General features: G+C 44.8%; 3 protein-coding genes across 6 annotated transcripts; 2 read left to right on the top strand and 1 right to left on the bottom strand.

The window, feature by feature from the left end:
• The first annotated feature begins 68,093 nt into the window (after window positions 1-68,093).
• On the top strand, window positions 68,094-87,120 carry LOC134346694 (protein CutA homolog). Of its 4 annotated transcripts, none has more exons than XM_063048221.1 (7): window positions 68,094-68,197; window positions 72,198-72,276; window positions 74,702-74,850; window positions 78,264-78,323; window positions 79,740-79,785; window positions 85,909-85,958; window positions 86,631-87,120. In XM_063048221.1, the coding sequence occupies exons 1-7, from the start codon at window positions 68,109-68,111 to the stop codon at window positions 86,728-86,730; spliced, it is 573 nt and encodes a 190-aa protein (XP_062904291.1). In that variant the 5' UTR covers window positions 68,094-68,108; the 3' UTR covers window positions 86,731-87,120. The 4 variants fall into 4 exon arrangements, with proteins under 4 accessions (XP_062904291.1, XP_062904294.1, XP_062904292.1 ...); XM_063048224.1 differs by having other exon boundaries at window positions 68,192-68,206; XM_063048222.1 differs by lacking the exon at window positions 68,094-68,197 and adding an exon at window positions 68,219-68,227.
• Window positions 87,121-101,481: 14,361 nt separating this feature from the next.
• On the top strand, window positions 101,482-104,912 carry LOC134346693 (FK506-binding protein-like). Its single transcript, XM_063048220.1, has 2 exons — window positions 101,482-101,599; window positions 103,240-104,912. Exon 2 carries the CDS (start codon window positions 103,350-103,352, stop codon window positions 104,286-104,288), a length of 939 nt encoding a protein of 312 aa, XP_062904290.1. The 5' UTR covers window positions 101,482-101,599; window positions 103,240-103,349; the 3' UTR covers window positions 104,289-104,912.
• A 2,966-nt stretch (window positions 104,913-107,878) lies between these two features.
• LOC134346692 (zinc-binding protein A33-like) lies at window positions 107,879-126,458 on the bottom strand. Its single transcript, XM_063048219.1, has 5 exons — window positions 126,071-126,458; window positions 117,743-117,940; window positions 112,395-112,417; window positions 112,170-112,279; window positions 107,879-108,503 (listed from the first exon to the last, which is right to left on the bottom strand). The coding sequence occupies exons 1-5, from the start codon at window positions 126,419-126,421 to the stop codon at window positions 107,941-107,943; spliced, it is 1,245 nt and encodes a 414-aa protein (XP_062904289.1). The 5' UTR covers window positions 126,422-126,458; the 3' UTR covers window positions 107,879-107,940.
• Between the last annotated feature and the right edge of the window lie 17,721 nt (window positions 126,459-144,179).

Raw genomic sequence — 144,179 nt, 5'->3', positions numbered from 1 at the left:
TAGAACCGATGGTATAATTGTTTTGAATGCTGAGCTGTAATCAATAACCAGCAGCCTGACATACAGTCAGTATTACTATTGTCCAGGTGATCCAGTGAGATTGCATCCTCTATAGACCTATTGTGGCAATAGACAAATTGCAGTGGGCCCAAGTCTTTGCTTAGGAAGGAGTTGATTTTAACCAGACCAACCTCTCAAAGCACTTCATCACAATCGATGTGAGTACCACAGGGCTATACTCATTCAGACAGCTCACTCTGCTCATCTTGGGCACTGGTATGATTGTCACCCTTTTGAAGCAGGCAGGAATATTGGACTGCAGCAGTGACAGATTGAAGATGTCCTTGAATACTCCTGCCAGTTGGTTGGTGCAGGTTTCCGGAGCCCTAGTAGCTACACGATTCAGGCCTGACGCCTTGCGAGGGATGTTCCGACATCAGCCTCCGAGACAGAAATCTTAGGGTCACCAGATGTTGCAGGGATTCACATAGTCGCCCTTTCAAAGGGTGCCCAAAAGGCTTCGAGTTCATCAAGGAGTGAAGTATCGCTGCCATTCATGATGTTAGGTTTTGCTTTGTCAGAAGTAATGGCCTGCCATACCTGTGCATCTGATTCTCTCTAAACTCAATCTTTAAAAAAATGTTTTGTAGGTTGTACCTGGACATCTTGTATAGTTTTGTATTACCGGTCTTGAATGCCACAGGTCTAGCCCTCAGTGGACTATGAATTTCTCAGTTCACCTATGACTTTTGGTTTAGAAAAACATAGAAAACAGAAAACCTACAGCACAATACAGGCCATTTGGCTCACAAAGCTGTGCTGAACATGTCCTCACCTTACAACTGCCTAGGCTTACCCATAGCCCTCTATTTTTCAAAGCTCCATGTACCTATCCAGGAGTCTCTTAAAAGACCCTATCGTTTTGCCTCCACCACAGCCGCTGGCAGCCCATTCCACGCACTCACCACTCTGAGCAAAAATCTTACCCCTGACATCTCCTCCGTACCTACTTCCAAGCACCTTAAAACTATGCCCTCTCATGCTAGCCATTTCAGCCCTGGGAAAAAGCCTCTGACTATCCACATGATCAATGCCTCTCATTATCTTGTACACCTCTCAGGTCACCTTTCATCCTCCGTCGCTCCAAGGAGAAAAGGCTGAGTTCACTCAACCTATTCTTATAAGGCACGATCTCCAGTCCAGGCACCATCCTTGTAAATCTTCTCTGCACCCTTTCTATGTTTTCCATGTCCTTCCTGTAGTGAGGTGACCAGAACTGAGCACAGTACTCCAAGACGGGCCTGAGCAGGGTCCTATATAGCTGCAACATTACCTCTTGGCTCTTAAACTCAATCCCCCAATTGATGAAGGCCAATGCACTGTATGCCTTCTTAACCACAGAGTGAACCTGCGAAGCAGCTTAGAGTGTCCTATGAACTCAGACCTCAAGATCTGTCTGATCCTCCACACTGCCAAGAGTCTTACCATTAATGCTATATTCTACCATCATATTTGACCTACCAAAATGAACCACCTCACACTTATCTGGGTTCAACTCCATATGCCACTTCTCAGCCCAGTGCTGTAATCTCCGACAGCCCTCCACACTATTTACAACACCCCCAACCTTTGCGTCATCAGCAAATTTACTAACCCATCCCTCCACTTCCTCATTCAGGTCATTTATAAAAATCACAAAGAGTAGGGGTTCCAGAACAGATTCCTGAGGCACTCCACTGGTCACCGACGTCCATGCAGAATATGACCCGTCTACAACCACTCTTTGCCTTCTGTGGGCAAGCCAGTTCTGGATCCACAAAGCAATGTCCCTTTGGATTCCATGCCCCCTTTCTCAATAAGCCTTGCATGGGGTACCTTATCAAATGGCTTGCTGAAATTCATACACACTACATCTATGGCTCTACCTTCATCAATGTGTATGGTCACAACCTCAAAATTTAATCAGGCTCATAAGGCACAGCCTGCCTTTGACAGAGCCACGCTGTCTATTCTAATCATATTATGCCTCTCCAAATGTTCATAAATCCTGCCTCTCAGGATCTTCTCCATCAACTTACCAATCACTGAATTAAGACTCACTGGTCTAGAATTTCCTGGGCTATCCTCTCTACTCTCTTCCTTAAATAAGGGAACAACATCCGCAACTCTCCAATCCTCTGGAACCTCTCCCATCTTCATTGATGAAGCAAAGATCATCACCAGAGGGTCAGCAATCTCCTTCCTGGCTTCCCACAGTAGCCTGGGGTACATCCCATCTGGTCCCGGTGACTTATCCAATTTGATGCTTTCCAAAAGCTCCAGCACATCCTCATTCTTAATATCTACATGCTCAAGCTTTTCAGTCCGCTGCAAGTCATCCCTACAAACACCAAGATCCTTTTCCATAGTGAATACTGAAGCAAAGTATTCATTAGGTACCTCTGCTTTCTCCTTCGGTTCCAACACATTTTTCCACAGTCACACTTAATTGGTCCTATTCTGTTATGTCTTATCCTCTTGCTCTTCACATACTTGTAGAATGCCTTGGGGTTTTCTTTAATCCTGTCCGCCAAGGCCTACTCATGGACCCTTCTGGCTCTCCTAATTTCATTCTTAAGCTCCTTTCTTCTAGCCTTATGATTTTCTAGCTCTCTATCATTACCTAGTTTTTTTTAACCTTTCATAAGCCCTTCTTTTCTTCTTGACTAGATTTACAACAGCCTTTGTACACCACATGTATGTCTTTGTGCCTTCGAGAATGTACCAGACATACACACACTCATCTAGTGACAACTGTGGCATGTTCAGTTTGTTTCAAACACGAATCTTAATTATTGCACTCATCAGCATCCCTTGGCCATACCTTTTCGTCACGACTAGCTCTACAGTCTATACTGTACACTGGGAGTAGGTGTACAGCCAGGTGATCAGATTTTCCAAAGGGTGGGCTTGGATGGGAGGGTAAGTGTTCTTGATGGTGGCCTAACAGTGGTCAAGTGTGATGGCATCTCTGGATCCACAGGTGATATGTTGGTGGTTGTTGATCAGGGACTTCAAGCTGGCCTGGTTGAAATCCCTCACAATAATTGGGAAGGCATCAAGGTGCATTATGTCACGTATGCTGATTACAATGCTCAGCTTCTCCTATGCCCACCAGATGATGGTCTGAAGTGAAATGTACACTGCTACCAGGATGATGGAAAACTCCCTCAGCAGATAAAAAGGATGACATTTAACTGCTAAATGTTCCACGTTGGCAGAGCAGCACTGAAACAGAACCACCAATTCTGTGCAGCACGATGAGTTTATTATAAAGCATACTCCACTTCCTCTACCTTTCAAAGATCAGCTGATTTGGCTTTGTGGAGAATGGTAAAGCCATCCAGCTGCAGTGCTGCATCTGAAATGGTGGATGATAGCCATATTTCCATGAAGCAAAGTACACCTCAGTCCCTGATGTCTATCTGGAACAGCAATCTTATTCTGAAGAGTTCAATTTTCCAGAGTCTGTACATTCGCCAGTAGGGTAGTTGGGAATCAGAGTCTAATGCATTCAATCATACCTGCAGACTGCCGTGCCATCCCATTTCCCTGTTCTTGAAGGGGAACTGTACTTGCGATCCGAGTCTGCTGTCTAATGATCATTAATTTTGAGTATCAATAGATTTTTTTTTTAAATGTCATAAAGCAATGCTACTTACTGAAGTTCTCATGGCTGTGACTATAGTTGTCCTAAATGGGAATATTTGAACATTCCCATTGAAGCTGGACAAAGGGTTGCCACTTATTGGCACCAGCTTACCGGACACTATCTGCTATTGTAAGACTCTTGAACAGACATTTGTTCAATAAAGATAAACTATTGATCTCTCAATTTACCCTATCATGGTCCTTGGACCTTATCATCTGCCTGCACTGCACTTCCTCTGCAACAGTAAGACTCTATTCCACATTCTGTTATTGTTTTCCTTTTGTACTGCCTGCATGTAATGATCTGACTGAATGGCAAGCAAATTCTTTTCACAGTATCTCAGTAGATGTGACAACTGTAAACCATTTTCCAATTACAACTGGAGAGGGATGGTTAGCGTAGTGGTGAGAGTGATGATATTACAGCTTGGGCATCAGAATCTGGAGTTCAATTCCGATGCTGCCTGTAAGGATCTTGTACATCCTCCCCGTGAACACTTTAGGTTTAGCCATTTGTGCCAATGAATTCCACAAAGTCATCACACTCTGGCTTAAAAAAAAGAAATAATTCCCCTCATCTGTTCTAAAGGGATGTCCTTCTCCTGATTTACTCACTTCTTAGGCAAGACAAACCCTGACAGCCCTTGACTAGAATACTTCGGCAGGTTCAATGTCATTTTGGATCTAGGGTCACACTGCTTCATCAGGAGTTTGAGGAGATTTGGCATGTCATGAAAGACTCCAACAGATTTCTATAGATGTACCATAGAGAGCATTCTGACTGGTGCATCACCATCTGGTATGGGGGCTCCAAAGTGCAAGAATAAATGAGGCCACACAGGGCTGTAGCCTCAACCAGTTCCATCACAAGCAAAACTCTTCCCACCATCAGAGACATTTTCAACAGATGGTGCCTCTAGAAAGTGGCACCCATCATTAATGACCCTCACCATCCATCACATGCCCTCTTCTCATTGCTACAGTCAAGGTGGAGCTACAGGAGCCTCCCATTCAATGCTTCAGGAACAGCTTCTTCCCTTCTGCCATCAGATTTCTGAACAATTCACAAACACTTCCTCACTATTCCCATATTTTTCTTAAACTTACAGTAAATTTTATGTCTTACACAGTACTGCTGCCACAAAAACAAAGTTACACGACATATGCTAGTGATAATAAACCTGATTCTGGGTGAGAATGGCACATTTCCTCCTCTAAAGAGCTTTATTGAATAGGATGGTTTTAAATGGGAAATTATTGCCAAGACCATTACTTTAGATACCTGGACTAGTTCTGGATTTAGTTTTGCTTCTGCCTTTGTGGGATTTGAACTCAACTCTCCAGATTATTAGGATTAAGTGTCACACAGCAAAGGCCCTGGCAGAACTCAATGGGTCAGGCAGCAGCTGTGGAGGGAAGTGGACAGTCGATGCTAGTGGTCATGAACTGATCCATTTTATTCTCCTGAATTTCCCGTCAACTCCCCCCCCCCCCCACCACCCACCACCTCCAGATTCCACCACTCGCCTACATACGAGGGACAATTTGCAATAGTCAATTAATCTGCAGACCTGCCTGTGGAAACCGGAGCATTTGGAGGAGATCCAAAGGGCTCACAGGGAGAATGCATCATCTCCACACGCACAGTCAGCGCCAGAAGCGGGTTTGCTGGAGCACTAAGGTGGCATCTCTACCCACTGTGGCCCTGTGTCGCCCCTGTAATGAGGAGTTACACTGGCAGCTTCTGAAGGGTGGGCGCAAATGCTGGAATACCACAGTGAGAAAAAGCCAGGCTCTGCTGACTTTGAGCGCCTCACCAGGCTTCCTTTTGTTTGTGTGAACTGTGAAAAAGATGTGTGTATTTATATCGTGCTCGCTCACACTGAGATCTCTGAGTGCTCCATACAATGCATTGCTTTGGAGGCCAGTGATTAGGGCTCTGTCAGAAAATATGACAGCCACACTGTGCCAGGAACGTTCCACAGCCCTGGAATCAATTGGTCCTTGCCTGGTCTGTATGGCGTTTCATTTTGCAGGCATTTGAACAATTCAGCTGAGCTGTGGCCAAACTCAGAAACCCCGGTTTCTTCCTTTGTTCTTAAGTGTGCACCTCTCTCACAACCCTCACAGCATCAGGATATTCATAGAGTTATACAGCATAGAAACAGGCCCTTCAGCCCAGCTGCCCATGCTGACTGCAGTGTCTATCAAGCCAGTCCATTTGCCAATATTTTGGAATCAGAATCACATTTATTATCACTGACATGTGTCACGGAATTTGTTGTTTTGATGGCAGTACAGTGCAAGGTATAAAAAAAATAAAGTTACAATAAGAAATGTATAAAAAATAAGTTGTACAAGTGAGGCAGTGCTCATGATCCATTCAGAAACCAGATGTCCACATATTGTTCTGAATGTCTTAAATATTGTTATGGTACCACCATCTCTGGGACACACACATATACCTCTGCATGAAGTTGTCTCTCAGGTCCCTTTTAAGTCTTCCACCTCTCACCTTAAACCCATGCTCTCTCATTTCTTCCCTGGGAAAAGACTGTTCATCCTATCGCTAGTACAGCAACTGCTCTGCACATGACCACAATAAACTACATAGGGCTGTGGTCACAGCTGTGTACATACATCTATTGATGCTTCTGGACACATCTTCAGTGATGTTCCTGGAATCATTGGGTGTTTCAAGTCTTTCAACATCATACAACCTCCTCCAGGTGTCCCAGCTGGGGCTGATCAGACCCCAGCTTGTGTCTAGATGGCTAGCTACTTATGACTCCATGGCTCCCCTCTTTTGAGCCACAGCCATCTTGAGGCCCTCTCTGCCACATCGGTGGTACTGCGGATGACTCTTCTCTTCCTCTCTCCCTCGATGCCCAAAATGCTGAAGGCTCTAACTAAAGAACGGGCTATGAATCCCTTACAACCAACCTCCACTGGGAAACACCTCGCTCTGCATCCAGCCTGCTGATAGTTGCTGACCAGTCCTGCGTACTTGGAGAGCTTCCTTTCAAAGGCCTCCTCCAAGCTATCTTCCCATGGGACTGTCAGCTCCAGCAGCACCACTTGCTTAGTTGACTCAGACACTAGGACAATGTCTGGTCGCAGGGTGGTGGCTGCGATATGGTTGGGGAACTTCAGCTGCCCTTTGAGGTCCACCAACAGCTGCCAGTCCCTTGCAGAGGTCAGAATGCCTGCAGGTGTTCTTTTGGCAGGTATTGGCTGCTCCCCAGCTCTGACAAAACTCAGCACATCACAGAAACCAGCCTCCCTACTATGGACTCTACTTCTTGCTGCCTCAGTAAGGCAGCCAGCATAATCAAAGACCCCACCCAGCCCAGCCATTCTCTCCCTCCCTACCTTCAAACGGGTAGAGGATACGCAAGCCTGAAAGTAGTAGCACCAGGCTCAAGGTCAACTTCTGTCCCACTGTTTGCAGACCCTTGTACAATGAGGTGCACTCTTGGCCTCAGTACCTCGTTATGATCTTGCACCTCATTGTTTACCTGCACTGCACTTTCTTTGTAGCTGTTACACTTTATTCTGCATTGTTATTGTTTTGCCTTGTTCTACCTCAGTGCGGAGTGTAATAACTTGATCTGTATGAACAGTATCCAGGACAGGCCACAATACATGTAACATTAACAATCCAATTACAATTTTCCTCCACCATCAGATTAATGATTATTTCATGAAATCATAAACACTATCTGCCCAACACACAAAATGCTGAGGACTCAGCCGGGTAGGCAGAATCTATGGAATAAAAGGACAGTGGACATTTCAGGTTGAGGCCCTTTAGCAGGACTCTGCCCCAGTCTGAGGTCAAAGGTCACCATCTCTTCTTGCTGGCTAACAGCGGCCTGCTTGCAAGGTTTTGCTTTCCTCTGACCACAAGGGTAGTTTGCCCTTCACCCTCCAGTCCTGCCGAAGGGTCTTAGCCTAAAACGTTGACCATACTTTTTAAAAAAATTCTATAGATGCTGCCTGGCCTGCTGAGTTCCTCCAGCATTTTGTGTGCGCGTTGCTTGGATTTCCAGCATCTGCAGATTCTTTCTTGTTTGTGATTTGAAAATTATCTGACTATCGTACCACTTCCGTATTTTTGCAATTTATAATTTTTATCTCTTCTGCTGCTGCCACAGAATAACAAACTTCATGACCCTAGGCCATATGGTTTCTGGAAGTGAATATATATATATATCTACAATGGGCGAGAAGGAAAGGTTTTTCTCCTGTGTACTAGGACAGGCAGCTGCTGCCTCTGTCATCCCCTGTACAAAGTTCAAAAGTAAGTTTGTTAGAGTGTGTATATATCACCATGTACTACCTTGAGATTTATCATTCACGGGGTGGGGGGGGGGAGTGTTTACAATGGGAGCTAGGGGAAGGATTTAGTCCTTCATTGTACCTTGAGGACGCTGTGTGTGTGTGTCAGCTTGTGTACAGGGGTGAGAGCAAGTGATTGACTATGGCCCATGGGTATCAGAATCAGATTTATTATCACTGATATACATCAAAAAATTGTTTTAAAGCATCAGTACATAGTGCAATATATATAAAATTCTATAAATTACAATTATATAAAATTGAATTAAATAAGTGCAATCACTACCAAGCACAGTAATCAGTTTCAGCCCTGAACACACATACCCTCTGACCCACCCACTCCTGCCAGCCCATACTGCATGAGAACAAACAAGCCACACCAGTAACTTGCATGTTATTTGTCCCGATTTGATACTGTGCCAGTGCTGTGCTCTAATCTCGTCACTGCTGCCAATAGCTGGGCATTAGACAAGCAGCACAAGTGGTGTGAAGACCACCTCGTGGTCAGAGGGAAACAGAGTCTTGCAGGCAGGCTTTGTTACCAAGTAGGAAGAGACAGTGACCTTTGATCTCAGACTGGGGACACAGCAGCCATTGTGGGAACATACCTGCTTTCTCTAAGAGGTGGTAGGTCTCTGATGACACGAGCCACACCTTTGTCTGCCAGCCCACTCAATAGATATTTGGAGTCGTACAACACAGAAACAGGCCCTTCAGCCCATCACATCTATGTGACTGTTTGCCCGTGTACACTAATCCCACTTTCCCACATTAGGATTGTACACTTCCCGGCCTTGACCACATGTCCTGATGCAGAAATTTGAACAGTTCCTTTTCTCCATCTGCTGAGTTCCTTCAGCAGACCGCTTACTGCTCCAGTACCCAGCATTTGTGGTCTTTTACATCTCTATTTATACAGGTGTCCAAATGTCATTTAAATGTAGTGATGGTGTCTGATTTCATCACCTCCGCTGCTAGTGTGTGCAAGTTATCAAACACTGACATACTTGCCCCTCATATCCCCTTGAAAGGTTTCCTCACTCATTAACCCATGTCTTCTTGTTTTTGATACCCTGGCCTGGTGACAAAGATTTTGATAATGGTAACACATACAAAATGCTGGAGGAACTCAACAGATCAGGGAGCATCTATGAAAGTGAATAAAGAGCTGATGTTTTGAGCCAAGACCCTTCATCAGGACTGGAAAGGAAAAGGGAAGAAGCCTGAGTAAGAAGATGAGGAGAGGGGAAGGAGTACAAGTATGAAGATCATAGGTAATGTCAGGGTGATGTGTGAGGGTAGACAAAGTAAGGAACTGGGAGATGATAGGGTCCAAAAGGTAAAGAGCTGGAGAAGGAGGAACCTGAGAGGAGAATGGACTATTGGAGAAAGGGAAGGAGGAGGGTGAACAGGGTGAGGAGATAGGCAGGTGAAGAGAAGGGTGGAGTCAGACTGCAGAATAGAAAAAGGGAAGGGGCAAAATTACTGGAAGTTAGAGAAATCAATATTCATGCCATAATGTTGGAGGCCACCCAGACAGAATATGAGGCATTGATCCTCCATTCTGACAGTTGCCTCATCGTGGCAGTAGAGGTCGTCATGGACTGACATGTCAAAATGGGAATGCGAACTGGAATTAAAGTGGTTGGCAACCAGGAAATACTTTAGGTCTCACCTCTTTCAGGACCCTGTCTTATAGTACATCTGGTCCAGGTGATTTATCCACCTTGAGACCTTTCCCAAGCATCTTCTCCCTAGCAATAGCAACTGCACTTCTTCCCCCTAGCACTCTTGAACTTGCGGCATACTAATGTTTTTCACAGTGAAGACAGATGCAAGATATATAAGCTCATCTGCCATTTCCTTGTCATTATATAAAATGAGATAGATATTATTGGATTGCTGACCTTCACATTTCATCTTCACCCTCCATATGGCTTCCCCCCCCCCAAATTGCATTGTTAGATTTTAAAAAGTTTCCCAATCATCTAACTTCCCATTAATTCTTGTTGTATTACATTTTAAAATCTCTCACCACAGCCTCTGTGTAACCTCCTCTCTCGCTTCAAATGGGCTGCAGGCAATAAAAAGTGTCCAGGAAAAGGAGATAAGATTTTGACGATGCCTCCCTTAATCTGATATATTTTTCATATCACCCCCGAGTCTCCTTTCCTTCAGGAAAAACCAGTGTATTCAGTATGTTCCTTTGACTATAGTCCTCCAATCCCAGAGACAGTCTGGTGAGTCTCCTACGCACCCTTTAGAGCAATCACATGCTTCCAATAGTATGGCGACTAGATGTGTCCATAGCACATCCTTAGGTTCCGTAGATTGCAAATGCAAAGCACATATTCCTCTGTGTGCTTCAAAGCATGTGATAAATAAATAAATGAATCTGAACCCAAATCTGAACAGCACAAGGACTACAACTGCACATATTCCAATGCAGTCTGACTAGTGGTTTTTGAAGTTGCAACGATAGAATCAGTATCAGGTTTAGTATCACTGACCCATGCTGTGAAATTTTTTATTTGTTTAGTTGTTGAGGTACAACATGGAATAGGTGCTTCCAGCTCCTTGAGCTGTGCAGCTTAACAACCCCCATTTAAACCCCACCTTATCATTTACAATAACCAACTAATGCACCAACCTGTACATCTTTGGGCTGTGGGATGAAACCAGAGCACTCAGAGGAAACCCACAGGGTCACAGGGGAGAACATACAAACTCCTTACGGGCAGGGGTGGGAATTGAACCAGGTTGCTGGTATTGTAAAATGTTGTGCTAACCATTACACTACTGTGACACTTTCACGACAGCAGTAGAGTGAAATACATAAAAATACCAATAAATATCTACTCAAATCCTTAGCAAGAAGTGACATAGAATCAGAAGATGTAGTCCTCATAGATAGAGTTAGGAATCTGCAAGGATAAGACGACCTTGATGAGAGTTATATACAGGCCTCCAAACAGTAGACAGAATGTGGACTACAAATACAATGGGAGATAGAAAAGGCATGTCCAAAGGGCAACGTTCTGATAGTCATGGGAGATTTCAATATGCAGGTAGATTTGGAAAAAAAAAAATCAGGTTTGTGCTGTATCCCTTGAGAGCAAATTGGTAGAATGCCAACAAAGTGGCATTTTAAAGCAGCTTGTGTGGTCGAGCCCAGAATAAGACATGCTATTCTGGATTGGGTGTTGTGTAATGAACCAGATTTGATTAAGGAGCTTAATGTAAAGGAACCCTTAGGAGGCAGTGATCATAATATATCTTGCCCTTCAATTTGAGAGAGAGAAGCTAAAGTCAAAGCTACCAGTATTACATCAGAGTAAAGAGAATTACAGAGGCACGAGAGAGGAGCTCGTCAAAGTTGATTGGAAGGGGACACTAACAGGAATGATTGCAGAACAGCAACATCTGGCATTCCTAGGAGCAATTTGGAAGGTGGAGGATAGATACATCTCAAAGATAGAGACACATTCTAAAGGCGGGATGACAACCCTGGCTGACAAAGCCCAGGAAGCCCTCCCAACTCCTCTCAGATACAACCACTCCACTCACAGCCAGCATCATGATTGAAACAATGGGCTTCAGAGCTTCTTCAGGTCCTCCTGCAGTGTAGTGTTAGAGCCTTTTAGAGACAAAGATCAGCAGGGAAACAGGCCCGTTGGCTTACCGAGTCCATGCTAACCATCAACCACCTAATTACACCAATTCTTTCCCACACTCACATCCATTTCCTCCCAGATTCTGCCACTCCCACTACACACCACTGATGGCCATTGATGTAGTGCTACCCACACCGGAGGTCAGGATCAAACCTGGGTCTCTGCAGCCGTGAGGCAGCGGCTCCATCACTGTGCGACCTCACGGAGCAGATTTAATTTCACCCTCCCCCCCCCTCCGCTGAGAACACTCTCCAGGTTACTGCGGACTCCAGGCTTGACTGGAGCAACAAGTCCACCCACTCATGTTCCCACCATCTGCCTGGCAGGCTTTGCCGCCACCCCAGTGTCCAGGACTTTGTCACCTCCTTTGTCTTTTCTATCAGACCAAGATTCTGTCTGTAGCTCTAAATTGGGGCTGTATGCATCAGGATCCTTCCCCTCCCATGCCCGCTGTACCCCTCATCCCGCAAGCTTGGGAATCCACTGAAATAAAACTCCAACATTCTGATCCTCCTGGGATATCAATGGTGCTGAACTGCAGATTTTAGTTACAGAAACAGGCCCTTTGGTCCAACTCATTCATGCTGTGTGTTGTCCAGCAAACTAGTCCGATCTTTCCACTTTGGCCCTCAACCCTGTAAACCTCTCCATTCCATGTACTTATCTAGATGGTTTATAAAATGCTGTTCAAGTGCCCACCTCACCCACTATTTCTGGCAACTCATTCCAAATACAAATCACACTTTGCCTGAAGAAGCTGCCAATAATGTTCCTTTTAAATCTCTCACACCTGATCTTAAACCTGTCATGTTGTCTTATGCAACCCAGCTTAGGGAAAGGGCTATGTGCTTTCACCCTGTCTACATCTCTCATGATCTTATATACTTAAGGTCACCATCTCTCATGTTCCAGGAATAAAGCCCAGTCTAAATAATGTAACTTAGCCCCCCCCCCCGCCCCCACAAAGTCCAGGAAACATCCTGGTAAATCTGTGTTCTTATCTAGTTTATTTATGATTCTTGCTTATAACAGATTGACCATACAGGAGTCTGAAGACCCACACTTAACATTTTAGGAACAACAAAGCAGAGAAGGTTTGAGATCAGAGATTTCCTTCTCCTCGATGAGCTGCCTGCCACAGCTGATGAGCCACTTCTGCCCCAAGCAATTGGTTTTTAGGCACCAGTAACCCACCTTTGGTCCTTCTATCAGTAGAAACAGTTCCATCGGCTTAGTGGTCAAGGCATACGTGAAGGCTATGAGCTGGACTTGGTTGTCAGAGGCTATTTGAGATACACACCAATGGGAGCATTTAATAGGTAGAGGGAGGTTATTCCTACTAACCCCTCCTGGCTAGAACAAACTTAAGGAACCATAATACTCCAACAACATATACAGTGTCTGTAAAATATATTCACCCACCTTGAAAGTTTGTGTTTATTGTTTTACAACATTAAAAGCCACGGTGATTCAATGTGGCTTTTTTGATACTGATCAACAGAAAATACTCATGTCAAAGTGAGAACAAATTTCTACAAATTGATCAAAATTTATTAGTTATTAAACAGAACATAACTGATAGCATAATTACTCACCTCCTTCAAGTCAGCATTTAGTAGATGTACCTTTGGCTGAAATTACAGCCTTGAGTCTGTGTGAATAGGTGTTCATTAGGCTTTGCACACCCGGACACTGCAATTTTTCCCCCATTTGCATTTATAAAACTGCTCAAGCTCTGTCAGATTGCATGGGGATCATGAGTGAACAGCCCTTTTAAAATACAGCCACAAACTCTCAATTGGATTGAGGTCAGGAATCTGACCTGGCCAATCCAGGACATTAACTTTGTTGTTTTTAAGCCATTCCTGTGTAGCTTTGGCTTTATGCTTAGGGTCATTGTCTTGCTGGAAAACAATCTTCTCCCAAGTTGCAATTCTCTTATACACTGTATCAGGTTTTCCTCCAGGATTTCCCTGTATTTTGCTGCATTAACTTTATCCTCACCCTTCACAATTCTTCTAAGGCCTGCTGCAGTGAAGCATTCCCACAGCATGATGCAGACACCACCATCCTTCATGGTAGGGGTGGTGCATTTTTGATGATGCATAGTGTTTGGCTTATAGCCAAAAAGCTCAATTTTGGTTTCATCAGACCATTCAGAGTCTCCCACATGTCTTCTAGCAAATGCTAGCTGAGATTTCATGAAGGTCCCCCCCCCCAACCCCCACAACAGTGGCTTTCACTGTACCACTCTCCCATAAAACTGCGACTGGTAACATACCTGGTCAACAGTTGTTATATGTACAGACTCTCCCATCTCAGCTACTAAAGCTTGTAACTCCTCCAGGGTTGTCATAGATCTCTTGGTGGCCTCCCTCACTAGGCCCATTCTTGCACAATCACTCAGTTTTCAAGGACAGTCTGCTCTAGGCAGATTTACAGTTGTACCACATTCTTTCCATTTCTTGATGATTGACTTAACTACATTCCAAGAGATATCCATCTCCTGACTTGTGCTCTTCAATCACCATTTTACAGATGTATTCTTTTGTCTTCATGGTATAGTTTTTGCCAGGATACTGACTCACCAGCAGTTAGACCTTCCAGATACAGGTGTATTTTCACTACAATCAATTGAAACACCTTGACTGCACACAGGTGATCTCCATTTAACTAATTATGCAACTTCAAAAACCAATTGCCTGCACCTGTGATGATTTGGTGTTTCATGCTAAATGGGGTGAATACTTAAACAAAGAATTACTTTGTGTTTGATATTTGTAATTAATTTAGACCACTTTGTAGAGATCTGTTTTCACTTTGATACGAAAGAATCTTTTTCTGTTGATTGGTGTCAAAAAGATTCAAATTAAATCCACTGTGATTCAATGTTGTAAAACAATAAAACATGAAAACTTCCAAGGGAGTGGGGGTGGTGAATACTTTTTAGAGGCACTGTATAATTGACTTGTTTAGATGTCATAGAGTAGTAAAATAAATTTTTCAGTGAATCAGTAAGTTTAAAAAGAGTGTGGGGTAAGGGGCTTTGGTGAATTATAAGGGAACAAGGGAAATGAGAGCTGTAGAGTTTAGAGGGATTGCAGCATGTATGGCTCCAGTGAGTTTGAAGGGAGCATGGAAACCATCACCGGGCGAATGAGATTCTGAGTTGTCAGTTTTTCAAAAAGTTGGAGAGTACTGTAGATTGTTGACATTATCCCATTCTCTAGGTGTTCCCTTAACTTTACTGACCCTCCTGTGTCCTGCCATCTCTTTGCTTTGGTTTACTTTTTTGTCCAGTGGTTTGGAAAATTATGAAGTAAATCCATCAAAAATTATTTGTCTTATTTATAAATGATGTAGGACAAGATGGCTGAAGCCTAGAGACTGGAGACTGGAGGCCCAGAGAACTCTTCTGGAGTTGGAGGACTGTTTGTTAGTGTGGCTGTGAGGGAATAGATGGGCTTGATTTGCTGTTGTTGTTTTGTTGTGTTCAGTGTTGTTCTGCCAAGCATTGTGGGTATGCTATGTCTGTGCTGGAATGTGGAGTGATACTTTTGGGCTGCCCCCACCACATCCTTAGTTGGTTGTTAATGCAGACAACGCCTTTCACTGTATGTTTCGATGTACATATGATCAATAAATCTGAATGCAGATTCACTCAGGTTCCCTTGTGGCACAGTATGATTAATTCATCAGTGCATTTATTTATCTATCTATCTATCTATCTATCTATCTATTTGTTTATTTATTTATAAACAGTGCAGAATAGGCCCTTCCGTCACTTTGAGTGTGCCTCCAGCAACCTCCATCGATTTAACCCTAACCCAGTGTCCCCAACCTCCGGCCCGCAGACCAATACATTGCCGCGAAGAATGCAGTGGTGCAGCAGTAGTCAGAATGCACCCAGCACATCTTTAAGAAAAAAGCCAAAATAAACAAGCTAATGAATTAGGTGCAGTCTGGCACGTAAATGTTGGCCCAGATCAGAAGCGAATCGCTGCATCGCTGCATTCTTTGCAGCAATGTATTCATCCACGGCCTGGAGGTTGGGGACCACTGCCCTAGCCCAATTACAGACCAATTTACAATGACCAATGAACCTACTAACCAGTAGATCTTTGGACTGTGAGAGGAAATCAGAGCATCTGGAGGAAACCAATGCATTCCACAGAGTCTCTACAGAGGACACTGGGATTGAACTCTAACACCTGATGCCAGAAGCTTCAATAGTGTTGCACTAACCACTACGCTACCTTGGTGTCCCCATGGCCCTCAATACGAGCTTGTCAGCCTGATGATCCTCAGCTCTGTGTATGTGGAGTCTGCATGATCTTCCTTTAAACACCTGGATATTCCAGAAGTGCTCTGGTTTTCTCCCATATTCCAAAGGCTTTCTGGCTAGTAAGTTAATTTTTCACTGTAGATAAACAATAGACATTAAGTGCAGGAGTAGGCTATTTGGCTCTTCGAGCCAGCATGATTGTCCCATGTGTAAGTGAGTGATGGAATCTGGGGAGGGAAAGTTCATGGAAGTAGGGAGAGGTCAATAACTGGGATTCCAGTAAGATTAACCCACGGTAACACAGTGGTTAGTATGAAGTTATTACATCTCGGGGAGTCAGAGGTCGGACTTCAATTCCAGCACCGTCCGTAAGCTTGACTCTTTCCTCCAGGTGCTCTGGTTTCCTCTCACAATCCAAAGATGCACCAATTAGCAGGTTCATTGGTCATTGTAAATTGTCCTGTGGTTGGGCTAGGGCTAAATAGGTGGGCTGCTAGGCGGTGAGGCTCATCGGGGTGGAACATTGTATCACCAATTAATTAATTAATTAATTAAAATAGGCTGACAATCACTATGGACTTGATTGACGAAGGGCCTGGTTTCATGCTGCATCTCTGTATAACTCCAGTCAACACTGGTGCAGGAGGCAGATTTATTCCCCTGAAAGTCATGGGTTCTTACTTCGTCAACAATTTCCACTTCCAATGTTGCTTTTTACCTTCAAATTCAAGTTCAAGTTTGTTGCTATTAAACCATACACATGTATATTTCTAAACAAAGCCATACTCCCTGGGTCCAAGGTGCAAAACACAATACATATAGTTACACACAGCACATGTAGTTATGATCCAGTGCATACAGTCACAAAATAATATTAGCACAAGTCCCTGAGTGGCCTGGGCTGGAGATTGACAGGTTGACATAAAGTGCAAGGTGCATACTTCCAGATGATCCAGCAGATTTAAATTCCACAGCTGTCAGGAGGGATGTGAATTTGTGTCTCAGGATCAGTACAGGACTCTGGTTAACCACCGGCCCATGCACCAGACTCATACATTGCCGTTAGTGTCCCATTGCGCATCTCAGAGCAGCTATCACACTAAACTTAGTACCGAGCCAAGCATGGAGTTGCGCTAAACTCCGTACAGGCAGTGATGGGAATTGAATCCGGGATGCTGCCACCGTAAAGTGTAATGTTGACCACTGTGCTACAACTTGAGAACAGTCTTGAACCAACAACACCTTCCCCATCCTCTTCTCAGTGGTGCTGTCATGCTCTCCGGCGGTTAATTCTATTTCTTCCATTATTGTCATTTCAGCATTTCTTTTCTCACTGCTGCAGAGTGCGCTACTATGCTGTGGGCTATCCTGCTGTTTTGCACTTGTTGCTGTCTTTATTGTTGTACTTACACTGAGTGGCCACTTTATTAGGAACACTTGTACACCTGCTTTTTAATGCAAAAATCTAATCCGCGAATCATGTGGCAGCAACTCAATGTATAAAAGCATGCAGACATGATCAAGAAGTTCAGTTGTTGTTCAGATCAAACATCAGAATAGGGAAGAAGTGTGATCTAAGTAACTTTGACTGTAGAATGATTGTTGCTGCTAGATGGGGTGGTTTGAGTATTTCAGAAACTGCTGATTTCCTGGAATTTTCACGTTCATTATTCTCTAGATTTCACAGGGAATGGTGCAAAACTAAATCCCGCACACAGACTGGAGCACGTTTGTTGCCCATGCCACCGACTCTCAGATTTACATTGACTTATATACCGACTCTGTCCTTGAGCACGTCGACAAGTGTGTAGAGAGAGAGACATCACAATAACAAATAAAAGTTTTCTCCAATCAGAAACCATGGATGAACAGAGAGGTTCGCCTCCTGCTCAAAGCCAGAGATTCAGCCTTCAGGTCTAGAGACTGGGAGGCTTACAGCTCAGCCAGGGCCAACCTGAGGAGGGGAATCTCTCAGGCTAAACACACATACAAACAGAGAATCAAGGAGCATTTCAACTCCTCGGACCCCCCGTGCATGTGGCATGGCATATAGGTCATTACAGACTTCAAACCACCTAGTACTGTGCCCCCTTCCAGCTCTGCTTTCCTCCCTGATGAGCTCAATTACTTCTACAGTCGCTTTGACTGAGGGAACAAGGAGGTCACCCTCAAATTGTATCTCCCACCTGGTGAACTGCCTCTCTCAGTTTCCACCTCCAATGTTTGCGCCACCCTGAGCAGGGTGAATGTACGGACGGCAGCTGGTCCGGATGGAATACCTGGCCGTGTGCTCAGAGTCTGTGCAGGGCAGTTGGCCGGGGTCTTCACGGACATTTTCAAGCTGTCCCTGGCTCAGGCAGTTGTCCCCACAAGCTTCAAGATTGCCACCATCGTGCCAGTGCCACGGGCCTGAATGACTTCCGCCCAGTTGCACTCACCCCCATCATTGCAAAGTGCTTTGAGAGACTGGTTTGATCACATCAGAAATCCTGTCTGCCCACTACCCTGGACCCCCATCAATTTGCCTATCGCACCAACTGGTCTTCAGAGGACGCCATCTCCACAGCACTTCACTCTGCCCTGACCCACTTGAACAGCCTCAACTCTTACATCAGAATGCTGTTCATTGACTTTAGTTTGGCATTCAATACTGTGATCCTCTCCAAGCTGATCGCCAAACTTCGCCAGCTTGGTATCAGCTCATCCCTCTGCAATTGGACCTTGGACTTTCTGACTAACAGACCCCAATCTGTTAAGTTAGACAACCTCTCCTCCTCCACTGTCACCCGGAACACCGGCGTGCCTCAAGGCTGTGTGCTGAACCCTCTTCTGTACTCCCTTTTCACCTATGACTGCGTTCCTGTACACGGTTCTAACTCCATAAACAAGTTCGCAGACGACATCACGGTGGTTGGCCTGATCAGAGGGGATGACGAGACAGCCTGCAGGGACAGGGTCCAGCACCTGGCCGCGTGGTGTGCTAATAACAACCTGGCCCTTAACACCCAGAAGACCAAGAAGATCATTGTGGACTTCAGGCATGCTAGGAGCCACACTCATGTCCCCATCTACATCAACGGAGCTGTAGTGGAGCGTGTATCAATTCCTTGGTGTCTGCATGTCCGATGATCTCACCTGGTCCCTGAACTCCTCCACCCTGGTCAAAAAGGCGCAATAGCACCTTTATTTCCTGCAGAGCATGAAGAAAGCTCACCTCTGTCCCAGGATACTGACGGACTTTTACTGCTGTACTACTGAGAGCATATTCACCAACTGTATTTCAACGTGGTATGGCAATTGTCCCGTATCAGACCGCAAAGCATTCCAGCATGTGGTAAAAACTGCCCAGTGGATTATTGGCACCCAATTGCCCACCATTGAGAACATCTACCATAAACGCTGCCCGGGCAGGGCGAAAAGCATTATCAAGGATGCATCTCACCCTAACCTTGGACTTTTTACTCTCCTCCCATCCGGTAGGCGCTACAGGAGCCTCCGCTCCCGCACCAGCAGGCACAAGAAGAGCTTCTTCCCTGAGGCTGTGACCCTGCCGAACCTCACATCACAGCGCTAAGCAGTATTACACTCATATTGTACTGTCTCAGTACTTTTATATTTGTATGCTGTAGCACTTACTTTTTATTCACAGTTATTTTGTAACTAATGCTATTCTTTTGCACTTCTGGTTCGATGCTAATTGCATTTCATTGGCTTTGTATCTGTACTCGGTACAATGACAATAAAGTTGAATCTAATCTAATGTAATCTAATCTAATTTGTATGGACAAAAACACCTTTGAATGGGAGAGGTCAGTGGAGAATGGCCAGACTGGCTCAAGATGACAGTAAATCAGATAACAATAGTGGTGTTCAGAAGAACATCTCTGAATGCACACATTGAACCTTAGAATGGATGGTCCACTGAAGCAGAAGACTATAAACCCACTTTATTAGGTACAGGAGGTACGTAATGAAGTTGCCACTGAGTATATAATAACGGTTTACTCTGTGAGCCTCACTGGAGGAAGGATTTTGATTTCACGTGGGTATACATGACAATAAACTAATCCGAGCCAGGAAGCAGAAGACTCAAAGGTCGGTTTTGGAGTGGTTCACCCACTGAACACACCGGTGGCCAGAACTACAGCACGTTGGAAGTTTGGCAGGTTTCAGAAGGGGAGGTCACAGAGACAAGGATGAGGGAAGAGATGGGAACACCGAGATAGGGAAGGTAAGTGAAAGGGAAGCCAGTAATGGTTGAACCTGGTGTGAGATGGGATGTGGGAGGATTTATGGAAAAGTTTAGGAGGGAAACATGCTGGGGAATTGGGTGGGCCTGGAAGATCCACTCTTGCAGGATGTGTGACCAGCTCTGCCAGAGCCAGCTCGACAGCAGCATCAGAAGAGCTTTGAGGGTTTACTTTACTTTATTGTCGCCAAACAATTGATACTAGAGTGTACAATCATCACAGCGATATTTGATTCTGCGCTTCGCACTCCCTGGATTACAAATCGATAGTAAATATTAAAAATTTAAATTATAATTCATAAATAGAAAATAGAGAAGGGCAAGTAAGGTAGTGCAAAAAAAAACCGAGGCAGGTCCGGATATTTGGAGGGTACGGCCCAGATCCGGGTCAGGATCTGTTCAGCAGTCTTATCACAGTTGGAAAGAAGCTGTTCTTAAATCTGGCCGTATGAGTCTTCAAGCTCCTGAACCTTCTCCCGGAGGGAAGAGGGACGAAAAGTGTGTTGGCTTGGTGGATCGTGTCCTTGATTATCCAGGCAGCACTGCTCCTACAGTGTGTGTGTAAAGTGAGTCCAAGGACGGAAGATTGGTTTATGTGATGTGCTGGGCTGCGTTCACGATCTTCTGCAGCTTCTTCCGGTCTTGGACAGGACAACTTCCGTACCAGATTGTGATGCACCCTAGAAGAATGCAAGAAGCTATTTCCCAAGAAAACAGCCATCAAGGACCTGGGAGACAGGATGAAACTCCAGGAAACATCTCCTTCGACAGCAAATATACCTGGGATATTACCACATTTCCTTACAATGCAGGAAGAGGCCATTCAGCCCATCAGGTCTACACCACTCTCTGAACAAACACAATTCCTGACTAAACTTGTGATCCACTCTCCCCACATTCCCATCAGTTTACCTCAGATTCTACCACCCTCCGGCACACCAGATGCAACCTATATTGGACAATTAACCCATTAGGCGGCATCCCTCTGAGATGTGGTGGAACTGGGACACCCAGGGGAAACCCTCGCAATCACAGGGAGAACATGCAGACTCCACAAAAATAGCACTTGAGGTGACGATGGAGCCCAGGTCACTCATACTACATAGCAGTAGCTCCATTAGCTGCGGCACTATACGTCAATCACTGGCAATTCAAATAACAGGGAGCCAATAGGACTGGATTATTCATAAAATAGCAGGGTTGAGGTTGGGATAGGAGCTAAACATTTATCATCATCTGAAGAAAATAAAACTGACTCCACTACATCTTGGTTATCAGGAAATGAAAATCAAAGAAACCTGTATGAATCTACAACAGAAACCTAAACCTGAGGAAAAGCTCAGCAAATCTGACATCAACTGTGGAGAGAGAAACAGAGGAAGCGTTTCAGGCCAAAGTCCTTTCACCCTTCTCCAACCCTCTCTACAACCCACTAGTTTCCCATTTTTTCCAGTGGTCTTCACCCTAACTGTGAACTTTGTTTCTCTCTTCACAAATGCTGTCTGGCCTTCTGAGAATCTCCAACATTAACACTGTCACTTTCAACAGATGCTGCCTGACGCATTGAGTTTTTCTATCTTTGACCTGACATATTAGCATAATTTTTCTCTCTTTGCAGATGCTATTAACCCATTGAAGTGCTTCATCTTTGACCTGACACATTATCACCGTTTCTCTCTCAGGCTGCCTGACTTGCCGAGTATGTCTAGCATTTTCTGTTTTTTTCTGTTGCTTCTGATTTTATGTTCTGGTGAACCATCAATGAATTCACTCACAGTGTTCAGATCTTGGGGCTTTCAGTCTTTCTCTTTCCCTGCCCCTCCATCTCTGTCCACTCTTCCCTCCAACCTCCTTCTATTTCTCCCTGTATCCTCTGCCTCACTGTAAGATCATTCCCTGCTCTTCCAACAACTTCACGCAGCCTTTGCCCTCACCCATGCCTCCATTTTGAGTTTGGAAATGGTGACTGCCCTTCTGCACTTTGGTGAACTGGGTGATGACAGGAGTGGCTGATGAGGTTGGTGCCGCAGAGGGGACCCACACATAATCTGAATGAAGGGCACTGGGATCCTGGCAAGTACATTGCCATTGAGAGAAGGGGATTCAAATCAACATTTTTGCCCTTGAACACCAGAACTGCTCAGCTCCTGGTGTGAGGTTCCAGTGTGAAATTGCCTGAACATCATGGACACAACATCGAGTAATTGGCACTGCTCTATACTTAGAGCTGAGCTAAGTGCCTATAGGATTGTGTGTGCCTATATATAGATTGGCATAGCTATTTCTGATGCGGCTGCTTTCACTGAGTCAGTGCGCCTCGTATTGTAATGAGTGCAAGGCAACGAGCAGTGGGTTGGTAGGTTAACTCTCTCATCACAAAAATCACGATCTTACACAGACAGCCAGTCAGGACCAGAGGAGAAGCATTCACGATCAAACTAAGACCCCAGTACAAGATTAACCCCTTCGGCACAAAATTAGAAAGTGCCTGTTCCTTGGTGCCAGGCAGTTCCCAGTACAAGATTAACCCTTTTAGCATCAGATTAGAAAGCACCAGTTCCTCAGTGCCAGACATGGACCCCAGTACAAGATTAACCCTCAATATTTCGAGCTGAGACCCTTCATCAGGACTGATTTATTCCTTCATAGATGCTGCCTGACTTGCTCAGTTTCTCCAGTATTGTGTGTGTGTGTGTGTGTGTCTGTGTGTGTGTGTGTGTGTGTGTGTGTGTGTGTGTGTTGCTCAAGATTTGCAGCATCCACAGAATTGCTTTTGCTTATAAGATTAACCCATTCAGCATCAGATTAGAAAACACCAATTCTTCAGTGCTAGACACAGACCCCAGTACAAGATTAACCTCTTCAAAACCCAATTGGAAAGTACCAGCTCCTCAGAGCCAGACACAAACTGAAGGTGAAGCATTAACCCAATTCATACAAGAACAGATTATGCTAGTTCTTTGGTGCCAGGCACAGACCCTAGACACTGCATTAACCCTTTCAGTAGGAGATCAGAATATTCCAGGTCAAAGGGCCAAGCACAGACTACAGCCACTGCATTAAACCTTTTCAATATGAGAGTAGGAAAGACCAGTTCCTCATTACTGATGGATTAGAGTGTAAAATTGTTATTTTTCTTGTAATTTAACTTCTTAAATTTTAATTCCTGTACTTTTATATAATCACAAATATAGGTGTAATTTTTGAGTGAATTTTCTGGTATTTGTAGTGTAGCTGCTTCTGTATTTTCCTAGAAGTTTCAGTTTTTCTGCAGCAGGTGTCACACTAGTTGAATCTGGCTATTCCATAGAATATTGTTATCACTGGGATGTCTTGTTATCTTCCTAGTTTGAGATAGTTTTTAGTGTAAGATGATTTTTGTCTTGAAGTGGACTCACTGGAGTTGAGAAGAATGAGTTTGGAAAGGTAACTGGACAGGAGGGGCATGGAGAGCTATGGTCCAGGTGCAGGTTGATATGAGTAGACTGTTTAAATACTTGTAGTTTGACACAGACTAGATAGGCCAAAGCGCCTGGTTCTGTGCTGTAGTTTTCTACAACTCTATGACTCTAAATTAGGAGCAGTCAAAGGCCACTCAACCCTTAAGCTTGTTTGCCTGTTAGTGAACACAGCTGATCTGATGGATGTGTTTTCATTCATGTTCGTGATCTGGGCGTCAACAGCAAGACCAGCGTTTATTGCCCAACCCTAATTATCCCTGAGAAGGTGGCATGAGGGTGTTGAGATGCCTTCTGTGGGGTGAGTGTGGTGGGAGGGGAGTTCCGGGATTTGGACCCAGTGATGTTGACGGTATGGGGATAGATTTCTATGGTAGATGTGCATGACTTGGAGGGCATTGTGCAGAGGGGTGCTGCCTCCATTTGCCTGCTGTCCTTGTTGCACTTGATGGTAGAGATGGTGGGTCTCGGAAGTGTTGTCAAAGTAGCCCATTTTGTGGTTGGTGCCCACTGCAGCTGCTGTACGTTGGTGGTGAAGATAATGACTGTAGCTACAACCCTATGCTCCCCCACCATTAACAACCTCCATCTACTTGCTCATCAACAACCAATCTACTTCCATTTTCAACAAGCCAGATGCTCTGCTTCCATGAAGGAAGAGATTTCCAACAACTCATCTCCTTCTGAGAAAAAAATTGCTCCTGCTTTGTCTAAACTGGGCAACTGCTTATTTTTAAACAGCGACACCATACTTCTAGATATTCCCATAAATGGAAACACCATCTCCACATAGACCCTGTCAAGGTCCCTCAGGATCTTACATATTCCAGACAGAGGGAGGTCGTTCTCTTCTCAAGCAGTCTTTTGGGAATAGATGTGTCCGATTTTGAGGATTGGGAGTTAACAGAGTGGGGAATTTTTTCTATGTGACTTGTCTCACACTGACAGCTACCATCCAGAGTGAGGTGTTGGTTCAATGGAAATGGAGACTGGAGATCTGACTTGGTTGAATGGAGACCCACAAATACACAGACACATATGTGTGGGTGCAGGCACATGCACATGCAGGCATGCATAAATGTGCACATACACACACACACCAACACAGATATGCACTCATGGACACACAGGCAAGCATGAACACACACATAGACACACACATGCACACATCACACATGTATATATGCATAATCCAACATAAACACACTCACAAACACATACATCAGCCCAAAGTTTTTCAAAACCAGTGGCCAACTTCTATATTCCTCAACTTCCAAACATCTTTATGAGTTTTCACAAAGCACCATTGGGGTATCTGCCTTTGAGTCACAAAGCTACCTTTTGAGTGTAAGTAAAAGTCAGCCACCTCTACCCTAGGCAAGATACATAGTGGGTAGAGCCACTATCTCAGAGCTCCAGAGACCCCGGTTCGATCCCAAACTCTGTCGTTGTCTTTGACTTTGCACGTTCTCCCTGTAACTGCAAGGAGATCCCTCATGCTTCCTCCCAGCTTCCAATGACATGTTGGCTTCTATAAATTGTCCCCAGAGTGTAGGTAAGAGGTAACATCTGGGGGGTGGAATTAAAATAATGGGGTCAGTATAAAAAGTTGTGGTGGGCATGGTGGGCCAAGAGCCTGTCTCCACATCATTTGACACTAATAAAACTCCAAGGACACAATTCACCCAGCCTCTTAAACTTATTACATTTTGCTTAGCAGTCTGTTTTCCAGGGACAGATCCCTCTGAAAAACTGAGCAGTTACTTTATTTATCTGCCAGACCTTCACCAAATGAGCAGCCTCAGCTTGCTGATTGTTTACATTCTGCCATGGCAACCGCAGGAAAGGAAACAATAAGTTCCGAGATGGAGCAAAAGTAGCCCAGGAGTTTTGCAGTGTGGCCGGCAAATGTACCAGCAACCTCCCCCCCCCCCCCCCACCCCGCTTCCGGGCCATCAAGCAACCGTTTACACTAATCCATAAGACCACAGATCAGAATCAGAATCACTGTCTTACATGGTGTGGCATTTACTGCTTTGTGGCATCAGTACAGTTCAAAAGCATAAAACCATTAAAAATTGTGAAATGAATAAATAGTGCAAAAAGAGGAATCGCGAGGCAGAGGTCATGGGTTCATGACATCTGACAGGGAGAGCAAACAGCTGCTTCTATGTCATTGAGTGGGGTGTTCAGTCTCTTGTACCTCCCGGATCCCGGATGTTAATAACAAGAAGGAGGCATGTCCCAAGCAGGGAGCTGAACGAAAAGATTTTTACTCCTTCACGTTGTGGGGTGGATGTAAGATTTAAATAAATTCTTCTAAGTTCTTAAGGAGAGCTGATGTCTTAAAGCGTCACAGCCTGAAGATGTCCTCAATGGTGGGGAGGCTTGTACCCATGATAGAGCTGGCTACAACCCTCATGATCCTGAGCACTGGAGCCTCCATTCCAGACTTTGATGCAACCAGTTGGAATACTCTGCACCGTACATCTGCAGACATCGGTGACGTACCAGATCTCCTCAAACCCTGAACGAAGTGGAGCCACCAGCATGCCTTCTTTGAGATTGCATCAATGTGTTGGGCCCAGGACAGATCCTCTCAGATACTGACGCCCAGGAACTTAAAGATGCACACCATTTCCACCACTGTCCCCTTAATTAGGTGTGTGTTCTCTCAACCTCTCCTTCCTCAAGTCCACAATCAATCTCCTAGCCTTGCTGATGTTGCTGTGACACACTCAACAAGTTAATCTGTCTCACTTCTGTACACTACCCAGTCGCTATCTGAGATTCTGCCAATGACTTCGGTGTTATCTGTGAATTTATAGATGGCATTTGAGCCTGTGCCTAACCAGAGTGCAGGGAGAGTAGAACAGTCGGCTAAGCACACACCCTAGAGGCACACCGGTGTTGACTGCCAGTGGGGATGAGATGGTATCACTGAATGAGGAAGTCAAAGATCCAGTAACGGGGGAGTTAGGTTCTGGAGCATGTTGATTAGTGTTGAGAGGATGATGGAGCTGCTATTGATAAACAGCACCCTGACGTACATTTTGTTGTTGCCCAGGTGGTTCAAGGCTAAGTAGAGAGCCAGTGAGATTACATGTACTGCAGGCCTGTTGAGGCCACAGGCAAATTGCAGTGATTCCGGGTCCTTGCTTAGTTTATCCATGACCAAACTGTCAAAGCACTTCACTGCAGCATCTGTGAGTGCTACTGGATGATATTCATTGAGGCAGCTGACCCTGCTCTTCTTGGGCCCTAGTGTGATTGATGCCCTTTCGAAGTAGAAGGGAAACTCCACCTGCAGCAGTGAGAGGTTGAAGATGTCCTTAAGCACTCCCAGAAGCTGACTGGCACAGGTTTTCCAGACCCTGCTAGGTATATTGTCAGGGCCTGATGCCTGGCAGGGATTCACATTCTTGATAATGTTTTGACATCGTTGAGATCACAGTCACTGGTTGCTGTTGGTATTCACACAGGTGTAGTGTTGTAGTTACATATAGGAGTAGAATCAGGCCATTCAGGCCATTGAGTCTGCCTCACCAACCCGTCATGGTGATTTTAACTCCATTCTTCCTCTTCCTCCCCGTAACCCTCAACCCCTCACCAATCAAGAACTTGCCAATCTCTGTCTTAAATACACCGAATGACTTGGCCTCCACGGCCTTCCGAAACAATGAATTCCAAAGATTCACCACCCCCGGTTAAAGAAATCTCTCCTCGTCTCAGTTCTAAAGGGATGTCCCTTTGTTCTGAGGCTGTGCCCTTGGATCCTTGAGTCTCCTGCTGATAGAAACATCCTCTCCATGTCCACTGTATCCAAGCCTCTCAGTATCATATAGGTTTCAATAAGATCCCATCCCCACCCCCATCCTGAACTCCATTGAGTACAAGCCCAGGGACATCAAATGCTCCTCAGATGTTACACCTGTCATTGCTGGAATCTTTCTTGCTAACCCTTCCACTGGACCCTCTCCAGGGCCAGCATATCCTTCCTCAGGCACAGGGTCCAATCCTTTCTACCAGCGCTGGGTCTGTAGTCTTCTATACAACTGTATCCTCGCTGGATTCTACCACTCACCTATATGTTAGGATTGATTTAGGGTGGCCAATTAACTTACCACGTAGTGCCTGGGGGTAGCTGTGAGAATCTCTGCTTCCACAATGCCCTCGGGCGGTGCATTCCAATTATCCAGTTCCACCTCTGCTGTATCATTTTCATGCAGCCTGGAAGAATCATTTCTGCATCGGAAGGACCCCTCACCAGTGCATCCCCCTCCACAGAGCCTAGAACTCAACAGCAGCCCATGGAAAGGGTGAGCAGCTTCAAGCTCTGAGATGTCAACAGCCCTGAAGACCGTCTGCATCCCTGACCCAACATATTGCTGCAATCACAGAGAAGGCACAACAGTGGCTATATTTCACGGAAAATTTGAAGAGACTTAGTACTAACACCAAATTCTCACTCAAATTTCTACAGACGTACCGTGGCAAGCATTCTAACTGGTTGGATCACCATCTGGTACAGTGGGGCCACTGCACAGGGTCGGAACAAGCTGCAGAAAGTTGTAAACTCAGCCGGCTCCATCATGGGCACTAACCTCACCGGCATCGGGACCTTTTCAAAAGGCGATGCCTCTAAAAGGTGGAATCCATCATTATTGACTCCCATTACCCAGGAAATGCACTCTTTTCAATGCTGCCATCAAGGAGGAGGTACCAGAGCCTGAAGACACACACTCAATGTTTTATGAACAGCTTCTTCCCTCTTCTGTGAGGTTTCTGAATAGACAATGGAACCATGTACACTACCTTACTATTTTGTTTCTCTCTTTTTTCCTGTTCTTTTACACTACTTATTTAATTTAATTTTTTATATATATTTCTTATTGTAATATATAGTTTATTATTATGTACTGCTGCTGCAAAACAACAAATTTCATGACTTATGCCAGTGATATTAAACCCTGGTTCTGATTTGGATTCCGTTGCCAGATAAACACACACACCCCATCCAGTTGAAGGAATACAAATGCTTTAAAATGCTTTACAGAGACCACACTTGGAGAATTGTGAACAGTTTTTGGCTCCTGACCTAAAAAAGGATGTGTTGGCTTTGGAAAGGCTCCAGAGGTGGTTCAGGAGAATGATCCTGGGAACAAAAAGTTAATGAATGAGGATCGTTTAATGGCTCTGGGCCTGTTGCTGGAGTTCTGAAGAATGGGTGGTGGGGGGATCTCATTGAAACCTATCAAATATTGAAAGGCCTAGATAGAGTGGACATGGAGTGGATGGTTCCTATAGCGGGGCGTCTGGGAATAGATGGCACAATTTCAGGATAGAAAATCAACCCTTCAGAACAGAGATGGAGAGGAATTTCATTAGCCAGCAGTGGCAATCATTGCCACAGATTACTGTGGAGACTAATTCATTGGATATGTTTGAAACAGAAGCTGATAGATTCTTAATTAGTAAGGTTGTCAAAGGTTATGGGGAGAAGGCAGGAAAATTGAGTTGAGAGGGATAATAAATCAGACATGATAAAATAGCAAAGCAGATTTGATGGGTTGAATGGCCAAATTGTGTTCCAATGTCTTATATATATATATAGGCATCCGTTAGTCTCGTGAGACATGGATTTGCACCTTGGAAAGTTTCCAGGGCACAGGCTTGGGCATGGTTGTATGGAAGACCAGCAGTTGCCCATGCTGCAAGCCTCCCCTCTCCGCGCCACCTACGTTGTCCAAGAGAAGGGCACTAGGACCCATACAGCCTGGCACTGGTGTCATCATAGAGCAATATGTGGTTGCCTTGCTCAAGGACACAACACATTGCTTCAGCCAAGGCTCAAACTAGCGATCCTCAAATCACTAGACGAATGCCTTAAGCACTTGGCCACGCGCCAACGTCTTATGGTCTTACGAAAAGCAAAGAATCTTGGAGCCCAGGAAAGCAATTTTCAAAAAAGCACTGTTGCTTCCTTAGCACACAAGTCCCAGGCTGCTAGCCTTCATAAGAGACCGATCCCTCGAACATATTCACCAAAATGAATGTATCACCAAAGTGAATCGTGCAGATCTGTCATCCTAACTGATGTACGGGGTCTTTCTTTTGTTACATTTAAAATGGCGACTTTGTTATGTTAATATTGATATTGATAATCCAATATCTCAAGACTCCAACCACTCTCATTCTTCTAATCCTTTGAGTTTGGTAAATCCCAAGATATCTGGAGATCTTACAACTGTAATCATAAGATGTAAGAGCAGAATCAGGCCATTCAGCCCTTCTAGTCTGTTTTGCCATTCATACATGGTTGATATTTGTCCTTCCTTATTGCACCATCTTCTCCCTGTAACCATTAACTCTCTTACCAGTGAAAAACCTATTGATCTCTGCATTAAGTACACCCAATGATTTCACCTGAATCCCCCTCAGGCAAAATATCCAACAAATCCACCACCCTTTGGCTAAAGAAATTCCTCCTCATCTCATTTCTATAAGGGTGCACATTTGTTCTGAGTCTGTGACCTCAGATCCTAGACGCTCCCACTAATGGAAACATCCACTTCACATCCACTCTATCCATGCCTTTAAGTATCCATAGGTTTCAATGAGAACTCTCCACCCACCCCATCTTTTTGAGCTCCATTGAGTAGAGATGTAGGACATGAAATACTTTTCATACGTTAAGCCTTTCTTTTATTGGATTGTTCTTGCGAACCTCATCTTGTATTGATCTTAGGTCCAGATTCCAGCCAACAACTCCACCAGGAAGGAAGATAACTAACGACAGACCTTTTTTCCTCATCCCATTTCCCAGAGGCAACATTATTTCTGGCAGGGAAGGTTACCTCTATCAAGGAACAGAATTCATCAGGTGAGAATCAGTTCTACCAATTGCACGGTCACCTTGGTTCAGGGATCTGGAGCAGTGAGAGAGAATTCCCCACACAGAGCCGTGGAGCTCATTTCCAGAATTAGCTCCCGAGGACAGGCTATCGGAGATAATTTCAACAGACAGTTCTTTCACCAGCAAAGTATGGACTAGCAAGCCTGCTAATTGTGTCTAACCTGTGCTCTGGGAGTGTGTGATGGGACAATGTAGAGGGAGTTTTACTCAGTGTGTTATGGTGCCGTCCCTGTCCTGGGACTGTATGTTGGGACAGTGCAGAAGGAGTTTTACTCTGCCTAATCTATGCCGTCCCTGCTCTGGCAGTGTGTGATGGGTGAGTGAAGTGTGTAGAGGGAGCTTCACTTTGTATCTAACTTGTACTGTCCTTGCCTTGGGGAGTGTGTGATGGGAAAATGTGGAGGGAGACCACTTTGTGTCAGACCCTGTCCTGGGATTGTGTGACAGGACAGAGTACAGAAACCTTAACATTTTCATCGACTGGAAAAAGCTCCCACTGCTTTCAATTCAGGAACAAGTCTGACTCTGTCTCTGATTTCAAGACTGACCTGTGTGAGCCTCACCATCTTCCTCCTATTCCTCAAAGACTGTCCCCATGGTCTCCACTGCTCGGCAACATCTAGGCAAAAGGAGGAGCAAGCAGGCAAAACTGGTCTGGTGGGGGGTGATTGAGGGGAGATGGCGGGGAGCAGAGTAGCTGAGTTGAACAATTCCATTCAAAGGTGAACAGTGAGTTGGGGATCTCCATATATCACAGGAGTCAATGATCAGTTTCTTAGCTGAACGATATTGTAGTATATGTGTTTGATCTTCATCTCTCCAATGTATCTCCATTGTAAATCACACCAAGGAAAGCTGGTGCAGAGATGCTGATCACGAGTGTCCTGTCCCCAGGGATCAGTTCCCTGCTCACGTACATCAAAGTTCAAAGCTAAAAGTAAATTTATTGTCAAAGTACAGTACATATGGTATATGTTAACTTTTACTACCTTGGAGATTTATCTTAAACTTATGGAGAACCACAGAACAGAAACAGTCCCTTCGGCCCATCTAGACCATGCTGAACTGTTATTATTCCTGGTCCCATCAACTCACACCTGGAGCATTGTCCTCCATACGCCTCCCATTCATGGACTTATTCAAATTTCTCTTAAATTTCTTCTTTCTTGCAGGCTTTTTACAGGTCAGAAATAAATACAATAGAATTTTATGAAAAAAATGTGCATAAACGGAGAAAGGCTGAGAAGCATCCAATGTGCTAAAGGAAACAAACTAATACTGAGGTGGGATAGGGTGGGATGCTGCACTACCTAACTCACCTGATCACATTCCCCAGCGGTGATGGTGCTGGCAGGTGGAATGGGGGGAGCCATCTCCTTCCACCACAACCTGTGTTGAGTGGCAGTGTTGACTCCCCCTTGGGTGTTGTGCTGTGTAACCCTTTGACAGCTCAGTTCCACAAACAGGACCAGCCAATCCCTTGCGTCCTCTTGATGAAGCTTAGGGTTCAAGCGGGCACTTGGTAGGGCTCAGAGTGAGGCCACTCAGCCCATCACACCTGTCCCCCTCGATCAGCCCAACTGCCCGTGCTCTTTGTAACTTTTGCAAGCTTTAATCTCCTCTCCACCACGCCAATGCACAGTGAATTCCTCATCATCACCATTATCCTGGAATTTTGCCAATAAAAAAGCTCACTGGAAGCATTTGGGAGGGTCTACAGCGTGGACACAGCCCTCTGGCCTAGCGTGTCTGTCCAAACCACACCCCCAAAGTACCTATGCGCCCAACTCTAACCTTCATCCCATTTTATTCTCCACACATTCCAAACAACTCTCCCTGTAGATTCCACCCCTCACCTGCACATCTGTGGCAAGATACGGCAGCCAATTACCCACCATCCCTGCATCTCTGGGACGTGGAAGGAGTACAAGCAGGTAGGTGATAGGTGAAGGTAGGTTACAGGTAGGTGGGAGGGAGTAATAAGCATTTGGGAGGTGATAGGTGGACGAGGTAAAGGATAGGAGAGGACAGTGGTCCATGGAAGAAAAGGAAAGAGGAGGGGCACCAGAGGGGGCTGATCAGAGCTGAAATTATGTCACTGTGCCACACTGAGCCGTCACCAGCATAACTTGCTTCTAAATTCTTCAACTCGAGACAGGGCTGGGTATGTTTGGAAGGGTTGTAGGATGGATTGGGGGCAGGGGGGTGATGGCAGACTCACATTTTGGTGCAACATCAACTCACCACAGACTCGCCTCCAGCCCTTGTTCAGACAGGTCACCAGACACCCCGGAGATCCGACCTCCTTGGCCTCTCTGCTCTCCATGTCCGGAAAAGATGGAGTGATTTGTCCCACTGCAAAAAAAAAACCCCGAGGAAACTAGTCCCAGGGGAAGGGGAGATTGTGTCTGATGAACTCCCCCAACCCCGGTTGCTGGGAATAGGGGGGCTAAAACTCAGCCCACAGCCTCAGTGGAGCATAGGACGTTGGAAATACTCCCGTCTCGTCAAGTGCCAGTGTCTTTCTCCAGGAAATAAGTCTTGCCTTTGTTTGTAAGCTGAGATGAGATGAGAACACATTGGAGTAAAAGGTTTGCCTTTCATTTCAGCCCAGCACTGAGCGTTCTCATCCCCTGCTAGAGATCTATATATATCTGTGTGTTAGCAGGGCTGCCTGTGGCTGCTGACTGGCCCCAGATTCTATGTGAGAGACACGGGCGGCAGCTGCTCCTGGATACAGATAAACAGACGCGCGGGTCTGCTCCGGGCTTCCTGTTCAGGGAGACCTTTAGTCCTGACCCCACTTGCTTTCCTTGCAGTTCTCAAGTTAAAAATAAAGCTGAAATCAAGACCTTCAACAATCGACTCATTCATTGTAGGGCCGTTCCCCGACATCGCCCAGATCTTCCATTTCCCCTCATTTAAACAGAGGAGGACATTGGAGATAGAAATTTAGAACTCTGAGGGAGGCCCTTCAGCCCATCATCCCCCGTTCTGGCACTATTGCAGTTCCTCGTTTTCAAGATCTGAATGTCACTGGTAAGGGTTTCCGAACCCACGACCGAATACCAGCTAGATCAAGGACAGTGGCAGCAGAGGGGACGCAGCCACCCAGTGGTTGTCCTCCAAGTCACGGGCCATGCTGACCTGGAAATATATCGGTGTTCCTTCACGCTCACTGGGTCCCTGGAACTCCTTCCCTCTCAAGATTTTGGGTGGACTCACACCTCGAGGACTGTGGTGGTTCAAAGAGCACCACACCACCACTGACATAAGGCCAGATAGGGAGGGACAATTAAATGCTGGCTCAGGGGGATGAAGCCCACATCCCTTGAATGAATGAAAGGGCCAGCATTCATTGCCCACGCCTAGTTGCCCTCGAGAAGGTGGGGAGCGAGCCAGTGACCTGAGTGGCTGCTGCCCTTCCGGCGGAAGTGCCACCATGGTGCTCCTGGGGCTGGACTTCTGGGGTTGAGACCCAGTGACGATGAAACAACGGCAGTGGATTTCCATGCCTGGGTGGCGCACGACTGGCAGGGGAAGTGCGCGGCTCTGGTGTTCCCCTGTCTGTCCTGGTGGTAGAGGTTGCAGGTTTGGCAGGTGCCGAGGGGGGAGCCTGGGTGAGTAACTGCAGGGCATTTCTTGGACAGTGCACACTGCAGACTCTACGTGCCGGTGGTGGAGGAACTGAATGGTTAAGGTGATGGATTAAGGGTCTCTCAAGTATCCATACCTACTGGAGAAAATCCAGAAATATCCTCAAAGCAATTAATTCAGCTGAGGACGAGAAATATCATTGCATCGAAGGCGATACCCTAAATGTGAGAAATTAGATTGGTTGAGATGTATACTAGATTCCCAGCATGGTTGGTGGGCTGAAGGGCTTGTTTCCATACTACTTGACTCTATGAAAACCAGTCCTGAACGAACATCTAATCCCTCAGTCAGTGAAGGCCATCAATTTCCCCCTGAGAAACATTCTGCTTTAGTAATTTGATGACCTTCTGCTTCTCATTACCAGACTTCCCAACTCCATAAAAATTAAAACAGTGTAAAATACGTGAAGCTCAGCTCTTTCCCTCATTGCCACACTGGCACAGGTATTCTAGTCGCCTTCTCACAGCGCCAGTGAAATGGGTTCAGTCCTGACCTGATCACAAGAGGCTGCAGAGGGCTGTAGACTCAAGTGAGCTCCACCATGGGCACAAACCTCCCCACCACTGAGGACATCTTTAAAAGGTGGTCCCTCAGGAGGTGGCAAGCATCATTAAAGACTCTCATCACCTGGGACATACCCCCTTTGCACGACTACCATTGGTGAGGAGGTCAGGAGCCTGAAGATCCACATTCAATATTTTAGGAACTGATTCTTCCCCTCTGCCATCAGATTTCTGAATGGACACTGAACTCATTGCTATTTGTCATTTGCACTATTTACTTTTTTATTCCAACTAATAGCAACTTTTTCTTATCTTGCACTGTACTGCTGCCAAAAAACAACATATTGTACGATATATGTCAGTGACAATAAACCTGATTCTGATTCTGATTCTAATCTTGACCTTGGATACTGTCTGTGTGGAGTTTGCACGTTCTCTCTGTGACTATGTGGTTAGGCATGATTATGCTGAAAGGCAGGGCAGGCTTGAGAGGCCGAGTGGCCTACTCCATTTCCTGTTTTCTTAAGTTCTTTTGTAAATAAGAGATTTCGGTTGAGAGGCATTATTAGCAGAAGAGAGTCTGATTAGTGGTTTTGCCTCTGGGTGGTTTGTCTCCTATGTTTTTGCTGCCTTTGATCTAGCTGGTAGCAGTTGTGAGCTTGGAAGCCCTTGCGAATGACATTCAGATCTTGAAAACAAGAAAATACAATAGAGCCAGAACAGGGAGTGATGGGCTGAATGGTCTCCCTCAGACTTCTAAATTGCTGTCTCCAATGTCTTCTTCTGTTTAAATGAGGGGAAGTGGAAAATCTGGGTGATGTCAGGGAGCTGCCCTGCAATGAATGAGTTTATTGTAGGTCTCAATTTGAGCCTTATTTTTAACTTGAGAACTGCAAGGAAAGTGAGTGGGGTCAGGGCTAAAGGTCTCCCTGAACAGGAATCCCAGCGCGGACCAGCGCATGTGTTCATCTGTATCCTCTTCCCACTAGGTTCCGAGATTCGTACAGTAATACATACATGCCAGAAACAGGCCTTTCGTCCCAACTCAGTCATGCTGACCAAGATGCCCATCCAAGCTGGTCCTGTTTACCCGTGTTTTGCCATATACCTCTAAAGCTTTCCTATCCATGCACCTGTCCAAACACTTTTATCAAATGTGATGAAGGACCCACTCCTACCATTCTCCGGCAGCTCATTCCAGCTGTTCACCGACCAGACCGAGCTCCACTTCTCCCTTCCAGTGGCAGCTCACTGACCCTTTTACCCTCTCTGCTGTTGCAGCCTATCAGACTCATGCCAACAGCAGTTTGCACTTTCACATCACACTTCCGCTGCCTTTAGTATTTCGCTTTGGTAAGAAAGGTCCTGAGATCTATGAGATGCCTGCAGGTGTAGAGAAACTGGACCTCGCCTCTTGAGCTGTCAAAGGAAAAAAACAAAGGTTCCTTTGTTCAGCAACACTTTCACAAGGAAAGTACATCCTTGACGCAGTTCGCAGGCAATTATTTCTGAAACTGTTACCCTGCAGGAAAGGTCAGAAGACAATCTTCTTCAATCGGCAAAGTGAGTTGATAAGATATCTATCACTCTCTATCTCTCTCTCTTACTATCTACCTATCCCTTTCCCTCTTCCTCTTCCTACCTGTCTCCCTCTTCCCCTCTCCTCTGTCTCTCTCCCTCACTGTTCTTCACTTCATCTCCCCAACTCCCCAATCTCCCTCTCTCCCTCTTTCCTTTCTTCTCTCCCTCTCTCCTCTCTTATTTCCCTAAAAGTTCAAAGTAAATTAATTATCAAAGTACATATATGTCACTATATACAATCCTGCGATTCATTTTCTCACTGGCAGGCATACACGGTAAATCTAAGAAAAATAATAGAATTTGGGGCAACACAGTAGTGCAGTGGTTAGCGCAATGCTTTACAGTACCAGCAAACTGGGTTCATTACCCGCCACTGCCCGTAAGGGGCGTGTATGTTCTCCCCATGACCGTGTGAGTTTCCTCCGGGTGCTCTGGTTTCCTCCCACAGTCCGAAGAGGGGCAGTAACTGTTCTTCAACCTGGTGGTGTGGGTCCTGAGGCTCCCGTACCTTCTTACTGATGGCAGCAGTGAGAAGCTCATGGCCTGGCTGGTGGGAGTCCTTGATAATGTATGCAGCTTTCCTGAAAGTACTCGGTGTAGGTATGCTCCATGGTGTGGAAGGCTTTAAGTGTGATGGACTGGACTATATCCACTCCTCTCTGTTGGATTTTCTGCTCAATTGCATTGGTGTTTCCATACCAGGCCATGATGCAACCAGTCAATTATACGCCCCACCTCACACTTACGAAAGTTTGTCAAAGTTTTAGATGGCATTCCAAATCCTTGCAAACGTCTAAGGAAGTAAAGGCTCTGCCATGCTTTCTTCATAATGGCAGTTAAGTGCTGGGCCCAGGAGAGATTCTCTGAAATTAATATAACAGCAAGGCATTTAAAGTTGCTGACTGTCTGCACCTCTGATCCCCGATGTGGACTGGATCATGGACCTCCATTTGCCTCCTCCTGAAGTCAATAACCAGCTCCTTGGACTTGGAGGCATTGAGTGAGAGATTGTTGTTGCAGCATCACTCAACCAGAATTTCAGTCTCCCTCCTATATGCTGACTCATCACCTGCTCTGAATCGGCTAATGACAGTGGTGTCATCAACAAACTTAAGATAGATAGATAGATAGATATACTTTATTAATCCCGAGGGAAATTTGGTTTTGTTACAGCCGCACCAACCAAGAATAGAGTGTAAATATAGCAATAAAAGTGTGGGATTGGAGCTGTGTTTAGTCTCACAGTCATAAGTATAGCGAATAGAGCAGGGGGATAATCACGCAGCCGTGTAGAAACATAGAAAATCTACAGCACAATACAGGCCCTTCGGCCCACAAAGCTGTGCTGAACATGTACTTACTTTAGAAATTACCTAGTGTTACCTATAGCCCTCTATTTTTCTAAGCTCCATGTACCTATCCAGGGGTCTCTTAAAAGACCGTATTGGATCCGCCTGCACCACCATTGCCAGCAGCCCATTCCACGCACTCACCACTCTCTATCTCTGACATCCCCTCTGTACTTACTTCCAAGCACCTTAAAACTGTGTCCTCTCGTGCTAATCATTTCAGCCCTGGGAAAAGCCTCTGAGTATCCACACAATCAATGCCTCTCATCATCTTATACACCTTGTGGGTCTCTCTCTCTCTTTCTCTCCCTGTTCCTCTTCCTATCCTCCACTCTCCCTGTCTCTCTCCTCCTCTCCCGCCCCTGCCCTTCCCCTCCACCTCTCCCTTCTCATTCCCCTTTACCTCTCCCTTTCTCACACTCTCTCTCTCCCTGTCCTCCTCCCTTCTGGTCCCATCCACACATCTCACCCATGGATTGACCACTCCCCATCTTCTTCCACCTGCCCTTAGATTCCCCTCTTTAATGTATCGCATTCGCACCTCCTTTACCTATCACATTCCAGCAATGGTAGTCCTTGTGTTCCTGCTTATTACCCTCCAGCAGCCATCTCCAACCTTTCTAAGGTAAGGACATGTTCAGCACAGCTTTCTGGGCCGAAGGGCCTGTATTGTGCTGTAGGTTTTCTATGTTTCACTTATCCCTGACCAACAGAAATGAAATTGGAATATTGGAATAGGAACCAGTCTATTTCTGCCCCATGTACTAAGATATAGTGAACAGCATGCATACAGATCAATTTATTACACAGTGCATTGAGGTAGAAAAAGGTAAAACAATAACAGACTGCTGAATAAAGTTTAACAGCCACCGAGGACATGCATTGAAGGCAGACAATAATGTACAAGACTATATTGAAGTAGTCTGTGATGTCAAGAGTCTACCTTATCATGGTAGGGACCATTGAATAGTCTTAGAACAGCATGATAGAAGGTGTCTTTACCCACCTCACTCCACCTGCCCATTTTGTACTTTGTATAACACCTTGGGAAAGAGGCAAATGACTGATAGCTAAGACTCCAGCTATCACTCACTTACCTCTGTTCACAACTCCACTCCTCCCCTCCCCCTCGGCTCAATCTTCCTTTCATTCTTCACCCCTCCTCAGTCCATCAGTCTCCCATCCGGCCTTGATGTCAGTCCTCCCCCTCTCCAATTTATACCAGCTATCATCCCCCTCCATTCTGATGCCAGGGGTTGAACCAAAGCATTGGCCATTCCTCTCCTTCCACAGATGCTGCCTGATACTCCAAAAGTTAGTTTGTTGCTCCAGATTCCATTGCCTGCACTCCCTTGTGTCACAACTACACTGCCAATGAGCAGATGGAACCCTGGTGCAATTGCTCACCCATGGTCACCTTAGTGGAAGGGAAGTGGTGGGTACAGACCAGTCCCCCACAGGAAAAGCCCTCCCTACCTTTGAGCACATCTACACTGCCACGAGAAAGCGGCATCCATCACCAAGAATCCCTGCCATCCAGACCATGCATAGTTCTCGCTACTACCATTGGCTGCAGGAGGTACTGGAACATTTGATCCCACACCGCCAGGTTCAGGAACAGTTATTACCACCAGGCCGTTGAGCTAGCATGGATAACTTCAATTACCTCAACTCGAAACCAATTCCATAACCTACAGACTCACTTTCACGGACTTTACAACTCATGTTCGCAGTATTATTAACACAAGAGATTCCTCAGATGCTGAAAATGCAGAGTAACACATGAAATGCTGGATGAACTGATGAAGGGTCCTGGCCTGAAGTGTTGGCTTTATTTCTTACCATAGACGCTACCTGTTGCATTCCTCCGGCATTTTGTGTGTGTGATTCTCCGCATTATTTTTTTTTGATTTTCACTGTTTGTCTTCTTTTGCACCTTAGCTTCTTGTCAGTCTTTGCTGATGTAGAGATCTTTTTTTTTATAAATTCCATTGCATTTCTTTATTGTTTCTGTAAATGCCTGCAAGAAAATGAATCTTAAGATAATATATGGAGCCACATAGGTCAAAATAATAAACTTACTTTAACTTTGACTTTTGAATTGGACAAGTGGGAAATTTCGGACAACAAACGGGAGAGCCAGCTGGGGAATGCTGCCTTAGGGAGGAATACTTCCAACTTCCCTGTCTCTATGTTAAACTGCACCTTAGGATTCACTGTCAATACATCAATGTTCTTTATAGAAGAGTTCAAAGTTCAAAGTAACTTTGAAAGAACATATCAAAGTACATGTACGTCACCACATATAACCTTAGCTTCATTTTCTTGCAGGCATACTCAATAAATGTATAGAATATTAACTATAACAGAATTATGTAGTCCTGTGTAGGTCTGTAGTCTAGTGTAGTTTTTGCGTTGTCTTACGTAGTCTAGTGTAGCTTTGTGTTATCTCACTTAGTCTAGTGTAGTTTTGTGTTGTTTCATGTAGCACCATGGTCCTGGAGGAATGTTGTTTCATTTTTACTCGGTATTGTACCAGCAGTTTATGGTCGAAATGACAATAAAAAGCAACTTGACTTGACGATGAAAGACCGCACCAATTTAACGGTTCAACCAGTGTGCAAAAGACAACAAACTGTGCAAGTACATGATGAAGGGATAATAAGAAGAAATAAACAAGCAATAAATATCAAGAACATGAGATGAAGAGTCCTTGAAAGCGAGTCCATTGGTTATGGGAATATTTCAATGATGGGGCAAAGTGAAGTTGTTCAAGAGCCTGATGGTTGAGGGGTAATAACTGTTCCTGAACCTGGTGGTGTGAGTTGCGAGGCTGATGGCAGAAGTGAGAAGAGAGCATGTACTGAGTGCTGGGGTCCCTGATGATGCCTTCCTACGACAACGTTTCATGTAGGTGTACTCAATGTTGGGAAGGGTTTCACGACGATGGACTGGACTGTGTCTATTATTTTTTGTAGGACTTTCCATTCAAGGGCATTCGTATTTCCATGCCAGGCTGTGATGGAGCCAGTCCATATGCTCTCCACTACACATCTATATAGGTTTGTCAGAGTTTTAGATATCATGCCGAATCTTCACAAACTCTTAAGGAAGGAAGGCACAGCCATGTTTTCTTCATAATCGCACTTACATGCTGATAATCCTCAAGGAAATTTAAGATGCTGACCCTCTCCACCTCTGATCTTCCAATGAGGACTGGCTCATGGGCCACTGGCTTCTTTCCCCTGAAGTCAATCATCAGCTCCTTGGTCTTGATGACATTGAATGAGAGGTTATTGTTGTGGTACTCTCAGCTAGATTTCCAATCTCTCTCCTATATGCTAATTCATCACCATCTTTGATAGTGGTGTCATCAGCAGACTTTAATATTGCATTGGAGCTGTGCTTAGCCACACAGTCATTAGTGTATGGTGAATAGAGCAGGGAGGCTAAGCACACAGCCCGTGGTTCACCTGTGCTGATGGAGATCATGGAGGAAATGTAGTTGCCAATCCAAACTGACTGGTGTCTGCAAGTGAGGAAGTTCAGGATCCATTTGCATAAGGAGGTATTGAGGCCAAGGTCTAAGAGCTTATTGACTAGTTTTGAGGGGATGATGGTGAGCTGAAATTGATACGAGTATCCTGATGTACGCATTTTTACTGTTCAAATGTTCCAAGGCTGAGTGAAGAGCCAACGAGTTGGCATCTGTTGTCAACCTGTGCCTCCGATGGGTAAACTGGAGTGGATCCAAGTTGCTTCTCAGGCAAGATTTGATACAATTCATCACCTTCATCTCAAAACACTTCATCACTGTGGGTGTAAATGCTCCTGGATGATAGTCATTGAGGTTCTTCTTCGTCACCGCTATAACTGAAGCCTGCTTGAAGCAGGTGGGTACCTCAGACTGCTGAAGCGGGAGTTTAAAGATCAGGGTGAACGCTCCAGCCAGTTGATCAGCAGAGGTCTTTAGTACTTGGCCAGGTGCCCTGTCTGAGCCAAATGCTTTCCTGGGTTCACCCTCCTGAAGGCTGCTCGCGCGTCTGCCTCAGAGACTGAAATCACAGGATCATCCTGGGCTGTGGGAGCTCGTGAAGGTCTCTCCATGCTTTAGTGGTCAAAATGAGCATAGAAGGCATTGAACCCATCTGGAAGCAAAGCCCTGCTGTCACCTATGTTGCTTGATTTCACTTTATTAGAGGTGACAGCATTCAAACCCTGCCACAACTGTCGAGCATTCTTTGTTGAGTCAAATTTAGACTGGAATTCCCACTTTGCATGCGAAATAGTTTTCTGGAGATCGTACCTGGACCTCTTATAACTTTCTTGGTCACCAGACATGAATGTCTCAGCAGATTGCTGATCTCATGGTTCATCCAGGGCTTCTGATTGGGGAAGACCCTGAATGATTTTTTGGGGACACACTCATCTACAACTGTTTTAATAAAGACCATGATAAACATGGTGTGCACCCCAATGCATCTGTAGTGGTGAACTTCCCATGATCCAGGCCATTTACAGGAACAGGTGTGTAAAAAGGGCCCATAGGATCGTTGGGGACCCAAGCCATCCCAACCTCAATCTATTCCAGCTACTACCATCCAGGAAGTGGTACCACAGCATAAAAGCCAGGACCAACAGGCTCCGGGACAGCTTCTTCCACCAGGTCATCAGACTGATGAACTCATGCTGACTTGAGTGCACTCTATATTACACTGAATGTTCTATTTATTATAAATTAATATAAATTACTATGATTGCACATTGCACATTTAGATGGAAATGTAAAGTAAAGATTTTTACTCCTCATGTACGTGAAGGATGTAAGAAATAAAGCCAATTCAATTCAATTCAGATCCACAGATTAGTATCTGAACATGGCCCAGTGTATTGACTCAAAGCGTTCTGCCTCCCATGGCCAACTCTTTGTTGTTCTAATCTCTGGAGCTTTGCTCTTTAGCCTCTGGTAGGAGGAGGACAGGCAAGTGACCCAATTTACTGAAATGCGGTCTGGGCATGGAAGGTTGGCATTCCTTATCTTAGTATAACAGTGGTCTGGTGTGTTGGACCTCTGTTGCAACAGGTTATATGCTGTAGCATCAGCATATAACACATCTATGAATGCAGCTTGCCATTAGGACTTGTCTACCTGCAAGGCCAGGTTTACATGCTTCAATGGCAAGGTACTGCTGTATCTCACAACTTTCCCCTTGCATCAAACTCTGGGTTCAGTCACATTGACTAAATACAATCCACGTGTGAATGATCTCATGAATGCCTAAAATTGATAGGTCTGATTGCACAAACCAATGCAATGCAGGAAGAAAAAATGTCACTGGGATCACTGACAATCTCTCCCGTTAACTTCATGTAACCTCCAAGCTGTAAAATGACTGGTTGATGAAAGTAGAGAGGAATGAAAACGTAACTGTGTGCTTCAAAGCTCAACGGATTTCTATGTTGTGGGTGTTGGTTGGTGCATCTGTCTAGGAGTGTCCTGGATATATCCGCAGGTGGCTCCAGGTGCCTGTACACTTGGGTGTCTCTCTCCAGGGGTTGCCTGTTATCTGTGAGTGTCACTTTAAGTTTAGAAAACTAAAACCAGACTGGGCACTTGTGGAATATAAAGGTAGCAGGAAGATGCTCAAGCAGATGGTTAGGAAGATCAAACAGGGTGAGCAGGATCAAGAAAAATCACAAAGCATTTCATACATAATAAGGAAATATAATATCTAAGGAGAGGGTAGGTCCACTCAAGGAAGGAATTTGTCTTTGGAATCAAGTAGCTGAGGTACTAAAGGAGCAATCAATTTGCACCAATATTTACTAAGAAGAAATATTTGAATACTACTGAAAACAGAGTGGGGATTTTTAATGTGATGGAACAATTTGAGATTAAGGAGAAAGTAGTACTGGTTGTTCTGATCAGCTTTAAGGTAGATATATCCCTAGGGTCTGATGGAAAATATTTCAGAATATTGAAAGCAGCAAGTGAGAAGATTGCAGTGGCTTTGATAAGAAACGTTGTGTCCTCCTAGCAGCAGGCAAGGTTGCAGAGGACTGGACAGTTGCTATAGTTGTGTCTTTGTTCAAGAAGGGAGAGACATAGGAATAATCCAGTGAGCCTCACATCAATAACAGGGAAACTACTGCAGAAGATTTCTAGCAAAAGGATTTATACGCATTTTGAAAAGCATGAATTGCTTTAGACATGGCAGTCAGCGTGGCTTTGTGCAGGTCAGGTCATGCCTCATAATCTTGATCAAGATTTTTGAGGAGGTAAATCTAAGAACTTGAAAATGAAAAAGAAGAAAACCTCAGTGCCGATGACTCCATTCCCCTCCAACAACAATACAGAGAAATAGAATAGGTTTGGAAATAAAGATATTACATTAAGTGAAAATGCTGAATGAATGGCCTCCAAGTTTTTTCAAACTTGATGGAAGGGTCATAAACTGCACTTCTAATTTTCTCCAAATTCAAACACAGCATAGTTTGTGAAAACCAATGAAGTACCTTAGGACCTGTCTTTCTTTTGGGTTGGGTTTTATTTTTGGTTTTGGTTTTTTTTTCTTTTTCATGTTTTTTTTTAGTTTTTTTTTGATCTGTATTATCCGTTGTTAGTTTTACATGATTGGGAGTTTTGTCAAATTTCAATATTGGACTTTACGATTACTGTTTGTAAGTGTAGCAATTTATCTCCTATTATTTGTATCATTGCTATGTTTTGTTTATATATTCTAAAATTAATAAAGAGATTGAAAAAGAAAGAAAAGAAAGATTTTTGAGGTGGTGACGAAAGTGATTCATGATGGAAAGACAGTGGACGTTACCTACATGGACTTTAAAGTCCATTTAGATAACTTCCACTGTCTTTCCATCATGCAAAGTTTAATTCAGAAGATAAAGATGCATGGGATCCAAGGCGAATTGAAGGTTTGGATTTGGAAATGGCTTACCTATAGAAGACAGAGAGTAAGGGTGGAACATTATTATTCTGACTGGGGAGGTCCTTGACCAGTAGTGTTCTGCAAGGATTGGTGCTGGGATCTCTGTCATTTGTGATATACGCTCAGTATCCACTTTATTGGGTAACTCCTGCAGCTAATAAAGTGGTCACTCACTAAGTATTTGTTCGTGGTCTTCTGCGGATGTGGTCCATCCACTTTAAGGTTCAACATGTTGTGCAAGATTCTCTTCTGCATACCACTGTTGTGACACATGACTATTTGAGTTAACGTTGCCTTATTGAATCATTCCGGCCATTCTCCTCTGATCTCCCTCATTCACAAGGTGTTTTCATTTTTGCCCACTGAACTGCCGCTCACTGTATTTTGCTTTTGTTTCTTTTCACCATTCTCTGCAAACTCTAGAGACCGTTGTGCATGAAAATCTCAGAATATCATAAGTTTCTGAGATACTCAAACCACCCTGTCTGGCACCGACAATCATTCCATGGTCAGTTGGAAATTTGCATTAACGAGCATATGTCCCCAATAAAGTGGACACTGACTGTGCATCTTATTGTTCATCATTACAGCTCAATACTCCAACAACTGGGGCTTGATTCTGACCTTCTGTTCCCCTGCGACTGTTGTGCATGAAAACCCTGGATATCAGCAGTTGCTGAGATACTCAAGCCATCCATCTGCCACCAACAATCGTTCCTCAGTCACAGTCACTTAGATCACATTTCTTCCCCATTCTGATGTTTGCTCTGAACAACTGAATCTATTGACCATGTCTGCATGCTTTTTGTGCATTGCTGCTGCAACATATAGACTGATTAGATATTTGCATTAACAAGCCAGTGTGCAGGTGATCCTAATAGTGAGATCATGGAGTGTACATCAGTAGATTGCATGAAAATGTAGATGGGTGGATTAACCGGTTTGCCGGAGAATCTAAGGTTGGTGGAACTGTAGTCAGTGTAGGGACTATCAAACAGTACAGTGGGATAAAGATGAGTTTACAGATATGGGCAGAGAAGTGGCAGCTAACATTTAATACAGGCAAGTATGAGGTGCTGCACTTTGGGAGGTCAATTGAAAGCAGAAAGTACACAGTTAAATGTATGGTTAAAGTGCCCTTAAATGAATTGAGTTACAGAGGGATATTGGGGTCCAGGTCCATAGTTCACTGAAAATGGCCATGTATGTGGATAAGTGGGAAAGAAGCTACATGCCAAGCTTGCCTTCATTGATTGGACTGGGGAGTACAAGAGTATAAAAGTAAGGAAGTCATACTAAGGCTATATAAAACTTTTGTCAGACTACAGAGAGTATTGCATGCAAGTCTAGTTGTCCTGTTATAGGAAGGATGCACAGACTTTGGAAAGGATACAGAAAAGGTTTCCCAGGATGCTGCCTGGATTAGAGAGTGTGAGCTATAAGGAAAGGTTGGATAAACAGGAGCATGCACGGAGGCTGAGGGGATACCTGATAAAGGTTTTTGACATAGTGGGAGGCATGCATAGTGTAGACAGTCAAAATATTTTCCCCAGGGTAGAAATGTCAAAACCCAGTGTGCAGGCTTTTAAGGAGGAGGGGAGAGAGGGAGAGGGTGGGGACCATAAGTTTAAAACTTAACGTGGGGCAAGTTCTTTCTCTCAGACAGCTGCGAGTGCCTGAAATGGGTTGTCAGGGGAAGTGGTGAAAGCAGACAGTTTGGTGGAGTTTTAGTAGTTTAGTAGTGGATCACAGAATATGAGAGGAGTGGAGGGATGTGGATGATACATAGGAGGAGGATATTAAGTATAAATCGGTAGAACATTCTGGACTGAATGGTCTGTCCTGAGCTAGACTGTTTGAAGTTCCAAAAGCAGAGAATGCTCCTTCGCACAGGTTCCTCCCAACTTGCTGAGTCTTTCCAGCACTTCTGGTGATATATTTTTGTTATACTTTCAGCAGCGTTCTTCACATCAGGTTACAGCCATCTCGCTCTTCCTTCGATAAGGAAGCTACAGCCCAGTGGAGCCCATACTGCATCAGACTGGGGAGGATATCAAACAAGCCCTGGGCATTCCCCAGCCGACAATCATATCTCGTCAGTCATGCAGCCAATCTCTCTGTTATTTCTTATTTTACTTTTCCAGTCTCACCACAGTTTTTCTCCATCTGGTGTTGTTTTCCACCATTTAACTCCTGAATCTCATTGCCTTGGCAACCGTTCTCTCAGCACAAGATGTATCTCGACCTGTTAACCCTCTGTTTCCTTCCTTGATCTGAAACACCCCTCTGTCCGTTCAAGTCCACTCATTGCTGTGTTCAAACGCACTGTAGGAACCGCCTACTGTGAGCACTCAGGAGCAATTAGATTGTGGCTGTATCACTGTGGAGAATCTCTGGATTGCAGACTGCATCACTGCAGAGAACTGCTGTGGAGAATCAGTGGATCACAGACCATCAGTGGAGAGATCGTTGAATTACAGAGGCTATCACTTCAGAGAATCACAGAATCACACAATGCATCACTAGAAGAAATCACTGAATCACTGTGAAGAATCACTGGATTGCATACCATATCACTGTGAAGCATCACTGGATTGCATACTATATACTGCGAGAGATCACTCGATTGCATATTGCATCACTGCAAGGAATCACTCCATTGTGTATTGCATTACTGCAAGGAATCATTGGATTTATTATTGAATCACTATGAGGGACCACTACATTACATATTGAATACTGTGAGGGATCACTGCATTGCACACTGCACCACTGTAGGGGATTACCGGACCCCCATGCTGTACATTAAACTTTAGAATATATCTTACCACCTCCTTCTTGACCAAGAACTTGGTTGACTGTTTCATACCTACTTGCTCAGAGTCAAAATGATACTTTTGAAGTGAAAAGCTTTGCAATGGGTCTACATAAATGCATATCCATATACATCTGTATGGTTGAATAACAATTAAACTTGAACTTGGAGTCATGACGAACAACATCCCTCAGATAATGCCAGATTAGTAAAAAAGGGGATAACTTCATTATTTCAAAAGTACATATGAGTTGAGGCAGGGCCAGGCCACTCAACCCACTGAAACTGCTGCATTATTCATTAGCAGCAAAACTGAACACGACTCTCAATTCTGGGTTCCTGCCTATCTCCTGGTAACCTCTCACCCCTTTATTAGCAAGAATCCTTCTACCTCACCCTCAAAAATAATTTAAGTCTCTGTTTTCTATGCCCTTTGAGGGAGAGGGTTTTAAAGACTCAAATAAAAAAAATAAATTAACTTAATTCCTGCATTAAATAGGTAACCTTTCACTTTGAACTGGGGCTACACCAATTAATTGTGCATCTCCGATTAGTCCTTCAAAAATACATCACTTTACATTTTTCAGGATCCATCTGCCATTGCTCTGCCCATCTCTACAGTATCATCATGATTCAATAGACAAAGTCCACTCTTCTTGGCCTTTGTAAGTTGCTGTTTCTCACCTTTTCTTCTTTTTCAAGGCACATTGGTGTTCAGCTTCTGAATGCAGCAAAGGCATGCTGTCTGCACATTGCAGCTCAGCTCTGGACCTGTGCCGACCACTAAACTAAGTATATTTAAGATACAGTTAGATAGATTTTGACATAGTAGGGGAATTGAGGGTTATGGGGAAAAGGCAGGCAGATGGAGCTGAGTTTACAGTCAGATCAGCCATGATCTTATTGAATGGCAGGGCAGGCTCATTGGGCCGGATGGCCGACTCCAGCTCCTATTTCTTATGTTCTTATGTTTCTGGAGTACAGTCACTGTAGGTTAAACAGTTTCCCATTCATTCTGAAGGTCAACTCTCGATCCACAGGAAATTTGTTAAAGATCACTGTAGCAAGTACGTTTAAGCCATGTATCAGAGGAATGAGGCAATCTTGTTTGACATTAATGTTCACTAAGATTGGTTCAAGGCTCTTTGCACGGGCTGCGCTGAGGTTCAGTATGTACTTATGAAATCATCCCCTTTCTCACTAATCTGGCATCACCTGAGGAATTTTGTTCCTCATGACTCATTTGTCATTCAACGATACAGAAGTATACGGCTATGCATTTACCTGGACCCATTGCAGTTGACGATACATTGGTGCTCAGCTTCTGAGTGTGCAAACATACTCTAGCACAATGAAGATGTTCACCAGCAGCATTCACTTGTGGTTCTCAAAGCCATACAGTACAGGCACAGGCCCTTCGGCCCAACTCGCCTATGCCCACTCTGTTGCCCAGTGAGCTCGTCCCATCCACCCACTTTTGGCCCCTAACTCACTAAAGCTCTCCTGTCTAAGTACTTCTCTAGATGGCTTTTAGATTAACTAATGTGCCCACCTCCGCCACTGTTTCTGGCACCTCATTCCAGATACACACCACCCTTTGCGTGAAGAAGCTGCCCCCCGATGTCCCTGTTAAATTTTTCACTGTTGACTGTGAACCTATGCCCTCTTGTTTTTAGTAGCCCCATCCTTGGGAAAAAGACTGTGTACTTTCCTTGCACTGGAAGACCAATAAGTCTCAGGCAGATCAAAGTACAACTTTCACCATGTTGATTGTCCATTGGCAGCAAAACCTCCACCTTGCTGTCTTCCTGGCAATAGCCCACAGATCTCAGATGCAAGGTGAAACTTGACGAGGACCTTTGGGTCCCATTCCACACCTTCTTGGAAAACACAACGGAGGTGGAGGATTGACTAACCTGCACCACATCCACCTCGAAGGAAGCATACGTTAGGAATGAGACATGCTGTGTATGAAGGACCTGAGGGGAAAGACCCTTCTCACCACCAGTCAAGCAATGTCCTTAGTTCTCATTTGAAAAGGCCTCTTCTGGTGGGAACATATGAATCAGGAGCAGGAGTAGACAGGCATAGAGCTCCCAGACCATCAATCCTGGTCCATTAAGTCATGACTGATTATAACATCAAATAAATAAACCTACACTGAGCTCTGTCCCTACACTCCTCCATTCCACATCACAAAAGCTCGGTTTCTTTCAGGAACATACACTCAGTGGCCACTTTATTAGATACTTCCTGTTACTGTAGCCCACCCGCTTCAAGATTCAAGGAGTGAACATTCAGGAATGTTCTTCTGCACAACACCATTGTAACATGTGGTTATCTGAGTTACTGTCCCTTCCTGTCAGCTTGAACCAGTCTGGCCATTCTCCTCTCACCTCTCTCATTAACAAGGCATTTTCAGCACAGAACTGCCACTCACTGGATGTTCTTTTTTGGATCATTTTCTGTAAACTCTAGAGACTCAGGAAAATCAGAGAAGATCAGCAGTTTCTGAGATACTCAAACCACCCTGTCCGGCACCAAAAATCACTCCACAATCAAAGTCAATTAGATCACATTTCTTTGCCATTCTGCTGTTTGGTCTGAACGACAACTAAACTTCTTTACCATACCCGCGTAAGTTGCTGCCACATGATTGGCTGATTAGATGTCCGCATAACCAAGCAGTATTATCTAATAAAGTGGCCACTGTGTGTACATTGAGCCTGCTCTCTACACACCTCCGTTCCCCATTATTAAGGATCTGTTTCTTTCAGGAGCATAGATCCAACCAGCTCTTCCCTATCAACTTTCTTCCGGCCAAACTGGTTCTCATCCTGAACACAATCTCTTTTAATTCCTCTCCAAAAGGTCAGCCATTTCTCTGCTTCTACAGATGCTGCCTGACCTGCTAAGTTCTTCCAGCAGCCAATCCTTTTGCATTCATTTCCCATTCATTACACCTGCTTGCTGTTAGAGGGCTATACCTCCTTCTGCTTTAGAAGAAATCAGATTCCACTTTGACAGTCCTCTGAGTAAAAGATCTCCAAGGATTGAAAACCCTCAGAGAAAATTGTTCACCTTATTCCTTAATTAGATAGGAGACCAGAGTTCAAAGTAAATTTATCTTCAAAGTACTGATATGTCACCGAATACAGAGGATTGCAGTTAATTGGGGCACATCGGGAAAAGTCATACTACCATTTGACTGAGTAACAAATTATGTACTGAAATCAAATGCAGAACAAATTAGAACACCACTAATACAACTGTGGTACTATAAAGCTGTGTATTAGTTCCTAATAGTTATCATTCCAGTGTGCACTGCCATGTACTTTGATTGCCTGTAAATGAACTAAATCAACAGAGATATCTAGTGCATATAATGGGCTGCCCTCATACAATGCTTTTGATGATTGAATCTATAGGCTGTGCAATGAGTTCAGTGTTGTTGAGGTGAATTAAGCCTTCCAGGCTGTTCTGGAGCCTGCTGGTAGAAGGGTAACAACTGGTGTGGAATGTAGGGTTCCTGTACCTCCGTCCCATTGGTGGCTGCGAGAAGAGAGAATGCCTGACGGAAGGATTATTGATGATGGGTGCTGCTTTTTTGTCGGAGATGTACTCGATGGTGGGGCTGGCTTTTCGTGTGACAGACTGAAGTGCAGTTGTGGACCACAAACAAAATCCGGTGGAGGAACTCGGCGGGTCAGGCAGCACTTGTGGTTGGAAATAGGAAGTCAACGTTTCAGGTTGAGACTTTTTGCCTGGACATGATCTACACCCTGTCCATTTCCCTGCATGGATGCTGCCTCACCTGGTGAGTTTCTCCAGCACTTTGTGTGTTGCTCCAGATTACAGCAACTGCGCTCTCTTTGAAACGGGAGATCCCATTTTTTTTTTAAATGGTGGCCTCGGTTACGAGGTTCTTCTACAAGAGGAGACATTGCCATCACATCCACTATCGTCAGGGCAAAGTGAGCCATCATAAAGTAATACATTGCAGGTGCAGGTCCTCTGGCCCAATGAGTCACAGTGCCCACCCAGCTGGTACAGGTTTCCTTCCCTCATCCCTCTCAGTCCCATCCAAGAAGTACCTATGCAAGTGCTTCCAAAATGATACTATTGTACCTATAGGCACCTCAACTACATCTTCTGGCAGCTCGTTTCATATACCCATTACTCTCTGTGTGAAAAGTTGCCCCTCTGGTCCCTTTTAATTCTTCCCCCTGTCCCCCTAAATCTAAGCACTCCCTGTCCTCGCTGTCCCAGTACAATGCCCTGATCTGCTATTGCTGACTTCTGCTGCCTCCCCTTTCTCCAGTTTATTGGCTGAGCTGTCCCTCACTTCTCAAGTCCTACTGTGCCCCAGGTAAATCTCATTTACTTCTGGACTCCATCTCTTGACTGTGGGATCTCCAAATCTGGTGCTGGACTTGGAGTGTACCAGGTGTCATCTCATTACATGCTTGCCAAGGGCAGCAGGAAGTGGAGGAAAGCTGTAGCCAAATAATCTGGAAAAGATGTAGTAAAGATTGCCACCTGGTGACTAAGACTGGGACTGCTGGCAATTACCACATCAGAAGGCCATAAAACTATAAGACCCAGGAACAGAATTAGGCTATTTGGCCCATCAAGTCTACTCACTATTCCATCATGGTTGATTTATTATCTCTCTTAACCCTGTTTTCCTGCATTCTTCTCCCCATAACCTTTGATACTCTTACTAATCAAGAATCTATCAGTCTCTGCTTTAAATATATCCCACCACTTGGCTTTTATAGCCATCTGTGGCGATAAATTCCGCAGATTCAGCATCCTCTGGCTAAAGAAATATTTCCTCATCTTTGTTGTAGTATAGTCCAGGAACCCAATGTAATGTTCCCAAAGGACTGTCACAAGGAGAGTGATATTTTCCCCAGTTCCCCACAATCCTTTAATCGTGACTGACCGCATGTTCTGTGTGCGATGATCTTGCATGTTTTCCCTATGACCCCCACGGTTTCCCCTAGTGCACCCACTTCCTCCTATGTCCCAGATACAAAGGCATAGCAAGTAGGTTGGTTAACTTCCTACTGTAAATTATCCCATGTGTAACTCGACATAAACTCTAGGGTGAGTTGATTGGGATATGGGAGAGAAAATAGAATCCAAATCAGCTCTATACCGGCATATGTCGTGAAGTAGGTTCCATAGAAATAAATGAGGAATGGATTTGCACAGGGAGTTGGTATAGACCCAATAGGTCACGTGGCCGGTTTCTATGTGGTAAAGAAATATGAAAGCTATGCCCTGTATTGTATAGTCCATCACAGGCATGTCCAGCTCCACCATCCATATGAGGCGCTACCTTAAGAAGACAACATCCATCATCAAAGATCCCCACCATCTTGTCCTTGCCACCTTATCGCAGCTACCATGAGGGGGGAGGTATAGGATTCTGAAGTCTCACAGCACCACGTTCAAGAACATCGACTTCTCTTCCACCAACCTGCATAACCCTAATCACACGATGGCCCAACTGTTGTTGGCAGAATCTGAAGTACAGGAGGCGCATGATAAAGTCGGCCAAAGTCAGTATGGTTTCTTTACGGGGAAGGCAGGATTGGCAAAGGAGAGTCAGTGGATGTTGTTTACCTGGATTTTCAGGCAAGGTGCTGTACATGATACTATGAAACAAAATTAGAGCCCATGGTATTGCAAGAAAGATACCAGTGTGGACAGAAGACTGGGAGACTGGCAAGGTGAAAGGTTGGGAATAAAGGGGACCATTCCTGGTTGGAGACCAGTGACTAGTGGTGTTCCACAGGGGTCAGGGTTGGGAATCACTTTTTTTTACGTTATATGTCAATAATGTTATTGAAGCCTTTGTGCTAAGTTTGTGGCAATACAATACATGGAAAGGCAAGTTTTGTTGAAGAAGCAGGGAGGCTGGAGAAAGACCTCGAAAGATTAGGAGAATGGGCAAAGTAGTGACAGATGGAATATAGTATAGGGAAGTGTATGGTCATGAACATTGGTAGAAAGAATAAAGGCATAGTCTACTTACTGAACAGGGAGAAATGTTAGAAGTTAGTGGTGCAAATGGACTTTGGAGACCGTGTGCAGGATTCCCAAAAGGTTAACTTGCAGGTTGAGTTGGTGGTAAGGAAGGCAAATGTAATTTAGCATCCATTTTGAGAGGATGAGAATATAAAAACAAGGATGTAGTGCTGAGGCTTTATATTGGGCAGAGATGCACTTGGAGTATTGTGAGCAGTTTTAGACACCTTATCTGTTATTTGAGAAGGTCCACAGGAAGTTCACGAGAATGATTCCTGGAGTGAAAAGGTTAATGCATGAGGAGCATTTGATGGCTCTCGGTATGTACTGGCTGGAGTTTAGAAAGACTGGGGGGGGGGGGGGGGATCTCATTGAATCCTATTGGATATTGAAAGGCCCAGAAAGAGTGGACATGGTGAGGATGTTTCTTATTGTGAGGGAGCAGAGTGGGCAGCCTCAGAATAGAGGGATGTTCATTTAGAACAGAGATGAGAATCAACTTCTTTAACCAGATGGTGGTGAATCTGTGGAATTCATTGCCATAGAAAGCTGTGGAAGCCGTCATTGGGTGTACTTAAAGTGGAGGATGATATGTTCTTAATTAGTAAGGGTGTAAAAAGTCACAGGAAGAAGGCAGGAAAATGAGGTTGAGAGGGATAATGTATTAGCCATGATGGAATGGCAGAGCAGACTTGATGGATAGAATGGCCTAAATCTGCTCCTAGACCTTAAGATCTTATGCCCTTATGAAATTAGATAGATCTGCTGGTTGAGTTGTGTGGCAACAATGCCAGTATGACCAAGGAACTGATTGTGGACGTCAGGAAGGGGAAGTTGTGACAACATACACTAGTACTCACTGAGGGGTCAGCAGTTTCAAGTTCCTGTGTGTCAACATCTCTGAAGATCTTTTCTGAGCCCAACGTATTGAATTAGGTATGAAGAAGGCACACCAGCAGCTAATTATCATTAGGAGTTTGAGGAAATTTGGTATGTCACAAAAGACTCCAGCAAATTTCTACTGATGTACCATGATGCATTCTGACTGATTGTACCAGGGTCTGGTATGGAGGTGCCAATGAATTGAGTTGAATTGACTTTATTACTTACATCCTTCACGTACATGAAGAGTAAAATATTTACATCACACCTTCGTCTAAATGTGCAATCATAGTAATTTAATAATTTATAATAAATTGAACTGTCAATATAATATAGAGCACATTTAAATCAGCATAAGTTCATCAGTCTGATGGCCTGGTGGAAGAAGCTGTCCCCAAGCCTGCTGGTCTTGGCTTTTATGCTGTGGTACCTCTTCCTGGATGGTGGCAGTTGGAATAGATTGTGGTTGGGGTGACTCAAGTCCCCAATGATCCTACGGGCCCTTTTCTCACACATGTCTTTGTAAATGTCCTGGATAGTGGGAAGTTCACAACTACAGATACGCTGGGCTGTCCGCACTGCGCTCTGCAAAGTCCTGTGATTAAGGGAGGTACAGTTCCCATACCAGGCAGTGATGCAGCCAGTCAGGATATTCTCAGCTGTGCCCCTATAGAAATTTCCTAGGATTTGGGGGCCCATACCAAGCTTCCTCAACCATCTGAGGTAAAAGAGGCGCTGTTGTGTAAAAGAGGCACTGTTGTGCCCTTCACACCACATATCTGGTGTGTACAGACCACGTGAGGTCCTTAGTGATGTGAATGCCAAGGAACTTAAAACTGTTTACCCTCTCAAACCTAGATCCATTGATGTCAATAGGGGTTAGCCCATTTCCATTCCTCCTGTAATCCACAACCAGCTCCTTTGTTTTTGTGTCACTGAGGGAGAGGTTGTTTTCTTGACATCACTGTGTCAGAGAGATGACTTCTTCCCTGTAGGCCACCTCATTATTATTTGAGATCAGGCCATTCAATGTGGTGTCATTGGCAAATTTAATTAGCAGATTAGAACTGTAGCTGACGACACAGTCATGGGTATACAGGGAGTAAAGAAGGTGACTTAGTACACAGCCCTGAGGGGCTCCTATGTTGAGAGGCAGAGGGGTGGAGGTGAGGGAGCCCACTCTTACCACCTGCCAGTGATCTGACTCCATTAAGTGTAGGATCCCACTGCACAAGGCAGGGTCAAGGCTGAGGTCTCTGAGCTTCCTGTCGAGCCTGGTTGAATGCTGAACTGTAGTCCGAGAACAGCATTCTCACATAACATCCTTCTTCTCCAGATGTGTAAGGACGGTATGTAGATCAGTGGCTATTGCGTCATCTGTAGATCGGTTGTGTCGGTAGGTGAATTGTAGGGGGTCCAGTTTGGGTGGTAGCAAGCTGCAGATGTAATCCTTGACCAGCCTCTCAAAGCATTTGCTTATTATTGATCTGGGTGTGACAGGACGCCAGTTGTTCAGACATGTTACCTCGGTCTTTTTTGGTACAGGGACAATGGTGGATAATTTGAAGCAGGAGGGCACTCTACACTAGAGAGGGAGAGATTAAAAATGTCAGTAAACACACCTGCCAGTTGTGCTGCACACATCCTGAATACTCGCCCTGGGACGCCATCTGGTCCCGCAGCCTTGCAACTGTCCGCTTGTTGGAAATATCTGTGTACCTCAGCCTCAGAAACAAGCTTGCAGGTTGTAGCAACACACATCAAAGTTGCTGGTGAACGCAGCAGGCCAGGCAGCATCTATAGGAAGAGGCGCAGTCGACGTTTCAGGCCGAGACCCTTCGTCAGGACTAACTGAAGGAAGAGTGAGTAAGGGATTTGAAAGCTGGAGGGGGAGGGGGAGATGCAAAATGATAGGAGAAGACAGGAGGGGGAGGGATGGAGCCGAGAGCTGGACAGGTGATAGGCAGAAGGGGATACGAGAGGATCATGGGACAGGAGGTCCGGGAAGAAAGACGGGGGGGGGGTGACCCAGAGGATGGGCAAGAGGTATATTCAGAGGGACAGAGGGAGAAAAAGGAGAGTGAGAGAAAGAATGTGTGCATAAAAAAGAGTAACAGATGGGGTACGAGGGGGAGGTGGGGCCTAGCGGAAGTTAGAGAAGTCAATGTTCATGCCATCAGGTTGGAGGCTACCCATACGGAATATAAGGTGTTGTTCCTCCAACCTGAGTGTGGCTTCATCTTTACAGTAGAGGAGGCCGTGGATAGACATGTCAGAATGGGAATGGGATGTGGAATTAAAATGTGTGGCCACTGGGAGATCCTGCTTTCTCTGGTGGACAGAGCGTAGATGTTCAGCAAAGCGGTCTCCCAGCCTGCGTCGGGTCTCACCAATATATAAAAGGCCACATCGGGAGCACCGGACGCAGTATATCACCCCAGTCGACTCACAGGTGAAGTGATGCCTCACCTGGAAGGACTGTTTGGGGCCCTGAATGGTGGTAAGGGAGGAAGTGTAAGGGCATGTGTAGCACTTGTTCCGCTTACACGGATAAGTGCCAGGAGGGAGATCAGTGGGGAGGGATGGGGGGGGACGAATGGACAAGGGAGTTGTGTAGGGAGCGATCCCTGCAGAATGCAGAGAGAGGGAGGGAGGGAAAGATGTGCTTAGTGGTGGGATCCCGTTGGAGGTGGCGGAAGTTACGGAGAATAATATGTTGGACCCGGAGGCTGGTGGGGTGGTAGGTGAGGACCAGGGGAACCCTATTCCTAGTGGGGTGGTGGGAGGATGGAGTGAGAGCAGATGTACGTGAAATGGGGGAGATGCGTTTAAGAGCAGAGTTGATAGTGGAGGAAGGGAAGCCCCTTTCTTTAAAAAATGAAGACATCTCCCTCGTCCTAGAATGAAAAGCCTCATCCTGAGAGCAGATGCGGCGGAGACGGAGGAATTGCGAGAAGGGGATGGCGTTTTTGCAAGAGACAGGGTGAGAAGAGGAATAGTCCAGATAGCTGTGAGAGTCAGTAGGCTTATAGTAGACATCAGTGGATAAGCTGTCTCCAGAGACAGAGACAGAAAGATCTAGAAAGGGGAGGGAGGTGTCAGAAATGGACCAGGTAAACTTGAGGGCAGGGTGAAAGTTGGAGGCAAAGTTAATAAAGTCAACGAGTTCTGCATGCGTGCAGGAAGCAGCGCCAATGCAGTCGTCGATGTAGAAGGGCCGTGATGTTGGCGGCACCACAACGTTTGGCTTTGAAGTCTGCGATGGTATGCAACCCTCGCCAGAAGTCACATGTGCTATTTGTTGTGAATCTTGACTCACTCTTGTCTCTGTATTGTAGTTTCGCAGCCTTGATAGCTTTGCGCAGATTGTAGCTGCTTTTCTTGAGCTCCTGCTGAATGCCAGCAGTGTAAGCTCTGTGTCGCGCAGTAAGTGCTGCTCGAATGGAACTATTGATCCAGGGTTTTCTGGTTCGGGAAGACCCTGACCAACTTCTGGGTGACAACATCGTCGATGCAGTTCTGAAAGCAACACGTGACTCCATTCGTGAACTCAAAGACATCTTCATCATGGAAGACATTCCAGTCGACATCATCGAAGCAGTCCTGCAGCATGGAGGCCGATTGGTCGGAACAACAGGGGACGGTTTTAACTATGGCTGCCTCTTGTTTCAGCTTCTGCCTGTACGTCAGCAAAAGTGGGATTGAAGAGTAGTCTGATTTTCCAAAAGCTGGGCTAAGGAGAGCTTTGCAAGCGTTGCGGAAGGGAGTGTAACAGAGGTCAAGTGTCTTATCTCCACTAGTGCTCATATGGATGTGCTGACAAAACTTCGGAGAGACTTTCATCAGCGACGCTCAATTGAAGTCACCAGCGACGATGAAGGAAGCCTCTGAGTGTTCAGTTTCCAGCGGGTTGATGGTCTCGTACAGTTCCTTGAGAGCTAGGACAGTATCAGCCTGCGGTGGAATGTACACCGCTGTGATGATAACAGCTGTGAACTCCGTAGGCAGCCAGTAGGGTCTGCACAGCAGCACCAGGTATTCCAGGTTGGGGAACACAAGGATTTGAGGGCATGCACATTCTGGGGGTTGCACCAAGCATTGTTGATGGTAAAGCATACACCTCCTCCTGCACAGAATCGGAGAAAATCTGCGGAGGGTTATAAACTCAGTCAACTCCATTATGGGCACTAGCCCCCTCATCACCGAGGACATCTTCAATAGGCGATGGCTCATGAAGTCAGCAACCATCATAAAGGGCCCTCATCACCCAGGACATGCCCTCTTCTCATGACTATGATCAGAGAAGAGGTACAGGAGCCTGAAGACCCACACTCAATGTGCTAGGAACAGCTTCCTCCCTGCCACCATCAGATTTCTGAATGTTCTATGAACCCAACTTCACTTTTTGCTCTCTTTCTGCACTAATTTATATTTTTTATATTGCTTTGGTAACATAGTATTTTTTAAGTATTACCGCCCAAGGGTTTGGCTTCCACAGGCATTGTGACAATGAACCCCACAAATTCATCACCCTCTAGCTAAAGAAGTTCCTCCGTACCTCTTCTAAAGGGATGTTATTCTATTCTGAGGCTGTGCCCTCTGGTACTTGACACCTACACTCTCGGAAATATCTTCTCTAATGCATTCCGCTCTATTAAGGCCTTTCAATATTTGATAGGTTTCAATGAGATCTTCCTCTTTCTGCTATACTCCAGCTATGTCAGTGATAACAAACCTGATTGTGAAAAATTCTGCCTATGTTTAATTTATATTTTGCCTGTGAATGCTATTTGTATGATGCTCTGTGCCTGTAATGCTGCAGCAAGTAAGTTTTTCATTGCACCTGCACGTAGATGTACTTGCACAGATGACATTAAACGTGACTTTGACACTCCAATCCCATTTGTAACTCCTCAGCAAATAGTGCAGGCACAAACAAACTCAGAAATGAGCTGATAACTGGCAAGGAGCGCAAGGGCAGCGGGGAGAGGAAGGCAGCTGGGAAAAAGCTCCAGGTAAGCAGGAACACCGACGTGGACCAAATGGTTTGATTTTGTGCTATAAATTCCACGCAATAGTTTGTGATTGTCGAGCCCCAGGGGCACAGGGATAACCCAGTGCAGGACGGGCTTGTAACAGCAGCCGACACAGCAAGATTGCAGCTTAATAAGCCATCTGTCCTCAGACTCTCTCTTACCCTTGAAATCCCTCTCACTATAATACTGGGAACTGCACTTTCAGAACCAAGCTGAGTAAATATACCACGCCCATTCTTTCTGCAGCTAGGCTGAGCCCCACAGCCTGACAGAACTGCCTGAATTGCTCTCACAACGCTGAATGCTTTCAAAGCAAATGTGGGCCTGAATAGAGAGAAAGAGAATAAAAACACAATAAGGGCCACATTTCTGCACATATTTGCAAATATTTCCATACATTAGCATTAACTTTTCCTGTCACTTTGACAGCAGAGCCAACAAACACAATTTGGCAGCATTTGAATAAGAACAGCCTGCGGACGTGGAATATTCAGCCTTGCAGAAAGGCGAAAAGGTCAGTGATACTGCGTGAAACAGGCCTTTCAGCCCATTCAGGCCATGCCAGCCACCAAGAACTCATTCACACTAATCCTACTTTGTTCACGCCACACTCCCACGAGATTCTGCCACTCAACACACACACAGACACACACACACACACACACACACACACACACACACACACACACACACACACACACACACACACACACACACACACACACACACACACACACACACACACACACACACACACACACACGGCAAAGTACTGTAGCCAATTAACCTGCCATAAAAAACATAAGACATAGGAGAAGAATTAGGCCACTCAGCCCATCAAGACTGCAATGCCATTCCATCATGGCTGATTTATTAACCAACTGGCATGCCTTTGGGATGTATGAGGAAATAAGAGCACCCAGGACAAATGCAGTCACAGGGAGAATGTGTAAGCCCAGCTTCAGACAGCGTCAGGGGTCAAGATCGAACCCCAGTCTCTGGAGCTGTGAAGGGGCACTGAATGTCCTCTTAAAATTGGCCATTATTCACCTTGACCATGCCTTACAACATGAGAAAATCTGCAGATGCTGGAAATCCAAGCAACACACACAAAATGCTGGGGAGACCCTGAGTAGGCCTGCCGAAGGGTCTCGGCCTGAAATGTCGACTGTACTTCTTTCCATAGAGGCTGCCTGTCCTGCTGAGTTCCTCCAGCATTCAGCCAGATAAGGTCAGGTGAGACTGTTGCTCGGTTCGACTCTGTAGTTATATGATACATTCTCTCACCAAGTGACGTTTCCCGGGAATCTGACCGAGTTGCCAATTTCACTTCCAAGGGAACATCCGCACTCAGGTGTCTCTGGAATGGGAGCACATGTTGTCCACTGGCTCCCTACTGGCCTCCTGGGGTTAGAGGTCACTGCAGGACAGAACATAGATGATAATATTTTAAATTGAGAACTATTTAAGAACGTAAGACATAGAGCAGGAGTTGGCCATCAGGCCCATCGGGCCTGCTTCACCAAATTCAATATGATCATGGCTGTTCCGCCCATGGACTCAGCTCCATCTCTCTACATTTTCTGCATGACCCTTAACTATTAGACACATAAATAATATGTATTTTGTAGTGAGCAAAGCTCTCTCTGCCTTGACCCACACACAATCGCAAGGTAGGGACAGCAAGGGGGAGAGGAGGAAGTAAATTTGCCCGTAGTGCTGGTGAGGTTAGCCCTCTGTGGGTCCTGCAGGTAGGCAGTGAGAGGCTCTGCTCAGGCTGACTGCCTGGCAATTTTCCCAGGGTATGTCTGTGCTCAGAGGGGATTGCTACCATCGGAGAGGAGGTACAGGAGCATGAAGACACACAGTCAACACTTTTCATTGACTGCAGCTCTGCCTTTAATACTATCATTCCAAATAAACTGATTCCTAAGCTCCAGAACCTGGGCCTTAGCACTCAGATCTGCAGCTGGATCTTCACCTTCCTCACAGACAGGACCCAGGCTGTAAAAATAGGGGACAAGCTCTTTTCTACAATCGCTCTGTGCACCGGTGCCCCACAAGGCTGTGTACTCAGCCCCCTGCTGTACTCACTGTACACCCATGATTGTGTAGCCAAGTTTCCATGGAACTCAATATGTAAGTTTGCTGATGACAGCACAATTGTAGGCTGTATCTTGGGTAATGATGAGTTTGAGTACAGAGAGGAAATTAAGAACCTGGTGGCATGGTGCGAAGACAATAACCTCTCCCTCAACGTCAGCAAGACGAAGGAATTGGTTGTTGACTTCAGAAGGAGTAGCGGACTGCACGACCCCATTTACATCGGTGGTGCGCAAGTGGAACAGGTCAAAAGCTTTAAGTTCCTCGGGGTCAATATCACAAATGACCTGACTTGGTACAACCAAGCAGAGTCCACTGCCAAGAAGGCCCACCAGCGCCTTTACTTCCTGAGAAAGCTAAAGAAATTTGGCCTGTCCCCTAAAATCCTCACTGATTTTTATAGATGCACCGTAGAAAGCATTATTCTAGGGTGCATCACAACCTGGTATGACAGTTGTCCTGTCCAAGACCGAAAGAGGCTGCAGAAGATCGTGAACACAGCCCAGCACATCACACAAACCAAATTCCCGTCCTTGAACTCACTTTACACCGCACGCTGTTGGAGCAGTGCTGCCAGGATAATCACGGACACGACCCACCCAACCAACACACTTTTCGTCCCTCTTCCCTCTGGGAGAAGGCTCAGGAGCATGAAGACTCATATGGTCAGATTTGGGAACAGCTTCTTTCCAACTGTGATAAGACTGCTGAACGGATTCTGACCCAGATCTGTCCTGTACCCTCGAAATATCCGGACCTGCCTCTCGGTTTTTTTGCACTATCTTACTTTCCCTTTTCTATTTTCGATTTATGATTTATAATTTAAATGTTTAGTATTTACTATCAATTTCTACTCCAGTGAGCGTGAAGCACAGAAAAGTATTGCTGTGATGATTTACGCTCTAGTATCAATTGTTTGGCGACAATAAAGTATAAAGTATAAAATATAAAGAAGCATTTTACTGAGTGTAGTCTAAGTTTGCTGGTGATACTAAATTGAGTGGAAAATCAAATTGTGCAGAAGATACAGAAAGTGTGCAGAGGGATGTAGATAGGTTAAGCGAGTTGGCAAGTTTCTGACAGAGGGAATACAATGTTGGTAAATGCAAGTGCACTTTGGAAGGAAGAGTGGAAGAGCAGATTATTATTTAAAAGGTAAATGCAGCATGCTGTTGTGCAGAGGGATTTTGGTGTGCTTGTTCATGAATCACAAAAGGTTGGTTTGTAGGTGCAGCAGGTTATCAGCAAGGCAAATGGGATGCTGACCTTCAATGTTAGAGGGATTGAATTTAAGAGCAGGGAGGATATGATGCAACTGTGCAGGGTACTGCTCAGGCCACACCTGGAGTACTGCCTGCAGTTCTGGTCTCCTTATTTGAGGAAGAATATACTGGCTTTGGAGATGGCGCAGAGGAGGTTCACTAGGTTGATTCCAGAGATGACAGGGTTAGGCGATAAGAAGAGATTGAGTCGCCTAGGACTGTATTCGCTGGAATTGGAAGAATGAAAGAAGATCTTATAGAAACATAAAATTATGAAAAGTATAGATAAGATAGAGGCAGGAAAGTTGTTTCCACTGATCGGTGAGACTAGAACTAGGGGACATAGCCTCAGGATTGGAGAGAGTAGATTTATGATAGAGATGAGGAGGAACTGTTTTCCCCAGAGAGTGGTGAATCTGTGGAATTCTCTATCCAATGAAGCAGTGGACGCTACCTCAGTAAATATATTGTAAGATAAGTTTGGATAGATTTTGCATAGTGGTGGAATTAAGCGTTGTGGCAGAGGCAGGTTCGATTTTGTCATTAAAAAAAAATTGGATAGATATATGGACAGGACAGGAACGGAGTGTTACGGGCTGAGTGCAGGTATGGGACTAATTGAGACTAAACGTTCGGCACGGACTAGAAGGGCTGAGATGGCCTGTTTCCGTGCTGTAATTGTTACATGGCTATATGGTTATGGGGAAACGGCAGGTGTGTGGAGATGAGTCTATGGCCAGATCAGCCATGATCTTATTGAATGGTGGACCGGGTTCAACAGGCCAAATGTCCTACTCCTGCTCCTAATTCTTGTGTTCTTTTATTCTTCCCCACTGCCATCAGATATCTGAACGAACAATCAACCCATGAGTACTACCTCACTACTTTTGCTCCCTTATTGCACCATATATTTAATTTGTTTTTTTAATATGTATTTTAAAATTTATTTTTGTAATTTAATGTATTTTATGGATTGCAGTGTACTGCTGCAGCAAAGGAACACATTTCACACTAGACGTCTGTGATAATAAACCTGTTTCTGATTCTGAGAATGTCTGAGGTGGGTGAGGTCTTTGATTACGATTGCTGCTGTACTGGGTCAGAGAGGGTAAAGCTCCCTCCACGTTGTCCCGTCACATGCTCCCTGGACAGCGACAAGACAGATACAAAGCACTTTCTCAGAGGCTCACACCTGTCGCCACAATGTGATGCCTTTCCATATGAAACCAACCAAGATGTAAATTGTCAAGCAAACATATCCAGAGCTAAGTGAAGCTAGTCAAATTAGTGAATACTGCATCTGCAGGAGGTTCCATTTGGAAGGCAATTATATCATCCATAGTCAGGATACCGATTCATATCCCAGGGCCTCGAATTGAGCACATTTGCCCAGCCTGTGGGAAGTCCGTTTAGGATAGCTGTTAATGTCAGTAGAGCCCGGCAACAGTAACAATGGCCGTCAATGAAAAGCTCTTCAGCCTGTCACACAGAAGTGAAAAATAGAAACTGTCCACGATCACCATTAAGAGCGGCAGAATCCTTCGAGACTCTGACAACTATCATTGCAGTGGTGATTTAACTGATCTGGCAGGGCAACTATATGTCAGCTATATGTCACATTCAGGAGCCTTGGCAGAGCCTTATCGTCTCCAGATGTCACGTCAGTTCCTGAACCCCAGGGAACAGCGATCCCATCTTCTCTCAATGACAGCTCCCCTTCTGGAACATGAACTTTCATCCTCTCTGAACCTCAGTGCCAATCATGACTTCAATGTCAAACACAAAGTGCTGAAGGAGCACAGCAGGTTGGGCAGCATCTATGGAGAGGAATAAGCAGCTGATGTTTCTAATCGGGACACATCTTTGGCCCAAAATGTTAACTGTTTATTCCTCTCCATACAATAGATGCTCTGTGACCCACTGAGTTCCTCCTCCATCCCTGCCCTGTCTCACACTCACTCCATGTCCCCCTCTCCACTTCCACTCCCTGTGTCATGCTTTGTACCCTCCCATCCCCGAGACCACTCTCTCCCCTCCCTGTTTCACCCCTCTCCCCCTCCCCCATATCCCATCTCCCCATCTCCCCTTCCCCTCCCTGTGTTCCTTCAATCTCCCTCCCCTCCCTGACTCCATCCTCTCCCCACCCCACCCCGTGTCACGCCTCACCCCTCCCCTCCCCGTTCACCTCTCCCTTCCCCACCCTGTGTCACCCCTCTCCTCCCCCCATGTCTCTTCTCTCCCCCCCATCCCCGAGTCCACCCTCTCTCCTCCCAGTGTCGAACCTCTGCCCTCCACTCCCTGCATCCCCCTTTCCCCTTCCCTCCCCAAGTTACCCATCTCCCCCTCCCCTACTAGTGTCACCCTTCTCCACCTCCTCAATATCCCCTCTCTTCCCCCATTTGCCCATCTCTCCCCTCCCCTCCCTGTGTCACCCCTGCTCCCTGCACCCTCACTCCACTCCCCCCATGTTACCCCTCTCCCCATCACAGCTCTCCCCCCTGTGTCACCCCTATCCCTCTCTCCTCCCCATGTCTCCCTCTACCCTGTCCCCGTCCTGCCCTTCCCCTCCCTTTCCCATGTCCTCCCTCTCCCTCCCCCCCATGTCTGCTTCCTCCCATCCCCCCTCTCCCCCTCCCCTCCCTATGTCACACCCTCTCTCTCTACCCTCCCCATGTCACTTCTCTCCCCTTCCCATCCCCATATCACCACCGTCTCCCTCCCCTCCCAGTATCCCCTCCCTCTCCCCTCCCCATGTCATTCCTCCCCCTTCCCTCCCTATGTCTCCCCTCTCTCCATCCCCTCCCAGTGTCACCACTGTCCCTCTCCCCTCCCCATGTCTCCATCTCCCTCCCAGTATCCCCTCCCTCTCCCCTCCCCATGTCATTCCTCCCCTTCCCTCCCCATGTCTCCCCCTCCCCATCCCCTCCCAGTATTCCCCCTCTCCTCTTTCCCCTTCCTGTATCCACCTCTCTCCCCTCATCTCCCCGCATCCCCCTCCCCTTCCCTTCTGGGTCCCCTATCTCTCTTCCCTCTCCGTGTCCCCCAGTCCCCCTCCCTGTGTCCTACTCTCCCCACATCCTCCTCTCTCGCTCCCTGTAATCCCCTCTCCTATCTCTCTCCCTGTGCCCCCCCTTCTCATCCCATTCATCCCCACCCAGTGGCCCCCTCTCCTTCTCCCCTCTGTGTATCCCCCCTCCGGTCCTCCACTCCCTATGTCCCCCCTCTCCTCACCCCTTCGGGTGTCACCCCTCTCCCTTCCCCGTGCCCCCTCTCCCCTCCTCTCCCTGAATCGTACCTCTCTTCCTGCCCTCCTCATGTCCCCCTCTCCCCCTTGCCTCCCCTTGTTCATTTTCCCACTGTCCTTCCCTAATATTTCCCCTCCATCTTCCCTTCTCCCCATATCCTTCCCTCCACGTGTACCCCCTCCCCTTCCATTTCCCGTCTCGCCATCCTCCCCTCCCCTCTACGAATCACCCAGACCTCTCCCCACCCTGTGTTCCCCTCACCCCTCCATGACTGCCCTCTCTGAGCATCGGTCCCCTTGTCCCTCTCTCCTGCCTCCCTTCCTGGCATTCTCCATCTTCTCCCTCTGCCCCTCTTCCCCCGGAACTCCCTGTGTACCCTCTCTGCGACTCCTTCCCCTCTCCATGTCCCCCTCTGCCATGCCCACTCCCCATGTCCACCTCTCCTCCCTGCATCCCCCTCCCATCTGTGCGTTCCACACTTCACTTTCCTTTCCTGCTCTACCAACCCCTCCCCTTGTCCTCGCTCTGCCCTCCCTTCCCTGTGTACCCCTCTTACTCTCATCTCCATGTGTCTGTCTCTCTCCCTTCCCTTACCACAACCCCTTCTGCCCCTCCCCTACCCCTCTTCGTGTCCCTCTTCCCTTCCTCTCCACTGCCCCTGCACCTCCCCAAATCCCTCTCCTTCCCCTACCCCTTCTGTTATCCTCACCTCTCCTCCATATTTCCCCCTTTCTCCCACTCCCCATGACCACCTTGCCTTCCCCTCCCCATTTCCCCTCTCCCCTCCCCATGTCGCATCTGCCCCTCCCCTATTCCCCCTGTCCCATCCTCTCCTCTCCGCACTCCCCTATTTTTCTTGTACCTCCACACATCCCCTGTTCCCCTTCGCTCCCTCCTTTTCTCTCCTCCCTGTGTCCCCTCTCCCCGTCCCGGTCTCCCCCCGTTCCCTCCTCCCCTCTGCTTGCATTTCATTCTCCATTTTCTCTTCCCTGCATCCCTATTTCCCCTCCCCTCCCTGTGTCCCCCTCTTCCCCCACTGATCCCCATGTCCCCATCCCCTTGTGCACCCCCTCACCAAACCCGTGTCACCCTCCCAATTCCCCTCTCCATGTCCCCTTGTCCCCCCCGCTTTCCCTCTGTATCCCCCCTCCACTTCCCTCTCAGTGAACTCCCCGTCTCCATCTACTTTCCTTGCATCCCCCTCTCCCCCTTCCCCTCTGGAAAGGAAGTGGAGAAGGGGAGACTTCTCCTATTCTTTCCAGTCCTGATGAAGTGTCTTGACGTGAAATGTTGACTGATTACTCATTTCCGTAGATGCTGCCTGGCCTGCTGTTCCTCCAATATTTAGTGTATTTTGCAAAGGAGATGGTTGTCCACTTCAGGAGAAGTCACACCACTTACATCCCTCTTTACATCAGTGGAAGCTGCAAATAGTTTTAACCTCATGAGAGTGCACATCACACACTGCCTCTCAGGGTCCCAGAGCTTACCAATACCTCAACTTTCTGACGATGCTGAAGAGAGCAGGACGATGCACGTCTATATTCGTGCCATTCTACAGGAGCTCAGTGCAGAGCATCCGAGCAAGCTGCATCAGTGCTTCGTTTGGAAACTGCACTGTGGTGCAATGGGTATTCAGAACTGCCAAATATGCCTCTGGCATTAGCCTAGCTGCCATCATATATACAGAAGTGTGTTGGAAACAGCATGAACGACCCCACCCACCCTGCTCATGTCCCACTCCCATCGGGGAGGAGGCTATGTAGCATCCACACCAGGACCACTAGACTCAAAAACTGTTACTTTCCCCAAGCAGTGAGGCTGATCAACACCTCCACCCACTAACTCACACCTCGACAACTCCCACCCCACCACCTCCCCCCACGACCACTACTTTATCATTTCCTGAGAATTACCCGATGTACAGACATTCCTGTGCCTAGTGTCACTTTGTGGACATACAATCTATCAAACTATCTTGGTATTTATATTTAATGGGTGTTTTATTATTGTGTTCTTTTATGCTGCATCGGACTCCGAGTAACAAGAATTCCGTTTTCCGGTAAATTGGAAATGATACCACAGTCAGTACCGCCCCGGGCCCGCACCCGCGCGCTCTGCGTGCTGATGCAATCACGTAAGAACTGCGAAGGCAGCGCAAGGTGAGTGAGGTGCGGGTGCGAGCAGCGCGGGTTCGTGGGTGTACCCGCGGGCAGGAGGGAGGCTGGCCCGGGGAGGGAATTCGTCCTGGCCCCGGGGAGCGGGCGGGAAGCAGGCTGGCCCGAGGGAGGGAATTCGCCCTGGCCCCGGTGACCGGGCGGGAGGGTGGCTGGCCCGAGGGAGGGAATTCGCCCTGGCCCCGGGGAGCGGGCGGGAAGCAGGCTGGCCCGAGGGAGGGAATTCGCCCTGGCCCCGGTGAGGGAATCCACTCTGGACCTGGGGAGAGGGCAGGTGTCCGCGCTGCAGCTGGGGAGAGGGGTGGACAGATGGGACCTGCAAGGGAGGCAGGTGCTTGTACAAACCAAGGCGGGCGGGAGTGCAGCAGGCCCTGGGCGGGTTGGCACGGGTTACACCCCGAGAGGTAGAGAGCAAGCTGGCCGCGCTGCAACCGGATGGGGAGGGCGGAAATAGAGAACGTGCTTGGAAGTGCTTCTTGGGTCTGATATTGGCGTTCATGTTTACGGTTGTGATTGCGTTTCATACATAAATGCCGCAGCTCAGAGGAGGCAAACAGGTTAGCATAAACTTTACATAATTTACACACATGTCAAACATTGACACTAGTGTAAGATTTTGAGACAAAGAAAATATAATCCAAAATAGTGTTAAGATTTCCTTCCTCGGTGCACCCCGTGATCTGCTTTATTTCACTGAAGATCAGCGAGCTCCTAGCTGGAAATCTGGAATAAAAACACGGTAATTTATCGGTTGGCATCCGCTGAGAGGAATAGGAAATTTTTCAGATCTAAATGCTGTAAACACTGGGTGGGAGGAGCAGAACTGATTGAAGATCTGTCAGAGTTGAGAGGAATTTTTAGATCGCAGAGACGATGGAGATGAAGAGAATATCTGATCGGGTAAGGTTTGTTGGTTACTTTGGAAATGGTTTGTCTGGTTGATAGGTTTTTGAATACTCAGAGAGGGAAAACCAGGACATAGCACGTGCAAGCTATGAAGTACAAGTAAAAGTAAAAGTTCATGAAAGCAAAAATGGGTTTGTTGGAAATTCCCAGTGAATCCGTTTTTGTGGAGACAGGAAACACGGAGGAAGTATTGCAGTAAGATAAGTTTATGGAGGAACTGGCCAGTTCTGGTACAGGCATAGAAAGCAAGTTGTCTGAATTTATCAAATGCATTACATTACGGCCAATGCTGCACAGATGAACCAATGTACTTGAAGGAGCAATTGACCAACAAACATCTGTCATATCGAATGAAGGAGATGACACTGTAATTTAGCCAGAGAGGATTGTAAGCAGGGGTGCCTTTCATCCAGCTGAAAATAGCATGGGAGCCCCCACACAGTCTGACTAAACCTCTTTGTTTTGTGTCAACACTTACTTTCCAGGTGTAGACCTACAAAAAAGTGAAATTGAGAGCAGGACAGAGCCAATTTAGCCACCTTGCCTTAGAGCCAGAGAAGCGGGGATAAAGCACCGTTGAGAGCTATAGTGTGAATTCCTGGCAGTGCTGGTCAAAGCCCAGTTTATTGTCATACATGCAAGTGTATGCATGCACGTGGGAAGTGAAAAGCTTACTTGCAGCAGCATCACAGGCACATAGGATTAGATGCACTACATTGACAAAAATCACACCACCAATTTGACAAACCTACACAAGAAAGAATGGAATTCAGCAGGAAGGAATGCAGCTGAATTCCTCCTGAGGTGTTTATGTCACTGCAAAAACAGGCTTTGTTCACTCTCACTTCTCTTAAGAGGAGACATGAGAGTGGGCAATCCTTGCCTTTGCAATGACAGTATTTTGGGATTGGTTTACTATTGTCACATGTACCGAGATACAGTGAAAAACCTCTTTATTGTCGCCAAACAATTGATACTAGAGTGTACAATCATCACAGCAATATTTGATTCTGCGCTTCGTGCTCCCTGGATTACAAATCGATAGTAAATATTAAAAATTTAAATCATAAATCATAAATAGAAAAGGGAAAGTAAGGTAGTGCAAAAAAAAAACTGAGAGGCAGGTCCGGATATTTGGAGGGTACGGCCCAGATCCGGGTCAGGAGCCGTTCAGCAGTCTTATCACAGTTGGAAAGAAGCTATTCCCAAATCTGGCCGTACGAGTCTTCAAGCTCCTGAGCCTTCTCCCAGAGGGAAGGGGGACAAAAAGTGTGTTTTGTAGGTTGTTCCTACAGATCAGATCATTACACAGTGTATTGAGGTTGTACAAGGTAAGACAATAACAGAGTGCAGTAAAATAATCAGTGCTCTGCCCACCACAACAAGAAGCTGCAGAGAAATTGTGTACCCAACTCAGAATATCACAGAAACCGGCTTCCTCTCCACTGCCTCTGTCTACACTTCTTGCTGCCTTAGTAAAGCAGCCAACATAATCAAAGACCCCGCCCGCTCTGGACTCTCCACTCACATCGGGCAGGAGATTAAAAAAAAGTCTGAAAGCATGTGTTAGGGTATATTCTGAAGATATAGAATATGGCATATATTAACTTCATATGAAACCAGTCTTCAGAATTGAACGTAGATTGTAGATTGAATTTAAAATGCAGCTCAGAACAATGGGTTTCCTGGAGCTGCAGATTGGGGTTAATTGCAAACCAACAAATACCCCATTGACCTGAGATGGGGCCTTTCATTGATTTTATTATAGTTCTTGAATTTACTGAGTAGTAGTAGATAGGTGTCGATCCCAGGGGATCAGGGGTTTGCGCCTCTGGTGGACTGTGTCCTCTCCAGGGCATAAGCCTGGGTAGGAAGGTTTGAAGAACCGGCTGTTGTCCATGCAGCAGGTTCCCCCTCTCCATGTCGCTGATGTAGTTCAAGGGGAGGGCAAGCACTGATACAGCTTGGCACCAGTGCCATCACAGAGGGTGCCAGAGTGAAGTTGTAAGCAACATCAAACTGCCTCGGGGACCCCAGCTCCAGATTTCTTCTTTGGGGTTTACACCAGAAACCTTTCCCATGGGTGGGTATGGCTGCAAGGCAGCAGAGGTTTAAAATCAGAGTTTTCCTTCCAGGCAGGCTGACGAGCCCCACCTGCCTGAAAATTTAAAAAAAATTACCGTATATGCCAGTGAGAAAATGAATCTCAGGGTTGTATGAGGTGACATAATATGTAGTTTGATAATAAATTTTGTTTGAACTTTGAAACTGAGATTGTGAGTACTTGTAAAAGATTTCAATGGTTGATGTTTGGATCGCCTGGTCAACCATGCAAAGGTATTAGCCCCCTCACTCACATCCAACTGATTAACTGGTCACAGAGATCATTGCAAACCCTTCTTGCTGTGTTCACTATTCAGCCCCCCTCCCCCACCAATTAGCCTGGCTCTGCTCGCCACCCATGCTTGCACTTGAAGAGAAGAAAATTGAAGGGTGGGGAGAGATCAATTTGCCCTTTGACCCTGCCGACTCTCACCAGTAAAACAGAGCTGCTCACAGCTCCGGTGATGTGGGTTCAACACATAGACACACAGACAGACAGACAGACACACACACACACACACACACACACACACACACACACACACACACACACACACACACAAACACACACACAGACAGACACACACACACAGACACACACACACAGACAGACACACACACACACAGACAGACACACACAGACAGACACACACACACACACACAGACACGCCAAAGATGTGTGTGTGTTGGCAGGTTAATTGACTGCTGTAAATGGTTGGTGAGTGGTAGAATCTTGTGGGTGGCGAAGTGGGGGGAGCAGTCAATGTGACTGTGAGAAAAGTAAAATAGGATTGGTGTACATGAGTGGATCATGGTCAGTATAGTCTCAGAAGGCCGAGGGGCCACTTACATAATGTATGTCTTTACAGCTCAGATTAATATCTTGCACCATGGACAGAGAGTGTTACTTTTAGTAGTATTAGCCTTGAATGTACAAACCTGTTTCCAATAACTTTTCTATGGTGTCCCGCACAGGGGAATGCGAGTCTTCAGGCAGGCTGTGAGCAGCCTGATGCTAGCCCTCACAAACAGCCCCTGCAAAGCAACCATCTTTGTAAGTCCATGTTCTTGTTCCTTACGTGCTGTGTTGAATTCAAGAAGCAGTAGCTAATGACGTCTCTGATCTCGAGAGGAGCAGGCAGCCTGCCTGACAGAATGATGGAAGGAAGAATCAGAGAAGGTGCTTATACTAGTGCAGGAGACCTGGTAGAGGTTCACAGTGTTAAGGGAGGCACAGATAGGGTGATCAGTCAGAAACATTTTCCCAGGGTAAAAATGTCAAATATGAGAGGATATTCATTTTTTTTATGCCACGGACCCCCACGATGAACCGAGGTATCCGTGGCCCCCTGTTTGGGAACCCCTGACTTAAGGTGAGGGAGAAAAAGTTAAAAGATGTATGGGGCTAGTTATTCTTATATAGAAAGTTATGGGGGCCAGGGATGGTAGTGTAAGCAGAGATGATAGTGTCATTTAAGGGGCTTTTACACACTTGAGTTTGCAGGGAATGGAGGAATAGGCCACATCCAGAACCCGCAGGCCTGCTGCTTGTATGTTAGTTGTGGGCAGAGAAGATTTGGTTTAATTTGACGTCATGTTCAGCACAGGCACTGTGGCCTGTCCCATGAGATCGATGCAAGGCGTTGACCAGTGAGGAACTTTGGAGCAGATGATCAATGCAGAGTGATTGAAGTGAGACAGAGGAAGGAGGTGAATAGTACAGATGTTTTAACTGGAAGCTGAATAAACTTGTGGGTGAGATGACTCGGATAGATTGGGGCTCGATGAACTGGAGTAAAGGGAGTCTTATTGGAGTTAGAGTGCCAGCATTGACCAACTCAGCTGAATGATCTCACTCTGTAAGATTTGCATTTTTCTACTTTGTGAGCCTTTAACCTTATTGTTCCAGTTGCTAAGCTCTAGTGTGTATTCATTCCACTAGCTCTTCCTACCACCTTGTTGGTATGTCATTCATCCCCGTTCTCTGTCTGCTTAGATAGAGTGGTCGCATTAGCTCAGGTGCCTGAGACTTTTTCCCAGTACTGTAGTGATTTTATGTATTGCAAAAAAAAACAATTTTCATGAGATATGGTGAGTGATGATGCATCTGATTCTGATATGGGTCTCTATTGTGGACTGAGAGTGGGAAGGGAGCAGGGAGAGGGGAATCGTGGCTGGGAAAAGGGGAATGGAGAGGGGCAGAAAGCACCAGAGAGACATTCTGTAAATGATCAATAAACCAATTGTTTGCAATCAAATGACCTTGCCTACTGTGTCAGGACTGGGCAAGTCTGTCCCTGTGCCACCTCCTCCCCCCCACCCACTTCTGGCACTCCTTCTCTGCCAACAGTTCCATACCTACCCCCTGGTGCTCCACCCTCACCATTCCTAACAGACTTTGCAAACTCGCTCTGTTTTGACGGTTATGTTAGTGGGCATGTCAGAGATAATAAACTGGAAAAAAATGAGTGGGGAATAGGGATTACCCCAAGAATCTGTATCGAGTTGATGGGCCAGACAGCCTGGTACCAAGTGGCAAGGGAATACGAGATATTGTCCCTGAATCTCCTGGTACTTTCTGCCTGTCTCTCGCAGAGATGAATATGCGCCCAACAGGGGTGAGCTTGGAATCGAGGTTGGGTGAATACGTTTCAAAGACCTTTTACCGTGTTATTGAAGAGAGCCAGGTAGTTTACAGGAGGGAGTTTGATCGGGAGAGGCTGCTGTTGCAAAGGAATACAGTAGAAACAGAGCCTTGTAATTATACATATCCTTTTGTGATCACAGTGTTATGCAAGGTGCTTTGTAATCTATAAAGTACCTTTGAAGTGCAGCCAATTTGCGCTCATGGTTCTACAAGTGCAATAAAATAATGATCCAACGGGTTTAGGATTTCGGTGATAGACTGGTAGATTTTGTGGATAATTGGATATAATTTATATTAATACCCTAATGCGCTTTAAATTGACTTTTATTTGGATGTCACATAGTATTAAACGAAATACTGTGCAACCAGGTACATTTAAATGGCGCACTGAAAGCGGGGTTCCAATGAGTGGAAATAGACCTGTAATTGCAGGTTTTAATGATCTAGTGTTCCACTCTCTTCAGCGACAGAGCATTGCAGAGTACACCCATCTGTCCACCATCCCTCACCTCATCTAGTTCCACCTGTCACCTACCAGGCCTGCATCTTGCTCCTCTCTCTCACCTCCTGGCTATCTCCTCTCTGCACCCTCAGTCCTGGTCTGGTGGGATGTGGAACATCGACAGTTTTTTGCTTCCGCAGATGCTGATTGATCTATAGTGCTCTTGTGTTTCTTGCTCCAGGTTCCAGTGCCTCCTTCCTCTGTGTCTCCGGTGTGAAACAGTCCACAGGAATAGCTTGTAAATCCCTGTAACCAGCCTCTCTCACAGGTTTACTCGTGAAAATCGTCTGCTGGCTCTCCTCAAACACTAAATCTCTTCTTTATTCACAGGCTCTGCTTTTCACATTGTTGATGTTTTCTGGCCTGAGAAGTGTGGGATTAAGACTGTTTTCCATGGAAGCGGCTTCCTATGTATCCGGCACACACTCTGCTGCCTTTGTAACCTGCCCCAATTTGGAGGTGGCCAAGAGCATCGCCAGGTGACTCAGGAGCTCTTTCCCTGTGTGTTTTGTTTGTTGGGTGTGAGTGGATGAGGCAGTACCACATCATTGCCTCCAACACACTGGATCCAGTTCATTAGGGAAGGAGGCTCTCTGACCGCCCATGCTAATACCAGCTCTTTCATCGAGCTAACCCAATAATCCCATTTCCCCAGGACCCTACAGATCTTTTTCCCCCTTCAAAGATGAATTGCTTTCCCTCTTGAGAGTTAAAGTTAAGATTAACAGATGAATGTGCAAAAAATTATATTTTCCCATTTGCTAATTAGTGTAACTGTTTGTCACTGAACCTCCTTCCTGTAGAATTAGTAGTACCTTTTTTTAAGGCTTGTAGACCGCGACCCTGAGTCTGCAATCCACTGGGGAAGTCGAAGCCTGATATCTGTGAATCCGCGAGTATACAGACAGCGTATCTTGTGGTTCGTGGACTCTGAATGTGCGTGGGTGGTGTGTGTGTGTTTGTAGGCAAGGTCAGGGCTAATTTGCTGCTGTTGTTTTGTTACTTGTGTTGTGTTTTGTCATGTTCTGACGATCTTTGTGGGTTTGCTGTGTTGACTACAGAATGTGTGTTGACATTTGCAGGTTGCTCCCTAGCACACTACTAGGTTGTGTTCGTTGTCAGTGCAACCAACACATTTTACTGTGTGTTTCAATGTAAATGTGAAAAATAAATGGATATTAATCTGAAGAGGTATCCTCATTGCTGATTATTAATCTGTCCTAATCTTCCCTGCTCAAAGGAAAGCAATCCCACTCTCTCCATTGTCTCCCCAGTTCCTCACATTGTACCTTGGGGTTTAGCTAACTGTTGAAGTTCCAACTTTGTTCGTTATTGAAAATACCAGATAAACATACCTAATTTTAGTGGCATCTTTGTTTTGGATTCAAATTATTCTCAGTAGAAGGTCTACCACAGAAATTATACCAAGTCTGCAGGAGTAGTTGGTGATACGTTTATAAAGCCTTAAAACAAGACCCCTATCTACTTATTTAAATTGGTGTAAAAAACCCCACATCATCAGTGTACAGCTATTTTAAAAGTACTGCACACTTAAGTACCCTGCCACACCTTCACAAGTTCCAGAGACACAAGAGGCTCTGCAGATGCCAGAAATCTTAAGAAATAAACACACACGATGCTGGACGAACTTAGCAGCTCAGGTGGCGTTGGTGGAGGGGAAGAAACTGTCGACGTTTTGGGCTGAGACTTTTCCTGAAACATCGACTGTTCATTTCCCTCTGTTGATGCTGCCTGACCGCGCTGAGTTCCACTAGCATTGTGTGTGTGTGTTTCTATTGTTTCAGCAGTTCTCATGTCTGTGTGGAGTTTGCACGTTCTCACTGTGACCGAGTGGGTTTCCCCTGAGTGCTCTGGTTTTCTTCCACACGCCAGCTTTGTGCAGGACAGCAGAGTAATTGGCTGCTCTAAATTGCCCCTGGGGTGTTGCAGGGGTGTGAGTTAATGGAAATGTGGGGAGGAAACAATAGGATTATTGTAAGTGGGTGGTTGATGGTTGGCACAGACTGTGGCATCGAAAAGCCAATCTTTATGACTAGATTCACCTTAGATCTGCAAGGATTGTTCCAGATCTTTTCAATCAGGGAAGCAGCTTTAAGAACCTGAAGTCGCAGGTTTTCTGTGTTTTCTCACCCAGTCAGTGTTCTGGGAAATCTTGGCCCACCACCCTCATCCATCATTCTTTTCTCAGTGTGACCACACACACTGTAACAGTGTTACCTTTACGTAACCTAGGCATTTTATGACATATCATTGACACCCATTCATAGAATCACAGAATAGTACAACACAGAAATGGGCCCTTTGGCCCACCCTGTCTCTGCTAACCATTTAGGCTGATCCTGCTTTATTCTTCTACATTCCCATCAAATTCTCTCACTTGCCCATTCAATGGACGCAATTTATAGGGGGCAGATATCCTTCTGGTCAGATGTAATGGAAGCTTACTCAGTAATAGAGGGAGAGATACAGGTCTTATTTACTGCATCCGGTGCTGCTGGTGCAACCTACTCTGCATCGATGAGCCCAATGTGGATTGGGGTCTCACTTTGTCTGCACCTTCTCTCCCCGTCCACCTTAGCAGACCAGATCACTGGTTGCCACCCACCTCAACTCTGCTTCACATTCCCATTCAGATATGTCCATACATGGCCTCCTCTACTGCCATGATGAGTCCAAACTCAGGTTGGAGGAGCAACACCTCATATACCGTCTAGGTAGTCTCCAGCCCCTTGGTATGAACATAGAATTCTCCAACTTCCGATAGTTCCCTCCCCCTCCCTTCCCCTATCCCTATGTCACTCTGCCCCCCTCCCCCAGCTGCCTTTCACCTCCCTCATGGTCCCGCCTCCTTCTACTACCCATTGTGCTTTCCCCTATTCCTTCTTCACCTTTCCTGCCTATCACCTCCCTGCTTCCCCTCCTCCACCCCTCGACCTTTCCCCTTACTGGTTTTTCACCTGGCACCTACCAGCCTTCTCCTTCCCACCCTCCCCCCACCTTCTTTATAGGGCCCCTGCCCCCTCCCTCTTCAGTCCTGACGAAGGATCTCAGTCCGAAACATTGACTGTTCGTTTCCACGGATGCTGCCCGACCTGCTGAGTTCCTCCAGCGTGTTGTGCATGTTGCTTTGACCCCAGCATCTGCAGAGTATTTTGTGTTTACAGATCTCCTGCTGGCCAGCCATTTTCCCATTCCCATTCCCACATTGACATATCTGTCTGTGGTCACCTCGACTGCCAAGTTGAGGCTAAACACAGATTTAGAGCAGCAACACTTCTACTTAGTAGTGTACAGCCTGACGATGTCAACATCGATTTTTCTACCTTCCAATAACCAATCCCTTCTGTTAACTCCTATTTTTTTCCTTATCCTTTGGGCCCATTACCCCTTTCCTTTTCCATCACCTGTTAATCACTTACACCTTCCCCCCTTTTATTGCCCATTTCCTTTCCTTTATTCCATGGTCATCTGTCGTTTCCTATCATATTCCATCTTCTTCAGTTCTGCTTCTTCCACATCACCACCCCCCCCCATTTACCTACTTTCCCCCACTTACCCCTACCCAACCCTTTTAATTTGGCTTCTGCTCTCTTTCCTGTCCTGATGAAGGGTCTTGGCCCGTTTCCTATCATAGATGCTACCTGGCCTGCTGAGTTGCTCCATCAATTTGAGTGGGTGGTTCACTTGTTCTTGAATATGCTACTTTCCTGAACAAGTGCACATCAGGAACTGTTGTTTCAATCACAGATAGCCTGTCAAGTATAGCAGCTAGGCCCCAAGTCAAATTGAGCTTCAGGCAAGTGAAATGAATAGCCCCTCCATTGTGATGTGTGTTTGACATTGAGTTTCCTGCTGTGTTTAAACCCTCCAGAGGTGCTGTTCAGAAGAAGCTGGCTGCCTGTGTGAACATTGTGCCACAGATAACATCCGTGTACGTGAGTCTTTGCACTGAATATGCTAACAGATTTCATAGGCCATCATCTTAAGTCATACAGCACAGGTGTATTATCAGATATATGACGTAAAATTTCTAGCTTTGTGGCAGCAGTACAGAGCAGAGATAATAAATTACAAAATAAATAAAATTAGTGCAAAGAAAAAAAAAAGAGGTAATGCTCATGGGTTCATGAACCAATCTAAATCTAATGACAGAGGGGAAGAAACTTTTCCTAAATCATTGAGTGTGGGTATCAGGCTCCTGTACCTCCTGCTTGACAGTAGAAACGATAAGAGGGCATGAGCTGAATGACCAGGGTCCTCAGTGATGGATTAGCAGATGTCTGCTTAATGCCTCTTCCACCCAGCGGGTCCATGCCGATGAAGAGCTAGCCCCCCCTGCGCTTGGCCCATATCCTTCTCAACCTTTTCTTCTTGCAAACAGATCTGTGTATAGTTAAACTGATAGAAAGGCAGATAGATATATACTATGATAGACAGATATATAGGTAAAGAGGCAGGTAGATAGATAGTTGGTTTTTTCATCAATTTCTTTGGACTTACCTGATAAATTTTTTTTTGAATGCAACTAAAGGAGTTTTTGTGACTGTAACCCCTTCACACAGAGGGTGGTGTGTACTTGGAATGAGCTGTCTGAAGTCGTGCTTGATGCAGGCGCATTACAGCATTTAAAAGCCATCTAGATAAGCACGTGGATAGGAGAGGTTTGGAGGACTATGGGCCAAATGCATGGGCAATACAAGCAGCGTGGATGAGTCGGGTTCAAAGGCTTATTTCCCGACAGTATGACTTATTGATCCGAAAGAAGAAAAATGTTGAGTGAATCGGATATCAAAGTATTAGTTTAGAGATAATTTTTTGATCACAGCTCCAGGAGCTCCTGTGGAATTTCGAGTTACTATTGTGGGATAGTTCCACTGTAGGTAGGTATTACTAGCAAGGCCAGTTTGTTGCTTATCCCTAATTGTTTAACGAGCTCACTGATTAAACTGTTGCAGGGTATGTGGGCTCCAAACACTGACGAATGGGTGACCTATAGGGTGGTATAATATTCAGAGGCAAGTTCTTACAGTCCTTGTCTGTCTGGGTGGTGAGTTTAGCAGTTTTATCTCGCAAGCAGGTAGATATGGTCTCCGTAGAATGCCTCTCCTGAAAGGTGCGAGGTGCGATCTCTGCAGTGACCCGTGTATTCTTTAGTGTGGGTTCCTCAAGGGTCACTGCTAACCTGAAAGGCTTCATGGGTTGGTTCCCTTAAGTAGTTGAGAGGAACTGGATGTTTCGATGGACTCAAGGACAATACAAACACATGATCTGGTCCTCAGTTTCAGAATGATGTACGATGGTATACATGTAGATGTATTGTGTAAATTTCCTTGTTTTTACCCTGTAGATACGAATGGAAAGGAAACATTGAAGAGGACAGTGAAGTTTTACTTGTGAGTTTTCAGATGACAGCATTCAATGTATTTCTTTTTATGTTTGTATTTACGTACACTGTCTGGAGTAAACCATCCTCAGCTGGATCTGGGCAAAGGTGAAGGGGAAATGAAGAGTTAGTTGTAAGGGAGACTTTGAAGGATGGAATACAATGATGAGATCTGGTGGAATACTATGGGATAGGTGAGCGGTCTTATTGCATTAGATGGTACGACCCTCAGGTTCCCAAACTGGGGTTCACGGACCCCTCAGTTAGTTGTAGGGGTCCATGGCATAAAAAAAGGTTGGGAATCCCTGCTCTAACAGATCACACAGTTGTCACCCACAGGAGAGAAGGGTTCCTGATGTCATCATGTACAATTGAGATTCCATCGGCAGTGCAAGCCACACAGAAATATGATTACTTTGCTGCGTACAGGCATTTCCCGAAGCCACATGTGCATTTTTAGATATTGTGGGAATAATAGGTGGAAAATCAGGAAAGGAATTTGACCTGGATCATCAAAACCTGTGCAACTCAGGGCTGCTGCTTTGTGTATCATGCGGCAGTCTGAGCTACTGGAAGGGAGAATAGGAAAAGCTGGGTGTATGGGACTGGAATGGATCAGAGTGGAGTTTGGAAATGTCGGGGAGGGCTCAACAGTGAGTTGGATGGACAGAGGTTAATTAGCAAACAGATTAACAGTGTGGGCATTAACTGACACAGGACCAAGCCAGCAGGCTTTTTATTATTGCCGGTGGTTGTACTCCCACCCTGTCCCTTTCTCTGCTTACCAGGCAACTTCACCAAGTGTCTCAGCAATTTCATAGTTCTGATTTAATTTGCAGTCCTGTCTGTCTCTGTTCTCAGGAGTAGAAGAGAGTGAAGATGGAGGTTTCCCCTCTCAGTGGCAGAGGTTGAAGGGACACCTGACACATGTTTATAAAGTTATTGAAGGATAGAATTATGGGATAGATAGAATAGTCAGCTGGTATACGACTGGAGGATCTCAGCAGGTCAGGCTGCATCTGTGTTCCGACTCAAGTCCCAATGAAGGGTTTTGGCATGAAACACTGACTAATCTATTCCGCTGCATAGATGCTGCCTGACCTGCTGAGTTCTCCAGCATTTTGTGTGTATTACGCTGGATTTAGCTTGTATCTATTTATCTAGCAGGGTAGAAATGTCTAATACCAGAGGGCATGCATTTGAAATGCGAGTGGTTTTCAGAGGAGATGAGCAGGGCAAGTTTTTACACAGCGAGTGCTGAGTCCCCGGAGTGCACTGCCTGCGATCGTGGTAGATGTAAATGAGGTAGAAGTTATTTAAGAGGCTCTGATTGTGCTGAAAATGAATATTGTGAAGGCAGATGGATAAGTTTAGTGAAGCATTTAATTGGTTCAGCGCAACTTTGTGGGCCGAAGGGCTGGATCCTGTGCTGTACTTTGCTACATTACTTATATATCTGCCTTTTGCCTCTCCCCGTTATCACTTGCCTTACTTACCAAATTCCAGCACTTTGACTGCTTATCAAATTCTTCTCCCATCTGGCTCCATCCACTTTTCAACTCCCTCAACTTTTCACATCCTGGTAGCCCTTTTAATCCTGCTCTTCTCCCTCCAGCAGCCTTCTTCAGCCTTCACTGTCCCATTGTCCCATCTCCCCATCTCACTCCATATGCTTCTATATATTTTCTCTGCCTCCATTTACCATCCAGCTATTGCCATCCACCTCTCCTCTCCCACCTGGCTTGATCTGCCTATCGAGACGCAGGAGATTCTGCAGATGCTGGAAATCTTAAGCAACACACGCAAAATGCTGGATGAATTTCAGCAGGTGGGGGATAAGCAGTTGATATTTGGGGCGTGGGAACGGAAAGGGGACAAAACCCAGAATACCAGGTTTGGGAAGGGGAGGAGAACAAGCTGGCAGGTGATGTGAAACCAGGTGAGGGGGAAGTTGGGTGGATGGGGGAAGAGGGAATGATGTGAGAAGCTGGGAGTGATAGTTGAAGGGAAAAGATCTGAAGAAGAAGGAATCTAGTAGGAGAGGACAGTGGAACAAAAAATTAAGGGAAGTAGGGGGGTAAGGAGATCCATCATCTTTCAACCCTCTTGGTTCACCAATCTATCTCCCATAGGGCCTGCCTCACCACTCCCTCTCTCTCTATTCTGGCCATCTTCCCTCTCTGCGCTCAGTCCTGATACTGGATTTGAACCTGAAACTTCAGCAATTCCATAAGATATAGGAGCAGAATTAGACATCTGGCCCATAGAGTCTGTTCCACTATTCGATCACAGCTGATTTACTTTCTGTCGTAAACCCATTTTCCTGCCTTTTCCCCATAACCTTTGATGCAACGACCTTAAATTATCATCAACGAAGGTTATTCAAGGAGCTATTTGCTTGAAGAGATGGAAAACAGACTAAATATATGGGTGGATGACCAAATACAATGAAACAAGTCCCTAATTCAGCTGATAATAATGGAAAAGGCGAGAAGCATATTCAATCACATCCACAGCCAGCAGAGGTTGGTTTGATAGATTTAAACAGCGCAGTAACCTCTGTAGCATTTGTATCTGTGGTGAAGTGGCTAGTGCAGACAGCAAGGCAACCCAGGTTTTTCCTGCAACACTGAAGGCCATAATCGACAAGGACGATTAATTATTCTTCGAGTTTGCCTTCAATGTGGATGAAATAGGCCTATTTTGGAAAAGAATTCCTTCCTGTACCTTCATCTCCCGAGAAGGGAAACATGCATGGTGGGTTCAAGGCTGCAAAGGACCAGTTAACTCTCTTGCTAGGAGGTAGTGTTAAAGGTGACTTTAAGTTAAAGCCCATGATTCTGTATCACTCTGAAACACCATGAGCAATGAAAGACATTTTAAAGCCAAGTCTACCAGTGATTTGTAAATCAAACACGAAAGCCTGTGTGATGATTGGTTTGTTTCACATTCCTGTCCAGCAGTGAAGTGGTATTGTGAGGATCATGACCTTGAACAAAAAGCATTGTTGGTGCTTGATAATGCCCCAGTCCACCCTGAGAATCTTGACATGCTTCAGACCTGTGTTCCTGTAGAAGTGGTTTAACCTTCCACCCAACACCATTTCATTACTCCAACCACTGGATCAAGGAGTAATATCGGATTTTAAAGCCTACTACCTTTGTTGCATATTCAAGCAACTTGCAGAGGAAACAAAAGGTCAAGACGACCGATCAGGTGATTTTGGAAAAACTACAATGACATGAAAGCCCTAGACAATATCGGAGGAGCCTGGGATGAAGTAACTCAAACTGCATGAAAGGAGTGTTGAGGAAGTTATGGCCAGAAGCATGCAACAACATCCTAGGAGTTCAGGAAGAACCAGTCATCCAAAACATGGTTGAACTGGCCATTGAGGTGGGATTAGGGGATGTTAATGATGGTGATGTTGAAGGGTTACTGCATTTTCATGGAGAGAGCCTTAGTAACGAAGAGCTTTGAGAATTGACAGAGAAATGCATCCTCTGTGTGAATCTGAGGACACGGATGGAGAAGGTTAAACACCAGCAAGAAACCCTCACCACTGCCATTACAATTATCACACAAATCATAGACCAGTTCATTGATAGTGACCCTGACTGGGAGTGAAGCAATAAGGCAAAGAGAGGTGTTCTCAACATGATCTCTTGCTACCAAGAACTGCTTCATGAGAGGAAACTTAAAAGGCAGTTAAATCTCGATGTCTACTTGAAGAAGAAGCCAAAGTTAGAGGAGAACCCACAGCCTAGTCCCTCCTCTTGAGATGTAACTACCACCTGGTTCCCTCCACTGCTGCTGCGATGTGTTGCTGCTCCACTGATGCATAGATTGGGCCTATTTACGTATTTGTTCATCCATGAATTACTGTGTATATGTAAAGTAATACATCATATATCTCAGGTTTGATCTATTTTTATCAGGCACACATCCATTTGTGTATTATTATAATGACCCTTCATAGCGCTGATTTACGTAGCGCTCCACCTCTGAGGAACGGATCCCCAGCATTAAGTGTGGTCCGAGTGTATTATTTTGTACAATATTTAAAACTGTGATTGAAAGGTATTGTTAAATAAACAACATCCAATATTCTGGAACGTAAGAGATTCTGCAGGTGCTGGAAATCCAGAGCAACACACACATACAAAATGCTGGAGGAGCTCAGCAGGTCAGGCAGCATCTATGGAAATGAATAAACAGTTGGCGTTTTGGGCTGAGACCCTTCATCAGGACTTGTCAGGAAGGGGGAAGATGTCAGAAGAAGGTGTGCGGGGAGAGGAGGCAGGACAAACTAGAAGGTGATAGGTGAAGCCGGATAGGTGGGGGACGGTGTGGAGAAGTAAGAAATTTGAAGCTGATAGGTGGAAAAGTTAAAGGGCTGGAGAAGAAAGAATCTGACAGGAGAGTAGTGTGGACCATGGGAGGAACTGAAGGAGCAGGCAAACCAACAGGAGGTGATAGGCAGGGGAATAGAAGAGGTAAGAGGCCAGAATGGTGAATAGAAGTAGAGAGAAGGAGGAGGGGGAAAATTACCTGAAGCTGGAGACATTGACGTTCATTCCATCAGATTGGAAGCTACCTGGACAGAAGATGAGCAGTTGTTCCTCCACCCTGAGAGTGGCCTCATTCTGGCAGAAAGAAAGGCCATGGATTGATGTGTCAGAACGGGATTAAAATGCTTGGCCACTGGGAAATCCAGTGTTTTGCAGAGGGAGTGGTGGTGCTCGACAAAGCGGGTCTCCCTGTCTATGACAGGTGTCATCAATGGTAGAGAAGGCCACATTGGGAGCACAAGATGCAGTAGACAACCCCAACAGATTCGTAGGTGAAGTGTTGCCTCAACCAGAAGGGCTGTTTAGGGCCTTGAATGGAGGTGGGGGAGGAGGTGAATGGGCAGGTGCAGCACTTCTGATGCTTTCAGGAATGTGCCGTGAGGGACGAATGGACAAGGGAATCATGGGAATCCTATTTTGTCCTCCTCCTCCCCCAACTACTTATTCCGGCATCTTCCTCTTTCCTTTCCAGACCTGATGAAGAGTCTTGGCCCAAAATGTCATCTGTTTATTCATCTACATGCTGCTTGACCTGCTAAGTTCCTCTAGCTTTTTTTTGTGTGTGGATCCAATACTCTGGAAAATATGCTAATCGAGCAGCACCAAATGACTCGTATCCCAAATTATCTGAGGCCATGCATGGGAGTTTGAAATTTGGTGAGATGCAGATGCCAGTAAAACTCCAATAATCTGCCATTCAATGTTTTGGAAATCCTGTTTCCATCCTCCCCATGCACCAGGTCCCCAGTCCACTCACTCTCTTCCCACATCCCTCAGCCATAGTTCACACAATCCTTTCCCTCTCACCTCGGGCCCAGTTCCTATTCTCTTTCCACTCACCAGAGCCCCAGTCCCCACTCTCGCTTCCCACTTAACTCAGCCACAGTTCACACAATCCCTTCCCATTCATCAGGGCCACAGTTCCCAAATTCCTTCAGCAGTCAGCAGAGACCCAGATCCCACACTCCCTTCCCACTCACCAGTGACCCATTTCACACAATCCCTTCCCATTCATTAGGGTCCCAGTTTCCACACTCCCTCGCCACTCACCAGAGACCCAGTTCCCATACTCCTTTCCCACTCACCAGAGCCCCAGTGCCTAACAGATATAAAAGAAAAAGAATTAAAGGAGCGTTGAGATATTAATAAGTATACCATCTAATTGTCCGGACTAAATATGCTAACTTGGTACTACCAAAGTCTTGAGAGTGCCTGATTTTTGGAATTCAACTGCAGTGGCTGTATTACTAGGAGACCTTTCCACCTTGTTCTCAGCTTACCTTGCCCAGTTAAACAGGGAGGTGGGCCTGTGAGCAATATCTATTAAAATTTCCAGTATGGAACTTGAACCTGTGGCTTTCTGACTTGGCACCTCAGATCTGTCAAATCTGCTCCTTAAGTAGACTCTTTTCTAAATAAGTTGTTTGTTGCATCAGTCGTCTCTCCCTGCTTGCACTTCATTGCTTAACGCGAATTCAGCAAAACTCTGAATGTCATTTGGTAACGTGTGCGTGTATTTCTTCAGCATAACTAGCTCTTTTGTTTCTTGTCTTTTTAAACAGATGATTAAAACACGAACCGCCAAAGTCAGTGATTTGGCAGCATATGTACGGTGAGTGAAGAAGCATTTCAGATTCCTTTGCAGGGAATGGAGGGAGGTGTGTGTGTGTCCGTACTTGGCAAAGTGAAGTCTATTGTCATAATTACAAGTAATGAGGGGGATCTCATTGAATATTGAAAGACCTAGACAAAATTGATGTGGAGAGACTGTGTCCTGTAGTGGGGGAGTCTCGGACCAGAGGGCACAGTGTCAGAATGCAAGGACGTCCCTTAAGAACAGAGATGAGGAAGCATTTCTTCAGCCAGAAGATGGTGAATCTGTGGAATTCATTGCCACAGACAGATGTGAAGGCCAAGTCATTGGGTATATGTAAACTGGAGGCTGATAGGTTCATGATTAGTAAGGGTGTGGAACGTTACGGGATGAAGGCAGGTGACAGAGATAATAAATCCGCTCTGCTGAAGTGGCAGAGCAGATGAAATGATTTAATTCTGCTCTTATGTCTTATGGCCTTACAGATACAGTGAAAAACTTAGTTGCAGCAGCATCACAGGCACACAGCATCATATCAGCAGCATTCACAAGAAAAACATAAATGTAAATTATACACAATTTTTACAGGAAAGAACATTATTTGAACAAAATAAGACGTCCATGTTAGATCAAAGTGGTCATAGTTTGCAATGACAATGATGATTCTCTCCTTTGTTTCCATCCTGTTAGGTCAGTTCATCCGTATGACGTGGCAGAGGTTATCAGCTTGCCAATCGACCAGGGAAACCCACCTTATATGAAGTGGCTTGGCGAGGTGGTCCCGGAATAGCTTCCCCAATGGGAGAAGATTGTCGGCCAAGCAAAGCACCATTGCTAACGCCCACGCTCTGCAGGGGACAGTCTCCTCCTCACTTTCCCCAAAGGCTGCATTATAATTCTTCCTTTTTCAGAAAGATTCGTGCTTCAAGTTGTTTTTTTCAGCGTGCAAAGCTGCAATTATGTCCTTGGCCATGAAGGAACACCTGTCTTCTAATCATTGTTGAATTTTCAGCTGCTGAGTTGCAGACAGTGAGGTGTTTAGAGCTTGACGGTGATTGAGCAGCATTACACCTCTGCCTAAATGGTGATGCTCCCTTGTTATTGAGCACAAGAGCCTCACTAACACACCCTTCTGTTCTGTAGTTGTCTGCTGATTTCTGATTAAAAATGTATGTTGTTATATCCCTTATGTAGTCTCAGTTTGTTTGCCCTATCTCTTGCAAAGTTGGTCTGTATCTTCAGCAAGTGACATGCTGATAATCCAGCAGGGTTCACCTTCTGGTCCGGAGTATAAAACTGGAAGTCCAGGACACGGGTGAGAAGTCCAGAGTCCAGACTGCTTGTCTATTTCCTGCTCCCTTTTGAACTTTCCAGCTGCACTGGAAAATTTATTATCCCATTGTGCAATGTAAATACAATGAAATAATAGTATGTCTGGTTATTACTTTATTGTCACCAAACAATTGGTACTAGAGCGTACAATCATCACAGTGATATTTGATTCTGCGCTTTGCGCTCCCTGGATTACAAATCAATAGTAAATATTAAAAATTTAAATTATAAATCATAAATTGAAAAGGGAAAGTAAGGTAGTGCAAAAAAAAAACTGAGAGGCAAGACTGGATATTTGGAGGGTACGGCCCAGATCTGGGTCAGCAGTAACATCTAATAGTGTGGAGAATCGGAGTCCTAAGGGTGCTGAATTACTGGGGTTCTACTGTATGTCAGGTGGCCAGTTCAGCAGCTGCTTTTGGGGCAGTATTTAATAGGAATTTTTCTGCCATCCTCAGTATTAATTTACTTATGTTAGCTCCATTCCCAATCCTTTTTCTCGTCTCCAGTTATGCCCAGGTTCCAGACCTCATCTGGCACCATTTCCCACCTCTCAGAAAATGAAGGGTTTCTACCTGAAGCGGTGACTGGCCATTTCCCTCTTCAGATAGTGCCTGAAATGCTGAGTTTCTCCAGCAACTTGTTTGCTAATCCCATTGGCCCTCTCATTTCCCTAAATTGCTGCATGTTATTCTTTCATATGCACATTAGCTCCCATTTGAACTTTTGGTCTTAGTTACTGTAAACAAGGATAATTTACAGTATACACAATTTAGCATCTAGGAGGAAACTGGAGTGCTCAGGGGGAACGCGTGGCCACAGGGGGAACAGAAGGTCATGAGCGAGCCCAGGTTGCTGGAGCTTTGACCTCTGCTGATGAGCAAAGGGAACAGATTACAAAGCACAAGGGGCAGCTGCTCCCTCCTACAAACCAAGACGGTGGAACGGGAGATGGATCTTTCAACATAAATGAGTAGGATTTATTTGTTTATTTTTACTTAGGGATAGCTTTAGACACAACCGGCAATCCAGGTCTGAACTTGTTCTGAAATTGTTATTCTACTTAAAGCAAAATCTACTTAGTCTGTAGATCAGTTATAAATCTGTAGTGAAAAGTGATTAAGTTTGTATTTAACAGGTACTCTATTATTTGTATGGGGTAGTCATAAATGTGGCTCCTTAAGGTTATAGCCCGGGTGGGGTGGAAAAGATCCCACTAATTAAATGCTCCCAATGGTGTGTCTCAAATACTCTCTGACAACCAAGTCCTGCTCCTGGTCTCCATGTGTGGCTAAACTACTAAACCAGCGGAACTGTTTCTACTGGTAGGAGAAAGAGCAGAGGCGGGTTACTGACGCCTTAAAACCACTTGCTTTGGGCAGATGGGGCTCGTCAACTGTGGTTGTCAGCTCATTTGGGTAAAGGAAAACTGACCTCAAACCTGCACTGCCTTGCATCTACACCCACTCAGGACTATAGGAGTAAATCCTGAGGAAAGATCTGGAGTTGGAGTCTGTAACGCAGTCCTACGTTGAATTCAATGCTACTGGCAACTTCTGTGATACCACTCATTTGGATTCATCAGTTGCGAGGAGAGGGGGAACCTGCTAGATGGTCAACAGCGTGCACTCCATGTTGTAGGGTCCTGGCTTGTATATCAGCTGGGGCGTAGCGTCCATGATCAACCCTGACAAAATGAGGGCTTCAGGTCATAAATGTGGAAGCACAGAACCGCAGCCCGTAGTGTTGGTACGTCACACATTCAGAGACTTGGGTTTGGTCCTGACCTCTGGTGTGTGTGTGGAATCTGCACGTTTTTCCTGCAACTGTGGCTTGCTCCAGTTTCCTGGCACAAGCTAATGGACAGAATTAAAAGAAACTCCAGTATGTAAATTACTTGAAGGTATGGACAGCTTTATGGATTGAACTCTGCAGTTTCTTGTGCTCATGGGCAGACCAGTTGCCATACTGAGCTGTGATTTATCTGGATGGGATGCTTGCTGTGGTGCATCGATAAAAGTTGGTAAGGGTTGACGCGGACATGCCAGATTTGTGATTCACACACTCAGCAACAGGTAGGCCAAATGAGGTGAGATGGAATGCAATATACCGGAGCTATAGTTTCAATAATCTCAAATCAACTGAAAGTCAAAAACAACTTTTCTCATTTGTATAATTGATCACCAATCACTTTACAATATTACAGGTATTACTTGCCAATAGAATTTACACATTAAAGGCAATGATACTTCAGGACTGGCAAAGTAGCCAGCTGATAGAAAATGTTATCCTAGAATCCTTTGTTTGCATCCTTATCTTGTCTCACTATGTCAAATAGTTCCAGACCTCCGCTATACTAAAGGAAGGCCTGCTCTTCCTTACCCTGGTGGATTACACAGAATCTGGACATTATCTTAACCCTTATCTTGTCACAAGTTCCACAATGTCCTTCCACCTTCTGCATTGTGTCTCTGTACATTCCCAATGAAAGTACAGGATGTTCTAAATGCCATCTCAAATGCTGCTGATTTTTAAGTGGTCAAGAAGCAAGCATTCCCATTCCAAAATGACCTTACACAATGACATTAGATTTATTCCTCCACCTACATAATCGAGCTCAGAATAATGCATTTGTTTGGTAATTATATAGGTATCTGTATGTTGGGGGCTACTTATTAGCTCCAACAGTGTAATTAGGATCTTCAATTTGGTTTGGGAGGATTTTATGAAAATCCATGGTGGTATCCCTCATTGAGGTGTAAGATGTGTGTAGCAAGGTGGGCCGAGTAGACCATGAGCTTTATGTGTTGATCTTCACTTTTTCTTCCTCAGCTACTGAAATTCTAAACCTAATCAGAGAGGAAATTAATTCAAAAATTTACACTCATCTCCCTTGTAGCAAGATGACTTTACAGGAAAAAAATGAAGATCTTCTAATCACATACAACTTCAAGAGAGGAGGACAAGATGGGGTGGGGAGGGGGGAGAAGATGGCGGCGCGACTCAGTGCGTGTGGCCGATCTGAATGATATCGATATGTGTAACTAGGGGAGCCATGCACAATCCGGATTTGATGGAGACAGCCGGGTGAAGCGCAGAGGAACATCTGGAGTAACTTGTGAAATGCCTGCTTCGCTGCTGTTGCTACTGTGCAACCAAGAATCTTCAGAGACGAAGGCCCCAAATCTTCGGCTTTGCGTATCGCCTGTTGCCGGGGCCGGGGTCAAAGCGCTCGGCAGAGATGGTGCTTGGTGTTGGGAGGTGGTTGGAGGCTCAAAGTATTTTGGACGGACTCGGAGTCGGACTGTGGTCGGATGCTTCCGGGATGCTGCACCGGCAAGTTGGCGGCGCTGGAGGTTCACCGTCTGCGTGAGATGGTGGGACTTTCGAGAGACTTTGAGACTTTTACTATGCCATGGTCTGTTCTTATCAAATTACGGTATTGCTTTGTACTGTTGTAACTATATGTTATAATTATGTGATTTTAGTTAGTTTTTAAGTTGGGTTGTCATGTGTTTTCGTGATATCATTCTGGAAAAACATTTTATCATTTCTTAATGCATGCATTACTAAATGACAATAAAACGGGACTGCATATCCTCCTAATCATAATAATAAAAATCCAATTGCTGCAACTGTTGTGAGGCTTATTTGTGGTCTGTGGTAGGGAAATATTGTCAAGGACTTCAGCTACTTCTGGCCAACTTTTTAGAGGAGTTACATTCTGAATGGCAGTGAGGATGCTCTCCATCTTTAGGTATGACGGACATTAGGGTGGCACGGTAATGTCGGTGTTAGCATTAATGCCTTACAGAGCCAGTGATTGGAAGATCAGGGTACAGTTCCCATCACTGTAAGGAGTTCCTACATTCTCTGTGTGACCACGTGGGTTTCCTCTGGGTGCTTTGGTTTCCATCCTCATGGTTAAAGTTAATAAGTTGGGGGCATGCCATATTGGCAGCTGCAGCACGGCAGCACTTGCAGGCTGCCCCAAGCACATCCTCGGTCTTGGACTGTGTTGGTCATTGATGCAAAAGTGTAATGTTTTGATGTACATATGACAAATAAAGCTAATAATTAATCCTAACTAAATGCCCACAAGAGGAATGCAGGGGGCAGTATCAACCACTCTTTCTTGGCTTTTTAAACTCCACCAAAATCCTTTTACTCTGTTGATAAAGAAAGATGGTGATGCTGCATCAGAAGTGACTGCCTACAGAAACTAGTAACCACTTATGACCCTAATGAAGGGTCTTGGCCCGAAAAGTCAACTGTTTACTCCTCTGCATGACTTGCTGAGATCTTCCAGAATGATATGTGTTGCTCTCCATTTCATCTTCCTTGAGGCACAGAATAAGATATAGGAGCAGAATTAGGCCATTAGCCCATCGAGTCTGCTCTGCCATTTCGTCATGGCTGATCCATTTTCCCTGTCAGCCCCAATCTCCTGCCTTCTCCCCGTGACCCTTCAAGCCCTGACCAATCAAAACTCTATCAACCTCTGCCTTAAATATACCTAATGACTTGGCCTCCACAGTAGCAAAGAATTTCCCAGATTCACCATTCTGGCTAAAGAAATCCCTCCTCATCTTCATTCTCAAAGGATGGCCCTCTATTCCGAGGCTGTGTCCTTTGGTCTTAGACTTCCCCCACCATGGGGAACATCCTCTGCACTCTATCGAAGCCTTTCAAATTCAATAGGTTTCAGGGAGGTCACAGCATTCTTTTGAATTCCAGTGAGGAGAGGGCAAAAGCCATCAATGCTCCTCATAAGACAAGCCTTCTAATCCTGGAATCATTTTTGTGAACTCCTTTGAACCCTCTCCAATGTTAGCACATCCTTTTTAGATAAGGGGCCCAAAACTGTGCACAATGCTCCAAGTGAGGCCTCACGAGTGCTTTATACAGCCTCAACATTACATCCTTGCTTTTATATTCTAGCCTAAGCAAAACATCCACAAATCTATGTGATCACGACACATTCCCATCAATCTTTCTTTGCACTAATTCTGAAACAAGCAAAACAACAAGTTTGCTGTAGGCATGAAGGGGGCTGGAGAAAACAAAGCGACTATGGTGATTGACTGGGGAGTGGGTGGTGGGGGGGGGGAGTGGGAAAGAGACCAAAATAGATCAAATGACTTAAATGATGGTGTGCAAATAGAGCAGGTGTCCCTGCAGAGACCAGTGAAGCTTCCCTCACAGTGGGGTTCAGTTTTATTGCAGGTAAGCCTTGATGTGCCTCTTGTGCCATTTCTTGTCCCTGCAAGCAATGTTTTGAAAGCTGTGATGGGATGAAGAGTTAATTCAGCATGAGGTATTTCTTTAGAACCTAGAATATAGAACAGAATCAGAATCAGAATCAGGTTTATTATCACCGGCATGTGACATGAAATTTGTTAATTTAGCAGCAGCAGTTCAATGCAATACATAATCCAGCAGAGAAAAATAATAATAATAAATAAACAAGTAAATCAATTACATAGACTGAATAGATTAAAAAATGTGCAAAAACTGAAATACTATATATTTTTTTAAAAAGTGAGGTACAGGAACAGGCCCTTTGGCACACAATGTTGTGCTAAACAATTATATTAGTAATCAAATAGCCAATTAAACTAATTTCTCTCTACACAATATCCATATCCTTCCATTTTCCTCATGTTCATGTGCCTATCCAAATGTTTCTTAAACGTTCTTAATGTGTCTGCCTTGATCACCAGTCCAGGCACCCACAACTCTGTAAAAACCTTGCCTTTCACATCTCTTGAAATTACCTCCTCACACCATAAATGTATGTCCTCCGGTATTAGACATTTCAACCCTGGGAGAAAAGCTATTATGCCTCTCATAATCTTATAAACCTCTATCAGATCTCCCCTCAGCCTCCAGCACTCCAGAAAAAACAACCCAAGTTTGTCCAACTTCTCATTAGTGCACATGTCCTCTAATCCAGGCAACTTCTTGGTAAACCTCTTCTGCACTCTCTCTAAAGCCTTGACATCCTTCCTATAGTGGGGCAAACAGATATGTATCCAATACACCAGATGCTGCCTAACTAGAGTTTTGTAAAGCAGTAATATACACATAACTTCCTGTCTTTCAGACTCAGTGCCTCAACTAATGAGGCAAGCATCCCCTGACTTCTCAAATGATGTGTGGGATCTTTCAACTGACATTGTTTAATGTCATTTCCTGTACACAAGTGTAAGGGATAACAAAATATTTGTTACTCCAGATCTGATGCAGAATAAAAAAACATAAAAGATAAAGAATACAATAATATAAATACGTACTATAGCTTATACACATAGATTGATTGAATGTCCATTGAGCGATGCTAGGTTCTACATAAGGTGTCAAATGGAAAATAATAAAGTAGTGGTGGAGGTATCAATCAGTCTTACTGCTTGGGGAAAGTAACTGTTTTTGAGTTTGGTGAACCTAGCATGGTAGCTATGTAGCCTCCTCCCTGATGGAAGTGGGGTAAACAGTGCATGAACAGAAACTGCAGGATTTTTCATGATGGTGTGTAGGCTGCTGCCAGTGATGTGTTGGGCAGTTTTGACTACCCTTCCTGTCCACTACACTGCAGTTTTTGTATCAAACAGTGATGCACATTTTTAGGATGCTCTCTACTGTGCATCTGTGGAATGACGTAAGTATGGAAGTGCAAAGTTCAGCTCTCTTCAGACTCCTCAGAAAGTAGAGACATTGGTGAGCTTTCTGGACAGTGTAGGATGTGTTCTGGGACCATGAGAGGTTATGTGTGATGTGCACTCCCAGGAATTTGAAACTACTTGCAGTTTGCACTGCTGTGGTTCCTTTTTAACCATCCCATCAACTTGAGTAGCCACTTTCAGGGAGCTCTGAACTTGGACCACAAGATCCCCCTGCTTATCAACACTGTTAAGGCTCTTTTATTGTCTCTTTACATTTAGCCGACCAAGGTGCAACACTTCACATTTGGCTGGTTTAACTCCATTTGCCATTTCTCTGCTAAATCTACAAATCATCCTGTTATATTCTTTGCAGTCTTCTACGCTTTCCATAACAGCACCAATCTTCATATCATCTGCAAATTTACTAACCCACCCATCCACATTTCATCCAGATAATTTATATACATCACAAACAGAAGAGGTCCCAGTACAGATCCCTGTGGAACACTACTAACCACTACTACCCTCCGTAGCAAGGCAGTTCGGAATCCAAGTGGCAAATTCGCAATTGATCCCATGCATCTTAATCAATCCTCCCTGAGGGACCTTGTCAAACACTCTTCTAAAATTTATTAGACAACTTCCACAGATCTACATACACAAGTCAACTTTTGTCACATGATCAAAAAACTCAGTCAAGTTAGTAAGACACAACTTGCCCAGCACAAAGCTATACTGGCTCTCCCTGAATTAAGCCATGGTTTTCCAAATGCTTATAAATCCTAACCCTAAGAATTTTTTCAGTAACTTTCCTATCACTGACGTGAGATTCACCAGTCTCCATTTTCCAGGATTATCCCTAATTCCCTAATTGAATAATGGAACAACAAAGGCTTGTACAAATGCTTCCTTTGGGGGAGTACCTGAACCTGTCAGCAAACCATCCTCTCCCTGCCCCAACTACCCAACGTGCTTGTGCATACACAAGAGTTTGAATTATTCTAATAACTCCTTAGATTTTAAACTGGTTAAAGCAGATCCAGCTGCAGTACTGCACAAGCACAGTAGAGGGGGCAGAGATGACCGTGAAGAGGAGTTGCAGACTGCAGATGCTGGAATTTGGAACCACAGACAAAATGCCAGAGGAACTCAGTGGGTCAGGCAACATTTGTGGGGCAAATTGACAGTTGACCCAAAACAGTAACTACCTATTTCCCTCCATAAATGTAAAATCGGAAGGAGTTGTTGGGATTGGAGAGGAAAATCATGTAAATGGGTGCCTGATGATTAGTATGGATGTGTTTGGTTAAAAGGCTTTTTCCGTGCTTTATGAGTCCATGAGTTTAACATATTGTAAATGAGGTAACTCACTCAGGTGGGACCCTGAAACAACCCTAACAGAAGAGCTCCCATGTCACTCTGAGTAGAGGGGTGGAGAAGATCCTGATCATTCTGCTTCACTATCTCCACCCCTTGCTCTGGCACCAGTCATGGGCTATCAGTTCCCTGTTATATGCATTGGGACCACTGATTTTCACACTATTTACCCGTGATTTAGATAATGAAGTTGATGGCTTTGTGGCAAAGTTTGCAGATGATACGAAGATAGGTGGAGGGGTAAGTAGTGCTGAGGAAGTACAGCGATTGCAGCAGGACTTAGACCATAAGACCATAAGATATAGGAGCAGTAGGCCATTCGGCTCATCGAGACTGCTTCGCCATTCAATCATGGGCTGATCCAATTCTTCCAGTCATCCCCACTCCCCGCCTTCTCCCCATACCTGGCTAATCAAGAACCTATCGATCTCTGCCTTAAATACACCCATTGACTTGGCCTCCACAGCCTCTCATGGCAACAAATTCCACAGATTTACCACTCTCTAACAAAAATAATTTCTCCGGATCTCAGTTCTAAAAGGACGTCTTTAAATCCTGAAGTTGTGCCCTCTTGTCCTAAACTCCCCTACTATGGGAAATAACTTTTCCATATCTAATCTGTTCAGGCCTGTTAACATTCAGAATGTTTCTATAAAATCTCCCCTCATTCTCCTGACCTCCAGGGAATACAGCCCAAGAGCTGCCAGACGTCCTTCATATGGTAACACTTTCATTTCTGGAATCATTCTCGTGAATCTTCTCCAAACCCTCTCCAATGTCAGTATATCCTTTCTAAAATAAGAAGCCCAAAACTACACACAATACTGCAAGTTATTCTTTTTCTTTTTTTTTTGACAAATTGGAAGATTGGGCAAAAAACTGGAAGATGGAATACAGTGTTGGGAAATATATGATAATGCATTTTGGTAAAAACAATAGTGCAGACTATTATCTAAATGGGGTGAAGGTTTAAACATCAGAAATGCAGAGGACTTAGGATTCCTTGTCCAAGGCTCCCAGAAGGTTAATTTACAGGTTTAGCCTGGTAAAGAAGGCAAATGCAATGTTGGCATTTATTTTAAGGGGAATAGAATATAAAAGCAAGAAGATAATGATGAGCCTTTATAAGACACTAGTCAGACTGCACTTGGAGCATTGTCAACAGTTTTGGGCCCCTTATCTCAGAACGGATGTGCTGTCATTGGAGTGAGTCCAGAGGAGGTTCACGAGGATGATTCCAGAAATAAAGGGGTTGACATATGAGGAGTATTTGGCAGCTTTGGGCCTGTACTCACTGGAATTTAGAAGAATATAGGGGGATCTCATTGAAACCTACTGAATGTTGAAAGGACTAGATAAGGTGGATATGGGGAGAATGTTTCCTATGGTGGGGGTATCCAGAACTAAAGGACATAGGCTTAAAATTGAGGGGTGACCCTTTAGAACAGAGATAAGGAGGATCACTGTTGCTTTGTCACACACTGTGGAGGAGGCCAAGTCTGTGCATATATTTAAGGCGGAAGTCCATCGTTTCCTGATCAGTCAGGCCATCAAAGGGTATTGCGAGAAGGCAGATGTATGGGGTAAAGTGGGATCTAGATCAGGCACGATTGAATGGCGGAGCAACCTCAATAGGCTGAATGGTCTAATTCTGCTCTTATGTCTTATGGTCTAATATATACAGATCATGTTGTATTTGTTGCCAGAATGAAATTCCAACTAGTTTCTGATTTTGTTAGGATCTGAGAAAAATACGAGAATGAGATTTTTAATCATTTTGGGGAGAATCAGATGTGACGGAGCTCTGAATCAAGCTAGGACCACTGTGAGGTAATGCATTATCACATGTCAGATACTAACAGGACATAAACAGTATTTGGTAGGAATTGTTGATGTGCAGAGGGACGCAGGGGTACAAGTTGACGGGTCCCTAAAAATGGCGACACATTGCCTTTATCTTTTCCAGGTGCTTTCACACCTTTGGTGTCCCCACATGTTACCAATGGATCATCTGGTTTCTTCCTCCGTCCAGAACAACAAGCTTTCCTTCATAAAGGACAACTCCATCTTTGATGAACACTGCTCTTTGTATATTTCAGATCCTGCACCTTCTACTAATTTTTAAAAATTCTTTATCTTTCTTCTGCTTCTTTGTTAAATCCAGAAACACAATCTGTTTTCCCTTCTGCCTCCTGATCTCCCCAATCTGTGGTTGCCACACTTTCTCGCCAATTCGTTAGCCTTTTTATTTCCCTCAGGAGTTAATCTAGAGTGGACTTTCACCTTTATGACTCCATGTTCTTTTCTCTTTGCTTCCTCAAGTATAAAGTAAAGTAAAGGCATCCGTTAGTCTTGTGAGACCATGGATCTGCGTCTGGAAAGTCTTCACTCTCCAGGGCACAGGCCTGGGCAAGGTTTTATGGAAGACCAGCAGTTGCCCATGTTGCAAGTCTCCCCTCTCCATGACACCAATGTTGTCCAAGGGAAGGGCATTGGGACCCATACAGCTTGGCACCAGTGTCTTCATAGAGCAATGTGTGCCTTGCTCAAGGACACAACACGTTCCCTTGGCTGGGGCTCGAACTCACGGCCTTCAGGTAGCTAGTCCAATGCCTTAACCACTTGGCCACATGCCCACTGCAAGTATATATTGTAATAAAGCAGCAGCAGATGGGAGGGGCTTCCCGTCAGCTGAAACAAACCCTCCAGCTTCCCACAGAGGCAAATGTTCTGTAAGGCTGTTACACACGTACATACTATCAGAGTGTATGACTGACCCGGGTGGTAAACGTCCTCGGTGGCTAACCACATACACTACAGCTGCCAATTCTGCTGCCTGTGCACACATGGTCTTGGGTAACTTTAAAGCTAAGCTATATCATTCCTGGCCATGTTCATCCTCTACATATATGCCACACCCAGTTCTCCTCTCTCCATCCTGTACTGATAAGGAGACATCTACCAAAAAATTAAAATAAGGTTTTTCTTTTTCCTTTGTGTCTTTGTTCTCAGGCATTACTCTACCTAATCTGCTTCCAACCCCCCTCCTTTTTGTTTTGATACAAGTTGTCCCTTGGGTCCATTTGCTATCATAACTTGACACTCATGTCCACCTCCATGGTACACCAGGTCATCAGCAAATGTAGAGATGGTGTTTACTCGCTTCACTCCAATATTTCTCCCACCTTCAATCCCACCCAGGGACACCACTTCTGCTATAGGAATCATCTGTTCTAATAATTATCAGAGAGGCACAGAGAGAATCTGTCGTTACCGACAAGTTACCTTTACTCAACTAAAAGGTACTTGGGTTCACAAACTTGTGCGTACACCCACTAGAATTCCCTGACTCTCCATGAACAGTCAATGAAGAGAAAAGGTATCACCCGAGAAAGGAGTCTACACTGGATAGGTGTTCCTCATGCTTTTGATCTCCAGGTGTCCATGGGGCACTCTTCATCCACGATGGTTGGTCTCTGATTGTTGGAGAATTATCGCCACTACGTATGTGGAGCGCCTGACCCTTATCGTGTTCCTCATCAGTCGAACTGGTGGATCTCCCAGGGCTACAACCAAGGTTGCTTCATGGTTCTGACCACCATCCCCCCCCCCCCCCCCCAACCAGCCTTGTGTATTTGTGTGTTTCAACTCTGACTGGTCCAAACCAGTTAAAGTAGGGAGCCCAGACACTGAGTTTATTGAGATTACAGTTTGCTTCTTTGGTAGGTCTGGCACTTTACATAATAAATACATCCCACCTCTCCCGGGAGTTTCCCCACATATTGATAGCAGCTCCCTGATGCCCGCAAATTATATACAATATCCCGGAAATTGATTTTTTAGAGAGGGAGAGGGAGAGGGAAAAAAAAGAAATAAAGAAAATGAATGAATCCTGCTTGATCTCTCTTTGTGCTAGGTAAAACTATCAGTTTTCTCTGTGGGCGGGCTTTATAGTCGACCTCTCTCTCTTTTCCATATTTCATCAGTTCAGTTACTGCCGTCTGTAATGACACTGAAATCATCCAGACAACAGTTGGTGATGAAGTACAAAAGCCTGGCGAAGAAATTCCCAAGGCTGGCGGTGACAACCTGACTACATGAGGTGTCCTATACCGGGGGGGGGGGTGGCACATTGGTGTCTTAAAGGGGATTAGAATGGGGTTTAAATTGGAGCGAAATTCCAAAATCGTCCAGTAAGACATCTTTAAAAATGCCCTTGCAGCAAGCAAATTCTTGGGTTTTTTTTCCCCGAAACACTTCCACTTACGGGTACATCGAAGCCCGCGATGGGCTGGGTTTAAGCGCAGCCGTTTTCAGAAGAAAAACCAATTTTAATAAATACCCGGCCCCCACCGAGGTCTCGTCATTAGGACAGCGAACTGTTTACCTGTACTGCGCACTTTATATGCATTTTGAATTACATTTTATTAAATAATGTGGTAATATATTGTTTTATGTGGTGTGTGTGATATTTGTATTCTGGCTGCAACGTGGTCCGGACAGAGGTTGTTTCGTTTGTGGACGATCAGCCAGATGACAATAAACTTGAACTTGAAGATACAGAACTTCTAAATCACTCATTTAAAACCCCCCATTTCCATGTAAAAAAAGTAAGTTCTGATCCCGACTATTGCAGGCAATGTGTGTGTGTGTGTGACTACGGACGTATATGCAGTCGGTTGTCCGAATGGACGTTAAGCGACGCACACCTGTAATAAGGATATATCTTATGCTTTTATTTCTTTTAGGGACCACAACATATTAGGGAGGCTAAGTGCAGGGAAGGCTGCTCAAGTATTTCACGCAAACATGAGGAAATCTGCAGATGCTGGAAATTCAAGCAACTCACATCAAAATTGCTGGTGAATGCAGCAGGCCAGGCAGCATCTCTAGGAAGAGGTACAGTCGACGTTTCGGGCCGAGACCCTTCGTCAGGACAAACTGAAAGAAGAGCTAGTAAGAGATTTGAAAGGGGGGGGGAGGGGGAGATCCAAAATGATAGGAGAAGACAGGAGGGGGAGGGATGGAGCCAAGAGCTGGACAGGTGATTGGCAAAAGGGATATGAGAGGATCATGGGACAGGAGGCCTAGGGAGAAAGAAAAAGAGGAGGGGGGAAACCCAGATGATGGGCAAGGGGTATAGTCAGAGGGACAGAGGGAGAAAAAGAAAAAGAATGTGATCCACGGCCTCCTCTACTGTAAAGATGAAGCCACACTCAGGTTGGAGGAACAACACCTTATATTCCGCCTGGGTAGCCTCCAACCTGATGGCATGAACATTGATTTCTCAAACTTCCGCTAATGTTCCACCTCCCCCTCGTACCCCATCCGTTATTTATTTATATACATTCTTTTTCTTCTTCAAGTATTTCACAGTTCTTTTCATCAGAAAACCAAAGTCTGACAGAGAAGGTCACTAGAGCTGGGGTGTACTTTACATCTTTCATCGTTGAGCATAACCTGCCATTCCAGGTGTGTAAACACACAGGCAATGTTTCCTGATTCAGAAATAGCAAAAAACTGTGCCTGCTCATCAACCAAGACAGCAGCTATTGTCTACATGGCACATTAATACAGAATTTAGAAGTCAGCTGTCTCACAAAACACTTGTGAATCTGATGTCTTGCAAAATTCACAAATTCTTTGACACAGACTGCTATGAGGTTGAGACCTCCCTGAAACGAGTTTTTGCAGGGTGGGATGTGATAGCTACTCGTCTGCGAATGGTCTCGGCTTTAGCAGGGCATCACCTGAAGCTTCTTGAGTGCACATTAAATTGCTCTGATTAGATTATCCCAGAGCAAGAATCAGCTCAGAGTAACAAAATGGGGCAGACAAAGACAAACTAGAGAAAATCTGCAGATGCTGGAAATTCAAGCAACACACACAATATGCTGGAGGAACTCAGCAGGCCAAGCAGCATCTATGGAAAGGAGAACGGTCAACGTTTCGGGCCGAGACCCTTCCTCAAGACTGAAATAAAAACATTTGGTTTGTCTGCACAATGCAGTTTATGTTGATTAGCCAACCGCCATTACACCTTACAACAAGAAGAAGAAAAAATCGGCTCCTTCTCTCATATACGGCAGCAGTTACAGCACTACGGCTTTGGGCGAGTCGTTGTCAAGGAAGTGACGTGACCACGCCGGAAGGCTGGCTCGGCAGACGGATGAGGGGCGGGGAGAGGAGTAATCTCATGGCTGGCGGTGGTGGAAGAGGAGCTGTTGATCGGCAGGGAGATCGAGCGAGGGACGGGGAGGCATTGGGGCCTGTCGTCTCCCGCATTCTGTGAGTGGAGCACTGCGCCAGATTACGAAGGAGTGGAAGACAAGGAGGAGGGAGAGGGAAGGAGTGGATGGTGCAGAATGGGGTTTGAGAGGACCAGGTGCGGGGTAGTTGGGGGACAATAGGTAGGGTAAGGGGTATAGGTGCGGGATGAGTATGAGGGATCGTTGGAGAGTGGGTGAGGGGATGAGGGAATGTTGGAGAGTGGGTGGGGGTCGTCGGAGAGGGGGAGCGAGGGGGAGGGGTCGTCGGAGAGGGGGAGGGAGGTGAGGGGTCGACGGAGAGGGGGAGGGAGGTGAGGGGTCGACGGAGAGGGGGAGGGAGGATGAGGGGTCGACGGAGAGGGGGAGGGAGGGTGAGGGGACGTCGGAGTGGGGTAGGGAGGGTGAGGGGTCGTCGGCGGGGGAGGGAAGGTGAGGGATCGTTGGAGAGGGGTAGGGAGGGTGAGGGGTCGTCGGAGAGGGAGGGTGAGGGTCGTCGGAGAGGGAGAGTGAGGGTGAGGGTCGTTGGAGAGGGATAAGGAGGGTGAGCGGTCGTCGGAGAGGGGGAGGGAGGATGAGGGGTCAACGGAGAGCGGGAGAGAGGATGAGGGGTTGACGGAGAGGGAGAGGGAGGGTGAGGGGACGTCAGAGAGGGGGAGGGAGGGTGAGGGATCGTCAGAGGGGAGAGGGAGGGTGATAGTTTGTCGGGGAGGGAGGGAGGTGAGGGGATGTTGGAGAGGGTGAGGGGTCATTGGAGGGGGAGGAAGGGTGAGGGGTGGTCGGAGGGGGAGGGAGGGTGAAGGGTCGTCGGAGGGGGAGAGGGAGGGTGAGGGGTCGTCGGAGGGGGAAGGCGGGTGAGGGGACTTGGGGGGAGGGTGGGAGAGTGAAGGGACGTCGAGATGGAGGATGAGGGGATGACAGAGGTTATGGAGGGAGGTGGCAGGGGAGGATGGGGGGGCGAAGGGCGGAGGGACGGTAGGTGAGTGGTTGTTGCAGGTGTGGCGGTATAGGGAGGGAGTGTGGGGTGGTTGTTGGAGGGGAGCGTGGGGTGAGTGTGGTTTATTGGGTCGTATGAAGGTGCAGAGGTGTTTTGGGGGGCAAGGATGGTGGGGCATAGGTTATAGGCTGGGATGGAAGACGACACCTGTGAGGTTGATGGTACGGTTGAGTTCTTCTACGCTTCTGCAGTCCACTGCATCCACTGTACAGAAGTTTGGCCTACACAGCTTCACCAGAGCCTTGTTGGCTAGCTATCTCTCATGATGGGGAAGTAGGGTTTGGACTTTGAGAGGTAGAGTGTTAATGGGGTCATCAAAAAGGCTATCGAGGTGATACCCTTTGGTGGGTGTTTGTGACTGGGAAGTGCTGCATGTGATGTGCAGTGTGAGGTGACTCGGATGGGTGAGCAGAGTGTGACAGAGGAGGTCGAGTTATAATTACAGAATGCTTGTTAAAACCATGGAGGCTTTTTGTGTGTGGTGCTTTGCATTTTGGGTTGTCCCTGTGTGCTAGCAAATGCATACGTGTTGAGATTGCATTGTACAAGTTGGTAAATTGTAAAGCAAACATTAGTGGGACTTGGCATCAGCAGAGAGATTGAAGTAATGCTTTTATTTTAGAATGCTTGCATTTTAACCTCTTGATATAAAAAATACTTTGCAGAAGCTGTGCTGAATGACAGAACCATCGTTACTTGAATAGTCATCACTGCCACATTCACGGCACCAGGTACCTAGAGATGTGATGGCTATGGTCCTACAGTCTGAAGGATAATGGCATCCAGCCAGTTGAGTAAGACTTCAGAGGCCACCACCAACAACAGCGATGGGCAGGAAAAGACAAGAAATCTGTCAGATCAGCAGATTCATCTGGAACCTTTCACGTGGATGTGCCCAGATGGTTCCTTTGTGAAGAAGACTTTACAGGCTGGCAGTGGACTAGATAAACCCAAAGAAGGGTCCTGGTGTCGTATATACGTTGGGGTGGACCCCACAAGCAGTTTTGATTCAAAGAAGCATTTTCCAGTTGGGATCAATGAGTCAGTGGAAGTGATTCTTGGTGAAAGTGATACGTGGTTCGGGGAAGTAATTGATAAATGTGTTGAGACGATGCTGCTGGGAGAGCAGTGTGAAGTCCTTCTGGCTCCAGGTTTGAGTGAGGCAGCTGAAGACCTTGCAGACAGACTGAAGTTCACTGTGAGATTGGACAAGTTCACCAGCTGTAAAGACTCCTGGGAGATGTCCTTTGAAGAAAAATGGCAGGCAGCAATGCGCCACAAAACTAAAGGTACCGAGCATTTTAAAAACGGGAATCTCTTTGGTGCCACACGGCGTTACGCAAAATCGCTGAGGCTGCTGGTGTCAGTGAAATATGAAGTCCCTCCTGAGAAAGGTGAGGAGTACATCAAAGTCAGGTGTGCATTGTACTCAAACCTGGCTGCCTGCCAACTGAAGCGAAGCCAGTACAGGAACGTCATCCAGAACTGCTCAAAGGCACTGGAGCTCGAGCCCGACTCTGTAAAGTGCCTGTACCGTCGGAGTCAGGCCTACACTTCCATTAACGAGGTTGACAAAGCCCGAGGGGACTTGCAGAGGGTGCTGAAGCTGGAGCCAGGAAACACTGCCGCTGTGCAACAGCTGAGAATTGTTACTCAACAAATCAGAGCCCAAAATGAAAAACTGGGCAAAGCAATGAGTAAGTTATTTACTTAGGGCTGGTGCGCATTTGCACAAACTCCCTCTTTGTTATAACTGTCTTATTTAAGAAATAGTTCCTGAATACAGGAAGATTTCACTTTTTTTGGATCAGTATGTATTTAGAAAGGATGTTTCTGTACTCTTGGGGTTATAACCACTATAACGTTGCTTTGCACAAAACCTCTGTTCATTCCACAATGTTAATAAACTTTGGTGGGAAATTGTTAAGTTATTCATCTGGTCTTCGAAGTAAAACAAACTAGCAAATCTCTGGAGTGTGGATTGGTTGGGGACTTGAAACACTGATAAGATTTAGCTGCTAAGTTGAGCTGTCACTCATAGCTGTGATGTTCCCTGCTTTAAGTGGTCTGGATAGTCACCTGAGGCTATACAGAGCTTAACTCATGTTTACATTTTGCATTTTTGCCTTTGTGAATTTGTGACTTGGGAGAAGAAACTTATTTGGACAGCTTAACTGCAATTGTGATGTGTAGTGGTGAATCCAAGTTCTTAATTAAATCCAGATTACCAGTGAAATTGCCTTGTGAAGTTCAATGTTTCTGTGAAGATTGTTCATCATTATACAACATGTTGATAAAGTGTAGTATCTCACACCAATACAAGGTCTTAATTACAACCGGCAAAGAATTTTCAATGTTTGCAGTGTCTGCTTGTGTAGACAGAGACTGAATGTGTGTGAATCACTCACAGGTTCAAGAGAAATTCGAATGTGGATTGGTCTGCTCTTTATTACCACAGAAAACACAAATATAGATTGGTGGGTGTACCAGGCAATTATTAGGGCCATAAGGCACAGCCTCCAAGAGGACCACAACCTCAATGATCTAGAGAGCTATGTTGACTGGAGTCAGGGCTTTATGCTTTGGGTCTTGGTAGGGTCAGCCATGCCAAACAGGTCAACGGGTAGAGGCCAGCTAAGAGTAGTCCACTGGTCCCTCAGTTCTGGGGGTTCAGCTGACAACTCTGACTGGCAAAACAAAATTCTTTTTACATCTGAGTGCAATGGTATTCCTGAATCCCCACCTGGGACTTGCATGACTGACAGTAGTGAAAACCAAGAGGAAGCTACTGACATTATGAAGGAAGCTCTGAGCACTGCCAGAGATGGCGGACTTTCATTGCTGCCCTAAACGCCAGTGGCAACAAGACATGGGGCAGAATTAGTCCATTTTATCGAAGCAGCATCCGTGGAGAATAAAACAAGCTCTGATCTTGTATCAAAATTAGGAAGTTAAAAATTGTGCATGTTTTCAGAAGCAGAGAAGGGAGTGATGTGGAGAGAACAAAGGGAATGGTTTGTGATAGGGTGAAGACTAAGAGAAACTGAGGATAAAATCAAATGGATTTCTATAAACAGTGACTGGCCTTTGACGTCCCTTAGACAGCAGCAATAACTCCAAGGAGCTCCCTACCTTCTAGAATTAAACACACATTTTGTTTACTCCTATTCACCGCTTCTGCTATTCATTCCCTCCACTGCCTTGGCACAGTGGCTGCTGTGTATCATCTGCAAACCTTTGTTCTCTCCACACCTCCTCCATCTCTACCACTTCGGCCTGACTTTTCAAATCCAAGACCTCTACCACCACCATGGGCAAAGGCCTCAGGATGTGGGGATCTGCGCTGTCAGCAGATTTCCTCCAAGTGGTGCATAATTCTGATTTGGATCACTGACTGAAGTCCACTGACTGTGGGAACTTCACCGAAGTTCAAATTTATTATTGGAATAGTCATAGTCATACTTTATTAATCCCGGGGGAAATTGGTTTTCGTAACAGTTGCTCCATAAATAATAAATAGTAATAGAACCATAAATAGTTAAATAGTAATATGTAAATTATGCCAGTAAATTATGAAATAAGTCCAGGACCAGCCTATTGGCTCAGGGTGTCTGACCCTCCAAGGGAGGAGTCATAAAGTTTGATGGCCATAGGCAGGAATGACTTCCTATGACGCTCAGTGCTGCATCTTGGTGGAATGAGTCTCTGGCTGAATGTACTCCTGTGCCCACCCAGTACATTATGTAGTGGATGGGAGATATTGACCAAGATGGCATGCAACTTAGACAGCATCCTCTTTTCAGACACCACCGTGAGAGAGGTGTATATAATATAATATATACAGCCTTGAGATTCATCTTCTTGCAGGTACTCACAAACCAAAGAAATGCAACTGAATTCACTAAATAAAACACATATCCAATTTGCAAAAAGAGAACAAATCACGCAAATAGTAAACGAAAGACAACAAAAACACATGGAACATGAACTGCAGATTTCCCAAAGGTGAGTCCACAGCCTTTGTGGAGCCTGTTCGGTGCTGAGGCTCAGGAGCCCGATGGCTCCACGGCAGAACTTCTGAACCTGGCGGCATGGGGATGGGACCCAAGACTTCTGCACCTCCTGTCTGATGGTAGTAACGATTCTTTTTAAAAGAGGGAGACCGGTCAAACACAGGCAGACATCGCTGAGCACCTATTCCTTTTTGGTTCTTGTTTGTTATTGTCACAGTGCAAAGGAGCTGATCACGGGTTTGTCTCCTACTATCAGACCTCGCTGCAGCATCTGACCCTGGTGATGGTCACCCTGGCCATATCTGCACTCTTGGGAGTCTAGTTTGCTGAATCTCGTGGGAGACTGCAAACGTGCCAGATCATTTAGTCAGTTCAAAAGTACACCCTTAAAGGGGAAATTACAGGCTGCAGACTGCAACGATCGCGGTTCAGAAGAAGTATAATTACTAGAGTATCTAGTAATTTTGTGAGCTGTTTTCAAAATGTTGCTGGTGCCGTCTTGCCCATAAATTTACTGGGATACCTGAAGAAATGCAGTGTCTCTAGGGGACTAATCACCTCCCTAAGGGTCATGACCTGTAGTGCAGCCTGCATGTTCTCTCTGCAAACATGCATTTTCCCAACATACCCCACGTGGTGGCTGCAGCAAATTAAAGGTTAAAGTAATGTCTGGGCAAGAGTAGGTTACAGATAGTGTGAGGACAACCCAGGCAAGGGAAGCCTTTGAAGAGAGAGCTTTGAAACATGTTGTTTCCCTTCTGCACAGCAAGGGACTGGAGCCATTTGGGATACCGAGTCAGGTATGTAACAGAAGAATTCAGGAGACACACCAGCTAGGGAATAATTACTACAAAGTATCACTGATTGTTAGCATGTTGTCTCTGTTGATTTTTAACGTTTGCATTGTGAATTATGATTGATCTTGCAAGTAAGGAAATTGAATGTACACAGTTTACCAAATGGTCTATATCCTTAACTGCTAGTCAACTCTTATAAACATGTCAAACTTCAGAACAGTGCAGTGACAGGGGCCATGCTGTTTTCCTTGTGCACAAGGAAATAAAGTATGATTGAGGAACGAGTACACCCACTTTCCACACAAAGGTATGTTAATCGTCACTGTAAGTTACCCCTTGTATATGTGTGAGTGGTAGAAGGGAAGGGAGCTGATGACTACTCCAAACTTCCACCGTATCCTTTAGTGTAGGTTAAGCTGCAGGGAAATAAATTATTACATCAAACTTTGCCTCCTTTGTAGTTATTACTTAAATTGTCAACAGGTCTTTGATCTAATTGTTTATTTAATGATTCAATCTTACAACATTTTCACGTAATTGACAAGACAAATCAAATTTACCACCAGGGCTGAACCAGTCTGATTTGATCATTTGCTGAATTTCCAGGTCCAAAGAAAGGTAAGACTGCACCAGACATTGGCCCAGTATGTGTGTAGAGGTGAGACATGTTACCAGCATCGTAAAATGACACCTGCCCTCCCTCGTAGTCCAGATAAACACCAACCTTTGTTGGATTAATTTGGAGCTTAAGGTGCTCGGTGTGTTTTGGATTTCTGTCTATCTGTACAAAGAAATCGAAGAGTGATTGGATCCAATTGGTTACATAAGGACTTATTACCCAGTAACCATTCTGTACAGTCATTTCTTCTAATTTGCATCTGTTTACAGACTCCTTCACAACTCCAACCATCCACTTTGCCCCCTGGTTAACTGCGACCTCCCAATAGTGTTTTCCTGATGTAAACTGTTTTGATCCCAACACGCAGATACATTTCTGAAATCGTTTTGGATTCTCCGGGAACTGCTGTGGCAGGTATCCAACTAATGCCGTGGTCATACTTGGAGATAAAATGAGCCTCGGGTGAGCTGAATTCGGAGCTAGAGTCAATCGAGCGAATGCTGTAAATCAGAGATTATCACATTACTATCAATAATGTGATCCAGTCTTAAACTGCATTGCTAGGAGTACAGAAATAATCTTCCAGGTAATAAATTCTCTGTTACTAGATTACCTAGAAAATCTCAAGTGATTTAAATATACAAATTCCTGAATGTTAATTTGAATGTGTTTTACACAAGAATAGTTCGTTACACGCCTAGTAGCCACTTCATTAGGTACATTTGTAAGCCTTGTTAATGCAAGTAAGCAGCCAATCATATGGCAGCAACTCAATGTATAAAAGCATTCAGACATGGTCAAGAGGTTCAGCTTTTGTTCAGCCCAAACATCAGAATATGATGTAAATGACCGTCCGTGGAGTGGCTGTTGGTGCCGGATGGTGAGTGGTTCATCATGCACAACAGTATTTAGAGTTTGAAAACTGGTGCAAAAACACAAACAAAAAAAAAATCAGTGAGCAGCAGTTCTGGCAAAAATATCTTATTAATGATAGGTCATAGGTCAAAGGAGAATGTCAAGACTGGTTCAAACTGACAGGAAGGCAACATAACTTAAATAATCCGGTGTTACAGCAATGGTGTTCAGAAGATTACTCCAAAAACTCAACACCTAGAACCTTGAAGTGGTTGGGCTACAGCAGAAAACACAAACATACATGCCATGCCTACTTTATTAAGTACGGGAGGTATCTAGTGAAGTTGCCATTGATTGTAAGATGTAAGCATGACTAAGCTTTATAGAGATGAGGTTTCTTAGTTAATATGTAACAGTGCAGGATATCTATCAGATGCTCCTGCAACTGGGGCCAGAAAAAGGGAAACCACCTTGCTATCTGACAGCTGACTACCTCCTATACTGTGTGTGTGTGTGTGTGTGTGTGTGTGTGTGGGGGGGGTGACATTTGAACCATGAGGGGCTCAGCTGCTTTTGGTGTTCACTTACATCATTCAGGCAAGGTGGAACATTGGAGCTTTTGTCAATGCTTTCCCCGGCTAGAATTGAACTGTTTTTGTTAATTATTTACATACTAAAATTAAATGATTTGCATGTAAGGTTATCCTAAAAATTGCCCTTAATTATGTTTCTCATTTTGCAAATTAGAGGCCATTCAGCCCATTGAGTCACACTGCCCCCGACTATTTTCACTATCCCTATTCATGCACTCCTCTGTTGCCTATTCTCCCTCAATTGTCTATCAATGTGTCCTTCAATTCTCATAACTGGCACCTGCAGTAGAAGTATTCTGGTCCAGTCAAGATGGTGCCTGCGTACAACGCTACTTCAGTCAACATCTTCTGGACAGATGCATGAAAACACAGATTTCACTCCTTTTATGTCTCTTGCTTTTGATTTTCTTGAACTGTTGGAGACTGATTTGCAGTTTGGAGATCGTTTGGGTGTTTCAGTGCTCTGTAGTCTCCGAGAGGATTCCCAGAGGCAGAGGCAGCATGCGGGAATCTCGTGGTGAGAAGGCTGTGGGATGGGGCATGAGTCGATGTTTGACTCCATTTCACTGATTAAAGCTTCCATTGTTCACCAATTAAAGTGATGAGGGAGATTAAAACATTGAGACAAATGCAGAAGGTGAGTTCCGACTGCCTACATTTTTATCGCTGGTTAGATCGCTCTGCTGCCAGAGAGTGAATACTGCCTTTTGATCGCTCGTGAGATCGCATTTACATGGAGAGGGAAGACTGCCTCCTTATAGCTGGGATGATCGTTTGCTGCTGGGGAGGAAAGACTTGTTGCAGTGCCCAGAGAATGTTGCCCAGGTTTTCTGCATTTTCAATATGGCCTTGGACTAATTATTTTTTCAGTCTTTAGATGAACTATGAAAGGAAGGTAGCAAATAATATCAAAGAGGATAGTAAAAGCTTTTTCAAGTATATAAAGAGTAAAAGACAGGTGAGAGTAGATATAGGACTGATAGAAAATGATGCTGGAGAAATTGTAATGGGAGATAAGGAGATGGCAGAGGAACTGAATGAGTATTTTGCATCAGTCTTAACTGAGGAAGACAGCAGTATACCGGACACTCAAGGGTGTCAGGGAAGAGAAGTGTGCGCAGTCACAATTATGGCAGAGAAAGTACTCAGGAAACTGAATAGTCTAAGGGTAGATATATCTCCCGGACCAGATAGAATGCACCCTTGTATTCTGAAGGAAGTAGCTGCGGAGATTGCGGTGGCATTAGCAAATATCTTTCAAAAGTCAATAGATTCCGTCCTGGTTCCAGAGGACTGGAAGATTGCAAATGTTACTCTGTTGTTTAAAAAGGGGGCAAGGAAGCAAAAAGGAAATTATAGACCTGTGGCAAAATTGTTTCCCATGATGGGGGAGTCTAGTATGAGAGGGCATGACTTAAGGATTGAAGGGCGCCCATTCAGAACAGAGATGCGAAGAAATTTTTTTAGCCAGAGGGTGCTGAATCTATGGAATTTGTTGCCAGGGGCGGCAGTGGAGGCCAAGTCATTGGGTGTATTTAAGGCAGAGATTGATAGGTATCTGAGTAGCCAGGGCATCAAAGGTTATGGTGAGAGGGTGGGGGAGTGGGACTAAATGGGAGAATGGATCATTCCATGATAAAATGGTGGAGCAGACTCGATGGGCTGAATGGCTGACCTGCTCTTTTGTCTTGTGGTCTCATTGATTTTGGATTCTGTATTTTGTGTGATCTTTCTCAGTCTTTTGTGTGAGGGGGTGGGAGATTTGGGGGTTGATGTACCTGTTCTGTTTTTGTTTTTTTTGTGCAGGGAGGAAAGATTTGGGGTTGAATGTTCGTACTGCCATTCTTTTCTTTCTCGGTTTCATGGCTATCTGGAGAAGAATTATTTCAGAGTTGTAATTTGATAATAAATGAACCTTTGAGTAAATAGCAGCGACCAATTAACCTATGAGCCTGCAAATCTTTAAGGTGTATGAGGAAACATGGACAAGTGTGCAAATTGCACTCTGACAGCATCTTGGGTCAGGATCAAACCCAGAGCTCTAATGGCTGGCAACAACTTTAATTGTATAAATATTACTGAGGAAAGTTCTTTAGTTTGCTCCTTTCCAGGTGATATTGGTTAGAATTAATCCAGGTGAGGGCAGCTGATGGAACTGCGGTGACACAGCTCCAGAGACCTAAATTAGAACCTAATCTCCCCCTTTGAATGCATGGGTCTTGTTTGGATGCTCTATACATCTTCTACATCCCAAATATCAGTAGGTTAATTGTTCACTACAAAATACTTCTAGTGTGTGTGTGTGTGGCAAAATAACTATATATTACAAAATGGTGAAAGAAACAGAATAATGAGGAAATTTTCATGGACTATGCAAAAATCTGACAGTGGAGTGGAGGAAACTCTCTGAATCATTGAGTGTGATCTTCAAGCTCCTGTACCTTATCCCTAATGGTAATTATGGGAGAAAGGCATGGTCTGGTTGATGCTTAATGATGATTCTGCCTTTTTGAGGTACTACTCCTTGAAGATATCCTTGATAGTTGTATAGACAGTGCTGAAAGAACTCCCATGTGATAGAAGAAACCAATAATCAGGTAATAAAGATTTTGATGTCCAGTCCAACTTCTCAATTGCTGTGCAACTAGAAATGACTGAAAAGTCAATGTTGTTAATGCCATAATTAATTTTGTTCACCTAGAAAACAGAGCTGCCTACCTGGTTTTATCAATTTTCTCATCTGTCTCCACACCATGTGCTGTAGAGGTCCCCCAAACTCACCAATCAGTATGTCATTAACAACTTTGTTTTCTTTCCTGGTTTCGCCACTGCATTTTTCAGAAGAATTGGGAAATCTTGTTATTAGTCATGTCCATACTTTGCACTGGTCTCACAGAGCAGCATAAAAGTAACCAAGAAAGAAAATATACTGTAAGTACTTACGCAGCTGGTGCTGTTGCAATCTCCTAAAATAAAAAAAAGATACGAGATTAATAAGACCATAAGACATAGGAGCCATCTGGCCCATGGAGTCTGCTAGGCCATTCAATCACGACTGAGCTTTTTTTCCCTCTTCCTCAACCCCATTTCCTGGCATTCTTCCCATAACCTTTGCCATGCCCAATCAAGAACTTATCAATCTCAGCCTTAAATAGTGCCAACGACCTGGCCTCCACAGCTGCACGTGGCAACAAATTCACCACCCTCTGGCTAAAGAAATTTCTCCACATCTCTGTTTTGAAAGGGTGCCCCACTATCCTGAGGCTGCACCCTCTTGTCCCAGACTCTCCCACCATGGGAAACATCCTCTTAGCATCTACTGTCTAGGCCTTTCAACATTCAAAAGGTTTCATTGAGATTCCACCCCACTCCCATCCTTCTGAATTCCAGCGAGTACAGACACAGAACCATTAAATGTCATTGTATGACACCCTTTCTTTCCTGGAATCATCCTTGTGTACCTCCTCTGGACCTTCTCTACTGCCAGCACATCTTTTTGAAGATGAGGGACCCAAAGCTGTTCACAATACTTAGGCTAGGCCTCACCAGTGCCTTATAAAGCCTCAGCATCACATCCTTGCTCTTGTATTCTAGATCTCTTTAAATGAATGCTCGCATGGCATTTGCCTTCCTCACCACCGACTGGACCTGCAAATTAACCTTTAGGGTGTTCTGCAAAAGGACTCCCAAGTCCCTTTGTCTCAGAGTTTTTGATTTTCTCACCGTTTAGAAAATAGTCCGCACATTTATTTCTACTACCAAAGTGCACGACCATGCATTTTCCAACATTGCCACTTTCTCGCCAATTCTTCTAATCTATCCAAGTCCTTCTGCATTCTACCTGTTTCCTCAAAACTAACTGCCCCTCCACCAACCTTTGTATCATCTGCAAACTTGATTCCATCATCTAAATCATTTATATACGGCATAAAAAGAAGTGGTTCCAACACCGACCCCTGTAGAACACCACTATTCACTGGCAGCCAACCAGAAAAGGATCCTTTTATTCCCACTCGCTGCCTCCTACCAATCAAACAATATTTTAACCATGTTGGTAACTTTCCTGTAATACCATGGGCTATTAACTTGGTACGCAGCCTTATCTGTGGTACCTTGTCAAAGGTCTTTTGAAAGCCCAAATATACAACATCCACTGCAACCCCTTTATCTATACTAGTTGTAATCTCCTCAAAGAATTCCAACAGGTTAGTTGGGCAGGGTTTTCCCTGAAGGAAACCATGCTGACTTTGTACTATTTCTCCTGTGTCACCAAGTACTCCATCACCTCATCCTTAACAATTGACTCTAACATCTTCCCAATCACTGAGGTCAGGCTAACAGGTCTATAATTTCCCTTTTTCTGCTTTCCTCCTTTCTTAAAGAGTGGAGTGACATTTGCAATTTTCCAGTCCTCTAGCACCAAGCCAATGATTTTTGAAAGATCTTTTCTAATGCCACCACAATCTCTATTGCTACCTTTTTCAGAAACCCAGGGTGCAGTTCATCTGGTCTGGGTGACTTAGGTCTTTCAGCTTTGAGCACCTTCTGTCTTGTAGTGGTAACTGCACCCACTTCTCTTCCTTCGCACACTTCAACATCAGGCATACTGCTAGTGTCTTACACAGTGAAGACTGATGCAAAATACTCATTTAATTCATCAGCCATCTCCTTGTCCCCTGTTATTATTTTTCCTGCCTCATTTTCTGGTGGTCTTGTATCCACTCTCATTTCTCTTCTAGTTTTAACATACTTGGAAAAGCTTTTACTATCCACATTGATATTATTTGCTAACTTGCTTTCATATTTCATCTTTTCCCTTCTAATGAGTTTTTTTAGTTGCTCTCTGTAGGTTTTTAAAAACTTCCCAATCCTTTATTTTCCCACTAATTATGTTTCGTTGTATGCCCTCTTTTGCTTTTACAATAGCTTTGACTTCCCTTCTCAGCCTTGATTGTACTGTTTTACCATTTGAGTATTTCTTCATTTTTGGAATACATATGTCCTGGAGCTTCCTCATTTTTCCCAGAAATGCACATCATTGCTGCTCTGCTGACAACCCTGCCGGCAGCTCCTTCCAATTTACTTTGGCCAACTCCTCTCTCATACCACTGTAATTTACCTTACTCCACTGAAATACTGCTACATCAGACTTTACTTACTCCCCATCAAATTTGAAGTTGAACTGAATCATACTGTGATCACTGGTTCATAAGCGTTCTTTTACCTTGAGCTCCCTAATTGCCTCTGGTTCAGTACTTAATGGTCTGTGATGTCTTATTTCTTAATATTTAATCACCTGAGGCAGCCTTCAGCCAAACAAATGTATTGGTATACTGGAGTTTAATTTTCTTTTTCTCCCAATCATTGTTAAGGCAATCTACACTCAGTGGCCACTTTATTAGGTACACCTGCTTGTTAAGCTCCAAGAAAAAAATATTATCATGTCACCACATATAACACGAGACTCCTGTTCTGTGGGCATACTTAGCAAATCTGTAGAGCGGTAACTATAAAATATAAACAGCAGGAGGTATAAACTAAACAAATTGTGCAATGCAGACGTAAGTAAATAGCAAAGAATGCCGAGCCCAAAATAATATAACAGAGTCCTAAAATGACTTCTTAAATGAGTTTAGCTATCCTATCCCCGCTTGGTCAAGTGCCTGATGTTTGAGGGGTAGTAACTGTTCTTGAACCTGTTTGTGTGAGTCCTGAGGCACCTGTACCTTCTACCTGATGGCAGCAGTGAGAAAAGTGCATGGTCTGGCTGTTGAGGATCTTTGATGATGGGTGCTGCTTTTCTATGGCAATGTTTCATGCAGATGCGCTCAATGCTTGGGAGGGTTTTACTCGGGATGTGTTGGACTGTGTCCCCTATCTTTTTGCAAATATCTAATCAGCCAATCACATGGCAGCAACTCAATGTATGTAAGCATGTAGACATGGTGAAGTGATTCAGCTGTTGCTCAGAACAAATATCAGAATGGGGAAGAAATGTGATTCAAGTGACTTTGACCATGAAATGATTGTTGGTATCAGATGGGATGATTTGAGTATTTCAGAAACTGATGATCTTCTGGGATTTCAATGCAGAACAGTCTCTAGAGTTTACAGACAGTGATGTGAAAAACAAAGAAAAATATCCGGTGAGTGACAGTTATGTGAGCAAAGAGGGCCTTGTTAATGATGGAGATCAGAGGAGAAATGGCCAGACTGGTTCAAGCTGACAGGCAGGCAACAGTAACTCAACCAACCACGTATTTCAACAGTGATGTGCAGAAAGGCATTTCTTAACTCACAGCACATTGAACCTTGAAGTGGATGGGCTACCTCAGTCTCTGAGACCAAGTTGTCTTTCTACCTCTGCTGGGTCCTGACTGAAGCAATGACAACTATGCACCTACAATGGATGTTTTTAAATGATGTACATTTGATGAAGGCAATTGTTTTACATGTAATATAATTCAGTTATTACATAGAACTGAGAAACAAAACGCCCAGGCACCCAGTCCTCCTTTCCTTCACCTTATCTGTTTGACCACTCTTTGCTGTAGTTCACCCACACGGAGTTCAGAAACAAGCCGCATGTCATTGCCAATCACAAGAAGCATAAAAAGCCACCTCACTGAAATATTTTAAATAACTACATTGATGTAAAATGTTGACCAGCAATATTTCTGGCCGTGTACATTCCACACTCAGGTGTTGGCAGGGTGAACATGGACAGGGTGTCCCCTCTTGTAGGATAATCTGGAACCAAGGGTGGCTACTTAAAATAGGACATCATGGTAGTGTAGTGGTTAGTACGAGGCTATTATAGCTCGGGGTGTTGGGGTTCAGAGTTCAATTCTGGTGTCGTTTGTACATTCTCCTTGTGATCATGTGGATTTCTTCTGGGTGCTCTGGTTTTCTCCCACAGTCCAAGGATTTACCAGTTAGGTTCATTGGTCATTGTAAATTGACCTGCAATGAGGCTCATGTTAAATTGATGGATTGAATGGTGGCACAGTTCGTTTGGCTGGCAGGTCCTGCTTGTGCTGTATCTCTAAATTAAAAAAAAATGTTTCCCCTTTAAGAGAGATGAAACATTTTTCTTGTAAAGGTCCATGAACTTTGGAACTCTCTGTCTGAAATGATGATGAAAGCAGAGTCGTTGAATGCTTCTGACAATGTGGTAGACAGATTCTTGATAAGCAAGGGGATGAAAGGTTACTGGGGGTAGGTGAGACTGTACCTCTGAAGTTATGATCAAATTGGTTGTGATCTTTTTGAATAGAGGAACAGGTTTAATGAGCGAACTGGACTACTCCTGAGCCTAATCCAACACCCAAGTGAAATTGGCCTAAAAAAGAGAAACGATTTCTGTGTTGCCATAGGCAACACAGGGTATAAATGCCTTGAAAACAGCTTTTTACAGAGGTAGAACAGTGCATTGCAAAGACAAACATAAATTAACATAAACTTAAACTATCATACATAACCCAAAGAAGAGAAAATCTGCAGATGATGAAAATTCAAGGAACAAACACAAAATGCTGGAGGAACATAGCAGGTCAGGCAGTATCTACGGGGGTGGGGGGGGAGAAAATACAGTCAATGTTTGAGGCAGAGACCCTTTGGCAGGCCTGGAGAAAAAAAGATGAGAAGTAGAATTAAACAGTGGGGGGAGGGGAGAGAGGAACACAAGGTGATAAGGTGAAAATGGGAGGGACAGAGGGAAGGATGAGTTAAAGAGCTGAGAAGTTGGTGTAAGAGATACAGGGATGGAGAAGGAGTAGTCTGAGAGGAGAGGACAGGACAGAAGGCCAAGGAAGAAAGAAAAGGTGGGAGCAACACCATAGGGAGGCGATGGGGAGGAAAGGAGATAAGGTGAGGGAAGGATAGGGGATGGTGAGGGAGGGATAGGGGATGGTGAGGGAGGGATAGGGGATTACAGGAAGTTTGCAAAATTGATGTTTATGCCATCAGATTGAAGGCTACCCAGACAGAATATAAGGTGGTGTTCCTCCAACCTGAATGTGGCCTCATCACCATGGCAGAGGAGGCCTTAGATTGAAATATGGGAATGGGATTCGTAACGTCGACTATACTTTCTTTCCATAGCTGCTGCCTGGCCTAAGTTCCTCCAGAATTTTGTGTGTGTTGCTTAAAATACATAAATTTAAAAAAAATCATGTACTTGAACATGTGGATTGTTTTCTTTCTAAGGGGGAAGATTTTTCACTGCTTAACTAATCTGAGGTTTCACTTTGTTGCGGGCTAAACCGTAACAGCAATAGTTAAGCATGTACCTTCAGCAAACTCCAGATCATTTGCAGGAGAGAAGGATCATTATCATTGTTTGGCCTGCTGCTGTTCACCAGCCTGCGCTGCAGCTCCTTTCCTTTCTGGCTGAGTCTTTGTTTCATTTCATGTTCTTCCCTGTCAAGAATCCGGTGCAGTTCAGCGAACTCCCCTTCAAGCTGGTTCATGAGCTCATCTACCTTTCTCTGTAAACACAATGACACATTCGAAATGAGAAATGCAAAGACCTTCATTTGTTGGATATCTTTCTCATGAGATATCTTGAGGATTGTCAACAAGTATTTTTGTCGTAAAGTCCCAAAGAGGTACTGCAGAGAAACAGGCCTCTCAGCTTACTGATTCTGTGTTGGCCATCGAACACCAGTTTTACCTTAATCATACTTTGTCGTGAAATTTATTATTTTGTGGCACCAGTACACTGCAATACATAATAAAAAACTATAAATTGCAATAAGTATATAAAATATATTAAGTAAGTAGTGCAAAAAGAGAGGAAAATAGTAAGGTAGTGATCATGGATTCATTGTTCATTCAGAACTCTGATGGCAGAGGGGACGAAGCTGTTCCTGAAACATTGAGTGCTTGTCTCTAGGCTCCTGTACATCTCCTTGATGGTAACAATGAGAAGAAGGCATGTCCTAGGTGATGGTGTCCTTAATGATGGATGCTGTCTTTTTGCTGCCTTGTCTTTTAAAGGTGTCTTGATGCTGGAAAGGCTAGTGTACATGATGAAGCTGGCTGAGCTTACAACCTTCTGCAGCTGTTTCTGATCCTGTGTAGTGGCCCCTCCAGCCTAGACATTGATATAACCAGTTAGATTGATCTCCATGATACAACAGTAGAAATTAGTAAGTATCGTTGGTGACATACCATGTCAGACTCCAATGGAATATAGGCACTGTTGTGTCTACTTTGTAATTGCATCTATATGTTGGACCCAGGTCAGATCTTCAGAGATGTTAACACCCAGGAACTTGAAACTGCTTACTCTTTCAACTGCTGATCTCTCGATGTGGACTGGTGTGTGTTCCCCCAATTTCCCCTTCCTGAGTCCACAATCAATTCCTTGGTCTCACTGACATTGAGTGCAAGGCTGTTGTTGTGACGCCACTGATCTATCACACTCGCTCCTCATTAACATCTGAAATTCTGCCAACAGAAGTTATAGTATGTATATGTTACCATATGAGATTCATTTTCTTGCAGACCTTTCAGGAAACTATACATAAACAAAGACTGATAAATAAACAATGTGCAAATAAAACAAATTAATACCGAGAGTATGAGTTACAGAGTCCTTGGAAGTGAATTGTGAAGTTGTTCACAGTTGAGGTGAATGAAGTTACCCATGCCATTTCAGGAGCCTGATGGTTGTAGATAATGACTGTCCTGAACCTGATAGCATGGAATGTAAGGTGCCTGTACCTACTCCCTGATGGTAGTAGCAAGGCAGTAGATACAGGAGTCGTCTTATACCCACTGTGAGGGAGTAATCCTATTTTCCCACATCATTCTGTCTGGCAGCCTGTCTTAATCACTCTGTTTTAAAAACAAAACTTACTTCATTAAAATTCCTTCATCTCATCTTATATACTTACTACAGGAAACAACATTTATTCTTTCCATTCCACTCATAGTTTTATATGTTTCTAACAGATTACTCCTTATCTTCCTTCACTTCAGGGAAAATAAAGGCCGTGTCAAGTTTATTGTCATTTTGTCAAGTATATGTATGCACAGGTAAAATGAAAAGAAAACTTGCTTGCTGGAGTGTAACAGACACCACACCAATTAAGCAGCATTAACAAGAAAAACAAGTTGTATACAATCTTAGAAGAAACAAAAAAATGTCAGAACAAAAAATATAAAAAAAGTTCATTTTATTACACAGTGGTCAAAGCCCACCCTGTCCAATTTCTCCCCATAATTACAGTCCTTCAATCCTGGTAACGTTCTAGTTTATCTAAATTAATCCTACGCTCTGTCATCAATGGAGTGATCTAAGGCAGAGTGGTAGGGCTTTGGCTCATTTGGGCTTCGGTGAGGTAAGTGGGGAAGTGGACTTCATTTTTTTTCTCTTTCCATTTTCCTTAGAGGAATAAAGAGCATGTCTGTAGGGTTAGTACTTTGCTCTGGGTGTCAGATGTGGGAATCCTGGGTATCTTCCTGTCTCCCAGATGGCCACATCTGCACCAGGTGCACTGAGATGCTGCGCCTGAGAGACCATGTTAGGGATCTGAAGCTGTGGCTTGACGACCTAGAGCTTATTAGGGAAAATGAGCAGGAGATAGATAGGAGCTACAAGGAGTTAGTCACCCCAAGGCTGCAGAGTAAGATAAGTGGGTGACTGTCAGGGAAGGGATGGGAAGAGCCCAGATAGTAGAGAGCACTCCTGTGGCCATCCCCCTCAGTAACTGTTGTCTCATTTTGGATGCTGTTGAGGGGGGTGACCTGACAGAAAATGACCACAGTGATCGGGCCTCTGGCACTGAGCCTGGTTCCATAGTGCAGAAGGGAGAAAAGAAGATGAGGAATGCGGTAGTCATGGGGATGAGAACAGATAGGAGGTTCTGTCAGCCTGATAGAGATACCTGCATGGTGTGTTGCCTTGCAGGTGCCAGGGTATGGAATATCTCAGATCGGGTGCAGGGTATTCTGAAGGGAGAGGGTGAACAGCCGGAAGTCTTGGTAAACGTTGGTACCATTGACATAGATAGAAAAAGAGAGGAAGTCCTGAAGAGAGAATTCAGGAAGTTGGGTAGGAAGCTGAAAAGCAGGACCTCCAGAGTAGTAATCTCGGGATTGCTGCCTGTGCCACGTGCTAATGAGCGCAAGAATAGCATGATCAGGCATATTAATGCATGGCTGAGAGACTGGTGTAGGGGCAGGGCTTTGGGTTCCTGGATCATTGGGGCATCTTCTGGGGGAAAAAGATGCGTTACACCTGAACCCAAAGGGGTCCAATATACTAGCAGGCAGGTTCAATAGATCTGTAAGGGAGGGTTTAAACTAATTTGGCAGGGGGATAGAAACCAGAGTGATAGGGCTGAAGAATGGGAAAACAGAAATAAATCAAAGATAGCATACAAGAGGTGATAGAAAGGACAGGCAGGGGATGAAGCATAATCACAGCCAGTGGGATGAGTTACAGGGCAATAGAGCTGTGGTGCAGTTAAAATAGAAAGCAACAAATACTGGACTGAAAGTGTTGAATTTGAATGTACACAGCATAAGATGTAAAATGGACAATCTTGAAGATTGGCAAGAATGACGTTGTGGCTATCTCTGAAATCTCTAAAGGATGGCTGCCATTGGGAGTTGAATGTCCAAGGGTATATGGTGTACAGTATTGGAAAGATAGGTTAGTAGGCAGAGGGGGTGGTGTGACCCTGTGTATAAAAAATATTATTAAGTCATTAGAAAGGGAAGACATAGGATCGGAAGGTGTAGAGTCTCTATGAGTTGAGTTAAGAAATGGCAATGGTAAAAGGACCCTAATGGCAGTGGTATACAGGTCTCCAAACAGTAGCTGGGATGTGGATTACAATTTACAGCAGGAGATAGAAAAGGTGTGGCAGAAAGGCAATGTCATAATCATTGGGGATTTTAACATGAAAGTGGATTGGGAAAACCAGGCCCTTACTGGACCTCAAGACAGAGAATTTGCAGAAGGTCAAGAGACAGCTTTTTAGAACAGCTTCTTGTTGAGCCCACTACGGAATTGGCTGTGCTGGATTAGGTGATGTGCAATGATCCGGAGGTGATAAGAGAGCTAAAGGTTAAGGAACCCTGAGGGAACAGTGATCACAATATGATAGGGCTCACTTTGAAATTTCAGGAGAAACTAAATTTCAAAGTCTCGGTATTTCAGTGGAATAAAAGAAATTATAATGGCATTATACACAATAAATGGTAGGGTACTGAGGAATGCGGAGGAACAAAGGGATCTGGGAGTTCAGATACATAATTCCCTGAAAGTGACATCACAGGTGGACAGTGTTGTAAAGAAGACTTTTGGCATCCTAGCATTCAGAAATCAAAGTATTGAGTATAGGAGTTGGGTTGTTATGGCGAGGTTGTATAAGAGATTGGTGAGGCCAAATTTGGAATATTGTGTGCAGTTCTGGTCACTTAACTATAGGAAGGATATCAGTAAGATTGAAAGTGTGCAGAGAAGATTTACTAGGATGTTTGCGGGTCGAGTTGAGTTAGAGGGAAAGAATGAACAGGTTAGGACTTTGTTTCTTGCTTAGAAGAATAAGGGGAGATTTGATAGTGGTTTACAAAATAATGAGGGGTATAGACAGAATAAATGTGAATAGACTCTTTCCACTTAGATTAGGAGAGATAAACATAAGAGGACATAGCTTCAGGGTGAAAGGGGAAAGATTTAGGGGGAGTCTCTTCACTCAGAGTGGTGGGAGTGTGGAACGAGCTGCCATCTGACGTGGTAAATGTGGGCTCACCCTTAAGTTTTAAGAACAAATTGAATAAATACATGGATGGGAGAGGTCTGGAGGGTTATGGACTGGGTGCGGGTCAATGGGACTAGCGGAATAATATTTTGGCACAGACGAGAGGGGCTGAATGGCGTGTTTTCTGTGCTGTAGTGTTCTATGGTTCTATGAGAGGGGAACTGGCCAAGGTTGACTGGAAAAGGACACCAGCAGGAGGATAGCAGAGCAGTGATGGCTGGAGTTTCTGCGAAAAATGAGGGAAGTGCAATACAGATATATCCAAATAAGAAATTCTTGAATGGAAGAAGGACACTACCGTGGCTGACAAGTGAAGTCAGAGCCAAAGTACAAGCAAAAGAGAGAACATATGAGGAATTCAAAGCTAGTGGGAAGATAGAGGATTGGGAAGCTTTTACAAACTTGCAGAAGGAAACTAAGAAGGTCATTTGGAAGGAAAAGATGAATTATGTAAGGAAGCTGGTGACTAATATCAAAGAAGATACTAAAAACTTTTTTTTAAGTTTATAGAGGGTAAAAGAGAGTTGAGGGTAGATATAGGATGAATAGAAAATGATGCTGGAGATATTGTAATGAGAGACACAGATGGCACAGGAAATAAATGCATATTTTGCAGCAGTCTTCACAGTGGAAGACATCTGCAGTATACCGGACATTCAAGAGTGTCAGGGAAATGAAGTATGTGCAGTGAAAATTACGACTGAGAAGGTGTTCAGGAAGCTTAATGGTTTGAGGGTGGATAAATCTCCTGGACCTGATGGAATGCACCCTTGGGTTCTGAATAAAGTAGCTGGAGAGATTGCGGAGGCATTAGCAATGATCTTTCAAGAACTGATAGATTCTGGCATTGTACCAGGTAACTGGAAAATTGCAAATGTTACCCCACTATTTAAGAAAGGTGGGAGGCAGCAGAAAGGAAACTATAGACCTGTTAGCCTGACATTAGTGGTTGGGAAGTTGTTGGAATCGATTGTTAGGGATGAGATTACAGAGTACCTGGAGGCACATGAGAAGATAGGCCAAAGCCAGCATGGTTTCCTGAAAGGAAACTGCCGCTGACTAATCACCTGCAATTTTTGGAGGAAATTACAAGCAGGGTAGACAGCGAAGATGTAGTAGATGTGGTGTATTTGGATTTTCAGAAGGTCTTTGACAAGGTTCCACACACGAGATAAGAGCCCATGGAATTACAGGGGAGTTACAAGCATGGGTAGAGCATTGGCTGATCGGCAGAAAACAGAGAGTGGGAGTAAAGGGATCCTACTCTGTCTGGCTCTCAGTTATCGAGGGTTGGTGTTGGGACCGCTGCTTTTTACGATGTATGTCAATGATTTGGACTATGAGATTAATGGATTTGTGGCTAAATTTGCCGATGATACAAAGGCAGGTGGAGGAGCGGGTAGTATTTAGGAAACAAAGAGCTTGCAGAAAGACTTAGATAGTTTAGGAGAATGGGTAAAGAAGTGGGAAATGAAATACAATGTTGGAAAGTGTAGGGTCATGCACTTTGGTGGAAGAAATAAACAGATGGGGAGGGAATTCAAAATGCAGAGATGCAAAGGGACTTTGGAGTCCTTGTGCAGGATACCCTAAAAGCTAACCTACATGTTGAGTCAGTGAAGAAGGCGAATGCAATGTTAGTATTCTTTTCCAGAGGTATAGAATATAAGAGCAGGTGTGTGATGTTGAGGCTCTATAAGGCACTCATGAGACAACACTTGGAGTATTGTGTGCAGTTTTGGGCTCCTTATTCTAGAAAAGATATACCGACATTGGAAAGGGTTCAGAGAAGATTCACGAGAATAATTCCAGGAATGAAAGGGTTAGTATATGAGGACCATCTGGCAGCTCTTGGGCTGTATTCTGTGGAGTTCAGGAGAGTGAGGGGCGATCTCATAGCAACATTAAATGTTAAAGGCCTGAAGAGATTAGATATGGTAAAGTTATTTCCCATGGTAAGAGAGTCTAGGACAAGGGGGCAAGACTTCAGGATTGAAGGACATCCATTTAGAACAGAGATGCAGAGAAATTACTTTTGTCAGAGGGTGGTAAATCTGTGGAATTTATTGCCATGAGCAGCTGAGGAGAACAAGTCATTGGGTGCATTTAAGACAGATAGATAGGTTCTTGACTAGACAGGGCATCAAAGGGTTTGGGGAGAAGGGAGGGGAGTGGAGATGACTGAAAGAATTAGATCAGCCCATGACTGAATGGCAGAGCAGACACAATGGGCCAAATGGCCTACTCTGCACCTATATGTTATAGTGCTATGGTAATCTCATTTGTACTCTCCAGCACAATCATCATCCTTCCTATAGTGAGACAGTAAAAAAATCATAACTAACCTTAAACTTACACTTTTTTTGATACCATTTCCACTAGAGAAGAAAATCAGCTTTGCATCTCAGCTATGTGTCTCTTGCAATTTTAAATACCTTATAATCGTATGGAATCCATTGCCATAGATGGCTGTGCAGGCCATGGCATTGGATATAGATAAAGCAGAGGTTGACAGGTTCTTAATTAATAACGACATCAAAGGCTATAGGCAGAAGCAGGAGGATGGGTTTCAGAGGAGAACTGAAGCAGCCACGATTGAATAGTGAAGCACATTCGCTGCGAAGAACGCCCAGATTGTGCTCTTATGTCTTAAATTCTCACAAGGTCAACCCTTAGCTTCCTACAAGTCCAATTTCACCTCATAACTAAAATTTTCCAAACCGCACAATTTTCTGATAAATATCCTCTGTACTCTCTTCAGTGCAATCACATTCTTCCTACAGTGTGAAGCCCAGAAATGTGCACAATACTCCTTATGTGGAATAAACTCTGTTCTGTAGCTGCAGCACAATGAAGCAACTTAACCATGTCCGGACCTTTGATCGCAAGCATGCCATACCCATATACCACCTCAGAATAGATGATGTCCCTTCAACGATGAGGAGGAATTTCATTAGTCAGAGGGTGATGAATTCATTGCCACAGACAGCTGTGGAAGGCAAGTCATTAGGTATATTTAAAGCAGAGATTGATGGGTTCTTGATTAGCGAGGATGTCAAAGGTTACGGGTGAAGGCAAGCGAATGAGTTTGAAAGGAATAATGAATCAGCCATGATTGCATGGCAGAGTAGACTCAATGGGCCGCATAGTCCAATTCTTCTCTTATGCCTTTTGGTCTTGCACCTTCTTCGCCACTCCAGAGGTGATTAATCTGAAGACCAAGACCCCTCTGACCATGTATTGTTTTGTAAAAGCGTTGCGGGGACAGAGGTACCTGGGCATGGATGGAAGTTATTGAAAGTAGCAGGGTGTGGTGCGCAAGCAGTTAATAAAGCACGCACAGCTCTTGGCTGCTTAAGTGTGGGCACGAGACATAAAAGAAGGGACATTTCACTGAACCTTTATAAAAGGCCTAACTAGCCGCTATTGGAATATTATTTCCTCCATCCGAGAGGGTTTACTAAAGATTCTCATCAATGGCTTCGGGAGTGACGTTAGAGAGGCTGCGGCTGTTTTTTTTCTGTAGAGAAGGGAGATTTATTAGAAGGATACAGAATGGTGAGAGGATAATGGAAGAATGTTTTCTTTGAGGATGGGTCGAGGATGAGAGGTCACATTAGTAACGTAACAGGAGGAAACAGTGAGCAGAATGTGATTGGGACCCGGGGATCGGCCTAAAAACAATAAACTGGGCTGCTGAAAGAGGAAAAGAAATTTTAAAATGCCGAGTAATGAATCCACCACAGCCAGACTGCGAAGTTATTAAACATCTATCAAGACTGAAACCGGAGCAGGTAGATGTTTAGTAACCGAGGGGGGTAAGAAGGGCGTATGCCGCACCTTGAGATCTGCAGCGCTGGGAGGGAGGCGTTGGGCACCGGCAAGCTGGGTCTGTCCGGTGCCACGAAACCCACTCAGTGTTTCTCCCCAATCTCTGTCCTCGGAACCGGCTACGAGGGTCCGGACGTTCTCCACGATACTTGCTAGCTGCCTGTTAGGCTTCAGCACTTTCTGCGGAAGGAACCGTCGGCATTCTGGGCAGGAACACTCCCCGTTTTCCCAATAGGAGGAGATACAGGCTTCGCAGAAGTTGTGGCCACATTCCAGAAACACGGGATCTTCGTAAAACTCAAGGCAAATAGAGCACGAAACATCTTTGGTTAGATTTAAGAACGGGCTCGCCGACGCCATTGCGGCTAGCACACAGCTTCACTTCCTCCTTCTTACTTTCGTTTTCTTCGCCTGACTGCTGGAGGCGGGTCATAATAACTTTGATAACAATTCATTTTCAACCACCCCTCTCCCAAAGAGAAAACCTTTATTCTATGTCCTTCCCTGGTTTCTCGTGCCACAAGTGCAAGACCTCAAACTTGACTGCATTGTCATGTACCATTTTCAGCCCATTTTTCCAGCCGGTCCAGATCACGCTGGACTACCTTCTTTACTCTCCACTCTGTCTCCAGTCTTGGTATCATCTGCAAATGTGCTGATATCTGAGTCATTAATAGTGACAACAGCAATAGGACCAGCATCTATCCCCGGGGCACACTATTAATCTCAGTCTTCCAGTCAGAGAGCCACTAAAGTAATGTTGAATCCAGTATTTTCTTTAATTTCTGTAACCTCCTCAAAAATCTCTAAGATTGGTTACACATGAACTACTACGCACAAACTGTTTTGACTATTCCTTATCTGATCCTGTCGATCAAAATACTCATATATATCTTGTCCTTTACAATACCTACAGTAGTTTACCCACGACTGAAGTCAGGCTCATTGAAGGAAAGTTGGGTAGAAGGGAAGTAGCTGTTCTTGAATCTGGTGGTGTGGGTCTTCAGGCGTGTGTACTTCCTGTCGAATAAAATGACCCTGATGCCGGGGATTTTGAGGCAGTGCCTCGTGTAGATGTTACCTCTGGTGGTAATCTAGAGGACCCGAGGGAAAATCTACACCGTCATAGGGAGAATGTGCAAACTCCAGACAGATAGAATTTAATCTAGTTTGCTCGTGCTGTGTGGTGCCAGAATGCCTATTGCATCCAGTAAGAAGAGTCGACGTGATATTGCATTAAGACAGATGTGCTTTCCACCTTCTTTCTGTTCTGAATATCATTATAAACCATTAAAGGTTGGACACTGAATTTCCCTCACATATAGAGAAATGAAATAAACACCACTGTTATAGACTACTTTGGAGTTATGAAATTATGCACAGAAGATGTAATTAAATGAGGGTAGATCTTCAGGAATAAGATATATGGTCATAATTTAACATCAGTGTATTCAGTTGAGATAGTTATAATCTGATTCCAGATTCAAAGCGACTTTCAAACGTTCATTGTGCTGTAGTCAGATTGCTTCCTGTGGAAGCTCTCTTTGCATCCCTACATAGTCCACCTGAAGATGTCTCCAGTGCAGGACCAACAAGTTCTTGTTTTAGGTGTAATCTTCTTCACAAATTTCTCAGAACAGATCCACTATGCCAGAGAGTTACATATCTAATGTTGGGTCAGTTCTACAAGACCCCACTAACTTTAAGGATGCCAGGGTGTGAAACATGTACATAAAATCATTGGATTGACCACAGGTATCGTGTAATGTTCTGTCCAATCACAATAGAAACGTCGTGAATGTAATGGAAAGGGTGCAGTGGAGATTCACCAAGATATAAGGAAAGGTTCGAAAGCCTGGGGATGGTTTCCACTGGAATTCAGGAGACAATTGTGAGTATGAATGCACAATAGAGCAGATGATAGGAAACTTTCCACAAGAACTGAAATGTGTAAGACCAAAGAACATTTATTAAAGGTGCAGGAGTACAAAGGTTGCAGTAGATTATGTGTTGAAACTTGGAACTCAGTATGTGAGAAGGTGGTGGAGATACGAAAACTTAGATGAGTGAGGGAACATGTGGATGGAGGCCACGAATAAGAGGAAAAAGAGGATGTAAGTGAGACGTTAATGTTTTATTCCATTCTCTAAAGTCCTGATTCTGTGTCCCACTAACCAATGTACGTCCTACATCAGTTGTGAGGATTGGGTTTGGCTTTTACTCCATCTCGGAAGGTAGGCTCTCCAGCTAGTTCATCAACTCTTCCGCACACCTTCGGAGTCAAGCTGTGAATCTCCTGACTCTCATTGACCCCGTAACGATGGTGTGGCCAGACTGGGTTAAACCGAGGTGATTACGGCGAAGTTGTATTTCTTTGACCCATAATCTACCAGCAGAGACGTAGACTAGGCGGACCCAAGTGCAGAGAACACCAGAGACGAGGATGGGATCGAACAAATAATATTTATTTATTTATTTATTTATTTATGTATGGAGATACAGCACGGAATAGGCTCTTCCGGCCCTTCGAGACATGCCAACCAGCAATCTCAGATTTAACCCTAGCCTAATCACGGGACAATTTACAGAGACCAATTATCCTACCAAATGATACATCTTTGCAGTGTGGGAGGAAACCACTTGTGAGTAGATTTGTAAAGAATACTCGAGAATCTCTACACCCAGGGCAGGTAAAACTCAAAACTGATGAAAGATAAACAAAACAAGGCACAGATGCATTGTTGACTGAAACTAGACACAGTGAAAACAATCAACTAATAATCAGCAGAGTAAGAACCTCGGAGAGTGGAGGACTCTCGCACCCCCTGCTGGTCGGATCGAAGCATGACAACGCCTCCCATAAGCAATACCACAACGTCAGGTCTCAATTTTGTGAGCACGTCTGTGACTGTCGGTGTTGGGAATGATCCCGAGTCAGTGAATTCTATTTCCACTGGGAACCTGGGTCAAAATATCCAAAGGAAATAGAAAGGTTCTAAAAGCAGAGAAACTTTTACCGAAAGCTTAGATTCTTCAGTACTTGTTTATCAATGACTGAAGTAAACCAGTGGAGATGAGAGATTTCAGCCACAATCAGATTGGGCAGCGGAACAGACTGAGTGGCTGATTTGTCACGCTTACTCTTTTATTTGCTCTTATGGCAGTCAATTGGCAAAACCCCCCCCACATAGAACAGTAAAAAAGGGCTTATTTAATTGATAATGGGTTTATTGTTGTCAGTTGTACATATATGGAGTGAAAAGCTATGCTTTGCATGCCCATCCATATTAGTACTATTTACTAATTAGTACATCGAGGTAGTGAAAAGGGAAAAACATAATAGCAGAATGCAAAATAAAGAGTAACCGTTGCAAAGAAAGTGTGGTGCGAGTAGGCAGTAAGGGGTAAGTGCCATGACGAGGCAGATTGGGAGATTGAGTTCGCCCTTCTTGCATAACAGGTCAGTTCAATAAGTTTATAACAATGCAGTAGAAGCTGACCTTGAGCCTAGTGGTATGCCCTTTCAGTCTTCTGCCCAACAGAAGTGCGGAGACGAGAGAATAGCCATAGTGGGAGGACTCCTTGATTACGGTGGTTACATCCGAGGTTGCCGGGTGAATTGAGGGTAGGCTATTTACAATGTCGGAAATGGCAGTTAGGGATCCTCTTGGAAAGTGTGATCACAGCATGCACCTATTTTCTATGTTTCTATATGTTTCTATGTAAATAGAGGGTGCAATAGTTCTATTGCAAAACCAATGTATTATACCAAAACAATGGAGACTTCAATGGGATGAGGAAAGATTTGGTGATTGTAGACTGGGAACACAGGCTTTATGGTGGGACCGTTGAGGAACGGTGGAGGACTTTCAAAAAAGGATCTCGGCAAAAGGTAAGTAACTATAAGCTAGTTAGTTTAACATTTATCACTGAGAAAACGCTTGAAGCTATCATTAATGAAGAAATAGTGAGGCATCTGGAAAGAAATGGATCCATCAAGCAGACACAGCATGGATGCAGCAAAGGTAGGCCCGGTTTGACAAACTTACTGGAGTTCTTTGGCGATATAACGAGCACAGTGGATTGAAGGGGAACAGATGGACGTTATGTATTGGATTTCCAGAAGGCGTTTAATAAGGTGCCACATAAAAGACTTATCCATAAGATAAGGTTGCATAGAGTTGGGGTGATATATTAGTGTTAATAGAAGATTGGTTAACTAATAGAAAGCAAAGAGTTGGGATACATGGGTGTTACTTTGTTGGCAATCACTGGTGAGCGGTCTGCCACAGTAGTTGGTGTAGAACCAGCAATATTTCACGATATACATTAATAATCTGGAAGAGGGGACCGAGTGTATTGCATCTCAGTGCATGCAGTTCTGTTCTCCTTACTTGGGGAATGATATACTGGCTTTGGAGATGTTGCAGAGGAGGTTCACCAGTTTGTTTCAAGAGATGAACATGTTAAACTATGAGGAGAGATTGAATCAACTGGGAGTGAACTCATAGAAATTCAGAAGAATTAGAGGAGATCTCATAGAAACATTCAAAATTATGAAGGGGATAGATAAGATAGAGGCAGGGAAGTTGATAGCTGAGACTGGAGCTAGGGGACATAGCCTCAAGATTCTGGGGAGTAGATTCAGAACGGAAATGAGGAGGACCTACATTTCACAGAGAGTGGTGAATCTGTAGAGCTCTCTGCCCAAAGCAGCGGTGCAGAGTACCTCAGTAAATATACTTAAGGCAAGATTGGATAGTTTTTCTTATAGTAGGGGAATTCGGAATTATGGGGAAAAGGCAGGTAGGTGGAGGTAAGTCCATGACCAGGTCAGCCACGATCTTATTGAATGACAGAGCAGGCTCGACGGCCTACTCTTGTCCCTATTTCTAATTTTCCTATGTAAATCGAATCATTATTATATAAACCATAAAATCTGAACTCTTGGATTTCCACACCAGGTGATGCTATGCACAAAGATACAATCCGAATGTCACTCGCCAAAGGAGCTGAGATTTTTGATTTTGTTGGGCAGGATTGCTTGAGTCATAAGACAAAGGTAACATTGACTTCCTTATCCCAGAGCGATTCTCATCTGAGAGATGTGGTTACAGTCAGAAACAATTCTACGTACCCGACCTATGTTCAGCTGGCTGCACGAGGAAGTCCTGACACCCCTTTTGGGTGAAATTGTCAACAGCCAGGTAAAACAAGAGGCGACCGAAATGATGGAGCTGTAAATTAAATTCATGGGATAATTTCAGTGTTCATTACCTTATTCCCTCTTGTCAGAATAGATTTATAAAGCTACAAACTCCTGCCTCATCTGTTTCTTTAAAAGACTGTAACTAATGTCAGTCATTGTGAAATTTAATGATCTCACTAGAGATTTTCCTCAGGCAAAGAAAGTGCGACCTGGGATTGGATTGAAGTTTCTTTATCTAATTGTGAACCTGAGCATCTTTCTCTCGTAGGACGGAGTCACGCTGAGACATGAACCGACTAATTGTCCCTACGCTATTCTCGAGGGGCTTGGAGTTCCCTATGAGCCTCTGTCATCGCTTATCAACAGCACTCGGTGCTTGGAGGTTTCACTGCTGACTGTTCATCTCTCTGTTTGTTATGATAGGGCTGCTTACACAGCCCGTAATTACTGCTATCAATTTACCATGACCTCTGACCTTTATGCAGAAATTCAAAAGGGTCCGTTTGAGTGGCTAGTATTTTAAAGACTTTGATCACGCTTTCGTGTGACTGGGGTCGAATTTAACCCTTAATACCAGTGAGTGCTTGGCTCTAAGAGAGAATTAGTTCAGGCAATTCTGTGCGCAATGTTAATTATACCGAGAAAGAAGTGATTATATAGCAGTCTTTCTATGCTTCATTGCCTGTTGAGCAATGTCAGTCATAGATAAAGTAATATATGGTATCATAGAAAGGAAACAAACTGTTCGGCCCACTACATTTCCCCAATCATCAAGCACCCATCTGCACTCATCTTGCACTTAACTCTCCCCACATTCTCATTAACCTACCCCTTCCCTTACCACCACCGCCACGATCAGATTCAAGGACTCGTCTGTACACAAGGGCAATTTACAGACGCCAATTCTCCCACAACCTGGGCACCTTTGTGATGCGGGAGGAAACTGTAGCACCAGGGAGTGGAGAAGAGGAGGAGGGTGAAAAATGAACGTTCAAACTCCACACTGACGGCACCTCACCTCCAGCGCTGTGGGGTAGCAGCTGTAAAGTATAGGATCGCCACGGCGCATCGCGTTATATGGCCTCAGTGAGTGCGTGTCTATTCGTGTGTGCGCGCGCGAGCAAAACAGAAGATGGAGCGAGAGGGTGGGGTTGCAGGGTATGTGTGTATTTGTGTACATTAGTGTGCTGTATGAGCGAGGCAGTCTGTGTTTCTGCAAGACACCAAGAGGGTCCTTGTTGTCTTGCTACAGCTCCGCCCATTTCACTTACCCGCCGAAACCCCACCGCTACTGATAGCTCACAATTCCCACTCACAGTTCACAACCCTGTCAGTATCGTGAAACTGCTGCTTGCACTTTGCCGCGCAGACAACTCCAGTAGGAGATAGGGGATTCATTAGTTAGGGGAGCAGATGTGAGGTTCTGTGGAAGAGAACCAGATACCGGATGGCATGTTGCTTCCCAGGTGCCAGGGTCATGGACATATCGAATCGAGGTTACAGTTCTTAAGTGGGAGAGTGGGCAGACAGAGGTCGTGCTCTAGGTTGGTATGAAGGGTGACGAGCTGCTGCAAAGTGAGTCCAGGGAGCCGGACGCTAAGGGAAAGGAAGGGAGTACCAGTGCCGTGATCTCAGGATTGCTACACGTGCCACGTGCTAGTGTAGGCAGAAATAGAAAGTTTAAAACGTGGCTAAGGAGATGATGCAGTACGCAGTGCTCATATTTTTGGATTATTGCTGTCTTTTTCAGGGAAGGTGGGATCTGCACAGAAGGGACGGATTACAGCTGAACTGGAGAGGTATTAATATCGTTAAGGGAAAATTTGCTAGTAATGTATAGGGTGGGGTTTACACTGGAGGTGCAGACTGCAGGGGATGGGAACTAGAGAGCCAGGTCAAATAGTGGAGTGTTTGTGGGAATGATGTTGTAAAGCCTACAGTACATACAAAGCCAGGAATCGAAATGGTTGTGCATGATGAGACTAATGTTCCGATTTCTGTATATTTCAGTGCAATTATTGTAGCGAAGGGCTTAAATCAGCAAGTGGAATTATGACAATGTGGCCATTAGTGAGATTTGGTTGCAGGAGAGGAAGGACTGTCAGATCAATGTTCCAGGGTTTCATTGTTTTAGATCTGATAGAGCGGAAGAAATTAAAGAGCGAGGGTTGGCATTACTCGTCACCGAAAACGTCACGGCAGTGCTCAGTCAGGTCAGATTAGAGAGCTAGTCTACTGAGGCTTTGTGGATAGAACTGAGCAATAAGAAGGAGACGATCACGTTAATGGGATTATATTCATGGACCACCCAAAGGTCCGCGGGCCTTTGAGGAGCAAATTTGTAGAGTGATCGTAGACTATTGCAAGAAACATAAGGTTGTGATAATAGGCGATTTTAACTTTACACATTTATTGGGACTCCCGCACTGTAAAGGTGCTGAATGGGATAGAGTTTGTCAAATATGTTCAGAAAAAAAATTCCTTAAACGGCTCAGAGAAGTCCCAACTAGGGAAAGTGTGATACTGGATCTCCTATTAGTGAATGAGACAGGCCACCGTGAAGAGCGTTGCTGTAGGGAAACCATTGCTTTTAGTGATTACGATACCATTAGTTTGAAGATAATTATGTAATAGGTTAGGTTTGGTCATCGATTAAGATTCTAAATTGGAGAAAGGCCAATTTTGAATCATCAGAAAGGATATGACAAATGTGCATTCGCAAAGGTGTACTTCGTAATGGGGCGGCATTGAAAAGTTAAATTTTGAGAGTACCGATATTGTATGTTTTTGTCAGAATAAACAGCAAGGATATCAGGTTTAGGGAACTTATATTTTCAAGAGACATTGAGGCTCTGGTTGAGAAAAAGAAGGAGGTACGTAGCAGGGAAGAGCAAATGAGCTATTTGAGGAGTATAAGAAATGCAAGGGAACACAAAAAGAAAATCAGGAGAGTTAAAAGAAGGCACTGGGTTGCTATAGCAGACAGGGCGAAGGAGAAACCCAAATACTTCTACAGACACTGTATACTAAGAGCAAAAGGAAAGCAAGGGATAAAATTTGCCCTCTGGAAGATGAGTGTTTTTATGTACGTATGGAACCGAAAGAGATGGGGAATTCTTAATTGGAGTTTTTGTTTGTAACTGAATTTACTAGAGAGGATTTAGAGAAGTGAGGCAAACGAACACTGCGATCATGGGCCATATTCGGATTACAGAGAAGGAGCTATTGCTATCTTAGGATGGAGTAATCGCTAGGGCCTGAGAAGGTGTTCTGTCCGACCCTGTGTGAGGTTAATGCAGAAGATGCATGGACCCTTCGCCACGAGTGGGGTCCCAGAGAATTAGAGGGTAGCTAATTTAGTTCCATTGTTTATTAAAGGCTCTGAGAATAAGAATTATAGGCCGGTGACGTTGACATCAGTTGTGAGTAAGTAGTCCTGGGTATGACTCTAATCTGCAACCGGTGATGAGGCTCTGATTGGGGACTTTGGGGAAAGTGGAGTTACCCCTTAGTCATACATTGCTCCCAGGGCCGCTCTGACCCGGAACGGTAGCACCTGCAAGGGTTCCTGCTCAGGATACGAGCGAAGGACAACTGCAGATCCGGCAGGTTCAGTAACTGAACTTATGACGGAGAAGGCGGATGAGCTAGGACCTCAAATGTCAACGGCTATAGTATAGGCGGATGAACATTTGGGAAGAGAATTGGCGATTTCTTTAGTTCGCCCAACGGTAGGCAATAGCAAACCACCGTTACAATTTGCTAAGAAAGCCATGGTCAAACTTATAAAATGTATCACTCAACAACAGCGTCAAGAGGATTGTCAAAATAACTCTGGAGATGTTTCGCTCGGTAGGGTTGATTCTGGCCGACAGGGGATCCCCGACCGTCATCAAGCTACTGCTCATTAAATTAAAGTAACACAAAATAAAGTTATTGTTACTTGGAATGTAAGAACCCTATATGAATCAGGAAGATTGGGCAATGTGATAAATGAAATGGAAAGACTAAAGATTAACATCATGGGAATTAACGAAGTTCGTTGGATAGGTGCTGGAACATGTCAGATTAGAAATAAAACCCTAGTTTATTCTTGTGGAACATCCCATACTAATGGAGTAAGAATTCTTATGGATGAAAAGAGGGCAAGAAGTGTTTTAGGACATTGGGCAATATCAGAAAGAATGCTTCTTGTTAGATTCAGAGGACAACCGTTTGATTTAGCAATTATACAGGTATATGCACCAACAACAGATGGAACAAATGAAGATATAGGTAAATTCTATGAAGAGCTTGAACAAGCAAAGAATGGATGCAAATCTCAAGGTATTGTTATTGTCATGGGAGATCTAAATGCTAAAGTAGGACAAGATGCTGATGGAAATAGCATGTTAAAATTTGGACTAGGGGAATGCAATGAAAGAGGTGAGAAATGGGTAGAATGGACCAAGATGAATAATCAAGCCATTATGAATACCTACTTTAAAAACCATCCAAGACGCTTGTGGATCTGGAAAAGTCCAGGTGATAACACTAGAAATCAAATTGTTTTTATTACTATAAACTAAAGATTTAGAAACTCAGTGACTCAATGCAAAACATATCCAGGTGCAGACTGTAATAGTGACCATAACCCAGTAGTTTGTCATGTAAAAGTAAAACTTAAAAAACTAAATAAGCAAAAAGCTGAACAATCCCTTGACTACTTGCTACTAATTGAAGAAGAAAACTTAAGACAAAAATTTACAATTGAAGTAAGGAATAGATTTCAAAGTCTAGAAGTAGAATCTGTTGAAGATGATAGCAATCATGTAGAAATGTAATTTAACTCTCAAAAGGATGCCTTGGTAGGATCAGCAAAGTCAGTGATTCCTGAAAGAGAAAAAAGCACAAAGAATAAATGGATGACAGATGAGATCAAAATTCTAATGGAAGAAAGGAGACGGAAGAAAGCAAATCCAATAGAATATGTCCTTAGATTAAAAAGTTAAAAGCTTATGTCAAAAAGCCAAAGAAGAATGATTAAACCAGGAATGTGAGCAAATAGAAAGAATCCCTATTACTTATTCAGAAAGGTTCCGTCAACAAATCAAGAATATCACTGGTAAAAAGCTCCTCTGTTCTTCAGGTGGTGTTTGAAAACAAAGGACGGTACCATTATCATGAAAAAAAGACGCGATTATGAACAGATGGACTGAGTATATTCAGGAATTGTTTGAAGATATTGAGGCGAGAAACCAGAAATTAAGAAAAACATGAAAGGTCCAAGTATTTTAAAATCTGAAGTTCGTAGTTCAATAAATAAGATGAAGAATGGAAACGCAACAGGTCCTGAGGAATTAGTAATAGAACAAATTATTGCCCTTGAAGATTATGGAATTGAAAAACTTACTGATTTAATCAATGACATTTATGAGACTGGAATAATACCAGAAGAGATGAAAAGATCAGAATTTATCACTCTTCCTAAGAAAGCTGGAGCAATAGAATGTGAATTACATAGGACCATAAGTTTAATGCGTCATATCACCAAGATACTTCGAAGAATTTTGATGACGAGAGCTAAAAGTAAGATACAGGCTGAAACAGGCAAAGAACAATGTGGTTTTGTGAAAGACAAAGGTACAAGAAACGCAATATTGATGTTAAGGATACTATCTGCACGAACTATTCAAGTGCAAAAAGATTTGTTTGTTTGTTTTATCGATTACACAAAAGCATTTGATAAAGTGAAGCACAGTAAGTTATTTGAAATATTACAGAAAACTCTAGATCTAGATTCGAAAGACTTCTGCCTAAGCAGAAATCTGTACTGGGAACAAACTGCCGCTGTAAGAATAGATGGAGAAGTGAGTCAGTTTACGAAAATCAGAAGTGGCGTTAGATAAGGGTGTGTTTTCTCCCCTGATTTATTTAATGTGTACAGTGAAACAATATTACAAAAACTAAGAGACATCTTGGGAATCAAAGTTGGCGGTGAAAACATTAATAACTGCAGATATGTAGATGACACTGTGTTATAGTTGCAAGTACGGAGGAAGAACTACAAAACTTAATTGATATAATTGTTGAAGAAAGTGCAAAAATGGGTCTATCTATCAATTGCAAAAAGATAGAATATGTGGTGATATCCAAAAAGGGGAATCCTATCTGCAGGCTGAGGATAAATGGGGAAGACATAAAACAAGTAAAGAACTTTTGCTACTTCGGAAGCTGGGTGACATCAGATGACAGGTGCAACTTAGATATCAAAAGAAGAATAGGGATGGCAAAAGACACCGTTGCGAGAATGAAGAGTATACTGATCAATACAAAGCTAGGCATGACAACCCGCCTCAGAGTACTGAAATGTTACGTTTGTCCAGTTATGTTATATGGATCAGAATGTTGGACAATATCTAGTAGCATGAGGAAACGAATTGTAGCAGCAGAAATGTGGTTTTTGAGGAGGATGCAAACAATATCATGGACGAAACAAATATCTAACGAGGATGTCATGAACAGAGCAAACACAAAAAGAGAAATAATGTATCAAATCATGAAAAGGGAACGTAACTTCACTGGACATTGGATTAGCAAAGAGGAGTTAGAATGCACGGTAATTATGGGAAAGATTGAAGGAAAGAAAGCAAGAGGAAGACAAAGACAAATGATGATGGAGACAGCAGCCAGAGAACTGGAAATGAAAACCAATGAATAGATCCACTATACCCGAAATAGTAGTGTGTGGGCCATGGCGGTCAAAGCTGAAACTGGCCATGGCACCTTATGATGATGATGATGACGATGATGTGAGTAAGTAGAAAGAATTATGAGGGACTGGATATATAAGTATTTGGTTAGACAGGGACTAATTAGGGATAGCTTTGTTTATAGAAGTTTTGCCTAACCAATCTTACAGATTTTTTGATGAACTTACCAGGAAAGATGACGAGAGCAAGGCAGTAGGTTGTGTCTTCATCGAATTTAGCAGGGCCTTTGACATAGTCCCGCAGGAGAGGTTGGTCAAAAATGTTCAGTTGCTTGGCATTCGCAATGAGGTAGTAAATTGTATTACGCATTGACTTTGCGCGAGAAGCCAGAGAGTAGTAGTATCTGGTTTCCTCTCTGATGGCACTGTATAAAAGATTTCCAGAGTTCATCAGCTGGGTGACAGTGCGGGAGACAATGACCTGATGACCCTGAATGGGGCACTTTTCAAGGGATAACTAAGTGCTTGTGTCAAAGAGATACCGTCTGGCATTGGCAAGGTAGAGGTCAGTCCGCCGGACGACAAAATACCTCCTTTGTCTGCAGGTTTGATGGTGAGGTTAGGACTTTGTGTGGAGATTGTGGAGGGCTTGGAGTTCAGAGGGGGTAAGATTTGAACAGGAGAGAGGAATGCTTAAGTCGAGACGGTCGATGTCTCGTCCACAAATTAGTTGAAACGACGCAGAGCAAGCAGATGGCCAGAGCGGTGCGTCAAAGAAGAGGAGGAGGGTTGGAGACGAGAGAAGGCGTCATTAGTGCGGGATGGAGTATCCTTGCCACAGAAATGGGCTCAGAACCGATGGCGACGAAGGAAGAGCTCTGCGTCGTCACGGGCACGGAGCTCACTAAGGAGCGGGCGAAGGGGAACAAGGGCAAGGACAGAATTTTCCGCCTCAGAAAGTGGAAGGTCGGAGGGGATGGTGAGGACACGGCAGGGATCAGAGAGGGGAAGAGAGGTGAGGCATCAGAGGAACGGACGGTTGGTGTGTTCAGGGTGTGAGGAAGATGGAAGCTCTGAGGAATGAAGAGGATGACGGGAAAGTTTGAGAGTCCCGGGATGATGGTAATTAGCGGTGCGGGAGGGAGAGCCCAGGGGCTCTGCGGCAACCCAGTTCCGTTGGAGGTCGGAATCAAAATATAACGAAAAAGAGAATACAAAAACGATCATTAAAACAAATAAGAAGACAGAAATTGGTGTTTTCAATATTAAGGAATTCATGATCCATGAAAATTGAGCTGCCATGGAATATCCGCCGTGACATAGAATATCAGCGGAGCAACAGCGAGTGCCTGTATGGGCAACACCTGCTGTTCCATAATATCTGTATGAAGGAAAATCAGCATGTACTGAGACACGGCGAAAAGCTTGGCTTGCATACTGTTTATACTGATCAAATCATTGCTTTGAGATAAAACTAGTTAAAACAACTTATGAACAATAACAGAATGCAGAATAAAGCGCAATGCACGCAAACAGAAAGGACCAAGATTATAAACGATAAACACGAGGAAATCTGCAGTTATCTGAATTTCAAGCAACACACATACAATTTGCTGGTGAACGCAGCAGGCCAGGCAGCATCTCTAGGAAGAGGTACAGTCGAGGTTTCAGGCCGAGACCCTTCGTCAGGACTAGCTGAACGAAGAGATAGTAAGAGATTTGAAAGTGGGAGGGGGAGATCTGAAATGATAGGAGAAGACAGGAGGGGGAGGGATGGAGCTAAGAGCTGGAAAGCCGATTGGCAAAAGGGATATGAGAGGATCATGGGACGGGAGGCCTAGGGAGAAAGAAAGGGGGAGTGGGGGAAGCCCAGAGGATGGGAAAGGAGTATAGTCAGAGGGACAGAGGGAAAAAAAGAGAGAAAAAAATTAATAATAATAATAATAATAATAATACTAATATATAAATAAATAACGGATGGGTTAAGAAGGGGAGGTGGGACATTAACGGAAGTTAGAGAAGTCAATGTTCATGCCATCAGGTTGGAGGCTACCCAGACGGAATATAAGGTGTTGTTCCTCCAACCTGAATGTGGCTTCATCTTGACAGTAGAGGAGGCCGTGGATAGACATATCAGAATGGGAATGGGACGTGATATTAAAATGTGTGGCCTCTGAGAGATCCTGGCGGACAGAGCGTATGTATTCAGCGAAACGGTCTCCCAGCCTGCGTCGGGTCTCGCCAATATATAGAAGGCCGTATCGGGAGCACCGGACGCTGTATATCACCCCAGCCGACTCACAGGTGAAGTGTTGCCTCACCCAGAAGGACTGTCTGGGGCCCTGAAAGTTACGGAGAATTATATGTTGGACCCAGAGGGTGGTGGGGTGGTAGTTGAGGACAAGGGGAACACTATTCCCAGTGGGCTGGCGGCAGGATGGAGTGAGAGCAGATGTGCGTGAAATGGGGGAGATGCTTTTGAGAGCAGATTTGATGGTGGAGGAAGGGAAGCCCCTTTCTTTAAAAAAGGAGGACATCTCCTTCGTCCTGGAATGAAAAGCCTCATCCTGAGAGCAGATGCGGCAGAGACAGAGGAATTGCGAGAAGGGGATGGCATTTTTGCAAGAGACCGGGTGAGAAGAGGAGTCGTCCAGGTAGCTCTGAGAGTCCGTAGGCTTATAATAGACTTCAGTAGATAAGCTGTCTCCAGAGATAGAGACAGAAAGATCAAGAAAGGGGAGGGAAGTGTCGGAAATGGACCATGTAAACTTGAGGGCAGGGTGAAAGTTGGAGGCAAAGTTAATGAAGTTAACGAGCTCAGCATGCGTGCAGGAAGCAGCGCCAATGCAGTCGTCGATGTAGCGAAGGAAAAGTGGGGGACAGGTTCCAGTATAGGCTTGAAACATGGATTGTTCCACAAAGCCAACAAAAAGGCAGGCATAGCTGGGACCCATACTGGTGCCCATGGCTACACCTTTAGTTTGGAGAAAGTTGGAGGAGCCAACGGAGAAATTATTAAGAGTAAGGACTAATTCATCTAGACGGAGCAGATTGGTGGTAGAGGGGAATTGGTTAGGTCTGGAATCCAAAAAGAAGCGGAGAGCATTGAGACCTTCCTGGTGGGGGACGGAAGTATATATTGACTGGACATCCATGGTGAAAATAAAGAGGTGGGGGCCAGGGAACTTAAAATCAGCGAAGAAATTCAGAGTGTGAGAAGTGTCACGAACATAGGTAGGAAGGGATTGAACAAGAGGGGATAAAACTGTGTCGAAGTATGCAGAAATGAGTTCGGTGGGGCAGGAGCAAGCTGAGACAATGGGTCTACCTGGACAGGCAAGTTTGTGGATCTTGGGTAGGAGGTAGAAACGGGAAGAGCGAGGTGTGGGAACTATAAGGTTGGTAACAGTGTATGGGAGATCCCCTGAGCGGATGATGTTGGTGATGGTGTGGGAGACAATGGCCTGGTGCTCCTTAGTGGGGTCTTGATCGAGGGGTAGATAACAGGATGTATCCGCGAGTTGTTGCTGTGCCTCGGCAAGGTAGAGGTCATACGTCAGACTACAACAACAACCCCCTTATCGGCGGGTTCCATAGCAAGGTTAGGATTAGTGCGGAGGTGGTGGAGAGCAGAACGTTCGGAAGGAGTGAGGTTGGAATGGGAACAAGGTGCGGTGAAGTCGAGACGGTTGATGTCCCGTCGGCAGTTAGCAATAAAGAGATCCAGAGCAGGCAGAAGACCAGAGCAGGGTGTCTATGAAGAGGAGGAGGGTTGAAGACGGGAGAAGGGGGCATCGGTGGGGGTGAGAGAGTCCTTGCCGAAGAAGTAGGCTTGAAGACAGAGCCGGCGGAAGAAGAGTTCAGCGTCATGGCGAACGCGGAACTCGCTGAGGTGTGGGCGAAGGAGGACAAAGGTGAGGCCCTTACTGCGGACAGAGCGCTCTGCCTCAGACAGTTGAAGGTCGGAGGGGATGGTAAAGACCCGGCACGGATGAGAAGTGGGATCAGAGAGAGGAGCGGGTGGGAGGCTGGTGGTGTCAGTGGAGAGCGGAGGGTTGGGGTGAGAGGAAGAAGGAGCCTCCGAGGGACCAGGAGTATATGATGCAATGTGAGGAAGACGGGGTTGCAGATTGGTGGTGGGGGAAGGGAGACGATTAGATTTTGAGGCAGACATGTTTAGAAAGACATTTTCAAAAGCTTCAAAGCAAGACGGAATTACTTGAAATACCATCCGAAGAAGGAGTGCCGAGACGTAAAGACTGATTCCTCTCCACATCCTACAAAAGGACATGCGGTGTTGCGAGTTGGGGCGGGAAAATGTGAAAATGGGCATGAGAAAAATGGACAACAGCGATATCAACCTGTCGGAATCCCGTTGCCTTGATAAATTTAAAGAAACCTTTCAATTAAACTTTCTTGGTAAACTCACTCTGATACGAGAGTCTGAGTCGGTGCTTGAACAGGTTAACATAACCAACGGGAGTTAGTTAAGGTTAGTTGGCGACTCTCGCTGACGAGAAGTTAAACCCTCCCGACAGAAATATTTCATAATAATAACAACCATTACCTCATCTGTTTCTTTAAAGTTCCATAACTAAAGTTGTTGTTAGTCAATTTAGTTGTCTCAGAGGAAATTTCCCTCGCATAAATAAGGGATTGGATTGAACTATATTTGACAGTGATCAGCAACCCGAATGCATGGACCAACCAATCTTTTCCCAGATTGAGCAGGCTTTCTATTCCATTCTGGCTGCTTTCGGGGTTCCCGGTGAGTCATTATCATCACATGTCATAGGATGGTGATTTGAGATTTCAGCACTCTCGTTCACTAGCCGTCTGTTTACTTTATCAGCGTTGTTAACCCAGCCGTACCTATTGGCATCAGTTTGTCTTTCTGTGGAACCAGTACAGAAATGTCCATTACAATAGGAATTTATAGTGCTAAGTCTCTAATATCCGACTTGCGGTATCAGGGTTGAAATTTCGACTCACTCCGTTTTCAATGTTATTTATACGTGCAATGAAGTGAAGAAATGATCAGGAACCGCCTAGCACAGCTTGAAATATCCAGTGTTCTGTTGGTGTTTACTGAAGGCTCACTGATGTGAGAGAAAGAGTGACACCGGCACGGTAAGTTGGGGTCGAACTGAGAAGCACTCAGTGAGTTTAGAAGGGGTTTGAGGTCAGTAACCAAGCGAGAGGGATGAATACCTTGAACACTCCAACCGTCCGTTCCTCTGACGCCTCACCTCTCTTCCCCTCTGCAATCCCTGCCGTGTCTTCACCATCCCCTCTGAACAAGTGAGCGTTAGGCCGTTGCTACCTGATAGGCACTTTGCTCCGCTTTGCAATTGACTGATCAGTAAGGAAACAGTTCAGAGCAGGAGAGGGGATGCGACCTATGGCTAACACGAGAGGGCACAGTTTTAAGCTGCTGGGAAGGAGGTACAGATGAGATGACAGGGTAAGTGTTTTACGCAGTGAGTAGTGAGTGCGTGGAAAAGGCTGCCGGCAAAGGTGGTGGAGATAGATACGATAGAATCTTTCAAGAGACTCCTGGATAGGTACATGGAGCTTAGAAAAATACAGGGCTATGGGTAACCCTAGGTAATTTCTAAGGTAAGGACATGTATTGTGCTAGGCAAACAACTGACCTGACGAAGGGTCTCGGGCTGAAACGTCGACTGCACCTCTTCCTAGAGATGCTGCCTGGCCTGCTGCGTTCACCAGCAACTTTGATATGTGTTGCATGTATTGTGATGTAGGTTTTCTATGTTTCTATGACTTCCGACCCCACCCCCACCCCGCCGACGGGCCGGGTAAACAAAAAGGAACAACTGGAGCTGGATTTTCAACCGAGATATTAGACCCCACAGACTAACTGTGCAGGTACAAACGGCAGTTAATTCATTGGTAAATTAGAAAAATAGGAAAAATCAGATTTACTGGGGTACAATGAAAACTTTGTTTTGCATGACATCCTTATAGATTATTTCATTATGATAGTGTATTGAGGTGGTAGAAAGAAAACTGTAACAAACATGGACAAGAGACAATCTGCAGATGCCGGAAATCCAAGCAACGCACAAAATGCTGGAGGAATGCAGCAGGTTAGGTAGCATTTATAGACGTTTCTGGCCGAGACCCTTCATCAAGACTGGAAAAAAAAATGAGGAGTCACACTATGAAAGTTGCGGGAGTGAGGAAGTACCACAAGG

The sequence above is a fragment of the Mobula hypostoma genome, chromosome 5 (genome assembly GCF_963921235.1).
Source record: "Mobula hypostoma chromosome 5, sMobHyp1.1, whole genome shotgun sequence".
NCBI lineage: Eukaryota > Metazoa > Chordata > Chondrichthyes > Myliobatiformes > Myliobatidae > Mobula > Mobula hypostoma.
This window is presented reverse-complemented; position numbering and strand designations above follow the sequence as displayed.

Coding starts and splice junctions, on each gene's coding strand:
- LOC134346693 (XM_063048220.1), top strand. CDS start 103,350: ATGGCATCCAGCCAGTTGAGTAAGACTTCAGAGGCCACCACCAACAAC.
- LOC134346694 (XM_063048221.1), top strand. CDS start 68,109: ATGATACCACAGTCAGTACCGCCCCGGGCCCGCACCCGCGCGCTCTGC. Junction 74,851..78,263: donor GTGGCCAAGAGCATCGCCAG/GTGACTCAGGAG, acceptor TAAACCCTCCAG/AGGTGCTGTTCAGAAGAAGC. Junction 79,786..85,908: donor AGGACAGTGAAGTTTTACTT/GTGAGTTTTCAG, acceptor CTTTTTAAACAG/ATGATTAAAACACGAACCGC.
- LOC134346692 (XM_063048219.1), bottom strand. CDS start 126,421: ATGGCGTCGGCGAGCCCGTTCTTAAATCTAACCAAAGATGTTTCGTGC. Junction 117,941..126,070: donor CCAGCGCTGCAGATCTCAAG/GTGCGGCATACG, acceptor TTGTGTTTACAG/AGAAAGGTAGATGAGCTCAT. Junction 108,504..112,169: donor GAGAAAATTGATAAAACCAG/GTAGGCAGCTCT, acceptor TCTGATTTACAG/CATTCGCTCGATTGACTCTA.